We start from the raw sequence: 117,972 nt of genomic DNA, 5'->3' as shown, positions 1-117,972 counted from the left end.
CCCTTGAGATCAGTGAGCTTGGCCCCCCCTCAAATGTTCATGTTGCCTCCCTAATTGTCCCTTATCTTTTCAGGATCCCTGCGCCCCTGCTGTTGCTGCTTGCTGCCATGGCCTGAAGCCATGGCTTGTGCCTCCCATCCTGCAGTCTTCGGTTTTCCTATACAGCTTTTTACTAACGCATGGTACTTTTGTTTGTTTTTCCCAAGGCTCCAACACCCCCCGACTTGTCTGTAACCTTTTCCAAGGACTCGGGCACATCAGTTGTGTTTCATCTGGAGACCCCACAGAGCCTGGTGCCCCCTTGTTCGGACCTAGGCCGTCTGCTCTCCAGCCTGCTACAAGACTGTGGGCAGGAGCTTTTCTCTCTCCTGTTCCTGTACCCTGTAGCGTTTTCTGGCCTCCTTTACTCTTATCTTGCTGAAGTGGGTCCTCTGGTAACAGCTGCAGAGAACATGCATTCCGTTGTCACTACAAGGCAGAAAAACTGAGAAGGGGGTGGGTAGCTTCAGTTCAGCCGGGCAACAGCAAGCAGCCACCACAGTGTGAACAGGGAAGACTCCTATGTGGGGAAGCACAGTGGTACCATGACCTCTCATCTAGGATGGGCCAGTCTTTTTTTTTTTTTTTTTTTTAGTTCTCGGTGGACACAACATCTTTGTTTGTATGTGGTGCTGAGGATCGAACCCGGGCCGCACGCATACCAGGCGAGTGCTCTACCGCTTGAGCCACATCCCCAGCCCGGATGGGCCAGTCTTGACAGGATTACCAAAGTTCCTCCCATGTAGAACACTCCCAGGATGTTTCAGCTTTGAGTTGGTGTGACCAAAGTACCCAACAAAACAACCTAAATGACAAAGTTTATTGGGGGCTCTGGTTTCAGAGGTGCCAGTCTAGATACCACCCACTCCGCTGCTCTGGACCCAAGGTGGGGCAGCATATCATGGGGAAGGGCCACTGGAGGAAAGCTGCTCTGCTCTTGGATCAGGAAGTGGATGAGGGAGCAGAGAAGGGGCTGCGAGAAGACCACCCTTCCAGGGCACACCCCACCTGCCTGCAGTTAAGACCCAGTCAAACTAGGATGTACTGATGAGATTACAGCTCTTAAAATCACTTTACCTCCGAATATTCCTGCATTAGGAGCTTTAGGGAGATGCCTCATACCCAAACCCTAACATTCCACCCAGCCCTCAAGAGCTCACATCCATCTCACCATGTAAACTGCCTGAAGTCCATCTCCAAGAGTCCTATAGTCCTGACAGTTCCAGCATTGCCCGGAAGTCCAAGGCTGGGCCTGGGGCTGGGCTCAGTGGCACAGTGCTTGCCATGTACATGTGAGGCATTGGGTTCGATCCTCGGCACCACATAAAAATAAAGAGATTGTGGGGCTGGGGTTGTAGCTCAGCGGTGGAGCACTCAGCTAGCACACGTGAAGCCCGGGCTCAATCCTCAGCACCACATAGAAATAAATAAAGAAAATAAAAGTATTGTGTACAACTAAAAAACAAATATTAAGGGGCTGGGGATGTGGCTCAAGCAGTATCGTGCTCGCCTGGCATGTGTGCGGCCCAGGTTCAATCCTCAGCACCACATACAAACAAAGATGTTGTGTCCGACGAAAACTAAAAAAATAAATATTAAAATTCTCATATTCTCTCTCTCTAAAAAAAAAATCTCTTTAAAAAATAATAATAAATATTTTAAAAATTCGGGGCTGAGGTTGTGGCTCAGTGGTAGAGTGCTCGTCTAGCATGTTCGGGACCCTGGGTTCAATCCTCAGCACCACATAAAAAATAAATAAAGGTATTGTGTCCCCCTACAACTGAAAAATATTTTTTAAATAAATAAAGATATTGTGTCCATCTAACTAAAAAAAAGTTCAAGTGTAAAGTCTCTGAAACAAGGCAAACTCTTGCCTGTGAGCCCCTGTAAAAATCAAAAGCAAGTCACAGTATCAACACACAGTGGCACAGAGTGAACATTCCAGTTCCAAAAGAAAAGAATAGGGGCTAAGAAAGAAGGGGGGCAAAGCAAGTCCCAAACACAGCCAGGCAAACAGGTCCCAGTGGAGCATCTGGGACGCATGGCAGCGCCGTGGGCTCCCCCAGGGCTCGGCAGCCCCACTCCTTGGCCTTGCCTGGTGCAGTGCACCTGGGCTCTCTCTGAGCATGGCTCTCTGCATCCAGCAGACAGTCCACGTTATTGCATCTTTCAGTTCCTGGGGTCTCCCTCCCGGCTTTGGCTTCCCCTTTACAGCTTCATGTGTTCCCCCAAGTGGGAACTTAGGGACAGCTCTTAGGTATTCAGACCCAGCTACACTTTGCCGGTCCTGCAGGACTTCCTTTGAAATTCGGTGGAAGCCTCCATGATCCCCTAACTCTGGCATCCTAACGCAGTCCTACAGAACCAGCACCAACGGAGATGCCAAGGCCTGCTACCAGCTCATGCAAGACAAGACCTGGCCCCTGGAATCACGGCTGCCTCTGAATACCTGAGCAGCTCAGCATGGTAAAAAGTTCCTAGGCTCCCCTGTGTGAGCAGGGTGCCCACATGATCTCAAAAGGATTTTCCCTTCGCTGCCTTGAGCCTGGAGTTGTGTGGTCTTGGAAATTCCCAAGGTGCCAGCAGGCATCTTTCTGTGTCTTTGTGCAATGTACTTAACGTCACTTTAGGAGCTGTGATCTCTTCAACAAGAACACCTTCCTAGACCCTAGCTGTACATGCACTTTACTTATCAAACTGCAAGTTTTAAACTCCTTTAGCGCTATCTTCTCCCAATTCTCACAGTTCTGGCTAAAAACCACCAGCAATATCTATGCCACTGAACAAATGCTTTGCTGTCTTGAAATTTCCTCTGCAAGATTAATTAGTCTATCACTGCTAAATACAGCCTCACACAAAGTCTCAGAACATGGGCAAGACATAGACAGGTCTTTGCCACATGAGTGTCCTCTAGTCCAGTTCCCAAAAGAGTCCTCATTTCCTCTACAACCTAGTGAACGTGGTCTGTATTCCTATCAGTATTCTGTCCTCCACCTCCCACCACAGGTTCCCGGTGAGCTCTGCTTCCAGCACTCCATGGCTTTTCCAGCCTGCATCTCTAAACTCTTCACAATTCCTCCCGCAAACCAGTTCCAAGGGCTTCTGAATCGCACCATCAGTTGAGTCAGAAGAACAGGTCCACTCCTGGTGCCATTTCTGCTCTAGTCCACCTTGTGTAGCCATGACCAGGATACCTCACAACTTAGAGGAGCCAAAGTTTCTTGGGGCTCATGGTTTCAGAGGTGTCAGTCCACAGACAAGTGAGTCCACTGCTAAAAGTCCTGGAAATTCTAGCCGTGATTTTATGTACAAAACCCCCTAGCCAACCCCCCCCAAAAAAAATCCACAAGCCAGGCTAGTGACACATGCCTGTGATCCCACCTACTCAGGAGGCTGGAACAGGAGGGTCACACAGTCCAGCCACCCTGGGCAGCTCAACAAGACCCTGTCTCCAGATAAACCTAAAAAGACCTGGAGATGGAGCTCAGTGGTAGAGGGCCTAAAGTGAGGCAGCAGGTCAGGCAGGAAGGGCCCTGGAGGAAAGGCGCTCGGCTCACGGTGGGGTCCGGAAGCAGGCACAGAGTGGAAGGGTCTACGCGAAGATGTACCACTCCAGGGCAGCCCCCAGTGACCGCCTCCTCCAGCCACACCCCACTGGCCTACAATTACCACCCTGTCCGTCCATTCAAACTGGGATGGACTGATTAGGTCATAGCTCACACCATCTACTCACGTCACCTGTGAATGTTCCTGCATTAATAGCAGTTTGGGGACACCCCATATCCAAACCATGTCAGGGAGCCCTGGGAAGACTGTGACTCCCTGTGGCCCTCAGAACCACCATGGGGGAGTCCCCCTGGGTGAGGCGCTAGGAGCTGGCAGTGGTGCCTGCCCAGAGCTGGAGGTGCTGTGGCTGGTGTCTTCCAGGAGGACACAGAGGAAGCACACCACCGTGGAGAACCCAGGCCTGGAACTGTGCCCGGCTGCCTGGGCATCAGAGGTGAAGGGCTCCTGCTTTGCCCCCTTCTTTCTTAGCCCCTATTCTTTCCTTCTGGAACTGGAATGCTCACTCTGTGCCACTGTGTGCTGACACTGTGACTTGCTTTTGGTTTTTACAGGGGCTCACAGGCAAGAGTCTGCCTTGTTTCAGAGACTTTACACTTGAACTTGGAACAGGAGGGTCACACAGTCCAGCCACCCTGGGCAGCTCAACAAGACCCTGTCTCCAGATAAACCTAAAAGACCTGGAGATGGAGCTCGGTGGCAGAGGGCTGGTTTAGCATGCAGGTGGCCCTGGGTTCACTCCTCCGTACCTCAGGGGAAAAAATAACAAAAAGATCCACGTCAGAGCGGAACTGATTTCTCCCGTGGCCTCCGCGTCTATTTTGAGTCTGAGTTGGACTTTCTCATGCTAAACAGGGCTGTCATTCTCCATCCTCCTTCTAGCTCCTCATGTGGTCAGGCCTCCTCCCTGTGGGACTGACCCAGTGGCCCTGCTGACCCCTCAGCCCTCGCAGACTGGGCAGTGCTCACAGGCTGCCCCCTGGGAACCTGCCGGTTAAAACCCAAAACCCGTGAGAGGGGCTGTGGCCGGGGCTCAGAGGTGGAGCGCTCGCCTCGCCTCGCCCGTGTGAGGCACTGGGTTCAACCCTCAGCACCACAAGAAAATAGAACAAAGATATGGTGTCTGTGTATAACTAAAAAGTAAACATTAAAAAAAAACGTGAGAAGGCTGTTTGGATAGCCCCTAGACCTAATCAGGTGCCGGCCCTTGGGTGTCTCTCTCCCATCTGTCCCCAGCCCCTTGAATTTTCTGACCTCAGGGTGTGGCCTCCAGGCATGCTGTGCAGCCCAGGGCCTGTAAGTAAGGTCTTTATTTTTACCTTGTGACTCTCCTAATCATAGAAAGATTCTCCCCATCTTAAAATCCTAAATTACAGCAGTTAACAAAATCAGCAAAATCACAGGATTCAAAAACACACAAACGTCAGTTGTAAACACAAGAAAGAAATAATCTAAAAGAGAAGTGAAGAAAACTATTCCATTATACTGGCATCCAAAAGAATAAAACACCAAAGTGGCCAAAGACCTTGACTGAAAGAGATTAAAGAAACAGACACCTGGGGCTGGGGCTGGGCCCAGGAGCTCTTGCCTAGCACGTGCGAGGCCCTGGGATCCATCCTCAGTGCCACATAAAAATAAATAAATAAAGATATTGTGTCCACCTACAAATAAAAAAATCTAAAAAAAAAAGAAAAGAAAAGAAACACCTGAAGAACATTCACTGTGTTGATGCACGGAAGCCGTCCTCATGTTCAGATCCCCCGGCAGCAGGAAAACCCCCGCAGGCCCACTGGGATGCCAGAGAAGACCCCAGGGTCAGGGTTGGAGGTCGGTCCAGAACAGGGGGCTCCTGACAAAGCTGCCACGGTCCCCCAGGGGACAGTGAGAAGGGAGGCTCTGCTCATGTCCAAGAGGCCCAGGTTGTGAGATCCCTCCGGGATGAAGGGGTTTGGCCAGGCCAGTGGCTAGGGCTCTAGAGAGTCGGTTTCTCCTTGTTTCTGTGTTGTTTGGGGATTTGGGGCACCTCTGACACCTCACTTAACCACGGAGCCACATCCCCAGCCAGTCTATTTTTTATTCTGAGACAGGGCCTCACTAAGTTGCTGAAGCTGGCCTTGAACTTTCCGTCCTCCTGCCTCAGATCCGGAGTTGCTGGGACTGAGGTGAGGCCACTGGGCCTGGCTCCCCCGGTGATTTTTTTTTTTAAATATATTTATTTTTTTAGCTTTCAGTGGGCACAACATATTCTATGAGGGGAGCCACTCTGAATGACCCTCACCTTCCAGTCCTGAAGCAAGAGGCGCTGGCCAAGCACTCCATGTTGTGGGGACTCTTGAAGCCAGATTTGCAGATAGGTAGCTAGTGTGGTCAGGTAAGTCCGGTCTAATAGCGATGGAGTAAGATAAAGACAACGGAGGCCATCATAGAGGACGGAGCCGGGGAAGCAGAGCAGCACTGGGGAAACTGAAGTGTTAGTGTCCCCAAGGCCGGGAACCCACCCCAAGGAACTGTGGAAGCTGCTCCCAGCAAGCAGGGAGGTGCTGGTCCAGAGGCCGCCCCAGGCCCTTCCTGCCCAGATGACTCCTCCAGCCCACCTGTCCCCCACCTTTGGACAGGACAGAGGGCCACAAGGGACAGGAGTGTGGGAAAGCTGAAAGAAGACCTTAGCTATAAAAAAGGGGAGACCCCCCTCCCCCGGATTCCGCCTTTCGGCTCCTTGTTCCTCCGGGAGAAGTCCTCTCTGCTGTCCTTTAATAAAACCTTGCACTGTCCACTCTCCCCTGGCCTGGGCCTGCTTCTCTGGGGTTATACTTCAGCATTCGGGGAAGCAGCGGTGACACTGGGACGCTGACCCAGCCCGCGAAGCCGAAGGTGTGTCTTCAGGTGTCGACAAGTCACCCGTGGGGTTGAGCTACATGCTGCTGACCCTGTGCCCTGTCTGGGACAGAATGTTCCATGGAATCGCCCTTGGTGTGTCCCCTGGTCTCGCTCTGCCTTTGGGTGTGGCCTTCCTAGCTGTCAGTCAACCTGACGTCACAAGGGTGCCCTCAGCCCCCTGAAACCTGACCCCTTGCCTCCTTTGAAGGCTTCTCCTGGGTTAAAAGGGCAGAGCGTGCTCAGGGGCTCCCTGTCACAGGTGGTCTGTCTGTCTGTCTGCAGCCCGGTTCCCCTGGAGCGACCCTGCGCGTTCAGTCCTGAGGGACGGCTGCGGTGCTGAGGGTGCCTCAAGCGTGCTGGGCAGGTAGATGCGCGTCCCACACCCGAGGCGAGGCCAGCCCTCCCCACGGAGCCGCCACCCCAGCCCCGCCCGCGGCGATTTGGAGCAGCCTTTCTCAGCACCTGGGACTGTGCAGGGTCTGAGCTTGGGCTCAGACACACCGGGAAAACACAGCTGTCCAGGCACAGAGCGGTCAGTGAAAAACCGGCCTCTACCTCCGAGCAGAGCCCGTCCAAGGAAGGGGGAGGGACCCCAGTCCTGGGAAAGACCCCGAGCACTCCGAGGCACACACCCACCTGCCAAGTGGTTTATCTGCCAATAACAGGAGAGGTCTGCTGGCCAGGTGCCCCTGACTCAGCCAGGCTAGTGAGGACCCCTAACAGCCCCCTAGCAGCCACCAATCAGCCTGAGACAGGGAAATACCTGGGGTGCCAGATGACCCCCCAGTAGTTTATGGTGGTTGATAACGTGTTGGGAGACCATGTCGTTCAGCACTACTCCCCTCGTGGCCTATACCAATCAGTTCAAATGAACCCCCTCTTGTAGTAACCAACCACCCTCCCCACCTTGTTCCCGCCAGGCACTGTGCTAATCATGTTTTAGAGTTGCTTTGTGATTTTCCCGCGGTGTGTGGTGATTTGCTAAGAGAGGCTATGATGTATGGGGGGGTCCCTGCCTTCCCCAAAGAGTGCATAAAACTGCTGCAAACCCTGGGCTCGGGGCCTCTCAGCGTCACCAGTTGCTGTGTGTGTGCGGAGGACAGAGCTAACTCCCAATAAACACCTCTTTGCTGCTTACATCGATCTTGGTCTCTGTTGGTCTTTTGGGGGTCCTGAATTCAAGCATAACACAGAGAACTCTGTGTTTCTTGGTCACACACAAAGAAAGTGGGGGGATAACAGCTACTATTCAACACAATCGACAGACTCCATGCAAGTCCCACTAAAATTCCAACATCCGTGTTTTTTTTTAAATATTTATTTTTCAGTTTTTTAGGTGGACGCAAAATCTTTATTTCATTTTTATGTGGTGCTGAGAATCGAACCCAGCGCCTCACGCATGGAAGGCGAGTGCGCTACCACTTGAGCCACATCCCCAGCCCAACATCCGTTTTTGTTCCTTTTATTTTTCACCAGTGGAAGAGCTGCTCCTAAAATTCCTGTGCAGTTGCAGAGGTCTCTGAACAGTCAAGACTCACTTTTTTTTTCTTTTCTTTCTTTTTTTTTTTTTGGTACCAGGGGTTGAATTCAGGAGCACTTAACCACGGAGCCACATCCTCAGTCCTTGTATTTTATTTAGAGACAGGGTCTTGCCAAGTTGCTTACCGCCTTGCTAAAGTGCTGAGGCTGGCTTTGAACTCTTGATCCTCCTGCCTCAGCCTCCGTCGCCACTGTGATTACTGGCGTGCGTCATCGCACCGGGCTACAGTTTTTTGATCTCCTGGTGTTTTAGGCAGTCTTTGCTGCCATGACCAAACTCTGACAAGAACAGTTTTAAGGAGGAAAAGCTTATTTGGGGGCTCATGGTTTCAGAGGTGTCAGTCCGTGGAAGGTTGGCTCCACTTCTCAGGGCCGAGGTGAGGCCAAACCTCTTGGAAGAAGAGCATGGGGGAGGCAAGCAGCTCAGGACCTGGTAATCAGGAAGCAGAGACCAGGGTCAAAATATAAACCCCAAAGGCACGTCCCAGTGACCGCCTCCTCTGGTCACACCGTGTCTGCCTGCAGTCTCCACCAGGCAATCTCCACGGGGCATGACTGCTCTGATTAGGTTAAGGTTCTCATAGCCTCATCATGTCACCTGTAACCCTTCTCACATCGTCTCACAGATGAGCTTTGGGGGACACCCACGTCTAAGCCATAACACAAGGTCACAGCCACACTGTCCTGCAGGACCCAGACCCAGGGCCCGCAGAGCCAGCACGTCCGCGCCTTCACTCTGAGAGCCACGGTCACTCCATGGGCGGAGATCTGGTCAACAAACAGTGCTGGGGCCAACCACAGGTCCACGTGGGAGGAACAGGGTGCACCCCACCTCACCCCCGTGCAAAATTCTACCCCACAGGGATCAAACACCTGAACTTGAGAGCTAACACAATGACCTCTTAATGGAAAATACAGGTGCAAACCTTCATGACCTCAAATTAGGCAATGGATCTTCCAAAAGAATGAGAGGTCAAAGAAAAGAAAAAACAAAAACAAAACAAAAAAAAAATCAGCTCAATTGACCTGCATCAGCATAAAAACTTTGATGAACCGGGGATGTAGCTCAGTGGTAGAGTGCTTGCCTCGCACGCGGGAGGCACTGGGTTCAATCCTCGTAAAAATAAAATAAAGGTACTGGGTCCATCTACAACTAAAAAAATATTAAAAACAACAACAACACCAACACTTTGATGCATTAGCCAGGTGCAGTGGTGCACGCCCATAATCCCAGTAGCCTGGGAGGATGAGGCAGGAGGATGCCGAGTTTGAAGCCAGCCTCAGCAACGTGGTGAGGCCCTGAGTCACTGAGTGAAACCCTATCTCAAAATAAGAAATAAAGGGCTGGGGATGTGGCTCGAGCGGTAGCGCGCTCACCTGGCATGCGTGTGGCCCGGGCTCGATCCCATCCTCAGTACCACACACAGACAAAGAAGTTGTGTCTGACTCTCAGCAAAAAAAAGAGCAACACCCCCAGGGCAGAGCAGCTCTGGGGTTCAGAATGCTTCTTCCTGGCTAAGCAGCCCAGCCATAACTCAGTGTGGACACACTGTCCAGGGCTGTGAACCTGGTGATGCTGAAGTCCATGATGCTTTTGTTCTAGGTGATCTGGTACGCGGAGGAGATGACGGTGGCTGGTCTTGTTCACAGACCCCACGCTCCACCTAGAAAGGGTCTCTTCTGCTCTGCCTCAGGGCCTACCCTGGGCAGAACTATCGCTGCTGGGAAAGGGGGTGTGATAACAAGCAGCGTGGGCCCAGCACATTTCCACTGTGGAAAGGAAGCCGGAGCCCTGCCTGCCTGACAAAGGAACCCACCAGCATGGAGATTTGGGGTGTGTCCAGCAGGTGGCGACGTGGTCAGAAAGATGTAGCAACACCCCAAAGACCACCTCCCTTGCCCCCAATACCCGAGCAGAGGCATATGATCCAAGGTAATTTCCTTTCCTTTTCTTTTTCTTTTCTTTTTTTTGTAGTACTGGAATTGTACTCCGCGGTGCTCAACACCTGGGTTACATCTCCAGCCCTTTTTATTTTTTGATCTTGTTAAGTTGATCAGGCTGGACTTGAACTCGCTGTCCTCCTGCTTTGGCCTCCCGAGTTGCTGGGGTGATAGGTGTGGCCACTGCACCCAGCTTCAAGACAATTTTTGCAGCAAAAATGAAAACAAACCTCATCAATCAATAGAAAACTGCCCCGAAAAACAGCAGGTACCCAGTCCCCTCCACAGGCCTCCAGGGCACATGAGGGACCGGCCTGGGTAATGGACGGGCTGTCCTGGGCTCCCAGGGGAGCAGCGTTCGACCGGCAGCAGTCACATGCAAGTCCTGCTCAGTGACGAGGAGAGCCTGAGAGGAGCTGAGAAGCCAGACACCTTGGAGGGGTCCAGTCAGGTTCCTCCTGAGCTGGCAGGAGCCCAGGGAGCAAGCCCAGACTGCAGAGAGGGCACCCAGACTCCAGAGGCGGGAGGCCGGAGGACGGGGTGAGGCATGGGGGGACCAGGCAGGGAGGAGGGAGGCAGAGGCCTGGTCTCTGGGCTCATCCCCAGGAGGAATTCCTGTCCTCTCCTCTGTCTTCCTGTCAAGCCCCGACCGTGAGGCATGCCCGACTGTGCCGCATGCCCGACTGTGTCGACGTGCCCGACTGTGTCGACGTGCCCGACTGTGCCGCATCGCATGCCTGACTGTGTCGACGTGCCCGACTGTGTCAGCAAGCCCGACTGTGTCAGCATGCCCGACTGTGTCAGCATGCCCGACTGTGTCAGCATGCCCGACTGTGTCAGCAAGCCCGACTGTGCGGCGTGCCGGACTGTGTCAGCAAGCCCGACTGTGCCGCATCGCATGCCTGACTGTGTCGACATGCCTGACTGTGTCGACGTGCCCGTCTGTGTCAGCAAGGCCGACTGTGTCAGCATGCCCGACTGTGTCAGCATGCCCGACTGTGTCGACGTGCCCGACTGTGTCAGCATGCCCGACTGTGTCGACAAGCCCGACTGTGCGACGTGCCCGACTGTGTCAGCATGCCCGACTGTGTCAGCATGCCCGACTGTGTCAGCATGCCCGACTGTGCCGCATGCCCGACTGTGTCAGCAAGCCCGACTGTGTCAGCATGCCCGACTGTGCCGCATGCCCGACTGTGTCAGCAAGCCCGACTGTGTCAGCAAGCCCAACCGTGTCGACGTGCCCGACTGTGCAGCGTGCCCGACTGTGCGGCATGCCCGACTGTGCCGCATGCCCGTCTGTGTCAGCAAGCCCAACCGTGTCGACATGCCCGACTGTGCAGCGTGCCCAACTGTGCAGCGTGCCCGACTGTGCAGCGTGCCCAACTGTGCGGCATGCCCGACTGTGCTGCATGCCCGACTGTGTCAGCATGCCAGGCAGCTGATCTGCACCTTCATCCACTGGACAGGAGACCTAGGGTCGGGCTGCAGCTGTCGGGCTGCCCAACAGAGGAGCCAGAGACCCAGGGACAGACAGAAGCTGGGGACAGGAGGGACAGAACAGCAGTCCAGGACTGAGGTGGACAGAGCTTCCTGTCACCAGGAGCAGCCGCCCTGAAGTACCCCCAGGGAGTGATGCCCACAGACAGCCCCCGATAGGGATGGTGTGAACAGAGACAGACCCAGCTCCATTTAGACAGGGCCATCGGCAGAACTCTCTGCCCAGCACTCCTCACAGAGGCCGGCAGAAGAGCGTGAGCACAGGACAGCACTACGGGGTGGGTTTGGGGTGATGGCTCCCACCCTTGGAAGTCCTCCTGCCCCCCACCCTTAGCGCCAGAAGAGACCCACGACACACGGCTGGAGAAGAGGGACCCCATGTCTGCCTCAGTCCTGGCTCCTGAGGGCTCACACTGTTCTCCTGCAGTGGTCACCAGGGGCTGGAGGCTAGCCCTTCCTGGTTGACCTGACACGGGAAGAGCTGCTCAAGACTCAGGAGAGCTGGGGCACAGGTCAGTGTTGCCACGGAGTCCTTCCCCCAGGGCCTGAAGAGCAGATGTGACTACATGCGCTGCAGGAGCCAGAACAAGTCTGAGTAGACGGGAGTCCTTCAGGGACCTGGAGCAGGTGGACAACGGCCAGCCAGCTGCACCCTGTCCTGCCTTCCTGCTGGGCCTTGGCTGCCACAGGCTCCACTGATCCCCGGGCCGAGGGCCTGGCCGGGGAGCACACATGGGGTCCCCTTGGCTGGACACTCCGCTCAGTTAAGTGGAGGGTGGGCAAAAGCCGACTCCTTGTCTCGTCCACGTGGGGAGAGGCCCCGGGAAGGAGCAGCCCTGCAGACCCGCCCAGCCAGCCCCGCAGGGCAGAGGCACTGCTGTCCGGACTCAGCCTGGTGGGCTTGTGAGGACCTCTCCCTGTAAAACACCAGGTGCACAGGCAGGCGAGGAGGCCCTGGCCAGGAGTCTCCAAGGACGACACAAGGTCAAGCTGTGGGTCACTGGAACGGCAAGTTCTCAGCCCCCTAACTTGGTCCTCCCACCTCCCACCCCTGGGGCTCTCCACAGCCACAGCGACTCCGCACAGGACATGGCCTCTCAGATGGCCAGCTGACCGCCCTGCTCAGAACCGCCAACTTTGGGAAAGCACTGGAGGCCAACTCACACCCTGAGCTCCAGCCTAGCTGCCCCTGGCCACCCACCAGGAACAAGACCAGCTTTGTCCTGAGCGCGGCTCTGCGCTGGCCCTGCGGCCTCCCTCTGTCCAGCAGGGGGTCCCAGCAGGGAGTCCTGCTCCTGGCACAGGGTGCCCCCACCCTGACCCTCGCCCTGTGTCTCATCCTTCTGATGGACAGGACAGCGTGAGAACTGCAGAGCACTCCCTCCACAGGGAGTGACGCCCTGGGTGGGACCTGGCTCTACTGCCTGAGGACCCTCTGAGCATGTCTCCCTCTCCACACCAGGGGACACCAGGGGGCTGGTTCAGCCGTGGTCAGGTGGTCCTGTGGGCCCAGCTGCTACCCCTCATACTGCCACCCCCCCTTGTCTGAACTAGGGAGTCAAAGGAGTGGGGTTCCTGTGTCCCAGGAGCCCTCAGGCACAGGCTTCTCCCCTAGATGAGAAGTGTCCATGCACCCAAAGCCCACAAAGCACGGTACTCCCACCCACCTGGATTGGATGGGGCCCTTGGAGATCTACAGTCCTTGGAGCTGGGCAGGCTGGGCTTCCTCCAGGGGACTGAGGTAGTCAACTATCCATCACTATAACAAGATACTGAGACAATCAAGTTATAAAGAGAAAAGGGTTGTGCTGGTTCAGTTTTAGAGGTGGCCCCATGGCTTGGGGCCTCTGGTGAGGCAGCACATCACGCAGGGTAGCGTGAAGCTGCTAACCTCGAGGCCAAGACATAAAACAGAGAACAGGGCTCCAGGGCCCCAACATGCCTTCAAGGGCACACCTCCCCCTAAGACTCCCAGGTGCTGGGCTGTGGCTCAGTGGTAAAGTGCCCCTGGGTTCAATCTTTGGTGCAAAAAAGCCTCCCACTAGCCCCACCTCTTAAAGCCCTACCCTGGGGACCATGCCTTTGGGGGACTTCCACACCCACATGGCAGCAGGCCGGGGAGTCAAAGGTCTCCATCCCTCACTGGAGAGCCGGTGAGAAGGGCACCTCCGCCCGCCATGCCCTGGGGCAGGTCCGCGGGCTGCACTCTCAGCTGCATCACACTGTGCATGTGTCACCTGCTTTGGCCTGGCAGGCAGGGCAGGGGGACCCTGGAGGAGCCACAAGGGTGCGTGGGCCACAGCACCTCTGGTTCAGGGTGGGGGGTGAGGAGCCTGCAGGTGCTGGCCCAGGCCCTGAAGGAGCCCTGGAGGGACACCATCCACAGGAAGCCCAGGCTTTGTCTGCACCTCAGGTCAACGCTGCCCAGTGCCCAGAGCCCAAGGGCTAGTGAGAAGGGAGCAGCCTCTCCACAGGCCACTGTCCTTCTGGTGCGGCACCCAGGCAGAACAGCTTTCCTTCCCCAGGGGCTCTGGCCCTCTGGGATCTTGGTCAGAGACCAGTGGGGGCTTGAGAGGACCACACATCCTGGGAAGGGCAAGAGAGTGTCTCCCGGAGGCACAGGACAGGTTCGGGGACTGGAGCAGGGTGGCTGCTGTGAGCCTGTCCGCCAGGACATTGCTGCCTCCCGCCTGGCCTGGGCCATGGGGCACAGGGAGTGGGCAGCTGCAGCCCTGTAGCACTGAGGTTCTTTTCAGACAATCCAGGCACCGAGGCCCCTCCCCTGGCCCCTGTGGCTTGACATGCACCATGTCCCTCCAGATCTACGCCAACTGCAAGGCTTTCTTGAAGTCCTGGCTGGAAGGGCCACCTGGTCGGGTAGCCCCTAGTCTCCACTGTCCCTGCACACAGGTGCACCTTCCCGGGAGCTGGGCAGGGGACAAGGAGGGTCCCTAGAGAGCACCTGCCTAGAGGCCAGGCAGCTTCCTGGCCAAAGGGAGGTTGAGCCCTGCTCCGGGGTCTCTGGCAGCCCTGACCGAGGTTTTCCGTGAGCCCCGGTGGCCCAGAGCTGTCCCTGAAGTAGCTGGTGTACCCTGGTCAGAGTCACTGATGGATGTCCCCTCCCAGGACAAGGGTGGGGACTGTGGGTACTCACACGCTGTGGCAGAGGGACAAAGACTGCAGAGGCTTCCAGGGACACCCTGTCCAGAGTCTGTTGGAAGCCCCCAAGAGGCAGAGCACCTGACTGACGCTCATGTTTCCCATGCCTTCTGTTGACAGTGACTGATTCTGTTCATGGTCACAAAAAAACTCCCCATTGGAAAAATATTTTTAAACATTTTTAAAAATATATTTTTATTTAGTTGTAGATGGACACAGTGGCTTTATTTTATGCATTTATTTTTATGGGGTGCTGAGGATTGAACCCAGTGCCTCGCACATTCTGAGCTAAGTGTGTGTCCACAGCCTGTAGCTGGAGGCCTAGGCCAGAAACTGTAGGGCCTGTACTCAAGGGCACCGTGGGAGCCAGCATTCACAGTGGCCAGAAGGCCAGAGCTTCAGCGTTAGCACAGCAGGGGCTCACTGGATCCCATGGGTTAAAGTCCAGGACGTGGCTTGCTTCAGTGAGGTGGATCCAGGGCCCGAAGCAAGTAGGCAGACTAGGTTCCTTACCTGCCCGAGAGTTGGCTTCCTTCTGAGACAGGCTGATTTTCCCGAGAGGTCTTTGGGGCCACGACGCTAGCAGTGGGGCAATCCAACCCTGGCAGGGCAACCACCTCCTTCCCATGAGCTTCAGCAAAGAGGTTGACGTTAAGGTGCTGGGTCACCTCCCAACTCCTGGGCAGGAAAGGATCGCTCCACCCAAGCCCCCATGACGGACCAAGAACGGAGAAAGGGGCCTCACAGGAAGTGGAGGCAGCGCTACCACAGGTGGGACTGATCTCAGGGGTGAAGTTCTGGGAGACTCTGCTTCAGCTTGGCTGGTCTCTGCTCCTCCACTGCCGCGCCCGGGCTCAGCAGGTTAACAGCCTGGGCTCCATGGTCACCTCCCCAATCTCCTTCCTTCTGGCTTTCAATGGGACTGCCCAGGAAGCTGGCTCCAGCCAGTAGGGCCACCTGTTCCACCCACCCTTGGGGCTGTGCTCTCTGCCCATAGGGGAGGGCTCTGTGATGACTGGTGGGCAGTGCCTTAAAGGTGACCGCCTGGGCAGGACACCTTGAACAGAGGCACTGACAGAGCTCCTGAAAATGGCCAGAGCACCAGCTGACCCTGCAGGCTATGCCTGGGTGAGAGACCCTCCAGACCCTTGCAGAGTAAAGGCTGGGATAGCCTCCGCAGGACTTAAGAGGGTCCCCAGCCCCCAAAACCACCCTGGGGCCTTGCTGGCCACTGGAAAGGGCAGCTGCAGAGGTGGACAGAGGCAGAAGTGGTGTCGGCTGTGCAGTGCAGTCTGGGGAGGCTTCTCAGGGTCTCTGGAGACAGCACTGCTCCACCAGATTTGCAAAGGATTTGCTTCACTGTCCCAGAAACGTTGGTGGGAGGCAGGACTCACTGCACCTGCTGGATTCTACTGCAACCTAAAGATCTTCCCATGGGCTGCATGGCACAGCCTTCCCCCACCTGGTCCTCTCTTTGACCCAAAATGACAAGATGCCATGGACAGAGCATGTGTCCAGACAGGGAGAGAGTAGAGCCTGCAACCCAGTGAGGAGAGGGCAGCCTTCCCTCCACTGGGGGCAGCTGGCAAGGAGCTGCCCTGGCCAGAAGCTCTGCACTGCAGCGCCCAGCCCCAGCACAGGTTAAGCATGGTCAAGACAGACACCCACAGGCCTCCAACTGGCCTTGGTGGGTATCCACTCAGCTGGCCCTGCAGCATGGCCAAGAGCTTGATCTGAGTGTACCATGCCTCTGCTTCCTGGAGTGGGCTGGAGGTTGGCCACCCAGGTATCTTAGGGCCAGAGATGGCACCACACCATGTCACCTATGCCTGAGCCTGTGGTGCCTCAGGCTTCTACCTGTGAGCAGGCTAGCCAGAGCCCTGGGGGTCTGGAAGCAAGGACTCAGGGAGTTTCCGAGGTCACCCTCACTTTCTGCTTCCCTGTGAAGCTGGTATCTCCCCGAAAAGCTGAGGGCCAGCCAGAGCCACGGCTTGGCCTTCTGAGGGATAGGCAGAAGCAAGGAGTGCCTCTCCCAATGCTTCTGCCCCCCAAGCTCCCTCACCAGGTACAAAGGCCTCACCAGCTGCCTGGTGTTGGGTGGGGGTACCCCAGACTAGGGGAGGAGGTGCACTGACTGGGCAAGGGACTCCTGGCCCTTCACCTCAGGCTGTAGCAGAACCTCTTAATTCTGGTGCTGACCTGGGTTTTCAAGGTGACCAGGAGTGGCGCCAAGGAGAGGGCTCTATGGGTGTGTGGGGGAACATGGCTATCCAGAGATCTATAGTGCAGGGTCCTCAGGAAGGGACCCTAAGGGTGCTGAGGTTAGTCCCCCTCCCCTCCCCCTGAGATGCCTACCAGGCGGCGCACTGGATGGGCTTGTGTGCCTTGTTCCCTTTGTACAGCCCTGGATCTTCATGAGCCACCAGCAGGGCTCTCCCAAGGGGTTAGCTACAGAGGGTCCCTTCTGTAGCTGCACTTTTAAGGTGTGCGGAATTAATGAAGTTTGCACTAACGAAGCCTCACCTCAGGCTTTCCTGTAGTGTGGAGCTCTATTCCAAAGTTGCCGGAGCCCTGGGCGAAGGAACGTTGGGTCCTCACCCACGCGACCTAGGAGGCGGGACCCTCATTTTGCCGGTCCCCACCATGAGTTCAGGACCTGGGGTCCAGCCACTACGTATCCCCTCCGAAATGCACAGAGTCCCTGACGGCCTGTCAAGGGAAGCTGCAGAGATGCACGCCTCTGGACCACAGCCAGCGGAAAGGGGGGTCCAGCCCGCAGTCCAGACCCGGCCCGCCGCGCCCCGCAACCCGCCGCGCCCCCTGCAGCGGCAGACCCGCCCTCCCGCGCCCGCGGGCCGCGGCCCGGCGAGGGTTAAGGGGGGCGTGGCGTGGGGCGCCCCGCCTCCGCCGCCGGGTCCGAGCGCGCACAGGGCGCGGGGGCGGGTCGGAGCGGGCGGCAGCGGAGGGCGCGGCGCCGGGCGAGTGCGGGCAGCGGCGGCAGCAGCAGCAGCAGCGGCGGTGGCGGCGCGGCCCGCGTGACCCACCGCCGCGCCCCGTGCGCCCGCGAGCCCGCGCTCCGCCGCGCCGGCCCAGCCGCAGGATGCGCGCCCCGCCGCTGCTGCTGCTGCTGGCCGCCTGCGCGCCGCCGCCCGGCGCCGCGGCCGCCCCGACCCCGCCAGGCTGGGAACCGGCCCCCGATGCGCCCTGGTGCCCCTACAAGGTGCTGCCCGAGGGCCCCGAGGCGGGCGGCGGGCGCCTGTGCTTCCGCAGCCCCGCACGCGGCTTCCGCTGCCAGGCGCCCAGCTGTGTGGCGCTCTCCTCGGCCGGCCGCTCGCTGCGCGCGAACGTCCTGCGCAACCGCAGCGTGCTGCTGCAGTGGCGCCTGGCGCCGGCCGAGGCGCGCCGCGTGCGCGCTTTCGCGCTCAACTGCTCGTGGCGCGGCACCTACATGCGCTTCCCCTGCGATCGCGTGCTGCTCGGCGCCTCCTGCCGCGACTACCTGCTGCCGGACGTGCACGACAGCGTGCACTACCGCCTGTGCCTGCAGCCGCTGCCGCTGCGCGCCGAACCCGCCTCCGCCGCCGCACCGGAGCCCGCCGAGTGCGTGGAGTTCACTGCCGAGCCGGCCGCCATGCAGGAGATCGTGGTGGCCATGACGGCGGTGGGCGGCTCCATCTGCGTCATGCTTGTGGTCATCTGCCTGCTGGTGGCCTACATCACCGAGAACCTCATGCACCCGCCTGTCAGGCGCCCCGGCCTGCGCAGGCAGGCCTGAAGCGCAAGGCGGTCTGCCCATCTGGGCACAGCCTGCCCAAGTACGCCTGAGACCCCAGGCCCTACGTCTGCTCCCGTCCCTCCTCCTCATTCCCGCTCCCTCTTTAAGATCCCCACGGAGGGCCTGATGGAGACGAATAGGGAACCAGCCGGTCCACACAGGTATCTTTGCATCGTCACAAGACCTTCTCAGTCGGGCGTCTGCTTTCCAGACTCTGACTCCGAACTGGCCCTTGGGCCTGGGATGGGGTGCCAGCTGCATCCAGGTCTCTAGGCTTTCCAGAGGCCTTTACCAGGGGGCCCAGGACATATAGCCCCTTCCAGCAAGAGCCAGTGGCACCTGGGATCATCACCCTGAACCTCCATCCTCTGCCAAGTCGTCGAAGACAGGCCATGGTCATTGCTTGGTCGCTTTGTGCTTTACAGGTTGGGGGAGTGGCCCCTTGGAGCCCGTGTTCCCCCCTGCCCTACCCCAATGGGCTTAGGTTAGCTTTGTGCCTTAGTTCCTCAGGCCCACCGCAGGAGCCAGCCATCACCCCACTGCTGTCCAGGGGGTCTGTGGCTCTGAGACTGGCTGGCTTTGCATGCTTCTGGCCAGAGTCCCCCTGGGAACACCCCCTTCAAGCTTTGCGGAAGGCCTGGGGCAAGGGTAATCAGGCCTCTTAGTGTCTTCTGTGGGTCTGACCAGCCAAGAGCCACGATGTAGCCCAGCAGGCCAGGCCCAGCATCGGGTTGCTGCGTCCAGGGGTGAGTGTCCTCTAGGTGCGGGAGGCTGGTGATTCCCCAGGGCCAGGCCCCCTTTCCTTCTATGTGTACTGCCTCTGGTTAGGACTTTCTGTGCGGAGTGAGGGCAGGTGGTTGGAAGGATGGCATTGGACCCCAAGGGCAGAAGGAGAGCTGCCAGCCTAGCCCAGCCGGATCTGCCACAGTGGTCTGGATCCTAAGCCTCAGTCAATCCAGGAGACCTCAGTGGCCACAGTGTGACCAGCTGCAGTGTACTCCCAACTCTTTTCATGATTGGGGGTTGAGAGTCCAGGATCTGACCCCCCCAGTAATGCTGCCCATCCACCCACCATGGACAGAGGCTGGGCTTACCCACCTCCTGGCAGATCTGAGCTCCTGGCTGAGGTCACTCAGCCACCTGGTGATGTTGGCACCCATGGGAGGGTGGCACTGCCTGGCTCTCCATGAGCCCCTGGCTCTTATCACCTGGACTTGACCCTTGCACCTCCTGGCCACTATGGCTAATTATCTTCCTACCCCAGGGACCACCAGCAACCATGGGCCCTGGCTGGTGCCCCTGCAGCACCCCACACCCTACCTCTGTCTACGCTCTGCCCACACCCCGCATGGCGCTGGTCAGGTTCCAACCTGGCGCCAATGTCTAAATGTCCATCATTCTCAGACCAAAAATACTGTCTTGTGTGTTTATTTGAGATGGGGAGGGAAGTGGGGGTGGGAAGGCTGAGACCTCTCCAAGGTCTTTTAGCATCAGTCTGGTGGCAGCTTCAAACCCTTTTCCTGCCTGAGGCTGGGCCCCAGGCAGGGTGCACAAGCATGCTGAGGGCTGTCACAGCAGGAGGACAGGCATCCCACAGCCTGTCCTCCCCTGCTCCCCAGACCTTGGGAAAACAGGCTGGCCAGCTGTGTTGAGCGGGGGAGGGGAGGTAGCACCAGCTGTAGTTAGAAATAGCAGGTCTCACGGGTGACCCACTTGAGCTGTGCCAAGCAGCAATTAGGTGCTCTCCTCAGCGGGGCCTCCCTGTTCTGTGCTGGAGCTGGGGTGGGGCAGTGTGAAGGCAGAGGAGGGGCCTGCACAGCCCTTCCCGGTCTGGACTGTCCTTGAGCCACATTGCTGCTGGAGGAGAGGCTGAGCTCTGCAGAGTGACTCATCCCCAGGGGCCGATGCAGCAAAGTGTCTAGACAGCCTAGCAGAAGTGGGAGGGGGTTCTGGAGAGCTGCCTGCTATCTTGGCTCCCTGGGGCCCAAGCCACCTTCAGCCACAGATGTTAGGAGGGGGAGCCCTTGGCAGCACCCTGTCTGAGGCACCCCAGTGTCCCACCCGCAGCTCACAGGTACAATCAGGGTCCCAAGCTTTGGGAGTTGAAGTTGTACGAAGCCTCCTCAGGCCCTTGACCTGGCTTAATCTCCTGCCAGCTAAGTCCACAGGCTGCCAGTAATACTTGCAGTGCCCAGAGGCCACCTTGGGTTTGCAGAGATGGGCTTGAGCAGACCTGCCACTGCAGGAAACAGTGAGCAGGGTTCAGCCTGAAGTGGGTGTCCCAGCCAGCAGCACCTGCTGCTGAGCTCACAGGCATTCCCATAGGCCCCTCCTTGCCCAGGGGTCACTTCTTGGGCAGGTCCCACCATCCTCCCAAGAACACCCTGGTTCTTCCTGCACCCGTTCCACCTGAGAGGCTAGAGGTTCACCTCTGAGTCTACTGGAAAGTCCTCCAGCCCCATCCCCTTCTCTAGTGCCCTCTTTTCCTCTCCCTGCCTCTTCATTTCTGACAGGACTGGGGTTCAGCTCAGGGTTAGAGCACTTGCCTGGACTGGATCCCAGCATCACAAACACAAAAAACAAGTCTCTCTCCTTTTGTTTTGTCCCTCTCTCTGTCCTGTGTCTCCTGCCTCCGTGGTGGTGGCCATCATGTCACTCTCCTTGTCACACCTCCATGGCTTCCCTGTCCTAGAGGTGACCCCAGAAGGTTCTGGCATCACCTCACCTGTGCCCAAGCTTCGTAACCTTGCACTTTCCCCCAAGGACTAGAGTCCTGTGGGCTGCCAGGGATTTCAACCTGGCTTTGCCTTCTGGGAGCCCTGCAGCTGGGCTGCACGTGGAGTGGAGTGACAGAGTGCTCACCGCACATGCAGTTAGAAATAGCCGGTCCTGGGCTGGATCCCCAGAGCCACACAAAGCCACGCAACCTTTCAGTGCCTGTTTCCTCGTGTGTGAAATGGACACAGTAATCGAATTCAACTTACCAGCAGGTGGAGAAGAATTAATTGCAGCCATTGTTCATGCCAGACAAAGACCCCTGAGGTGCATCTTTGTCTGGCTCCTAGCTAGATGTGTGGCCCTTCTTGAAATTCTAGTACAATGTCTCCAGTGTTTTAATCCTTCTATGTCCAAAATAAAACCCTGCCCATCTCCTGAACCTGGTCACAGTGTGTGTCCCTATCTAAGCCAACTGGAACCACCCACAGTCATGCTATGCACATGTGCTGGTGCCAGATGACAGCAGTGACACCAGGATTCTGTGATGCAGGATTCCCTCCAGAAGTGCCACGTGTTCAACAGTCCAGCAGCCCCCAGTTACCAGGGACACAAACATCACCACATCCTTTCAGAGACCACAGTTCTACCCACAACAAACCCAGCTACTAGTCCTTGTAGATACTGAACATGAGAAATGTGGCAGTGCAGCTGAGAAGCCACGTTTTAAATAAACTTAAGTTTAAATAAGCATATGTGTTGATTGGGTGCTGGGTCGAATAGCACGTTTTAGATGATTGTCTTTATTGTTTCTCTGTGAGTGTGTTGCCTGGATTTAACTCAGGGACTCACACATACTACCACCGAGTTATATCCCCAGTCCTTACATTTTAGATAGGGTCTCACTAAATTTCCTAGGCTAGCCAGGAACTTGTGATCCTCCTACATCAGCCTCCCAGGTCACTGGGACTATAGGTGTGAACCACCTGTAACAGGTTTATAATTTTTCTTATATATTTCTTATATTAAGAAATCTTGGCATAGCCAAAGAGCACAAAAACGTTTCCTTACACTCTGTTTCTGGTGGCCACCCTCATACGTGCTGCGAAGTGGGGAGTCCACTGTTGCAATATGAGATGGAATCAGGCTCATTCTGGGTGGATAGGGCTGGCAGGGGAAAAAAACACACAGAAAATACCTTTCTCAGGGTCCAGGACAGCTTTGCAGCTTGAATCAAGCTCCCATCCTGGAGGGCATGGAGAGCAAGGGAGGCAAGAGGCAGCCAAGAGAGCCAGCACACCTGAAACCCCCCTATTCATTGGGGGAGAAGCCATTCATAGAATATTCCACCCAAATAAGGCAGGGGATTAGATTTCAGAGGGTAACCTTGCTATGGTCAGCAGTTTGACATCTTGAAAAGCCATGCCCACCTCAGGTGATGTGTGGGATCATAGGCAGAGCCAGAGAAAAGGCACACGGATGTCGTACAGCCCAATCAGGCAGCAACGTAAGCCCGGTTCCCTCACATGCTCAAATGCACATAGCTCACACCCACAGCCCACGGATGACTTGCACCAGTCGACACGTCACCAGCCCCATCTCCACCAAGCGGCCTGCGCAATGGTTTCATTAATGAGGTTCTAGGCATAAAGTTAGCTAGATGAGATCGAAATAAAACACACAGACTCAGTTACCTTATTTCTATTGCCAGGTCCGAGCGGGCTCCCCTCTCTGGTTCACTCCTCTAACCGCCCAGCAGGGCAGCAGGGATTACTCAGGGCTAGCAGGAGAGAGAGAGTTTGAACACGCCTGGGAGTAGCCTTTTATTGGGGAACAAGAGATTCAGGAGAGAATTCCATCCAATGAAGGTTGAGGGGGTGCTGAGGGCCATTGTCAAGTAGGAATGACGCATCGAAATTTCCTTGCCAAGCGTACCCCATGCTGCTTAGAGGACATTCGATGGGACATTGCATGCATGCTTTAATAAGGTGACCTTGCTCAAGGACCAAGGCGGATCCGGGTTTAGAGCTGATCAGGTTTGAGGAAGTAACCGGCTCCTTGAGTTTAAGGCGTTGCCAGTTTAAGACAATGGGTTTTAGGGAAGTTGGGGGTTGAAGATTATTGCTGGGATTAGGGAGTTCCTGCTGCTTGTTCCCGTTGAGTTCTCCTGAGATTAAAATGGGATTTGGAGATAGCCTCATGGAGTAGGTGAATTGTGCGGGCAGAATGAGATTTCCCCTGAGCGTGTGTGGAGGCTGGTGTGAGATCGGGAATAAAGAATTGCTGCTTGAACCTACAAAGCTGTGTGGTGCCTCCTGAATCTTGTGCCAAGCCCAGACATTGCCAAGGGGGGAACGCACTCCAAGGTCAGGGTCAGTGATTGATTGGGCCCCCAGGGTCAGTGGTCAGGCACACCCCCACCTGATGAGCTCTCTCATCAGGAAAGGGCCAGGAAAGCTCCGACACAGCCAGAGCGCCTCAGGCCCTTAACGGGAGCCACCCAATCACGTGTCAGAAATGGCTTCCCACACCCATCCACAACACCACCCCTCGACTCTGGTGCTGGGGTACTCCCTATCATGCAGCACACGCCCACCAGCACGCTCTGTTCCATAGCTGTTACACATGGCAGGTCTGTCATCCCTCACTGCCACTACGTTTCCCACATTTGCTCTTTCAGAACTTGAGAGTTCTGCTTCCAGCCAAGATGAAGTAACGGATCAAAATTACTCTACCACAGGAAACAACAAAAACCTCAAAAACCTCACAGTTCCCAGTGCACAGGACTAAGGGGATGGAGGGGTAGCCCTAAAGGACAGGCATGAGCTGAGTGCTGTGGCCCTGACTTACTGACCACAGGAGGTTTTCTGGAGGTGTGCTGGGGAGAAGAACTCAGGCAAAGAGGACGGCACCGGGCTCCAGCAAGCAGGGACAGCTAGTGCAGAAGCCAGCTGGAGGGAAGGAGCCCTGGGAGTGCCTCTGAGTGCCTGCGGGTGGGCACCTGTGTGTCTGAACGTCCTCAAAGTCCATGAAAGCCAACCCCAAGAGCTGGAGCAGGAGGAAGAGTGCCTACCAACAGCTGGAAGGTGAAGGCTCTCTGGGAACTCGGCTCTCACACACAGGGCTGCCTGAGGCTCGGGGACACCCGTGTCCCATGGTTTCTGTCCTTTTCGCTGTCCCATCTTGGTTTCTATTTGTGTCTGCAGTGTTGCAACTGTCTCTTCACTGTACAGAAGCCTTAACCCCATCCAGAGCTTTCTCTCAGACACTGCAGCATGACCCATACAAAACAAGTCAATAAACTGTGCTTCTTGACCCATTTAAAAATTTCTATTTTTGATAAGTATTGATGAGAATAAAAGTCACAGGGAGAAATTATTTACAAACCATGATCTCTGATCTACATATACGAGAAATGTGTATAATCTTATATTTTTTTTTAGAGAGAGAATTTTAATATTTATTTTTTAGTTTTCTTTTTTTTTTTTTTATTATGTGACTTCTTTTTAGAGAGAGGGGTTTTGTGGCTGGGGATGTGGCTCAAGTGGTAGCACGCTCGCCTGACATGCATGCGGCCCGGGTTCGATCCTCAGCATACCAACAAAGATGTTGTGTCCGCCGAGAACTAAAAAATAAATATTAGAAATTCTCTCTCTCTCCTCTCTCTTTAAAAAAAAATAGAGAGAGGGATTTTTTAATATTTATTTTTTAGTTTTTGGTGGACACAACATCTTTGTTTGTATGTGGTGCTGAGGATCCAACCCAGGCCGCACGCATGCCAGGCAAGCGCGCTACCGCTTGAGCCACATCCCCAGCCCATATAATCGTATATATTTTAAAAAATAATACAATGATAAATGCACAAAAGAAGACATAGAAATAGTGAATAAGTACATGAAAATATGCTCAATTTCATAGTCAATGGTACAGAAAAATTAAAAGCACACTATTGAGGTACCATGACATATTATTCAAATATCTAAAATAGAAAAGACAAGCCATGCTTGGGCACTGCTGGTGGAGTACAAAATGCTATGTCTAGCTTGGAAAACACCTTGACAGTTTCTCTTTTTTTTTTAAATTTTTTTTATTGGTTGTTCACAACATTACAAAGCTCTTGACATATCATATTTCATACATTAGGACAGTTTCTCTTTGTTCTTTTTCTGCAGTACCAGGGATTGAACCAGGGGCACACACATACTAGGTAAGTGCTCTATTACCAACTCACACCCCTCATTTTTTAGAAAATACTTTTTAGGGGCTGGGGTTGTGGCTCAGTGGTAGAGTGCTCGCCTAGCATGCACAAGGCACTGGTTTGATCCTCAGCACCACATAAATGTAAAATAGATATCTGTGTCCACCTAAAACTTAAAAAATAAACATTTAAAAATACTTTTTAGTTGTCAATGGATCTTTTATTTTATTTATTTATATGTGGTGCTGAGGAAAGGACCCAGGGTCTCACACATGCCAGGGAAGCCCTCTACCATTGAGCCACAACTCCAGCCTCCATCCCTTCATTTATTTATTTAGGTAAAGGGATTGAACTCAGGGGCACTCAAACACTGAGCCACATCCCCAGCCCTATTTTGTATTTGTATTTAGAGACAGGGTCTCACTGAGTTGCTGAGTGCCTTGCCACTGCTGAGGTTTGGCTTTGAACTCACAATCCTTCTGTCTCAGTCTCCCAAGGTGCTGGGATTGCAGGCATGAGTCTCCACACCCAGCTTTCTCATTTTTGAGACAGGTTCTCAATGTTTTGAAGGTGGCCTCAAACTTGTAATCCTTTGTCCCATGCAAAATCCCGCTCGGCTGGGATTAAAGGTGTGTGCTATTGTACCCGGCTGATAATTACTTTTTCTTTTTGACAGTACTGGGTATTTAATCCAGGGACTTCAACAGGCGAGCTGCATCTCTAGCCCCTTAGCAGTTTTTTTTTTAATTTTTATTTTTTAGTTGTAGTTGGACACAATCTTTATTTTTTTATGTGGTGCTGAGGATCAAACCCAGGGCCTTGCATATGCTAGGTGAGCACTGTACCATTGAGCCACAATCCCAGCCCCAGAGTTTCTTTTTTAAAAATGTCTTTATGGCTGGGGATGTGGCTCAAATGGTAGTGCGCTTGCCTAGCATGCGTGAGGCACTGGGTTTGATTCTCAGCACCATGTAAAAATAAAAAAAAAATAAAGATGTTGTGTCCACATAAAATTAAAAAAATATTAAAAAATGCTTTTAGTTGTAGATTGACACAACACCTTTTATTTATTTGTATGTGGTGCTGAGGACTGGACCCATTGCCTCACATGTGATAGGCGAGTGCTCCACCCCTGAGCTGCATTCCCAGCCTCTTAACAGTTTCTTAAAGTATCAAATGTGCACTAACCACCATGCTTCAATATTCCACTTCTAGGTATTAATGCAGGGAAATGAAGCATGTGTTTACACACATATGTGTTCACTGCAGTCATAAAATATCTATCTGTGGTAGCCAAATACTAGACAAAGTGCAAATGCCCACCAACAGGAGAGTGGGTATGTCCACACCACACGGTGCAAACGGCTCAGCAATGACAATGAACCAACTATTGATAACGGATGATCTGGGTACTACTGCTGAGGGTCAGAAACCAGAGAAAAGAACACACTTTTTTTTTTTGGTGGTATTGGGATCAAACCCAGAGCCTCATGCATGCTAGGCAAGCCCTCTAACACTGAGCTATAACCCTACTCTAAAAGAATACATAGTATGTTATAATAATTCTATAAAAACGAGAATAATGAAATTATGGCATTTGCCAGTAAAAGGATGGAACTGGAGACTGTTATGCTAAGTGAAATAAACCAATCCCCAAAAACCAAAGGCCGAATGTTCTCTCTTATAAGGAAGGGGAAGCTAACACACAATGGGGGGGGGGGCAGAGGGAAAAACAGAAGTTCACTGGATTAGAAAAAGGGGACTGAAGGGAAGGGAGGAGGATGGGAATAGGAAAGAGAGTAGAAAGAATTGGATATTACTACCTTATGTTCACATATGGTTACATGACCAGTGGAACTCCACATCATGTATAACCACAAGAATGGAAGGTTATATTCCATGTATGCAAAATATGGCAAAATACATGCTACAGTCATGATAACTGAAAATAATAAAAAAATTAAAAACATATTTCTAGAAAATGCAACCTACAGCAACAGGAAGATCAGTGGTTGCCTGGGAGACATGCGGGTTGGATGAAAGGGAACACAAGAATTACAAGGAAGGATGAGATTTTCCCAGAATAATAGATGCATTCTTAAACTGTTTCACAGACGTACACATATTTTCAGAAACTTGTCAAGGATTGACATGCTTATTTCAGCCTTTTCCCTGATGGTTTTTATGGGGGGTGGGCTACTAGGGAAAGAACCCAGGGAGCTAGGTTTACCACAGAGCTACTTCTCCAGTCCTTTTTTTTTCAGGAGACAGGGTCTAAGTTGTCCAAGTCAGCTTGGAACTTGTGATCTTCATGCTTTAGCCTCCTGAGTCTCTGGGATTATAGATATGTGCCACCATGGCCAGCTCTAGATCATCTCTTATCACCCACCAAACAATCCTTCGATTTATCAAGTATACCAAAGGATCTTCACTGGCAGCCCTGTCTGTGTTGTTTTGCAGTACTGGGATTGATCCCAAGGGTGTTCTACCAGAGCTACACCCTTAGCCCTTTTTCTGTCTTGAGAGGGTCTCACTAAATTACCCAGGTTGGCTTTGAACTTGCAATCCTCCTGCCTCAGCCTCCTGAGTTACTGGGGATAACAGGTATGTGGCACCTAGCCCAGTAGCCCCTCCTGTATCTTTGTTCTTTTATTGGTACTTCATGGTCACAAGGGAAGGCCATATGCTGTGGGTTGTGGAAGGATCCTAAAGAGAAGACTGGGGCTTGTCTATGCTGGGGCCCTAGGATTCCAATGGTCTTCAGTTCAGCCAGGATTCGGCTGCCTGCCTGCTTAATTAAGAACTAAGTGATTATTATTTTTTTTTTAAAAATCATTTGCTTATTTCCTATGAAGATGAGCAGCAGAATCTGTCCAGCTGAGATCCAGGCGGGCGCCCTGGTTGGTCTGCAGGTAACACTCCCACCCATAAATGACTGATATGCTTTAGACTTTGTGATCTGCATTCAAAATATTCAAATAAAATGGCAAGGTGGGGAAGATGCCCTAATTCATCATTCAACCTGCCAAATCCTACAAAGCACATGCTTCCTTATATCATTTCCCTAACTGTACCCTGGAGGTCCTTAAAGATTTTTAATACCGGGCTGGGGATGTGGTTCAAGCAGTAGTGCTCTAGGCTGGCATTCGAAGGGTGATGGGTTCGATCCTCAGCATCACATAAAAATAAAGATGTTGTGTCCACCGAAAACCAAAAAATAAAAACATTAAAAATAAAAAAGATTTTTAATACCTGGGGCTGCAATTAGTTCAGTGGTAGAGCTGTTGTATAGCATGTGTGAAGTACTGTGTTTGATTCTCAGCACCATATAAAAATAAATAAAATAATGTGTTCATCTACAACTAAAAAATTACAAAACATTTTTGACACCCGACTTATTATAATGAGGGCACATGCTTGTGATTCCAGTGATTGGGAAGGGTGGGGCAGGCAAATGGCAAAAAATATTGAGGCCAGTCTCAGAGACATAGTGAGACCCTCTATCAAAATAAAATATGAGGGTTGGGCAAATACCCCTGGGTTTATCCCCAGGAAAAAAAAAAAAAAAAAAAAAGAATTTGAACACCTGGTTCTCAAACACTTTCTTCCCCAAAACACCAAGAGCAATTATGGGAAACTTCTTTATCAAGGCTAGTTCCCCAGCACGTGGGGTTGAGTTCCTTGGCCTCCTCTCCAGAGAGCCTGTTTGCCACCGGTGTGTGCCTTCGAATCCACCTTCCTTGGATATGAAGAAACTGGCCACCTCCTCCACATCCTTGTTTCAAGCATGTGTTTTGCCCCAGGAGTTCCGGCATTCCACTGGGGTCCATGATTCAGTGCCATGGTGTCTCTTCGCGGCAGTCGCTTTTAGCTGTCACAGACGGTCTGACCCAGGTCTGTGCTACAGCAGATCACCACCAATCCTCGGCCCTCTTCGTTCTGTTGCACTTCCACAGCAAAACACCAACTCACTGCGCACTTCCAGCTGAATGCTGGCAGCAGGTGAACTCTGACCTGTTTTTTTGGGGGGTGGTGGTGGTGGAGGTACTGGGGATTGAACTCAGGGGCACTCGACCCCTGAGCCACATCCCCAGACCTTTTTTATTTTTTGTTTAGAGACGGAGTCTCACTGAGTTGCTTAGCGCCTCGCCGTTGCTGAGGCTGGTTTTGAACTCGCCATCCTCCTGCTTCAGCCTCCCAAGCCGGTGGTCTCACAGGCGTGAGCCACCGCACCTGGCGACGGGTCTGGTTTTACCCAAACAAAAGGTCCCCAAATCTCCAGCAAGCTCACAGCGTCTGCAACAGACCCAACACGAGGACCCTGGCGGTCTGTCCTCCCAGCAGGACCTTTCAGGGGTCACCTCCAGTTAGTTGTATCAGCTGGTCTTTTCCTTCCTTCCTTCCCAGCACAGGGGTCTCGCTCTGTTGCTCGGGTGCCAAAGTCCTGTCCTCAAGCGACCCTCCAGCCTCTGCCGGGACGACAAGCCAGCCTTCCGAACGGGACGGGTTCTCGGAGCGGAGCGACGGGCGACTGCGGGGCAGCCTGGGGCCTGGAGGACGAGGAAGTTATCCTAGGGCGGAGGAGGCGCCTCTGGGGCGACGTGAGGACGCTCGAGCTCCGGGGCCTAGGACTGGCGGCTGCAGGGAGACAGGAGTGAGAAGCAGGGCCCGATGGGGACCAGGGGAACGCGCGGAGCCCTCCCAGAACCGCTAACCCCCGACGTGTCGCTAGGCGCGGTGCCTACTCTTCACGCCCGACGACTGCCGCGAGAGCCGCTGACGTCTCGGGAGCGGGTGGCGCCTCGCGCGTCACTCTTGGCGCCGTCGCGGGAGTGTGACGTCACAGGCCGACCCGCCGGCCGGCCCTGGGTGTCGGGAGCGCCGGCCTTAGTGGCGCATGTCCGGAACGCGCTCGGGGTGAGACCCGCTGCCCGACGCCGTAGGCTGCTCACGCCAGTGCTCCCTCGGAGAAACAGGCGCCCGAGGGGCGGGGCCGAGGGGAGGTGTCCGCATGCGCGACGTCGGCATCGCGGACTTCCGGTCGCCGCCATCTTCCTCGCGCGGAAGCCCGCGGCTGGGTGGGAGCCCGGGAGCGGGTTCGGCAGACGGTGCGGCCTTCGCCATGCCGTCGTCGCCGCTGCGGGTGGCGGTGGTGTGCTCGAGTAACCAGAATCGGAGCATGGAGGCGCACAACATCCTCAGGTAGTGGGTGCTCCGCCCTGGCCAGCGCACTCCCTTCCCGACCCCCGTCCCCACCAGGGCTGGCGGCGCGCGGCTCCGAGGCCCGCGGACGGCGTCGGAGCGCGTGGCTCCCGCTCGGGCGGTCGGCGCGGGGACGTCCGTTGCGGAGCCGGAACGCTCGCGGCCGTCGGCCCGCCCTGGCGAGCCCGGAGGTCGGGTGCCGCCCGCCTGAGCTCGCCTCGGGCCCGAGGGCGGCGGCCGGCGTCGGGGGTCCGGAGCGAGGCCGGGTCTGGTGACGCACCGCGTCAAGTCGCGGCGGGACGAGTCTGGAAGCAGTGGTGGCCCGACGCCGCGTCTCGAGCGCGTGGGCGCTGCCGTCCACGTCTGCGGGTCTGCCCGGCCTCCCTCCCCGCCTGCCTCTGGGCAGTGCGGGGACGCGGCGTGAGTTGGGGTCGGTGGTCCTGGCCTACGTCTCGTCACCGGCGCACCTTTCCTGGCCCTTGTGTATGTTCGTAAAAGCTTATTCCTCCCTGACACAGGTTTTTTCGTTCAGCCACGGAGAAGATGAAACATTGACCTCTTGTTTTACAGTTAAACTTCGGTGTAAATGTCAACTGGAATAGTAGAGCGCAGTCGAAATGCTTTTTTTCCCGAAGTTACTACATGCAAACTTTTATAAATATGTCTTTTAGTTAGACACAATATTTTAAGATTTTAAGGAAAAAAAGCCGCCGTCCTGCAGCCTGTACTCTCCTGTGTGCCCTCTAAAAATTGGAAGGCCCCTTACATCTTTTAGGGAGGCTGAAGGTAACAGGTGTAATCTGCTAATCTTGAGTTTAATTCTCCTACAGTTTACCACGTAGTCCACAATGCTCACTTAGTGTCTTTTTCTCTCTTTTATTTTTTTTGTAGATGGTGGTATGCTTTGAACCTAACAAATCCATGTGAAGATTGTTTTTAAGCCAGAAATGTGATAGAATTACATTGAGTTGTGTCTTCATGTATTTATATATATGTTGCAGTTCTGGGTGATCAAACCTAGGGCCTCACATGCCAGGCAAGCATTCTACCAGTGAATTATGTCCCACCTTTTTGTAAATTAGGTTTTGGGATAGGTTCTTCTGAAATTGATTAGATTGTCCTGGAACTTGGGATGATCCTGCCTCAACCCACATATTTGGGATTATAGGCATGTGCACCATGCCCATCTGGATGTGCATTTATGTCTGCAGTTTTCTGTTGAACATGGCATTAGACATCTCATTTAAGTAAAAGAGTGCAAAGTCCACACCCCTGGAAAACTATTCAAGGTTGATTGGGAGACCTCCTTCACTGATGATTCATTAACAATTTTGTTAATGAATTGAGACTTTACAGCTGTGTTAAAGCCTACAGCCTCTCCAGAGGCAGTCAGTGAAGATTTAAGTCTGGAATGGCACCAGGTGCAGAAGAGCCCCTCCAAATAATCACCAGGTGGAAGTAAATTTTTATGTTGCTTTTACCTGCTTCGACATCCTTCATATTTCCTTGTGAGTAGATACACAATGGAGTGAAAGATGAAGAGAATGAAGATTACTTGTACCACTTTGGGGGTACTTCATCCTGGGTATCTTTTTTATATGTGTGCACACATTTAGGGAGATGAAATAACTTGAGTAATCTGCTTTCCACTGATACAGCAAACATCACTGGCTTTCAGTATTCATACTGAATAACTGGGGTGGTTATGAAACTTATAGGGGCCCCTGTCCAGCCGTTAATTTAGTTACAAATCTCTCAACACTACATTTGGGCAATTCTTTCTTATTTATTTATTGGTACTGTGGATTGAACTCAGGGGTACTAAACTACTGAGCCACATCCACAGCCCTTTTTTGGAAATTTTTTTTTTTTTTTTTTTTAAACACTTTTTTTTTTTTTTTTTTTTTTTTTAAGAGAGAGTGAGAGAGAGGGGGGCACAGAGAGAGAGAGAATTTTAACATTTATTTATTTTTTCTTAGTTCTCGGCGGACACAACATCATTGTTGGTATGTGGTGCTGCTGGGGATTGAACCCGGGCCGCACGCATGCTAGGCGAGCGCGCTACCGCTTGAGCCACATCCCCAGCCCTCTTTTTTGGAAATTTAGAGAGAGAATCTCACTGAGTTGCTTAGGACCTCACTAAGTTGCTGAGGCTGGTTTTGAACTTTTGATCCTCTTGCTTCAGCCTCCCAAGCTGCTGGGATTACAGGACAGTGCCACCACGGCTTTTTTTTTTTTTTCCCCTTCCTTAACTGCATTGAATTCGGGGTGTTCTAGCACTGACACAGGGTCTCATTAAGTTGCTAAAGTTCATTTCAAACTTGTGGTCCACGTGCCTCAGCCTCCTATACTGAATCACTGGGATCAGAGGCATATGCCACCATACCTGGCTTTTTGTTAGAAGCTAGAAGAGCTTATGAAAAGTTGTCTGTTTAAAGCACTGGTGATTGAATCCAAGGGTGCTTTACCACTGAATATCCCCCTGCCTGCCACCCCCCCCCTTTTTTTTTTTTTAACATTTGAGGCAGGGTCCTACTATCTTGCGAGGCTAGCCTAGAATTTTCAGTCCCTTGTTTTAGTCTCAAGAGATTGTTTTGAGGTGAGATTTTGCTGCATTGCCCAGGCTAGTCTCAAACTCCTGGGTTTAAGCCATTCTATCACTTAAGCTTCCTGAGTTCTGGCAGTACAGGTGTGTGCTAACATCATTAGTAGGAAGTCCCATTTCAGAAAGATTGTAAATAAAAATAAATCTTCAACTTTGAGTGGGCTGGGGATGTGGCTCAGTGGTAGAGTACTTGTCTAGCAAGCATGAGGTCCTGGGTTCAGTTGTCAGTATTGAAAAAAAAAAAACTGGGGATGTGGCTTAGTGTCTCTGGGTTCAATCCCCAATACTAAGAGAAAAATTCAATTAGTGCAGAATATTAGAAAAATACTGCAGGCCAAGTTTGTTAATTTGAGTATTTCCTTAGGATTCTGTACTGAAAGAAAATTTGGGTGCCAATTGCCGGGTTTCTGTTCTCGCGACTAAAAGGCTCAGGGGTCACTCTAGTTAAACTGGGCTAACTGGGCTGCATGAAATAACCACACAAGCGACACAAATACCTTTTTCTTTGGGGTTGCTGTGATGGCTCCTCTGACCTTAAGGGTCCGCAAGAAGAAAGAGCAAGAGCACCCACTGACCCCTTTTATTGAGGAGAAGCTATTCAAATGAGGCAGGGGATCAGGTTTCAGGGGGCTGAGTCTATCTTCATGATGTCCACTGTCAGCAGTTGGCTGACACCTGGGTAGGCCACACCCAAGGGCACAGTAAGAGGAGGGGACACACACAAGGCACTTCCATGGAAGATTCTATCCTAAACGGTGCAAGGGGTTATATTACAAAGGAACAGGTGAGCCTAGCTTCACCCATGGGGCTGTAGCAAGACACACACATTTTTGTGACTGAGCGCCTCAGCACCCAGCTGGGGAGTGTAACTCAGTCACCCATAAGGTTGGCCTCCCACACTGTACAATGTTCATTTTAGCTTTGTGATAATGATAAAAGTTTTCCTTAATTGAACATTTTTTTTCACAATAGCTTCTCTTGGGTGTATACTGGGATCAAACCTAGGGTCTCATGTATGCTAGGCAAGCAGTCTACCACTGGGTTATATCCCCAGCCTTACAGTGACTTTTTTTCTTTGCACTGGGAATAGAACTCAGCCTCCTCACACTTGATAGGCAAGTACTCTATCCCTGAGCTACATCCCCCACTCCTTTATGATATTTTTTTTTTCTTTTTTTGCAGTACTAAAGAGTAAACTAGCCGGGCCCTGTGGTGCATACCTATAATCCCATTGGCTTTGGAGGCTGAGGCATGAGGATCGGGAGTTCAAAGCCAGCTTCAGCAACAGCAAGGCGCTAAGCAACTCCGACCCTGTGTCTAAATAAAATACAAGATAGGGTTGGGGATGTGGCTCAGTGGTTGAGTGCCCCTGAGTTCAATCCCCAGTAACCCTCCTAACTCCCCCCCCCCCAAAAAAAAAGTGCTACCCTTTGAGGCATAGCCACAGGAGTTGCTCCAGACCCATATACAGAGTCCCCTTGTATGCAGCTTGTGGTCAGAAGTTCTATCCTAGGTAACTTAGGCTCTGGGTTCAGTGCAGCCTCTGTGTTCTAGGCTACACAGTGTGTCCTGCTCCCTGTGTTTCCTAAGGCAGGACCTTGAGCTCAAGTCCTGGCTCTGCCAGGCCTTGGTTCCAGTCATTTTAGGGTAATCTTGTTTTTATGGGTTCATGTGTTCATAGTAAACATGCTTATTTTACAATTTCAATCCTTTCCCCATTGACTTGGAGACAGGTGCCTGCCTCCTAAAGCCCTATCCCAGCACAAAGCCCGTCTTAGGCAATAACCTGGTCCTGTTGGTTTAGATGAGCGAATGGTCCCAGACAAAGGGCTGAAGCAGGGAGGAAAGTGTTGCTCTAGGCCCCAGCACCCTCAATGTTGAACTGCCTCAGCAGAGGCAAAGGTGGGGTCTGGTTACCATTGTCCAAAGGGGTGCTCCTGGATGCCTGTGTCCATGAATCACAGCCCTGTCCAAGTTCTTAATACATGCTCAGCTCAGGAGATCCAGAGGGTGACAGGCTTTAACCCCAGGAGGCATGTACCTATAGACCCCGGGTTGGTTTTAGTAATAGTCACCTCATGTCCTCAATTCACATTTTTCACATTTTGTCAGCCCTGAAGTTGGGATGGAGCTCTCATTTAAAAAGAATGAGCAGTATGTATATCAGAATTGATGAGCCAGAGTCCCAGAGGGCTCTGCCTACCATCCCCTAGTGCCAAGCAGGTGGCTGGTGCCATGAGGACTAGGTGAGGGTGTAAGGGTCCGGCAGAGCGTCGGAGGGAGAGACCACACAAGAGATCAACTTCATGCAATTGGCAAAAGGGGATTTATTGAACCAGCATGCTGGGGCTCAAGGCTCACTCAGGAAGGGAGAGCAGCCCAGAGCCCAGAGCAGAGGTCAAGCAGAGCTTAAAAGTACACTTTTGGGGGAGGGCGGGGTGTTTTGCATACATCGGAACAAATCATCATGAGGCGTGGGAAAATTGAACAACTCCTCTGAGACAGGATTAGTACATTCATTGGCGGGAACAATCTGGGCAGGGGTGATTGGTCACTCCTAAGCGGGGTACATATTTAAACTGATTGGTTTTGTGGCCTGGATGCTTACGTGCCAAGCTACTTGGAGCCCTTAGCTAATAAACAACCAGGGAATCAATGGAAATATTTACTGGGCAGTTCAGGTATTGTTCTAACAACTACAGAGATTACAGGTTCCGGGGGTAGCAGAGGAATTTTAACAATACCTGGCCTATTATTATTATTTTTAGCCCAAGCCTTTCAATTTAGAAACTTTACAATGCCCAGTCTTTTACACTTTAATTCAGACACTTGCAGCTTAGAATCAGTTTAGAAATTTTACCTTTACAAGGGGTCCTATCTTTGGCTGGTCAGGATGGCCTGGGCAATGTGCTTGTTCTTTGATGGGAAATACTTTTTGGAACTTGGAGTTTGTGAGGAAATACTTTCAAACTTCGGGAGAAAGGTATTTGCTTGCCCCATCAGGAATGTGTGTGTTCAGGTGTGCTATTGTCATAGGCCTGTTGGGCCAGGTCACACTCCCAGCCACAGCAACAGTTGACCTTGCTGCTTTCTATCTTTTATTTTTTGGTACTGGGTATTGAACTCGGGGACACTCAACAACTGAGCCACACCCCCAGCCCTATAATGTGTTTTATTTAGAGACAGGGTCTCACTGAGTTGCTTAGTGCCTTGCTGTTGCTGATGAAGGCTTACTTTTGACTGGGGGACTGAACTTTGGAAGATTTGCTTTAGTGTTGTTTGTTTTCTCCCCCCAGTAGTGAGGATTGAAACCAGGGCTGCTCTACCATTGAGCTACCACATTCCCAGCCCTTTCTGTGGTTTTTTTTTTTTTTTTTTTTTTAGTAGTTTTTAGTTGTTGGACACATACCTTCATTTTATTTATTCTATGTGGAGCTCAGGATCAAATTCAGGGCCTCACACATGATAGGTGAATACTCTACCTCTGAGCCCCCAACCCAGCCCCTGTGTTTTACGTTTAATTTTATTTTTTGAGTACTAGGGATTGAACTTTGGCACTCAGTCACTTGAGCAATTCCCAGCCCTATTTTGTATTGTATTTAGTGACAGGATCTCACTGAGTTGCTTAATACCTCGCTTTTGCTGAGGCTGGCTTTGAATTCTAGATTCCCTGCCTCAGCCTTCCAAGCTTACAGACTTGCGTCACCACACCCAGCATAACCTCCTGGGTAGCTAGTGTTAAGGTGTGTACCTCCATACCTATGATTGCTAGGTTATTTGAGACTTTCTTTGTTGCAGAGGACTCTCATGGTTGTTTAGGTCTGGTGGATCAGCCAGCATCAAGGGCACTGGGACTTTGCAGGGACAGTCTCCTAGGAGCAGATCAGTTTGGGAAGGGGTGCTCACAGCAAGCAGTCAAGTCTGTCCAGGTGTCTTACAGATTCTGAGAAGTGAATCCTGCAAGAGGTCATGGCATTGGGCAGATGGCTCAAGGGTTCCAATGCACAATTAGTCTTTTGAGTTTAGAGTAACAGCTTTCAAAGCTATAGTGATTGCTTGTAGCCCTGTAATGGCAGATTCTGTTCTGTAGCAATGAACTATATTCCCCGTTCTTTTTTATTTTGTGACCAGGTCTTGCTAAATTGCAGAGGCTTGCCTCCAACTTGAGTTCCTCCTGCCTCAGCCTCCTGAATTGCTAGAATTATAGGTGTGTGTTTCCACATACCTGAATCAATTTTAAATAACGTTAATATTTTAGAAACTTAATTCTCTAATGTCCACAAATGAAGCTGCTTAGTCTGTTCATTTCCATTTGATACCTACTCAGTTTTAGAATGTTGTGTCTGAATCCAACTGATTCCCTTTCTGCTTTGTGTCTTCCAGCAAGCGGGGATTCAGCGTCCGGTCCTTCGGAACAGGAACTCACGTGAAGCTCCCAGGACCAGCACCTGACAAGCCCAATGTCTATGATTTCAAAACTACATATGACCAGATGTACAATGATCTTCTAAGGAAAGACAAAGAACTGTATCCCTCGGGTTGCCCTTAGAGAACCCAGGGGGCAGCTGCAGGCAGGTGTGATTGGTGACAGGCATGTTGCTTTAACCCCCTCTCGCAGGGACATGTTTGGGTGAAGTGGGCCCCTTTCTCTCTTTGCTGCCCACTGGCAGCTCCCAGTGCTAGGTCCGTTTGAGGCAGTGGCCATGGAAAGCAGACATGCAGACAGATGTGAAACCCACATGGACATGGTGAGGCAGAGGCCCTGGCATAATGTGAACAAAGGCACCTAGGTAGGGAGATAGCACCAGAGTGCCTTGCACTCCCACTGCAGGGCTCTAACTGCCTCCCTTTCAGGTGGGTACATGCATGGGCACTGACGAGTAATCTGGCTGCTTTTAACGTCTCTCTGGTTCTTGGAGGACCAGATGAAGAAGGCCAAGTTTTCTACCAAATAAAGTATGTTAGGAGCAGATAATCTCAGGGCACTTCATTTCAGGGAGACAAAAGAGGCTGGATCTGCTACTTAAGACTCGTGAAAAGAATGGTAATTAAAATAGGTTTTTATAAGTGACACCATAGCTATATAATGTTAAGTTGGTCCATATACTCCTTCTTTTGTTGTTTTGAATTACTGGGGTGAACTCAGGGTGCTCTACCAATGAACTACATCCCCAATCCTTTTTTTAGTTTTTATTTTGAGACAGGGTCTGCTAAGTAGGCCAGGCTGACCTCAAACGTGCCATCCTCTGCTTCAGCCTCCTGAGATTACTGCTGAGATCACATACATGGCCATTATGCCTGGCAGTGCCCTGGGTTTTTTGTTTTAGTACCAGGGATTGAACCCAGTGGTGCTTAATCAATAAGCCACATTCCCCCCCGCCTTTTTTTTTTTTTAAATTGTAATATTTATTTATTTTTTTATTTTATCGGTGGACACAACATCTTTGTATGTGGTGCTGAGGATCAAACCCGGGCCGCACGCATGCCAGGCAAGCGCGCTACCGCTTGAGCCACATCCCCAGCCCCCCCCCCTTTTTTTTTTAACTTTTTTTTTTTTTTAGTTGTAGGTAGTCACAATCCCTTTATTTTGTTTATTTTGATGTGATGCTGAGGATCAAATCCAGTACCTCACAAGTGCGAGGCAAGTGCTCTTCCACTGAGCCACGACCCCAGCCCTCCCAGTCCTTTTTTTATATTGATTTAGAGAGGGTCTTGCTGAGTTGCTTTAGGACTTTACTGAATTGCTGAGCCTGGCTTTGAACTCACGATCCTCCTGCCTTAGTCTCCTGAGTCACTTGGATCATAGGCGACTGCCATTGCGCCTAGCCTGGCCTGGTTTTTGACCAGAGCATCTTGTGAACCTCCAGGCTGATTCAAAATTTCCCGGAACTGTGGATGTAGCTTAGTGGATGAGTGCCTACTGGGCATGTGTGCTGGGTTTGATCCTCAGTGCTTTAAATATCTGGACCTTCTTTTGTTATGCTTTTTAATTCTCAGAATGGAGCACAAACATATTCTAAGGAAATGAATATAAGTATCAAACAGAAAACTTCTTATCTTTATATTGGTATTAGAGTATTTAATAAACTGAAAAGTGAAACTGGGTGTGCTGGCATATACCTGTGTTCCCAGCTACTCGGGAGGCAGGGGTAGGAGGAGTGCTTAAATGCAGGAGTTTGGGGCCAGCATTGGCAACATAGCCAGTTCCTATGTCAAAAACAGCAACAAAAAATAGTATTTAATAAACTGAAAATGTTTTTTGTAGCTGGGAGGGTCCTGGAAGTTCTACAGAATGTAAATCTTGGTAATCACTGTATCTTCTGCCCTCCCTGCTCTCTTCTCTTCCAGCTAGTTGAAAGGCTGTTGGTGGCAATACTGGGTGAAATATGGGTATTTGCTGCTGGTACCACTGCCTGGCCTGTGGAGCATTTGGGCATATGGAGTGTATGGTCCTGGGAGCCTCCAGGCAGAAGACCCACCAAGGGTCTCAGAGCACATCTGGTGCTTCTCCTTGCTCAGAAGCAAGGAATCTGCATTAGGAGAACTGTCGATAGGGGTTTTCAATGTTTTCTCTCTCTCCTCTACCCACATACTTGGATGAGGAGGTGGCCAGGCTGTCTTGGACGAGCACCACCCTGAAGAAGTCATTTGGTGAGAGCGCTGTCCCTTTTTTTTTTTTCTCTCTCAGCCTCACTAAGAAGCATAAGCCCCTTTCTGAGAATCTCCTTTTAGTTCTGGGTGTTTCCCTCAACTCTGGGAAAAGCTCAAGGTTTTTATTACTTAAACACAAGTGTGCCATTAATCTTTTCCTGAGATCCTCTGCTTTTGAAAATTGTCTTCAACTGGCAGCATTCATTTTTGAAACTCCTGTGTTCAATGAGAGAAATAAAAACAGGTAATGCACATGTTCACACTAACTTGATTGTTACGAATTCAGCTCTTTCATGTAGGAACCAACTGGCCTGGGCTCCTAGGTGGAATATCACTTAGCACACTTTACAAGGACCAAGGCTAGCTTCAGCAGCAGGTTCACTGGGGACCTGGTGAGGGAGAGATGCATGTGCCTAGTGGTTCAAAGGGAGCTGCAGCACCACCAGGATTCGGAATCTCCTCCACAGGTCAGTTAGTCCAGAAGATGCTACACATGTGCTTTCCTCCCCCTACAGGTCTAGGGATTGAGCTACTTCACAAACAGCCTATTTTATTTTGGGGCAGGGTCTTATTAAGTTGCTGCTGAGGCTGGCCTCAGATTTGCAGTCCTGCCTTAGCCTCCCAAATAACTGGGATTGTAGATACGTGCCACCATACCTGGCTATATGTGGGCTCTTCATGGATTGCGGGGTGGTAGAGCTGGGGAAGCTCGTGGACACTTTTGGAGCTTAGTGAAGTATTCACCTTGGGAACCTTTTTTTGTTTTGTTTGTTTTTGGGGAGTGGGTGGGGGTTACTAGGGATTGTTGAAGTAGGGCGCTTATCCACTTTTAGCCACTTACAGTCCCAGCTGCTTTTTTTTCCTTTGTACTTGTAGATGGACAGGTACCTTCATTTAGTTATACTTGGTGCTAAGGATTGAGCCCAGGGCCTCTCACGCCAGGCAAGCACTCTGCCACATGCCAGTAAGCCACACCCCAGCTCAAGGAGACAGGATCTTGCTAACTTGCTCACTTAGTTGTTGAGACTGACCTATAGCTTTTGATCCTACCCCTGCCTCCCAAGTCACTGAGATTACAGATGTGCACCACTGTGCCTTGCTTCTGGGACTTTGTGTAGGAGACTCGCCTCCTGTGGTCACCCCTTGGGATGAGGCCACCTTTGTGGGCTTCTAAGTTCCTCCCAACTCTTGTGGTCAGGAGAGGAAGGACATCTCCATGAAGTTCACTGTGGAGGTTGGTGTGAAGCTGGGGTCTGCAGTGGCATCCTTTCTGATACAGGAATGCACAGCTCTGGTAGGGCTCCTTTTCCACAGTGGGAATGGCTCAAGTGCAGGACAGCCTCTGTGTGGGTGGTATGTCTGCTTGAGGGGCACTCTGGTAGCATTACTTGATTAGTAATGGGGATGGACCAATGTGATACATGCAAATAAAAGCTAAACACACATCTGGCAGAATAACTTGTCAGTTTGCAGAAGTGATGCTGGTTGTCTCCAGTGCAAAGCTAGAAGGGTATTTCAAGATATGACCCAAAGATAAAACATGGCATTTTGCCTCCACTGCTTCAGTTGGTGCCCCAGGCTTAAGTGCACTGGTGTCAGTAGGACACCAGTTTCCAGACCCTCTGTACTTAAAAGGACTCCAAGGTAGCTGGGCATAGTGGCCATATCTGTGATCCCAGCAACTTAGAAGACAAGCAGGGAAATGGAAAAGGTCTGTGAAGTGTGTTTAAACTTTCAAGGGAGAGGAGGATGTGACTTGCAACAAAGCTGGGACTGGGTTAGAATCCAGGGGTGCACCAAGGGGCTGATGACTGCTGTGGCCAGGACCTCACATTCCTTGTGTGTTCTCACTTCACAGAGTTCTTGATAATAGAGTAAATGAGAGCACACGGTGGTTGTTTTTGCAGCACTGGTGAGCGAGCACAGGGCCTCACATGCTAGCAAGTGCTCTACCCCTGAGCTCCATCCCCAGGCCATGGAGGGGCTGTGTTTTATCCTTCAGTAGATCTTGGCCAGTAGTTCTGCTGGTGTTGAAGCCCAGGTGCCCCTGGACTTGGGGTGTGGATAGACCCACCAAGTGTAGGTAGTTGGGCCTGGCAGGTCCTCGGTCAGCAGCAGTGCCCTGCAGTGTCTCGTCCTCTCCTGACCACAGGGCTGGCTGGAATCTGAGGCTGCCCCTGCCTAGGATATTGAGACTGTTTGACCAGGCTGAGGACAGACCCGAGTCAAAGTAGTTTCTGGAAATTACATCACTTTTGCACCATTGAAAGCTAATCCATCAAATCAGCGGCTGTGAGGACGTAGTAGGGATCCTAGTAATTGGGGCAGGAGGATTGTGAGTTCAAAGCCAGCCTCAGTCACTTTGTGAGGCCTTAAGCAACTTAGAACCTATCTAAAAAAGGGTTGGGGATGTGGCTCAGTGTTTAAGCACCCAGGTTCAATCTTTGGTATTAAAAAACAGCCCATCTTCACAAATTGTTAAGTACTTGAGCATAAAACAGTGGTTTTGATTTTTTTTTTTTTAAGAGAGAGGGAGAGAAAGAGAATTTTTCTTTTAAGGAGAATTTTTTTAATATTTATTTTTTAGTTATTGGCGGACATAACATCTTTGTATGTGGTGCTGAGGATCGAACCCAGGCCACACGCATGCCAGGCGAGTGCGCTACCGCTTGAGCCACATCCCCAGCCCATTGATTTTGGTTTCCACATGTAGAACTGCTCCTGAAGGATTGAGACTCGATGCCTACCTGTAGTTCTTGTAAACCTACTGGTGGGAATTAGGGTAGTAGGGCTGTATTTGCAGCACCAAATGGAAACCTTATTGAATCAAAAGTTGTGGTTTTGCTCACTTCTTCCCGATGAACCCAGACTTGGTTAATAGTTTCACCATTTTTCCTTTGGGAATTGCCCGCTCCTGGTATGGGTACATGAATCAGAGATAGAAAAATCTAAGTCCTCTGACCTCCAAAGACAGACAACGAAGAGTTCTAAGCAAGGCTCAGGTAGTCCCAGCTGCTCTGGAGGGTAAGGGGGGAGAAATATTTGCAGCAGCATGGGTGGCACAGCAAGTCCCTATCTCAAGGGGGAAGAAAAGGTTCAGTGTTTTATATTCTGATTGTCATTTTAATGAGGGCAACAGTGTATATTCTTTCTTTGGTACTAGGGATAGTACCAAAGAGCTATATTCCCATTCACTATTTTTTTATTTTGAGACAGGGTCTCCCTAAGTTGCTGAGGCTGACATTGAACTTGCAGTCCTCCTGTCTCAGCCTCCTGAGTAAATGGGATCACAGATATATACCACTGTGTCCAGCAGTTTTTTTTCCCCTTGTAGCTGAGAATGGAACCCAGAGCTTTGTATATCAAGGCAAGCCCTTTAGCACTGAGCTATGGCCCAGCCCGGCAGTTCATTTTTGTAAAGAGTCACATTCAAAGTGTGTCATTCCACAGTTTTATTATTCTTGATGGTGAAATAATCACTGCAGTTGACCCCCGCTTTCCCCAGTGCTGGGGATCAAACGGGGACCTTGCACATACTGAACATGTGTGTTGTACTGTTTAGCCATATCTTAAATTAATCTTAGAACATTTTAACCACCCCCCATCCCCTGATAACTGCTGATGTGCCTACTGTGGACATTTGGCATGAAGGCAAGCATATAACACATGGCCTCTTCAAGTGGCCGCCTATTACTGCTTTTGATGTTCCCAATGCTCACCCGTGCTATTTGGCATGTACTGAAACTTTTTTTTTTTTTTTTTTGGTACTGTGGATTGAACCCAGGGCACTTCACCAATGCACTACATCCCAAACCTTTCCGTTTTTTTATTTTGATACAGTGTCTTGCCGAGTTGCCCAATCTGGCCTGGAACTTAAAATCCTTCTGCTTTAGCCACCTCATTTGCTGAGATCACAGGTGTGGCCAATGTGCCCAGCTAGAATCATGTTGAGTACCAAGCGTCAGGGAGCTTGGTTTCCCACTGAGTCCCCTCAGTGCTGTTCTCAGCCCCTTCAGGGTCAGGTTTCAAAATTAAGTTGGCTCCAGGGCCTTTTAATCTCTGGCTCAGTGAAAACTGGTTTATCAGACTTAATTGCAGCATGTCTGGTAAAGACATGAGTTGTTTCTGCTTGTAAAAGTGCGGAGTGGCCAATCAAGCCAAATGAAGTGCCACTGGACCCAGGAATGGAGTCGGCAAGGGGACAAGAAGCTGGAAGAGGAGCTACAGGGCCTTTCTGGAGCATGGTGGTTGCAGGGAAGCTACCTGGGTAGCCCCACTCCTACTGTGGCAGTCCTGTTGGCCATTCCAGAGGCTGTGTGGTACGTTCTTAAGATGGAAGAAAAGGATCTTCTGTACACTTGTTTTTTTGTGTGTGTGTGTGTGTGCGCATGTGGGGTGCTGAGGATTGAACCCAGGTGTGCTCTACCACTGAGCTACCTCCCCAGCCCTTTTTAGTATTTTTTGAAACAGTCCTTGAATTTTGTGATCCGCTTTCCATGTAGCTGGGATTACAGGTATGCCTTGGGGGTTGCTTTCGTAAGTTGGTTATTTTATTAAAGCCTTTAGTAGATACTTGCTTTATGATTTACAAAGCCACTTTCCTTAAAAAGCAAGTAAAAATGTGGCTCTGAATGTTAAAATGTGATTTTAATTCCAAGCCTCAGTTGTTCCCTAAACATTGAAGTGCAGGAACAACTAGCACTTTTTCTTGGGTCAGGGCTGTGTGCTTGAAGTGGAGGCTGAGCACATGAGCTGGCATTCTGACATACCTTTTTGTTTAATCCTGTGGGTCTCTTGTAATTCACCTTTGGAATTTATATTGGTTTTTAGCTATTCATGTATCTTTCCTCACATCCTTTCAGTTCATCCTTTTAGGGCCTGGGTTAATTTAGGTGTATGCCCACTTTCTTTCTGTGTATATCTTCATATCTTTAGGTAAAAGTTTTTTTTGTTGTTTGTTTGTTTGTGGTGCTGGGGATTGAACCGCGGCCTTGTGCATGCGAAGCAAGCACTCTACCAACTGAGCTATAGCCCCAGCTCTTAGATAAAATGTTTAAAAAAAATGCCAGGATCCTAAGTTTCCACTGCTTTGGTCTCATCCTGGGTACCCTTGTTGGGCACAGCATTTGGGGGGGAGTGTCCCTCTCTCTCACCTTCTACACCATCTCTCATTTTGTAAACTAGGACCAAGGATCTGTTCTAAAACTTGCTCTTCAGAGGTCTCACCAAACTCCTCTTTGAAACTGTTCAGGGCGGTAATGGCTGGCAGTCTCCAGATTCCTGCTCTCTGGGTGTTCTCCCTGAAGAACCCCCCTCCACCCACACAGTTGGTACCGAGCTACTCTGATTTCCCCTTTGACTTAAGTCCTGGGTATGTCCCCCTTGCTGAATTGCTGATCTGGTGGCCAGCCTAGCACACTGACCTGTGGTCCTCAGGCCACTCATTTCTCATCTTGTTTTTGCTCTGGTTGGTAGCTGTGTTTTTGGAAACCAGGCATAGTGGTACACACATAGAATCCCAGCTTCCATCCCTGGGCTAAAACCTCCTGTATCTCGGGGGTGGAAAAAAGGTTTGAAAATTACATTTGACATGACTCTTCTCTGACCCATTCCTAGAGGAATGCTCATCTAGGTTTTGCCTGCACATTTACTTCATGGTTTTGTAAAAACACTCATTCCTGAAGAAAAAACTGTGGTCTTAGGTGTTTTGGGTGAGGTCAGAGGTGGTGTTTGCCTGCTCATCTCATCTGATCAGAGGTCAGAAGTTGAACAGAGCTTATTGGCTAAGGTGGTTGCTGAGTCTGGACATGATATTGCCACACTGCCTGTCCACTAAGTATAAGGTAATGCTGACAGTTTCTCAGTTCCTGGAGACAGGAGGCACAAGGCCATTGTAGATGGGGCAGACCTCCTGGCCACAGTGTCTGAGGCACCATGTTGAACACCAGTTGCAGCTGAGTGCCTAGTGGCTCTTCAAGCTTATGCAGCCTGTCCCGCAGGAAAATACTGCTCATCAAGATGAATTTACTTCAGGTAGCCATTGTTTCCGAGCTTTTGGTATAGTAGCCCTCCCAAAGGGACAGGAGCTGATGGCTCTTTGCTTAATGATGTTGATGCCCTTGACCATCTGCATTCTCCCTCCATATGTGCCCAGCCCTCTTGTGTCCCAGGGATGGAGAGTGGGTGCTATCTCCCACCTGCATAGACATACTTGGCCTCCCTTGTCTAGGATGTCATGGCCTACTCCAGCCACCCAAACACTGGACTTTCTCTTCTTGCCTGGGTGCTGTGTTGAGCTGTAGCCCATGCAGAATGTTCCTGCAGCACTCCTGCTCAGTGGCATCATGTCTTGTGTGACTTAAGCACCCATCCTGGAAACAGGCCAGCTGAGCTCCAGCCTGGCTGTCGAGGCCTTAGCTGTTTAAAGCACTGATGTGACCCTATGTGCAGTGCTTTGGTGTCTGGTGTCTCTGTGTCTGACTGGGGAGAGGTGGGAAGCCTCCAAGAGGCTTGAGAGGGTTGACACCAGGGGAGCCAGGGAGTTGCTCCAATGTCTCAGTGACCAGAATTCTGCTTTTGGCACAGCGTTTCCACATTACACAATGGGCCAGCGCACAGTTCTTTGTGCCACCTGCATCATTTTGGCAGTGATGCGCACCTCTCTTCTGAATGACTCTGCACCCCATCTGTGGCTTGCCAAGGGTCTCAGCAGCCACGTGGCATCAAGCTCCACTGGGCTTTTTCTTGCCTGGCTGTGAGCTTGCCTTGCAAGTGCACTAGGAGCCAGATGCTCCACTTGTGAACATCAAGAGTTCCCCTGTGCGAGCTGCCTGTGAGCCCTAAGAATCTCTGGTGCAGGTGAAGGCAGCTGAGTGCCATCCCAGCCCCATTCAGCACTCCAGGTGCATCATCACCCCAAAGAGAAACATTAAAAATCTGTCAGGGAAAGCTCTTGCCCAGACATGCTTTTGGTGTTCTTGGCACTTCAGTACCGAGAGGCCCTATCTTGAGTGTGGCCAGGCCTGGAGGCCAGGCTTGGGGAAGGCCAGCATCCCTCTTTCTTGCTCTGATGCACTAAGCTCAGCTTTGTTGTCTGCTGAGGTCAATCTTTTTTCACTGTCGGCTTTCCTTTAAAGGCCCTTACTGCCTAGGTCCCCAGGAGCAGCCCGGTGGGCACTGCTGTGACCACAACTCCTGTGGACGCACTCTTCCCTTTTTCTTTAGGCAGTCCACCTTTGGGCACACAGCATTCTACAGCAGAGGGCACCTGGACTGTGCTTAACTTTTTTTTGTGTGTGTGTGTGATGCTGGGGATCAACCCAGTGCTTTATGCATGCGAGGAAAGCACTCTACCAGCTGAGCATTTTTGTCCTGTAGATGCTTTTGGCTTTTTCTCTGAAGGGTTGCCTCTGAAAATTCTTTTTTTGGGGGGGCAATAAACCCGAAATAAAAAAATAATTAGGATCTTCTGGGGGAAAAAAATTAGTGTAGTGTTTTACCTTTAACCCAGAGTGCACATGTATCTCCAGCACTAGTGGAAGTCCCAAGCCCTGCCCCAGGCCCCTGCTGACCAGCAGGATGCTACTTAGGTGATGACCCAGGCGGCATCTGCCCAGCCACACACCTCTGTGCAACGGGCATGGTGCTGTGCTGGTCATGTTGAGGCCTCCATCTGTCTACCTGCTGCAGCACAGGGTTATCTGGGTTTGAACTACTTAGGGCAATTTAAGACCTGTTCTGAAGGAAAGTTTAAAAGGTTACGTAGGTTTTACCGAAACTGACTCAATGCTGAGTTTCTTTTTCTTTGAGGCATATAATGATGCCAACCCTAAACAGATTGGAGAGAGGGCTGAGTATGTCAAACTAAAAGATAGTATTTTCCATTTTGGTACTGGGGATTGAACCCATAGGTGCTTTACCACTGAACCACATCTCTACCCCTTCTTTATATTTTCTTCAGAGACAATCTTGCTGAATTACTTAGGGCCTCACTAAATTGCTGGGGCTGGCCTTGAACTTGCAGTCCTCCTGCCTTGGCCTCCTGAGTTGTTGGGATTATTTGGTGCACCACCACGCAGAGCTATATTTTTTTTCTTTAAACTTTTTTTTTTTTTGGATGCTGGGTCTTGAACCCAGAGATACTTTACCACTGAGCAACATTTGCAGCCCTTTTATTTTTTATTTTGAGACAGGGTCTTGCTAAATTGCAAAGGGTCTTGCTGAATTGCTGAGGCTGGTCTTCAGCTTGTGATCCTCTTGCCTCAGCCTCCCTAGTTGTTGGGATTACAGGCATGAGCACCATGCCTGGCTTAATTTATTCTTTTATTTCTTAATCAGCCAATTTCTTTGTTAAAATTTTATTACTTTTTCTGTGTTTTCCTGAAAATTTTAAATAAATGTAGTGTTTTCCTTATTTGAACAAGCAGTGATCTACCATTTTTGTTGTTTAAATATCTACTGGGGGCTTGTGGTATAGCTCAGCAGTAGAATGTCTGCTTAGTATGCACATGGCCCTGGGTTTGATCCCGAGCCCCAAAAAAACAAAATCTAATTTTTTTTTTGTTTGTTTTCTTTTTGAGGTTATATCTTGCTATGTTTCCCAGACTGGCCGTGAACACTCTGGGCTACAGAGGGCTTCCTGTCTCACTCAGCCTCTTAAGAAGCTAGGGCTAAAGGGACCTGGTGGCATGCCACTTAAATCTTAACATAATTAGGTAGTGTATTGCAGCGCCCTTATATTTGTCAAAACTGTCTTGTAATCAGTCCACTTTAAGCTTCAAGCTGACTTCAGGGAAGCCCTGGTCACTTCAGGTCAGTTCGCCTTCCCTGGTGCTGCAAGATGCGGGCTGTAGACAGACATACCTGGTATTCCTGGCACAGTTCAAGTCCTAAAGTAGACACCACAGCCTTCCTCACATGGTGTGTGGGCCCCACTGGAAAAGATAGCCCAAGACTGGTTCCTACCCTTTGGCTCTGTTGCCGGTGCCTCCAGGTTCCTGAGCAGGAGGGAGCTAGTGTAGGACACTGGGACTCCTCTGCCTGTTCTTCATTCCTGATAACTCTCTGACTCCACGGGGACTCCTGACCTCTTGCACAGATCCTGGTGTGGACAAGCTTGAGATGAGCATGCTCAGAGCTGCTACTCCTGTGCCATGCCCACTTTGGCCAGGGTGAGGAGCGGCCTGTCTACCCTGAGCAGCAGAGCACTCAAGAAGCATCCCCAGGGAGCTTTTTGTTGAATGCCAGGTTGGCATCAGCCTCCCTTGTGTACGCAGAATTGAGGGAATTGAGGAAACCTCCAGTTTGGGATGGAGTCTCATCATGAATGTATAGAGTTGTGTCTGTTTTATCAGTGGAGGTTTGACTCAACCTGCTTCCACTGGCAGGTGTTTGGAGAAGGTCAGATGCCCAGGGTGGGAGCACATCTGTCAGGAGGCCACCCTTCTGAGTGCACTGGGTGGGACATGGCATCCCTTAGGGATGGGGGTCTTTGCACCACAGTTTCTTTGTTCATATAAAGTGTAAACAGGAGATGTTGGGATAGGGTCCTTGGAGCCTGTTCAGCAGGATCCTTGTTGCAAATGCTGGCTCTGGCCAGGTGGCAGAGGGAAGGAACCTGGTAGGAACAGCTGCCCTCCTCTTGGCCACCACCAGGCTTGGGAGGGCACTGCCTCAGGGTGTCGAGCTCAGGAGATGTGCTTTGGGAAATTGAGTGTGTGGGTAGCATTTGGTTGTATTAGTGTGTATAGTAAATTGTTCAAGTGGTGCTAAGGATGGAATCCAGTGCCTCACACAAGGTGAGTGCTCTACCTCTGAGCCACAACCCCAGCCCCGCTTTGCTGTTCTTGTGATTTGGGAATAGGCTGTCGTCAGCTTTTGTGATGCCTTGCCCTGTACCTTTGCTGCTTGCCTGTAGGATCCCCTCGTCTTCCCCCCGGGGCCCAGGGCAGCTGACAGAGGCTTTATAGAGCTATGGGTCATATACTTGGAATGAATGTGCTGCCTGTCATCTTCCTAACTTTTGTTTTTGTTTTTCCACCTGAATTAAACCCTTGTTCTGACAGTGATGCTGTTTGCACTTCCTGCAGCCACTGTGGCCCACAGTCTGCAGCTGTTCTGGGAAGATGGTGAGGCTACAGTGCTTTGCTTCCTGTTGCCAGCCCTGCGGGGAGCATGCATGAGCTGATGATGTGGCCATTTCACTAACATGGAGTTCCCATGCAGAATCCCCTCGAGTCCAAAGAGCCAGAGACTAGTGCTTGTGGGGGTTTTTTTTTGGTGGTGCTGGGGATTGAACCCAGTGCCTTGAGCATGCAAGGCAAGCACCCTACCAGCTGAGTGATATCCCCAGCCTGTGGGTTTATGTTTAATGAGGGCTAGTCAGGCTGATGGTGTTGACACTGAGCCCCACAAGTTTTGTTAAAACATGACTTATAGTAGTGGAGTCCTGCTTTTGAGAATTCTTTCCCCCAGGGGAGTTCCTAGTGGGCTCCCACTTAGGAATTCTACTTTGTGCCTTTTTTTTTTTTTTTTGATCTTTATTTATTTGTGGTACTGAGAATCGAACTCAGTGCTTCACACATGCTAGGCAAGTGCACTACCATTGAACCCCAGCCCCTATATCTTAATTTGATCGAAGTTGAAGTTGTGATGATAAGATTCAGAACTGCAGGTTCTTTGACTTGTCCCTGGTTGGGAAGGCACATGCACAAAGTGGGTTCCTTGTGCAAACCTGCAGACTCAGATTGGATTTGTTATTGCGCCAGAAAATAGAATCCTGGATTAAGTGTGACAGTTTGGGGAATGGTCAGCTACAAGGACGGTTGAGACGCTGCCAGAGCAATGGTTCCCTGCCTGCTTTGTTCTTGGCGCTCTCCTCTCCTTCAGCCTTCCTCTGTAGGTGATTTCTGCTCTGAGTGTGGCCATGGCAGAATGAACCTCCAAGGCGCCAGCAGGTGACTGGACCCAGCTGAGAACTTGGACTGAGTCCTGTGCTGGTGCCAACAGCAGAGTTTCAGGGCTGGTGTCTTACCTGCAGACCATGAACATCTCATCTGCTTAGACGGCGTGGGCCTGCAGGTCTGGCTGTCTCGAGCAGGTGTTCTGATAAGGTACCCCACTCAGTACAGGCTGGAAGGTCAGCCCCTTGTGGGTTCTGGGGTGGCCAGTTCTACTCCCATTCGATGGGTGCTTGCAACTGCTGAGCACAAGGAGCCCACAGTTGATGTCCAACAGGGTGACTGGAAGTCAGCTTCCCTGTGGTGAAACGCTCAAGTGTTAAGTCCTCTAGCTTCACTGGTGGTTATGGCCAAGTTTGATGTCAGCTTTAAAGTTGAATTAGAACCGAAGAGCAAATATTCAGATGGTGGGTGCTTCCCCCTGGAAGCGGGCCTGTGACGTGTCAGCCTGTCTTCTAGTTCTATGGACTTGGAGCACCCAGGGGGTGCATGGCAGTATGTTGGCAGTCCTGTGACCTGTGGGCTGAAGAAATCTCTCCTAAGGCTGCTGCTCTTCTTTTTGTTTTTTATTTTCTTTCTTTCTTTTTTTTTTGAGGAAAGCCCCTGAAGAGCTCCAGTTCTACCTTTGGTGTCCCCTGGCTCTCCTCACTGTACCATTAGTCTCTACCGAGCACAGGTGTTGAAGAGTGCATGCTCGGCATGGACTGGAAGGCTTGATTTGTTTCTCTGGTGAAGGCCTGAGAGAATTTTTAAATAATCCTGAATTTATTGTTATCAAGATAACATTTCAAGTCTTGGGCCCTTAGAGTGAACCTAGTGGGAGCCTTGCTTCCCACAACCTCCCAGGCCAGGCAGCGTCCTCTCTGAAGGCTGCCAGGGACAGTGTAAGGTGTTGTCTGTTCAGGAGAAAGCTGGATGATGGTCCCTGTTGTCTCCTCTGCAGACAGAGGAGGGCCAGAGCACACAGCTCCCAACCTTCAGAACCTCACTCCGTGATCTAGATTGAGCTACTGGGGTCAAACGCTATGGCAGACTTCCCTCAGCCTCCCTAAAGCTTCCAGGGCTTGGTCAGGAGTCTTCCCTCTCCATGTTGGGTGAGCGTCAGCCCCACACTTTCAGGGGCCGTTCCTTCCTTCCTTACTGAGGCCCAGGCGTTGGTAGGTGGCAGCTCTTTCAGTTACCAGGTCATATGCAGCACGGGCTGGAAGAGCGGGCTGCCCCACCCTGACCTCAACCTGTGTGTCTGCCCCCGGACCCATTTTTCCTGCCCAGTGGTGTGGTTTTACTCCTTAGAAGTGTGTTAGCCTGAGTTGGGGGTGCAGCTCTGGTAGTGTGGCTGCCTTGGGCTCAGATTGAGGCAGAAGAACCTAGGTATTCATTTCAAGCTCGGTGCCAACGGGCTTGATGCTTCTTACAGAATGTCCTTTCCAACCAGGGTGCTCCTGTGATTGCTGCCCTGGAGTGCTCTAGGGCCCTGGACCCAGTGGTGGGGAGTGCCATGCTAGTGACCCCTCTCCCTGGTGCCAGCTGGACTCTGCTTTTGTCTTGGTGGGGTTAGTGGCGAGTCTGCCATTACAGGTGCCTGCAATTGTCAGTGCTCACCCTCAGAGCTGTGTAGACCTTGTCTTCCCCAGATTTGTAGCTGACAGGGTGCGTTCCCTGGTGGCCCTTGGCTCATTGGGCATCTCTCCATGAAACCTTGTCAGAGCTGCCTCACTTTGGCCTTTATTCCAACAACAAACTGTCTTGGTTACACTCAGTTCTTGTACACCCTTTTGAAAAAAAAAAAAAAATTCTTTTTTTTTTTTTTTGGTACCAGGGATTGAAGCCAGAAGCTTTCAACCTCTAAGCCATATCCACAGCCTTTTTTATATTTTATTTAAAGACAGGGCCATGCTAAATTGCTGAGGCTGGCTTTTTTTTTTTATACTTATTTATGTATCTTAGTTTTTTTTTTTTTTTAAGGTGGTTACATTAGTTTGTTTTTATGTGGTGCCATGGATGGAACCCAGTGCCTCGTGCATGCTAAGCGAGCACTCTACTATTGAGCTACCACCCCAGCCCCTGAGGCTGGCTTTTAACTCATCATCCTCCTGCCTCAGCCTCCCAAGGCGCTGGGATAACAGGCTTGCACCACCGCGCCTGGCTTGTACACCCTTTTCTTCCTTACCTGCGCTTATTGTTCCTGTGGGACCTGAAGTGAGCTTAAGGTAGACTTGGGCAAATGTGCTCCTTAGGCTCCTCCCAGGCATCCTACAGGACTTGCAGAATCCGCCTCAGCTTTGCCTCTCTCCATTTGCCAGGAGCTGGCTGAATTTTCCCATCAAATAAATGCGGCCTCCACTTTGACCCCTAAACTAGACATTTTCTCCTTAACGTCATGAATCTTAATTTCATTTGTTGCCGCACAATGAAATATTGTGTAAATAGTTAGGCAATAGGTTAAGGAGGAAGGAAATTCTGTAAGGGCTCCTGGGAGACCTTGCAGACCTGGTGGAGGAACATGCTGACAGCATCACTGCCTCAGGGCAGCCCACCAGAGAGAGCCCTGCTGTCCAGGTGGCAAGACTGTAGAGGCCAGGCGCAAGAGGAGCTTGCCCTACAGCTGCCTCCACACACCTGGGCCCTGCCTGTGTCCCTCCTGTGGGCTTGTCTCCTATGCCCATGTCCTAGAAATCACACTGGGCCTTTCTCAAGCTGGTTTCCTTCCACATACCTTCAGGGGCTTGCTTCAGAGCCTTTGATGGCTTTGGTTCTGCAATAATGGGTGTAAGTATAATAGCAGAGCTACTTGGGCAGCATTGCCTATCAGAGATCTGGATCCAGGGCAACAGCCCAGTCCAGGAGCAGCTGAAGATGTCGGGAACCAGAAACACCTAGCAGGTCATGGTCAGCTGTCTTTGGAAGTTAAACTGCTTAGATTGATCACTTATACTTTTTTTTTTAGTAGCCAGTGGACCTTTATTTTATTTATTTACATGTGGTGCTGAGAATTGTGCCCGTTGCCTCAGACATGCAGGGCAGGCCCTCTACCACTGAGGTATAACCATAACCCAACCACTTACAACACTAAAAGCTATTTTTAGCTGGGTGTGGTGGTGCACATCTGTAATCCCAGTGATTCTAGACGCTGAGGCAGTAGGATCACTAGTTTGAGGGCAGCCTCTGCAATTTAACAAAACCTATCCCAAAATAAAAAATAGGGGTGTGGAGTGTAGCACAGTGGTAGAGCACCCATGGGCTCAATCTCCAGTACTACTACTACTAATAGTAGTAATAATAATAAATAAAAACTGTTTTTATTCTCCAGAGATAAGAATTACGTTTTAAGCTATGGGCTTGTGTAAATAAGTTGATAACTAAATGTATCACTCAGAATTCCTAAACTTTGGGCCTAGGTGTAGCTCAGTGGAAGAACACATACCTAGTCCTGGGTTTCACTACCAGCAGCAGAACCCCTAGAATTTCTGAATAGTCAATTTGCTAAAATAATTAACAAGGTGCTTGCCCTCAATGCAGTGGTGCAGATGAGCCCTTAGAACAAGGGCTCCATAGGGTAGGTAAGTTCTTGCCCTGCAGACCCCTGAAATCAGGCACCATTGGGGGGTTGGAACCGCCCTACCTCGAGCATGGTGGACCTGGGAGGGCTATGGGTCCAACTCCTTTACCGTCCCCTTGGGCTTAACTGGGCGCTGCATACTTCCTGGGCCTTGTTAGGCCTTTGCTGTCTCTGTCTCCATTTGGATTGTAGCTGCTTTCTCCTGGACATCTCACCTGTTGATTCTGTCAAGGGTTTTCCAGGCCTTCCTGCTACTGAAACTTCCTTTTGGAAACCAGGGGTTTCCAGATGTTTTTCCTGACATGACTGAGCTGCACCTGGGACTGGTTGGGCTGCCTCTGCTGAGGCTCCAGTTTCAGAGGGAACAAGCATTGCACTCTAGGATGGGGGTTAGAGCAGGAGGAGAAAGTCACCAAAACACTTCAGCTAATGCTGAAGGACAGCTCAAAAGGGGGTTCCATGTGACAGTGAGGAATGCCTCCCGGGAAGGGGTAGGCATAGGCCTCTGCTTCTGCCCAAGGGTTGGGTCAGAATGATGGGGCTGGCTGGTGCAGGGCTGCAGAGCTTGGGGCTTCCAAGAGTGACCCTCTCTCAGGGGTGACCCTGCCTCTTCTAGGACTAATGGCTTTGGTATAGCCCATTCTAGTACCCTGCTGACCCTAGGGGCCACAACAGGAAGGGCTGTAACCCCGGCACATTTAGGTTGAGCAGGCTTTATCTAGAGCTCCTTAACTCAAGCATCTAGCTATACACAGAATGGCATTTTACACATGTTGGACAGAAATAAGAGAATCAAGCCTCGTCCAGAAAGGTTCCAGAACTGCAAGGACCTGTTTGACCTGATCCTCACCTGTGAAGAGCGGGTCTACGACCAGGTGGTGGAAGGTGAGAGCAAGGCCTGTGGCCACGGGCAGAGCCAGAAGCAGGGCTGTGTGCCACCTGCCAGCCAGGTTGGCACTGCATGCATGGGAGCTGTGCCCTGGGCACAGGGTTGCTGACTGTTGGCTCCTCCTGCAGAGGCAGGCCAGGCTATGGGCTCTGAGGTAATAGCAGGGGACAGTGGGTGCTTCCCCACTGACCTGCACAGCCCTGTGGTGATGGGCAGGGTGACCAAGGAAAGGAACAGGAAAGTGGGTAAGGGCAGGTGTGTGTGGCCCTTATGGTACAGTTCACCAGAGCAAAACCACCCACATGGCTGCTGACCTAAGCAAAAGATGCCTGGCTCGGAAATGTAAGGACAGGCTGGGGAGGAGGAGGCCTTGGATTGCATTTTGTTTGAATCATGGCCTTCCTCAGGTAAAGTCCCCGGGCCTGCCTGGCTGCTGTATCCTCAGTTGTACAAACCCTCAAGTTCAGGAGACCGACCAATGCAGGGCCCAGTACTCCAGCACATCTGCCACCTGCTTCCTGTTGAGAACCTCTGACATCTGTGTCACTCTGTCCCAACCAGATCTGAACTCCAGAGAGCAGGAGACCTGCCAGCCAGTGCACGTGGTCAATGTGGACATCCAAGACAACCATGAGGAGGCCACCCTGGGAGCCTTCCTCATCTGTGAGCTCTGCCAGTGTGTAAGTACCAGTTTCTGTCTGAGCTGTCCCTGCCAAGAAGAGGCAAGGCCCTCTCCTCCTGCCCACGACAGGGCAGGGGCTTCCCGTGGCTCGCCATGGCTGTGTGGCTCAGTTCCAGGTCCAGTTACAGCCAGTGCTGAAATGTCAGCAAAAACAGGCATGCAGAACTGAGATCTAACCACGCTGCTTTGGCTGAAGCACCCACCCTGGTGTTCTGGTTCATCTGACAGAAGCATGTGAAGACAGCTGTGTCCAGCAAGAGCCCCCAGCACGCAGGCCCTTCTGAAGATGGGGTGCCTCACCTCTCCCCTGTGCTGGATCTTAGTTCCTAAGTGCCCAGCAGAACCCATGGCACTCCAGGTTCGGGTGGGGTCAGAAGTGCACCCCCAAGGTACTTCTGCAGCAGATGGGCAGGAACCTGTGTCCTCTACCCTTTGGACTTGTCAGGCAGGCCAGACATCTGTCCTTTCCTGTGACCCCTGGGTATTCTCCTAGCACTCAATGGCTTGTGCAGCCTCTATGATGGGACCTTCCCAGAGGGAGAGCCGTGTGCCTGGTCTTATCTTGTGCCCTTTGGAGCTGTGTGTGTAGGAAATGATGGCTTAGCTAAGAGAGGTCAGTAGATACTGGGCTGGGAGTCCATTTGCTGTGTGGGACCCAGGTTCCTGCCCTCTGGATGCTCAGCTTGGCACAGCCTCCATTCCCAGCCTGCCCTATGATCCACTGTGGTTGCTGGAGCTCCAGTAGTTATGCTTATGACCTGGTCAGTATGCAAGAGCAAGCTGAAGAGCAAGACATGTCCCAGAAGTTGTGCATGCAACTTCTCCTTGGGCCACATTGTCAGCCGAGTCATGGGGGCTAGCTAGGGGACTAGGGAGACCAGCCATCATGCCAGGCCAGCTGTGCTCCGGTGCCAGCCTGCCTCACTTTAGGGAAGGGGTTCTTCATTAGGGTGCCTTTGGCAGTCCATGCCTGCATTTGTGATTCTCACAGCCAGGAGCAAGGCTCTTGGTGTCTCAGGTGTGCCCCAACTGGGAACACGACCAGCTTCCCTGCTCAGTGACTTTGGGGAGGTACCTTCCTTGCCCTCTTGTCTTGCAAGTTGAGGACTCACTGGCCAAAGAGTGTGCTGAAGCACCAGGCTGGGTCCCCAAACCTGCCCCACTTCTGAACCTGCTCTATGCTCCTCCCAGCCTAGGGTTCTGATGTGATCAGTGCAGAGGCCCCTCCACAACAAGGCGCCACTAGGTAGAGTTAGGGTCAGGATGCTCTGTCCTGGAGGCCTGGTGCTGGGGAACCTGCCAGTGTCTGGCTCTGGGCATGGGCAGGGGAGGTGCCCCTTGCTCAAGGCTATGCTCTTTGCAGATCCAGCACACTGAAGACATGGAGAATGAGATTGACGAGCTGCTGCAGGAGTTTGAGGAGAAGAGTGGCAGGGCCTTCCTGCACACAGTCTGCTTCTACTGAGCTCCACCTCCTTCAGGCTCCTCCTCCCAAGTGTCTTTACCCGGAGGCATTCTTGGTGGATGGTGTATGGACTGTACATATAGGATGAAAAGGTACACAGAACCGCCAGATTAAAGACCATTCTCAACCCCACTTCTCTTTACCAAAAGTTACCGCCCACTGCCCTAGGGTGTGCCTGTTGCTCTGCCTTGCTGTCTTCTCCCCCAATTGCTGGATTGTACAAATACCTGAATAAAGCAACGAGCTGTATCTTAAAAGAACCTGGAATTACCCAATAAATAGAGGCTGCTAGTTGTCAATGCTTTGTCCTGATTTCTTGGCCAGACCTTCCTCTTGCAGAGGTACAGGCCCCTGAGGACCACCTGAGGGAGAGGGGCTGGGGAGGGGCTGCTGAAGGCAGGACACACCAGCAAGATGGTGTTCTCCCAATGGCTCCCACCCCGAAAGCTGCGATCAATTGTCCTGGGTGTCAAGACTGTCCACCAATTAGGTTTACTTCCAGATGACCCTCCTCCTGCTCTGGGTCCTGGAACCAAAGGTAAAGGCCGTCTACTGTCATGCTGGGCCGGGCAAGCAGTTCCTGAGCCCTTGGGTCAGCCTTGTGTTGGGCGGTGGGTAAGGGTTTGGGGACCCTGAGCCTGGTTCCCCAGGGTCGGGGGCAGCCAGAGCAGAGCTGTGGACACAGGGCCTCCAGACTTGACACCAAGACCATGCCAGAACCCATACCCCCACAATTCGTGAGCCTGGGGTCAGCCTTTCCTGCCCCCGCTCTCTGGCCCTACCTGCTACCTTGTGGCCTTGGCTTTGAGTGACCTCCGGGCTCCTTGGTGACCTTGCCCCCCCAACTCCTGCCAGCATGCCAGCATCACCTCCCTCCCCGCTAGTGGCGCTATCCTGTCCGACGCAGCAGAAGCCAACCAGCCTGCCCTGCGGCTCTCACCTGGGAACCAAGGACGAGGCATTCGCGGCGGGGTCGGGCAGGGTCCCACCGCGTCACGCGCCCGGCGCCCGCGTCCCTTCCGAGCGGCGGGGGCGGGGGGGGGGCGGAGACAGCGCGCGGGGCGGAGGCAGCTCTCGCCAGGCGCAGGAGGCGGGGGCCGCGCCGACCGCGGAGCGCGTAGCCGAGGGCGGAGCGCAGCGCGCCGCTGCCGCGACCCCAGCGGCCCGTCCTGCCGTGCGCCGCGCCTGCTCCCGGGCCGCGGGCTGCGGCGGCGCGCGGGCGGCGCTGACCTCTGCGGAGGCGGCAGGGGCTCAGCATCGGGCCGGGGCCGGGGGGGCGCCGGGGCCGGGGGGCGGCGCTCCGGCCCGGCCCGGCCCCGTCCGATGTCCATGAGTGCGAACACCATGATCTTCATGATTCTGGGGGCGTCGATCGTGATGGTGAGCGGAGGGGCTTCCCGCGCGCGCCCCCTGCGCCCCGCCCGCGCGCGCGCCTCCCCCGCCTCGCCGCCTTGTTTACCGGCCCGCGCGGCCCGCGCTGCCCTCCGCCGCCCCGCGCGCCCTCCCCGGCGGCGCTGCCCCCTCCCCGGCCCTCCGGCCCGGCCCACTCCTCGCCCTGACCGGTCATGGGTTCTTCCAGGCCATCGCGTGCTTGATGGACATGAACGCGCTGCTGGACCGATTCCACAACTACATCCTCCCGCACCTGCGGGGCGAGGACCGCGTCTGCCACTGCAACTGTGGCCGGTGAGTGCGCCCCGGCGCGGGGCACGACACGCGTGATCACACATGTGCGCGGGGGCCGGGGAGCCGGCGCGGGCCGCAGAGCAGCGCCAGGCCGCGGGCCCGCCTGGGCCTACCAGCTGCTGGGGGAGGGGCTGCCTGCCGGGAACCGGGACCGAGGACCCCCCACCAGCCGTTCCCTGCCCTAGAGAGCCTGTAGAGAAAGGGCCGCCAGGGGGTGGCGGAATGGGCCGCCGGCCTCCTGGTCCAGGGCCTGGAGGCTGGAGAACAACAGCTCAGTGTCCAGTGTGGTGGCCACCGTGGAGGCCCGGCCCAGCCCGGCCCAGCCCAGCCGGTCCTCCTCACCGCCGCTGTGTGTTCGCGGACCTTCCTGTGAGCCAGGGCAGGCAGGTGGAGGAGGTCAAGGTGGGGAGGGCCAACACTGAGGAGCTCCTGGCACAGCCCCTCCGAGTGGAGAGGGGGAACTGAGGCAGGGGTGGGGCTGAGGCTTGCTCAAGGTCACAGTGAGCCCCTGCCACATGCCCCGGAGTGGCCTCTGCTCCCGTGCACGTGTAGTGATGGAGTCTTCCTGCCCATGCATGTCTGTACGTCCATGTACGAAATAAACATCTTCTCATGAGCCGCGCATGTGTGTACCGTCTGTGCATATACATGTGCGTACACACAGTGCACACACCGCATGCACTCATCCCAGAGAGGCCCTCCCGCGGTGACTGTTGTCCCTGCTGGACAGACGAGGAAGCGGACAGAGGTTTTAGAGGATGGACTCACCCAAGGTCATGCAGCCAGGAGGGGATGGGACTCCGACCACAGAACCTGCCCTCACCCTGCCTTGCAGGGCCCTTCCTAGGCTCTGTGGACATGTGAGGGTGGCAGGGGGGGAGGGTGGGAGGGTTGGGGTGCCAGGGCAGTTGCATGTCTCCCCCAGTGTGTCACATGCCTCCGGGTGCAGACAGGCATGTTGCAGGACAGCGAGTGTGCCCTCGCATGTGCTGGACATAGTGGGAGAGGTTGCTGGTGGGCACATGCTCCCTCAGAAATCTGGGTGCCACCTGGTGTGCCTAGTCTGCCCAGCATGGCCCACAGCGCAAGAGAGGCACGAGGGCACACCCCCTGCTTGTGGGCAGTGCCCATGGTGGAGCTGAAACCCTCTCAGGTGGACAGTGTGCATGCCCTGGCCCAGACACTCAGCTCTGGGAACACACACTTAACACGTATGGGTCATCAGAAGTGCCCAGCGTGGCTCTGCCTGGGGCCGCACACGGAAGGGCTGCCTGGGCAGACAGAGGGCGTTGTTCAGAGTGTGTTTGCCCAAGGCGTGTGTATGCCTCTCAGGTAGCCTCTAGGACACATGTGGACTCATGTGGAAGAGGCGCCTGCAGAGTGGAGGCTGACTCGAGGCCTGTATTGCAGACCCCCGCCCCACTATGCACACGGAGCGTCTCTACGTGTGTCTACATGTATGTGCTTTGTACACATTTCTACATACAGGATATGTAAATTCATACAAAGTACTCTTGTATATTGATAGCATATATATGTGTATGGAAAGTACATGTATATAGAACAATATACAGTGCCGTGTGCTCAGAGGACTGCCAGATCGTCTCTGTGTGGGTGCAGCGACTATGTGCAGATTACAGGTTTGCATGTGGGGTATCCATGTATACACCATGTACACGTGCTGCCACAACAGATTCTACCTGTGTACACACCGTGCAGAAAACTTATACACGTTTGTGTCTCGTACATGCCTCTACATGGAATTTCATACAGAGGACATGTATGTGAATTCTGTGCAGCATGCACATTAGCAGGCAGCGTCAGTGCCTGTGCACATGGATCTGTGCACAGGACAGCACCCCACAGAGAGGCCGGCTCTGTGTACGTGGAGTGATGTGCATCCATGTGTGACATGCCACGCTCATGCCGGCGTGTGCTCAGTGCATGGATGTAGGGCTTGTGGGATTGTGGGACGCTGGTCCACAGTATACACACTGTGCTCTGTGCATGTGGCCAGTGTGTATACACGACATGCGTTGGGCCCTGGGTGGACACATGCAGCATGTGTGGCGCAGGCGGGTCATATGTCTGTACCTATCACAGACACATGTGCACACAGCATATCCCTCTGCCTTCATCTGGGAGACCTGAGCGCCCACCTCCATGGCTGGACCTGGAGTTAGGAGGAGGCCCAGGGTCGTGGAGGGGGAGATGCAGGTGCCCAGGCCAGCAGCAGTCCCAAGCCCAGTTGCTGGCACCCTGCCTGGCCCTGCTTTCAGGGTTCCTGGGGGTTTCCTGCCCAGCCACCTGTGCTGGGGGGAGTCAGAGTCCATTCAGTGCCCCGGGGAACCCTAATGGGTCAGGAAGCACTTCCTCCCAGGGACTGGCCCAACCCCGTGGTCTCTGTTACCATCAGTGATTTTCCATCATGATGACAGATAATGTCTATTAAGCTTGTAATCAGATGAGTGACGGCTGCCAGGTGTCAGTCCTGGTCACTCCTCACAAGTGGAGCATGGTCCAGCAGCCCCAGCCCTGCCTACTGGGACTGGCCAGTGTGGATGAAGCGGCTGAGCCCCAGGAAGAGCAGGAGAGGTTCTGAGCGGCCTGGCTGGGGGCTGCCCCTGCCCTGCCTCTGGGTGGGCCCCTCATGGGCCCTGCTCAAGGAGGATGAGTCAGTTTTCTTTTGGGGGGAAGGTCCCTCTGGGTGGGGGAAGGAGGGAAGACCAGGCCTGGGCAGGAAGACTGCAAGGCTGATGGGCAGAGCCACAGGGTCTGCTGCAGCTGTTGAGGGGAGGAGGGGAGCAGGTTTGGGGAGCCGGGAGCTATTTTCAGCCCGCCTCTGAGGTGTCTGTAGATCCCACGTGGAGACGCACAGGCAGCTGAGCGCCCAGCAGGCATGGAGGTAGCAGGGAGGAGAGTGGCCATGAGGTTGGTTTGGCCTGCAGGAGCAAAGGACAGGGCCACAGACAGGACGGCTGGGAAGAGGAGGGTGCCACCAGAGCATGTTGTCCTGGCACTCTGGGCCCCAGGGCCACCAACCCCCTCTTCCCAGCTAGGATGTTCAAATCTGCTGTCATGGGGACCAGTTCCCCCTGCAGGGCCACCACTGGGAGTCCTGGGGCTGGAGGGCTCCCTGGAAGTGGGGCAAGCCACCAGAGGAAGAGAGGAAGCTGCGGTAGTGCCACCTACAGGCTTTGGAGAGCAGAGCCCAGTGCCTCCTGGGGGCATGGTGTGGCTGGTTCAAGGGGAGGGACTCTGGCGTCCATCCCACCGGCAGTGAGTGGGCAGTGATGGACGTGGGTGAGGATGTAAGAATGGGTTGTGGGGCAGAGTCCTCAAGACCTCCAGCCTGGAGTGAGGCAGGGAGGCACAAGTTAGGGACCAGAAGCCAGGGTGGGCCGGGAGTACCCTGAGGGCATGGAGTGTAGCCTGCTCTTAGGCCTGTGTATACAGGCCAGGGACCAGGTCTGGTGGGCACTGGCCCTCGGGCTCTGCCAGGCCTCGACAGTCCCCACAGTCAGCAGGTGGACCAGGGCTCATGCCTGGGGCCCTCAGGAAAGAGGGAGGTGCTGGGTGAGGGTACATCCCCTAGCCAGACCCTCCCTAGACGTCATTGCTGGCAGCAGGATCTTGGCCTCCACCTGCCCTTACAGTTCTGCCTGGCAGCCTGGGGCTGGGGGGCGGGTCTGACGACTCTTCCCAACCAGCGCACGGGGATTGCTTCAAAGAACTCCCTGAGGTGCCCCGTGGGAGTCACACCACCTGCCTCGGGGACCCCCAGCCTGCCCAGCGTGGACCCGGGGAAGCCAGGCCAGGGTTGGCGGGAGAGGTGCCAGCCCGCCCTGCCGCCCGCAGGCACCACATCCACTACGTGATCCCATACGACGGGGACCAGTCGGTGGTGGACGCCTCAGAGAACTACTTTGTGACGGACAATGTGACCAAGCAGGAGATCGACCTCATGCTGGGGCTGCTGCTGGGCTTCTGCATCAGCTGGTTCCTGGTGTGGATGGACGGCGTGCTGCACTGTGCCGTGCGTGCCTGGAGGGCCGGCCGGCGCTACGGTGAGTGCCTCCCACCCGCCGCTGGGAAGCCCCGGGCCAGCCCGGCCGCCTGACCGCCCTGTCCCCTGCAGATGGCTCGTGGGCCTGGCTGCCCAAGCTGTGCAGCCTGCGGGACCTGGGCCGGAGGCCGCACAGGCCCTTCGAGGAGCCGGCGGGGAACATGGTGCACGTGAAGCAGAAACTCTACCACAACGGGCACCCGAGCCCACGGCACCTGTGAGCCGCGCCCAGGACTCAGGGCTGCTGTGCAGACCAGACCGACCCCGCGGAGGCCCAGCTGGCCGGGCGGGACTGCGGCCTCAGGCCCAGGGTGTCTGGGCCTTTGGCTGGCCGGGTTGTGGCTGCAGGGCAGGTCCAGCGGAAGGTGCTGTCTCTTCTTTTTATAAAGGGGGTGGGGTGGGGGCTGGGGTGGGGCTGGCCACCGGGCCTCAGGGCAGGACACAAGGGCAGGCTCTGTCCTAGAGGTGCTGGGGGCCAAGGGGGGTGGGTCCTCAGTGGGGACAGGCAGGGACAGGTCTGGCCAGGGTCAGGACTGGACTCAGGCCACATCTGATTGAAAGCTGCTGTTTCCTGTGCACTGTGTTGTCTGTCCATCCGTCCTTCCGTTTGGTCTGGAGTGGGGGGAGGCGCCGGGGCTACGCCGTCAGCACACGGGAGCATGTGCATGGGGCGTGTGCGACTGAGGGTGGGAGAGGAGGGACAGGCCCTCGGCAGCTATCAATAAGGGTGGGGCCTGGGCGCCCCAGCACCTCACTGTGAAGCCCACCCTGCCTGGCCAGTAAACTCTCCAGAAAGCTCCGGCCTCTGCCTTTTCCTCACCTGAAACCCCGAGGGCTGCAGAGGGGACCCCACAGCCCGCCCCTCATATCAACCATGAGACACACAGCAAGGGTCAGTCAGTTTTATTAGATTTTGGATAGAAGGGCCCCCCACCTGCTGGAGGGGGCAGCAGTTTGGAGCACCAGACGTCATGGACCAGTGGCTATCTGGCTCTGGATCCACCCCACTAGGTCAGGGCTGGGCTAATTCTTGGCACAAACGTGTGCAGGGCACATCCAGGCCAAGGCTGAGCCAGTGACCTCACTGCCCCTCTGGTCCCCACAGGCCGCGGTCCTGCTGGCCAGGCTGTAGCCACCAGCCTTGGGTACACAGCTCGCCTTGGAGGCCCGACCCTCCCCCAGCTAGCACCCCTGGCAGAAGGGCAGACTTGGGGTCAAGGCTGAAGGGGAGCTGGTGGGAGGGCACTGCAGGCCGCGTGGCTGCACTTCCCAGAGGGTGGGCCAGGCGTTCCAGCCTAGCTGGCCTGCTGTGGACTCAGGTGTGGGGACTCGCCAGCCTGGGGCCTGGGGCCCTCCAGAGTCAGCCACTGCATCTTCTGCTGGTGCTGCTGGATGGCATCCTGGACCCGGGCGTCCATCATGGCCTCCGTGAGCACCCCATCCTCAGAGGCATACGCCATGGCCTGCAGGAAAGAGGCCAGCAGCCTGCACAGGGGCAACTCACTGTGCACAGGGCCCAGTGGCCTCCCAGGGGCCCAGTGTGGTCTGACCCACGTCTACAGGGGCTCTGCACATCCCAGCATGGCCTCTGGAGAGCCCAAGTCGAGACGCACACCCCGCTGACCCACAAGCCCCGCCCAGGCAGAACAAATGCAAGACCCGCAGGTGACTCTGGGCACACGGGGGAACCCTGAGTGGTCACCTCTGGACAGGCTGCCACTCCTGCACTCCCTATCCTAAGGACACCACGGGGGTCCAGCCAGCAGGGCTCAAGGGCGTCGCCATAGTCACTGCACTTGGGTGGCTGAGGCTGCAACTCGCCGGCAACAATAGCTCTAGAAGCACCAAAAGGGTTGGTGGGCCCCAGGGTGCGGCGGCTGGGGTGAGGGGTCCGGCCAGGGTGCAGGGACCTCACAGCACTGTCCTCAGAAGGGAAGGGGAGCTGGGGTGCCTGGAGGAAACTCAGGGCAGTCCCAAGCAGGGGATCCTGCCTCCAGGCCACCTGAGTGGGACCCTCACCACAGCCTGGGCCCTCCTCCCAGACACTGGATTCCCCCCGCCCAGGGGCAGGTGTGCAGGGCAGCAGACAACCTTGCCTGGCTGGCGCTTGTGGGGCCGTGACTACATGGTGCCACGAGGGCCAGAGTCCAGGGCCCCTGCCTCACCTCCACCTGCTGCGGGAGCAGACCCCACCTTGAAGCCAGCCCACCAATTTGGGGAGGGAGCAGAAGGTAAGGTGGAAGCTGCACATGAGACTGGCAGGTGGACAGGGCACAGCCCAGCCCTGCTCAGCGTGGAGCCTGCTGCGTGGCAGGACGCAGCGACCATGCTTCACCCAAGGCAGGGACCTGCTGCATGGTAGGACAGAGGGCAGCACCAGTCACGCTGCTGTCCTGACTTCCTTCGAGTCTATACTAGCCCAAGAGACCCGTTCACCAGGGTACAGAAGCGCATGCCTGCAGCGAGCACTCAGGAGGCCGAGTCAGGAGGACGCCTTGAGGCGAGGAGTTCAAGGCAGCCTGAACAACACAGTGAGACGTCTCAGAGACGAACAAACAAGCCAGGTGCAGTGGCCACACCTAGAATCCCAGTCACTGGGGAGGCTGAGGCAGGAGGATCACATGTCACCACACAACAGCAAGCCCCTGTCTCTAAATTACAAAGTTTTGAAAAGGGCTGGGGAAGCAGCCGGGTGGTTAAGTGCCCCGGGGTTTGATCCCTAGTAGGGAGGAGGGGAAAAGGAAGGAACAATGAAATGAAATGGAGAACTGCGGCCAGGTGGGATGCCGACAGAAGGGTCACTGCTGACTCCTTCCTCAAGACCAGTGCCACCCTGACACCGTGGCCAAAGACACCCAGGGGTGCAGCAGGCCAGCAGCAGCGGACCAGCAGGCATGGCCCCAGGGATGCAAGGGTGTTCCTGTGGGAACACTGTCACGCACACAGCAGAAGCCAACGCAGGGCCAACACGTGGCACTTGGCCAGCTCCCTCCTTGCGGTCCTGAGGTGGCCGGGATGCTCCACCACTGAGCCACATCCTAACACTTTTTAACTTGTACTTTGAAGCAGGATGCCATCAAGTGGCCTAGGCTGGCCTGGAACCTGCCATCCTCCTGCCTCAGCCTCCCTTTCCTAATAAAAACACCCCACAGAGAGGTACAGAAAGAGACTTCTCAACACAGTGGGAGCACAGGTCAGGAGCCACTGAGCCCCTCCCCAGCACAGCACTGGAGCCCTCCCTGGCAACTGGGCAAGACGAGTGGGCTGAGCCAGAAAGGAAGGAGCCAGCTGCTTCTGCTCCCAGATGCTGTGACCCTATGGGTGGCAGGGCTTGGGGGCCACTGAGACCACACAGCCCCAGCTCCTGAGAGGGCTCCCGCCCAGCACCATACTACACACATGCACTCGCCCGCAAATCTCTCCTAAAAACCAACCCATCAGAACTGATCAGGACACAAGGTCAACACACGAGTAGCTGCAGTTCTGCACCTTGACAGAAATTCCAAAAGGAAGTAATTCCATTTATACAAATATAAAAAGGAATAAAATGTTTAGGAATTAATCAAGGAGATGAAAACCTTTACGTGAAACCCGCACAATACCTCCGAATGGGACTGAAGAACACAGGAGGTGGTGCAAACAGCCTGGTGCGGAGCTCAGGCTGAGGCCAGAGGAATCGGGTTTGAGGCTAGCCTGGGCCTCTTAGCAAGACCCTGTCTCAAAATAAAAAATAAAGGGGGCTGGGTTTGTGGCTCAGCGGCAGAGTGCTCGCCTAACACGTGGGAGGCCGTGGGTCCAACCCTCAGCACACATAAAAACAAATAAATATACTGTTTCTAACTAAAAAGTAAACATTTCTAGACCTAGAGCTGCTCTATCACTGAGCTGCTCAAGTACCTTTCTTTTGAGACAGGGTCTGGCTGAGTTGCCCTGGCTGGCTTTGAACCCAAAATCCTCTTCCTGACTATGAAGACCCCTGAGAGGAAAGGGCGGTCTTCTCAGAACGGAAGCTGGAAAACGGTCTCCGCAGCCAGCGACACGAGGCTGCACCTCCGACTCACGCCCTCACAAAGCCAGAGCTGGGGTACAGCTGTGCCAGAGCGCTTGGCCAGTGTGCACAGAGCCCTGCATTCACGCCAGTTATGCACCAAAGAAAACGACCAGAACTATAAACCCCAGGGCAGGAGTGGCCACGTGGCACCAGAAGACTGCTAGCTCAAAGCCAGCCTCAGAAATACAGAGACCCTGTCTCAAAACAGAAGAGTGAGGGGCTGGGGACGCAGTTCAGTGTTAACAGCACCTCTGGTGCAGCCCCCAGGACCACCCCCTAAAAAGGAAGAACAGTGGCGGGGGAGTCCGACAGACCGGACATGGCATCCTCCTGGACGAGGTCTGCACAGCACTCACCAGAGCACGGATGAAGGTCTGCCCTGAACAGCTGGGGAGGGGCTGAGACCCAGAGTACACCCACAGCCAAGACTGAACACCGCCACCGATCTCAAGTGGGCAGGGGACCTGAAGAGACAGGTCTTCAAACAGGCACAGGTGGCGACTAAGCACCAAAAGGGATGCTGGTGACCAGGGAAGAGCAACTGAAGCAGATGTGTGCTGCTCCCTCGCCCACCCAGAGAGGAAGCCCAAGCCACAGCCATGCCTACAATCCCATCAACTGGATGGAGGTGCCAGGTTAGAGGCTACTCTGAGCAGCTTAGAGAATCCCTCAGCAAGTCGGCAAAACCACCTCAAAATAAAAAAGAGAAGGAATAGGAGTATGGCTGAGGGACAGAGCACCCTCGTCAAGCCCTGGATGAATGAACACCAGGGCCACCAGCACACGGCAGAGCTGCCCTGGCAACTGTGGGCACACAGGCCCCGAGGAGACAGGACACCAGCACTGGGAAGACCCACACGGCCCAGCACTGAGACCTGGCCCAGCCCATGGGTGCAGAGACGTGGCCATGGGAGGCCGACTGTCTGGAAACCAGCATGCTGGACTCTGAAGGGCTCCCGCGAACCCCGAGGCAACCACAGAAGTCCTGGTTGTCACAGCTCACACCCCAAGGCCCACAGGGCAACCCTGACAGGCAGTGGCCGCGCCTGGTACCCAAGTGACTTGGGAGGCAGAGGCAGAAGGACGCCAAGTTCCAGGCCAGCCTCGGTAACTTAGCAAGACCTGTCTCAAGGTACAAAGGGTCGGGGGGAGAACCCCAAATGCTGATGAGCTCGGGGAGAGACGAGGCCCCAGAGAAGGTAGTCCGTGGGCGCTGCCCATGGCCCGGCCTAGCCCAGCAGCTCCACTCTGGGGTAGAGAACGGAAAGCCGGCTCCTGAGTACCCTCCGCCAGCTGGGAGAAGATGAGGAAAAGAGAGGGGGGCGGCCTAGCAGCTGGGGATGAGGGGGAGTGAGAGGTCAGAGGGCACAGGGCTTCCATCTGGGAGGACAGGAAGTTCCAGCAATGCACAGCAGTGATGGCCCCAGCAGATGCCAGCCTGCGCCCGTCAAGATGGTGCCGGGTGGTGAACCTGAGGGTGGGTGCAGAGGCAGGACAGGACCCACTTCACACACACCAAGCTGAGCTTTGGCGCCCCAGGGCTGGGTCTGTGGACAGCCGTCCGGTGTGGTCAGCTGCTCCTGCAACCCGGGCCACAGCAGCATGCCAGGTCACCCCCTGCCAGATGACCCTCCCCAGGCCACAATGACCACGATCACACAGGCCTCGGGGCCTGCATTTGGAGCCTGGGCCTCAGAGGAGTCGTGGAAGTGAATGAGGCTGCGAGCTTGCCCCCAAGTCAGTGCCACCAGAAGACATCCCAAGAGCCGCTCACCACCGCCCCCAAGGACACACCAGGATGTGGCCCTTGCAGGCCTCAGGCGCTGCTCTGGGGGACAGACCACAGCCTCAGAACTAGGAACACAATGTGGTGCCATGGTGCCACCTGCACCCTGCCGCAGACTCTGGTCTCTGGTTTGTCGACCACAATACAGCCCACAGCACAGCCCTCAGCTGGCTAGACCCGGAGTGAGAGCAGCTGAGTGTCCTGATGGAAACAGATCTCTCTCTGGCTAACCTCCTGCACAGAGGTGACCAGGTGGGCATGGCACCCACCACCGCCTTCTCAGCGGCCACCAGAGGCTGTGGTCTCCAGGTGCTTCCAGCACTGCAGGAGCTGAGCTGGGGTTAACAGGGGACACTCTGCCCTGTGAGCCCTGAGCCACACATAGGCCAACACACCTGCCCCCACTCTGCAGCTGACATGTCCTAAAAAGCAGAACCTCAAGAGGGCTCATGCAGAGCAGGTGGCTGTGAGGTTCCACCTAAAGTAGGTGCTCAGAATCTGTCCAGCTCCCCAGCTGGCGGGCTAGGTGAGCAGCACCTCGGCCCCCACCCGCCTCAGAGCCTCCCGTACGTCTGCCCGGGCACCTGGCCTTCCCTGGGATGATGTGTTCTGTGTTCACAAGCCTTTCCCATGCAGCCCAGACAGCATGAGCCCATGGGGGAGCAGCCCCTGGTGAGGGGGAGTAGAGCAGGGGCCACACCCTCCATGGGCCTCAGAGCCCAAGAGCTCCACTCACCTGCCAGGCTACGGCCAGCTGGGCGATCTCACGGCCCGACATACCCTCCGTCAGCTGGGCGACCTCTGAGCACTTCCTGCTGTAGTCAAACTGGGCCAGTTTCAGACGCCTGTAGGAAGAGATCTCAGGTGGTGCCCAGCCAGCCAGGGCTGCACACGGCACAGAGCTGGGGAGATGGGCATCAAGGCCGCCCACCTCATACCAGAATCATGGGCTGTCCTGGGCACCCCTTGGCCGCGCCTCTGAACATAAGCCAGGATCTGCCAACACCCGGATCCTCCTGGCTAACCTGCTATGGGGCCAGGCTAGGGCGCTGTACCCCTGCACCCCCACTTTCCACCCACTCCAGGCCCAGCCCACATCTGCACACCCAACAGCCAAGCAGCAGGTGCCACTCCAAACTCTTAGCCAGTGGAGTGCAGGCAGGGTCCTGGAAGAGCAGCGAACAGCAAGGGTAGGCTGCACCTTCCATGTTTCCAGCAATGTCACCTTGGCCAAAGGTAGAGTGGCCATTGTGCAAGAGGTAGAGAAATGAGGTCGTGCTGCCTGGGCCAGGAGGAGGTGGGGCCTGGCCAGCAGCAGTCCAGAAGCCAGCCCACCAGGCAGCAGAAGGTGGGGGGGCGGGCAGGAAGGATTCAGGTCAGGACATGGAGCCAGGCGCTGCCAGCCTAGGCCCCTGGAGAGGCTGAAGGCAGAGCAGCCTCAGCTGACTGGGATCGTCCTGGATGCAACAGAAAGGGGAGCAGGGAGAGCCAGGGCCTTGCCACCAGGCAGGCTTTCCCAGTGGCTTCGCCCTGCACCCAGCACCTAACAGTCATGGGGAGCCACACCCCACCCACGAGGCTCAGGGCCCCTCTGAGCAGCTCTTGGGAGCAGCACGGTGTACAGGCAGCAGGCCACTTGGTCAGCCCTGGACTGCCATGACCACCCCTCTCCTCAACAGGCACAAGGGCTTTGGAGTGAGGCTCAGGGAACAGAGTTTAGCCTCACCCCAGGGCCCAACATTTTCTCTAAAGCTCCCAAGTGACCCGGGTGCTTCAAATAATGGGAAGGTAAGAACGCAAAGTGGACACTAGATACATCGGCTGCTGCCCTCAAGTAAAGAGTGGCTGGAGAAAAGGGTCAATGACCCCACAACAGAGGTGCTTACTCCAGGGCCCCGGGGAACCATCCGAGGATGCCTGGTCTGAACAGGACCCCACCAATGGCCACAAGACCCAGGGAAATGGAAATGCCACCAGGAGGTGGCACCTGCTGGACATGCCCACAGGGAGGAGGGGTGGGGTGGCTGCTGACAGCAGATGGCAAGAGGGTGGCAAGCGGGCCTGGACACTTACTGCTTTCCTTCTGTGGCTGGCTTAAGAACAAACTTGTCAAAATACATCCTCACCAGGCGCTCCCGCTCCTCGAGCCGCGGCAGGTGGAAGCAGACCATCTCATCAATGCGGTCACTGACAGCCCAGTCGAAGTCCTCAGGCTGGTTGCTGGCCAGGACCAGCATGAACCTGCAGGCAGCAGGCACCCAGGCTGAAACCGGCAGGCAGAGGGCTTCTCACTCCTCAGGGAAACCTCCAGAAGAACCACTTGGCACCCGGGGGCCGAGCCCAGGGACCCATGCGTGGGAGGCCAGGACTGCACTGCTGAGTTGCACCTACCCTGGCTAGCACTTCAGCCCAGGAAACCCTGGGAGCCCCAGCAAGGCCCCCTGCACAGTGCAGGCCCCAGCTGCCGTGTCCACGTTCCTGTTCTCGCCCCAGTGGGCTTCTCCAGTACAGATCCCAGACCAACAGGCAGCACCCGCAGGTGACACTTGCTCCCTCTTGCCGAGAAGCCTCACTGTGCTGGGCAAACAAGGCCATGGTGTCCAGCAGATGCCTGGCCAGGCTGGGGACGGGGATCTTGACTGGGCCTGGCAGGAACCCCAACTTGCCTCAGAGCATCCGGGCTCCAACAGCAGCCCCAGCTAGCAGGCGTCTGAGAATGCTTTGTGACCAGTGAGCAAGAACCAGGACGAGGGGACTTGGAAAGGAGTGTGTGGGAACACAGCACCCAGGCTGACCTACCTCTGGAACAGCCCAAGAAGCTCCTCCAAGTGAGACCTCTCTTGGAGGCCTGGAGGCTACCCTGGGACCTGAATCCCTCTGGAGGCCAAGTCCTGTGCTCCATCCAGGATACGTGGGAACTGTTCCTGCCCTCGCTCCCACCCAAAGTGCCCACCTATGCCCCTGGTGAGCCTCCTGCAATCCTGAGGGACGCCTGCCACAACGGGGGTCCCAGCTTTGCCTCCCTCAGAGTCAAGTGGAAGATTGGAAGCCAAAGGGTGGGAGAGGTCATGTGAGTTAGTGGCCTTGCCTGACAGAACCTGGCATGGTTTCTCAGTGACACTCGCTGCCCTTCCCAGACAAGGGTGTCAAGAACAGCCCTGACAGCTGCCTGTCCACCAAGTGCTGGACTCCGGACCCTAGCCATTAGCAGTGGGCATGCCTGGGCAGTGCCCCCACTTCCCTTGTGAGGCCAAGGGTGACAATGCTGCAGGTACTCTGCCCAGGGCAAGGGGAGGTCAGGGGCTCACTTGCTGCTATGCTGGCCAGTCCTGTGCAAGAAGGCGTTGAGGGCAGCCCTGAGGTCTTCACTGATCTTCTCCTGCAGAGGGAAGGCTTTGGCGTTGGTCATAAGCCTCAGAAGTGGGGAGGGTTCTGCAGGCCACTCCCAAAGGGCAAGTCTGAGCTTCAACCCCATCTGAAAGCTGAAACTGCACTTTAAGCCCTCAAAAATGTTAAGACGGCTGGGCACTCAGTGGTGGCACATGTGCTTGGCACAGCCAGGGTCCTGATTGACCACATCACCACAAAATTGCTCTTGGCTCCAGCTGCAAATGCCCAGAGTGCCCAGCATCCTCACATGGCCAGGGACGCACCCAGGGGACTCACTGTGGCTCTCTTCCTAAGAAAGGCGTCTGCTTCATCCACAAAGAGCAGGAGGCTGTGAACAAGAGCGTGGCACACGAGTGGATGCTTGAACCCACAGACAGCCCCAGGGCCACAGGCTCTACCCGCCAGGACCTCTAACACGCATCCAGTAGAGCCATGCAGCAAGGCCAGGGGATACCTGTGCAGGCTGCCTGCAGCTTCCAGAGGAGCGGGTGCAGGGCCTGGTGCAGGGCCTGGTGCAGGGCCGGCCCGAGCAGCCAGGGAAGGTGCAAGCCCAGGGGACAGGAGAGGGGGCACGCCTGGGGCGACTAGTAGGGCTGACCACGCCACTGCCAGACTATCCTGCTGAGGGGTCATGAGGGCCTCAGATGGCTTTCAGGAGGTTCACGTAGGAACATCCACCTGCACGCATGCACACCACCTGTGCACACACTCAATGGAGCACCTGTGTGGGGCAGACCCTCCCCACCTGAGCTCACCCCTCACTTCTCTAGTCTCTAATCTCTAACCAGTAGCCCCTTCGAACTGGAGGGGAAAGACCAACAGCCCATCCTCAGCATGCTGACGGACCCTCCGCTCTAGACAAGACCCTCTGGCAAGCCCCCTCTGCTCTCAAAATTCTTTCAGCAAGGCCCCTCTGCTCTCAAAAACCTTCTGGCAAGCCCTCTCTGCTCCAAGAGGGACCCTCTGACAAGTCCCCACTGCTCAAAGGCTAGAGGCTGCTTGTGGCCTGCACAGCATGGAGGACTGAACACAAGGAGACAGTGGGTACCAGCAACCAGAAAGAGTTGCTTCCCAGCTGTGGAGGTGGAGTGAACACGGCCGCTTTACGGAACAGCATCCCTGGGGTGGCCAATGGCCTGGGGACCAGGGACCTGCGCAAGGGGTACACTCTCACCCTCGCCGGCTGGTGTTGGCCCAGTCGAAGACCTTGTGCATGGCGGTGACACCCTCCCGCCCCATGGGGGCCACGTCCCCGCCTGTCATGATGGCGTAGTCCATGCCTGAGTGCAGCGCGAGTTTCTGGGCAGAAGGGGTGCAGGAAGGAGAGAGAGCAGATGTTCTACACCCTCTGCAAAGCCCACAGCCCACCAGCCACTCTAGCCCCCACAAGAAGCACTGGTGCTGAGCATCACAGTGGTGCCGAGAGGTGGGGGTCACCGATGGGCACCTAGCCGCAGCAAGAACGGGCCTCCTCACATTGACGGTGCCCCTGCAGTGGGTGCTCTTACCTTGGCAAACAGTGTCTTGCCAGTGCCTGGCGGCCCGTACATCAGGATGTTCCTGTACAGGCTTTTGTTCCTCTTGGTGTTCCTTGTTGCTATGGCAATGTCCCGCACCCGTGCCTCCAGGCTGGGCTGTCAGGGGAAGTGTGTTTGGAGACATCCTTGGGGGCGGGCATGTGGACACTCTGCTGCAGTCTACTCCCGGGGGCTAGTTTGGACTAGCTGAATACAGGCTGGCTCTAGCTAACAAAGTGAATTTCAGAAGCCAAAGGCCATCAACAGGAGACCCATGGGCCCAGCTCTACTGACTTCCACAGGACCTCATAGCCCACCCAGACCCACCCCACCCATGGTGACTGACTTACACTGAGAATGACACCCTCCAGTGCATCCTGGGGCTTGCTGAGGAGCCGCCTGCTAACCTGGGGGAGCAGAGATGCAGACATGCAAGGACCTCATTCTCGGAGCTGGGAAGCCAGACCCTGGGACACATGGTATCTGCTGGGGGGCTTGGGGTGATCTGTGGATCCTTCACTGAAACTTATTTTCTTACCCACCAGCCCAGAATGAATGGAGGAGATCTGGGCGCAACCCATTTGGACTACGGGCCCAGGGTTCGTACAGAGCCAGCGGTGCCCTAGGGTGCTGGTCACCCAGCCTACAGCACCACACTGACACAAGAGGGCCTGAAGGCGAGTTCAGACTGGAGAACCCTCCGCAGGAGGAAGCAGATGCTGCTGGGGCACAAGGGAGGGAAAGATGATGGTGTGTGATGTAGGCAGCACTTGCCAGTCATGGGAAGGGGCCTGGCAAGGACAGAGAGCTCTAGGGGGCAGGTGCCCACTGCAGCCATACCTGCACAGGGTGCCTCAGAGCATCCAGCACCGATATGCGGGAGGTTTCCCTCACCAGGGACGGCTTCCCCAGCCGCGCCTCCACATAGCGGCCAGCAACGGCAGTTGCATTCTTCGCTGAATAGACCCCGACAGCCAGCAGTGTCAGCCCAGCCACCTGGAACAGAGAAGCAGGCAGCAGGCCCGTCAGCAGCCTCACCTCCTGGGAGTCCCTAACAGGCCTGGCCCAGTCAGATCAGACGCTCTCCACCCCAACCTTTCTCAGAGCTGTGTTCTCTGTGACCTGCACTGCAACTCCTCTGACCCTGAGGCTGCAGGCTGAGGACAGCCTTTTAGCGCCAGGTGGCTATCACGGCCACAGCCTCCACTGCTTTTCTGCCCAATGAAAATGTTAAAAGTTCACTCCTAGAAAACAAGACTAACCCCAAATGACTAACCCGTTCAAAAACTAATCCATATCATGCACACGCACACATACACACACCAGTCAACAACCAGCTTACTGGGAGCTCCCTTACTTCACAACATGGTAAGAAGGTACCTCCTAACCGGGGCTCAGGCAGAGCTGGCCCAGCAGACAAGAGGCCCTGGGTTCACCCCAACGCTGCAAATGCCAAAACACAAGTCACAGAAGAAAAGAAGGGCTTCTTTCCTCAACAGACACACTGCACCTGTGGAGTCCCAGCTGAGTGGGCAAGGCTGGCCTCAGCCAGGCCCTATGGCTGTGGTCCCACAGCCATGCCAGCCAGACCGCACCCCGAGTGCTTCCCTGGGTGATCAACCCCTGCTACACTGAAAAGCCCTCAGAGACGGTGTGAGGAAGCAGCAGACGTCCACCGCTCAGCACCAGAGTCCCTGCCCAGTGGAAGTAGGTAGGCCCATTCTACAAAAGCTGCCAGGAAGAGCCAGGTATGGTGGAACCTATCAGCAACTCAGGAGGCTAAGACAGGAGGCTCACACGACCAAGGCCAGCCTGGGCAACTTGGCAAAGGTCCTCTCAAAACAAAATATAAAAACACGCTAGGGATGTGACTTAGTAGTAAAGTGCCTGGGGTTCAATCCCAGTATTAAAAAAAAAAAAAAAAAAAGTGGTGGCAGAAAGAAAGTTCTAGTCACATCCTTTCAGGATGCTGCAAAGCAAGCAAGCCAGCTCCAGTCCTCCAGTCTTCCAAAGCCTCAAACAAGGCACTGCCATGGCTGGATGCTTGTGCCCAGGAGCACATGCTGGGGGCCTGGTCCTGTCCATGGAGGGGAAGGGGCAGAACCTTTAAGAGGTGAGAGCTAACCTAGCAGTGGTGGCCACACTTACAATCCCAGTGACTGGAGAGGCTGAGCCAAGAGGATCGTAAGTTCAAGGCCAGCCTCAGCAACATAGCAAGGCCCTAAGCAACCTAACAAGACTGTCTCAAAATTTAAAAAGGGATTGAGAAGGGGCCAGGGTTGTGGCTCAGTGGCAGAGCACTTGCCTAGCATGAGTGATGCATTGGGTTCAATCCTTAGCACCACATAAAAATAACAACAAGGGCTGGGGATGTGGCTCAAGTGGTAGCACGCTTGTCTGGCATGCGTGCGGCCCGGGTTCGATCCTCAGCACCACATACAAACAAAGATGTTGTTTCCGCCAATAACTAAAAAAAATAAATATTAAAAAATTCTCTCTCTCTCTCACACTCTCTCTTTCAAAAAAAATTTTAAAAAATAACGTTAAAAAAAAAAAAGGATTGAGGATACAGCTCAGTGGTCTAAAATACTCCTGGGTTCAATCCCCAGAACCAAAAAAAGAGGCAGGGCCTAGGAGAGAGTCATGAGGTCGGAGGCTCAGCATCAGGAATGGATCAGTGTCTCTTGGACAGACTATCAGTTCTCTCCAGAGCAGGAGATCATAAAGCAAGGTCACCCCCTATGCCCAACCCTTCTGCGTGTGACTGGTTGGTTCCCTTTCCACTTCTCTGCTACACTGTGTCCCAGCCAGTAGGCCCTGGCCAGGAGGCTAGTAGTATGTCATTTGGACCCTCCAGCACCAGAATCTAAAGCCAATAAACCTCTTTATAAGTTACACAGCTTTGGGTATTTTGCTAGAGGGGGGAAAGAAAAGAAGACCAAATCGCTTAAAATCGATCCAAAAAGGCTCCCTCTCATCTAGCTGCACCTCCTCTCCCTGGCTGAGGAGGAACAGGAGCAGCGGCAGCAGCCAGCAGTGCAAGCAGAGGCAGCCCCGGCCTTGCTCCAGCTCCATCTCACCCCCAAGCACCAGCTGCTCCACCCTGTCAGCAGGAACAGAGGTGCAGCACACCAGAGGGCCCCCAGAACACCCAGAGCTGCCTGCCAGGCACACCTCTGAGAATGCATGATGCATACCGTGGCTGTCACTTTGTCCCAGTCTGTCACAAAGGCACGGAATCCTTCACCAAACAAGGTGCCAGCCGTCCTGTTGGGGGAGAACAGCCACATGATAGGAAGGGATGTGGGACCTGGACACAGGGCTGGAGGAGGTCAAGGGCGACACCCCCCTGCAGCTTCCTATACTCTCAGAGGCAAGCCCTGAAACACAGAGGCAGAGAAGCCCCACCAACATGATGACCCCAGCCAGTGACCTCAGAGGGGCATCCCACGGCCAGCACCACACAGCCAGGGCTCCTGCTGAATGCTCACCTGATGGACTCCAGAATGGTCTGGCGGTGCTCAGCGGCCTTCAAACGGATCTGCTCCCGGGTGATGTCCGCATTCTCCCGCTCGGCCCTGGCCCGCGCTCGGGCCTCGGCCTCCACGCGCAGCATCTCATTTTTGTGCCGCAGCTCCATCTCCCGCTCCACGGTGGCTGCCCCAGAAAAGGCAGGACAGCAGGGTTCAGCCTGGCAGAGCCAGCCTCTGCCCACAAGGCCAACACATAGACCTCAGCAAAAGTGGTCCAGGAACAGTATAAAGTTCAGAGAAAAGACCCGCCTGGGGTCCAGCCCCAGCGAGCAAGGGAACCCCGTGACCAGGCCACCCTTCTAAGGGCCGTGCATACTTCAGGAAACAAGATGAAGCACACAGGATCACTGGGCAAGCCAAATGACGCTGAGACCAGCTGTCGTATGGCCAGACCCATGGGACACAGCCAAGTGCCCTTCTGTGCAGCGTCTGGGGGAAATGCCCATAGCCACGACAAAGCGAAAGCCACATGGTGGCTTCAGGTCCCCCTGGCCCAGAGAGACAGGAAATAGTGGTCCTTTCTTCTGGACACACGTTCGTGCAACGCTGACACCATGGCCCACTCATAAATGCAGCTTCCACAGGGTGGTAAACACGGATTCCCACCCAGGCACAGTGTCGGCACCCTTTGGAGAGGCACACGGCCAGGCTGCAGAGGGGCCTCTACTGAGAGCAGCCCCACCACGAGAACAAGAATCTGGACTGCCTGATGCACTGCAGAGCCCAGGCTTGGGATGCTGGCCTAAACTGGGACTCTTGGCTCGCTGTTGAGATGCTTCTGAGGGACTGAGGGACCCAGAGAGCCACACCCCTCAGTGAACCCCTGCTTCCTGGAGCCTCTTCCATCCCAGCGTGACCCTTACCTCGCCGCATGGCTTCCTGCTTCTGCACAGATTCCTCTTGCTTCCGTAAGTTCTCCTCATTGAGAAGTTGCTGAGAAGAAGCCACAGAGAAGGGAGAAGCTTTCAAAACCAGAAAGCAGTAACACCAAACCTACAGGCTACAGCTGCTCCGAGCCAGAGAAACTGGGTGTTCACCAGAAGGGCTCACAGCCTGACACAGGCCTCCTGGGGCAGCAACGGCTGCCAGGACTCAGAAACTGACCACCAATAACAGGGTGCCAGTACCCACAGAGGGAGAGTGGCACCCAGGTTTTGGTCTGCCCGACTCTGCTCAGTCCCTTACTGTCCTCCTAGTTAGCCAGAGCCCCTGGGTTAGGCCTCCTGGGCAAGAGCCTCAAAGCCCCTGGAAAGCCCACCTCTGTACCCACACCTGTGCCTGTGTGCATCTGAACAAAGGTCCCCAGGACTAACCATGTGCTCTCCCATCCATGGACTAGCCTGCCTAGCAGCCCATGAAGCTGCTGACTGCCAGGACGGCAGGCCCCTCAGGGAGATGTGCCCTGCTCACCTGCTGCTTCAGCTGGTCCTCGTAGCGCTGCCGGGCCAGCTTATCCTGGTACTGGGCCCTCTAGAGAGGAAGGGAACGGTGAGGACACACCTTAGCTGGATAAACCATGTCGACAGCCTCACCAGGGGTGGGGCTTCAGGTAAGCTGCCCACCTCCCACAGACAATCAGATGTGCTGGGGGTGGGGAGCTCAGTGTGGAGGGATCTACAGGCTTTGGGTGTTTGCACAAGGGTATTCCAAGGTGTTACAAGGGTAACAGCTGACACCCAGTAAATCCTTGGTTGGCTAGTGAAAGAGAGCTCCAAAGCTGCACCCTACTCCCCCTCCTGGTCACCCCAGGCCTCCTGGTATGAATGACTGCTTGTGCCCTTACGGCCTGGTGCTGCCGGGTCTCTTCACTCAGGGTCTTCCTCCTTTCCTCAGCCTGCACACGGATCTGCTCACTCTTCAGCTGCTCCACAGCAGCCTCATACTCCTGTAGAACAGGGCCACTCAGGATACCTGGCCAGAGGCTGAAGGCTCCCTGCAACCCTCTTCCTCAAGCTGCAGGGCTCTGGGGCAGTGGCTTCAGTGGCACACCCAGCTGGAGTGTGCACTTCTGGAAAATGCAGCCTGGACCAATACCCCCACCTGAGCTCAGGCCTGGAAGGAACCCAGACCCAGCAGAGAAGCACCAGAAAACATCTGGAAAGGCCTCCAGGGAGCAAGATCAAACCAGACACAAATGATCGGTCCCACAGGGACACATCACCCTCCCCCAGGCTTATACCATGACTACTCCAAGAAAGCCAGGGGCTGAAAGCAGAGCCTTCTCCAGCTTACATGCATGAAAGGACGTTGAGTCCCACCAAGTGCACAGAATGAAGCTAAGAATTCCAAGAAAGACCCCCTGCCCTCAGGTAGACCAGTCGACCAGATGCCCCTCGCCTTATACGCTCTTTCAGGGGACTCTGCTGTGGGGATTCAGCCACACCGGAGCCCCATCTTGGCCTCCCCTGCTTCCTTCCTGAAGGAGCGCCCAAGCTGGCATCTGCTCCTGGCATCTGCGCCTGCCGTCCAGGTGTGTCCTCTAGGCCCTCTCACCTTGAGCTTAGACTGTTGCTCCAACTGTAGCGTCTGCTCCTGCATCTGTGCGAGACTCAGTGCCTCCTTGGCGTGGCCTGTGGGGTGTCAGACAGAGGAAATCAAGACACAATGTGGCTGTGGCCAGTGGGCAAGCACCCACTAATGTCAAGGGGCTTTCTGAGAAGCCACCGCATGCCTCAGCCTGAAGTGCTCCTGTCTACTTCCCAGTCCTGCCTTACCTGCCTGCCCTCAATCCTGGCCAGACCTTGCACACCCCTGCTTTCAAGGCTGCTTCCCTATCCCCAAGAAAGCCTGGCACAGGCCCTGGTCTCATCCCCAAGGATCTATCACCTTTGTAGAGTTACCTCAGAAAGGCCACCCCACACCCATTCAGAACAGGCCAAAACAGCAGGCATTTCCCAACTGGGCAGAATGCGGGCTTTGGCTAGAGTGGCCTTTAATTGTTCATATTACACGTTTTTCTTAAGCTTCCCCTATCTATGACCATGAATCTGCTACCAAACACACACAGGCAAGAAAAGGGACAAATGAAACCCCTGATGCCACAGTGACCTTGGCTTGCTCTTTGGCCCATCGAATTCCTTCTATCCCCACATCCTGCCTACTTTTCTTGTTTTGGTGCTGGGGACTAAACCCAGGGCGCTCTTCAACCAAGCCACATCCTCAGCCCTTTTTATTTTTTGAGACAAAGTCTTGCTCAGTTGCCAGGACTGGCCTTGAAATTGCCATCCTCCTGCCTCAGCCTCTGAGTTGCTCTGAAGTCTTCAGGGTAAGCTGCAACTAGTACATGTTATGCTGTGATTACGGGAATATAGGCATGCACCCACCCTCTCTGTTAACTTCATTGAGGCTATTTCCTCTCCTGACAGTGAAGCAATTATAGTTCTCCTTGGAGAATAAAAGGAAAACTTCAGCACAGCACTGGTATCCATGTAAACTCCCGAGTCACAAGCTAGGCCTGACAGTAGCTCACCACCTAAGACCGCTCTGTACCAGCAGCTTTGTCTCCCACAACACTCAAGCACCCACCCTGGTGGGATGTCTGAGACATGGTCTGGGGCATATAAAAGACTTTAGGCCCATAAACTAAGCTGGCATCTAAGAAAGAACCCAGAAGATCTGGGCAGACACTGGAAACAAGGTATCACTAGGTTGGGCTTTGAGGAACAAAGAAGGTAGTCAGACTGTGCAGAGGACCATTGAGGACAGTTCCTGTTGGCTTGGGAGAAGGCAGTGGGGTCAGTACAGAGGCTCAGGCCAAAACATAGTAGACCCTGTGGCAAAGCCCAGGGGGCTAATGAGCCGGGAGCCTTCAAAGAGGGTGCCTGGCAAAGGGGCTGACAAGCAGACAGGCATGAGGCACCCTGGGAAGAAGGGCTGGGGAGAAACATAGCCATCATGGGGCCAGGAAGGATGGTGAGAATACAAATGGAGAGTACAAGATGCTTGCAGAGGCTGAGGCAGAGCATCCCAAATTCAAGGTAAACCTGAGCAGCCTCTCAAGACCCTGCCTCAGAATGAAATAAAAGCTCTGGGGATGCAGCTCAGTGGTAGAGCACTTGTCTAAAGGGTACAAGGCCCTGAGTTCAATCAACAGTACTGCCAAAAAAAAAAAAAAAGAAAGGAAGAGGGAGAACAAAAAAAGTGGAGAATGCAAACAGATACTGAGGGAGCAGCAGCAGCCACAGCCAGAGTTGCATCTGTTGGGCCAGAACCAAGGGCCTGGACAAGTACTCTCTAGGCAATGGATCCAGGCAGGTCGGATGGTGTAGAGGGCAAGGAAGCACAGACAGCAAGAGACTTGCTCAGACATACCCACAGCTGTGTCCCACAGGCCTGGGTAACTGCCTGTCGTAGGGACAACTAAGATTCAACTTGGAAATTCTGGGTATGGTAAGTGGGCAAAAACCCCCAGGAGTTGGGGCAGAAAGGTGCCCCCAGCTGAGTTTGGTTAGGGATTAAGTCTGCTATGGTATGAGATGCCCTGAAGCTTGTTCCTCACTCCAGCCAGCTAATAAACTAACAGATAAACTAAAAGATCACCTGTGAAATCGTCCACCCAGCCAGGCCTTAAGTGACACACATTGTGAATCGAGTCTGAATGCTCTGAGCATTCCTCTGGGAATATAAGAGCCAGACAGACAGACCCAGAGACCAGTGCCCAAGGCATTCTTGTAGCCTCCTGGGAAAGGGCAGAGGATTGAGACACCAAGTGCCAAGCCCTCTCCCTTCTTATCAAGGTGGCTCTGCCTACACCTACTTCACACCAAGGCTTCCCTACAGGATCTTCCAGTGATAAAAGGACACCCTCTTAAACAAGTTTGAGACTACTGTATTCCTTTAGTCAGTATTTATTTGGCACTTTGGCGCACATGAAATTGCGCCATTTTGGTGTAAATCATCAAAACCACAGGAGAAAAGAAGGTGGTGGGAAAAGACCTGGGTTTCAGTCACAGCTCACAACTGGCTCAAGGAGGTCACCAGCTGGGCCAACACCCTCTGGCCCGTGGCTTTACAAACGCTCCCGCACCCACCAAAACGCCAACGTTTGCCAATAATAAATGCAAAATCTGTTACATTCTCGTTAAAACGCAATCACTAAAATATGCTTTCCTTGTTACGTGCAAAACTGCCACCAACCCCGCGCACAAGCATCTCCGGATCTGGCCACGCCCTGGCCTGCCCCACGTGGAGGCTGCAAGTTCGAAGGATCCCACGCGCCGGGCAGTGCCCAAAGCCCAGGGCCCAGGTGGGCACCCAGCACTTGCACGCTGAAGCCCCTGCTCCGGCCTGCTGGCGACAGCTGAAGGTGCAAAGAGGAACAGGGCCTGGACCCCGGCACGCAGGACGGCTCGGGGCCGCCGACAGCACCCAGTCTCGCCCGGTGAGGCGCTTACAGGGCCCGGCGGCCCGCGCCCGCGAGACCTCCCGCGTCCCGGCGCCCTCGGCACTCACGCGAGTGCTCCAGCTCGCGCGCCGCCTTGGCCGCGCGCTCCAGCCCTGTCGGGTCGAAGTTGCTCCATTTGTCCTTGGGCGCCTGCCGGTCTCCCGCACCGCGTTCGCCGCCGCCCTCGGCCCCGGGCGGCACGGGCGGCAAGGACAGCGGTGGTCCCGCGCCTTCGCCCTTGGGGCCCTTGTTGATGCCGAAGAGCCAGGACATGACCCGAGAGCGCTGCACGATACCAGGACCCCGGTCGACTGTGACTTCCACAACTCAGAGCAGCCGCCACGCGCCGCGGGCCGGCGGCAGGGCCAGTGCGCAAGCGCGACACACACCCCTTCCTCCCAACAGCGGAAGTGCGCGAGGCCCCGCGGCACACAGCCCTCGGCCTGGGAGGAAAGGCCGTGACGCCACCGGGAGGGCGTGGCCCAGGATAAGGATACCAAGCTTGGACAAACTTGTCGGAACTGGTGGGCGCGCACCGTAGCACTGTCAGTTCGCCGCAGCCGCGGAGTTTCGGCCGTTGTGGGCGCTGGAGAAGCCGCAGCCTGGGAGAGACCCCCCCTGGACGGATATGGACTCCGGGAACTTTGGGGACGCGGCTACCAGGTCAGGGGAGCGTGCGCCTGGCCGCGACCTCAGGGGACGAGGGAAGGGACCCGTGCTGCGAACCCTCCGCTCGCCCCCTCGGTGACCTGCAGCCTTCTGGCCCGGAGCGGCCCTAGAGTCTGGGCCCCACCGGGGCGAGCGGGAGCCCTGCAGGCATGAGGCTGCGCTGAAGATCTCCACACGCGGCGCACGCAGGAAGCCCTTAATAAGTTGACACTAGTGGACCCCAGGAAAGGCTTCGTCTTTCAGATGAAGGGCAGGCCTGGAGAGCAGTCCTCCGCCGGCCCCCTGGATGTTTCCGAAACCGCAGTGGTCTCTGGTTGTATGACTATTAGAATATCCCATCCACATGTTTGATACTTAAAATCTTATACCATTTAGGAGGACAGACATACCCTTCCTAAAGACTCTAAACAGAATCGTCAGTGTGCTTTCTACCTGAAGCATTTCCATTTAACTGACAAATGTGAGGTGCTGCTTATGCTCTGCTGTTTTGTTTGTGGGATCCCTTCTGACCTCCCCAACAGCTTCTCTAACAGGAGTCCTCCAGCATTAACGACCTAGAGAGACCGCAGAGGTTCAAGATGCAGGTTGACAGGCTGGAGGCTAGGAGAGGAGAGCCTGTGTGACACAGAACTCAAGAACCTTATTGAGCATTTGATCCCAACAGAGGGTGTGCAGCCCTCCCCGGGAGCACAGGCTAGCAGGAGTTGGGGCAGGATTCTCAAAGTGAATCCCACCTAATCAGTGGGGAAGAGGTCTGCTCCAAGAATGTGTGCAGCTAAAGTGGTTTCTGAGTCCCCTACCCCTGGCCAGATCTCAGAGTTGCACTGCAACCTGTTGCCCCCAGCAACCCAGCCCTGGGGCTCCCAGCACCAAGGCTGCAGCTGCCAGCTGCCTGTTGACTTCCAAGGATAGTGCCAGTGCAAAGCCTCTCCCCTTAAACCTAAAGCCACTTTTGTGACCAGCACAGGTTTGCTGCTGACCATCAGTATCATTCTGCAGTTTTGTCTTGTTGGGCGGTGGTCTAGTTTCCAGAAGAGAGGAGCCAATCTCTCTCCTCAGCCAGCTGGTCCCTTCCTACTCCTCTTCTTCTTCCATTTCCAAAAGTACTCACTGGTTCCAGACTTGCTCATGGCACCACAGTCCACCTGCAGGCTTGCCTCCACCACTGCTGGCATGTGCACTCCCCTCCTGTTCCTAACCCCCCACACACAGGCCCAAGCTCAGCCAAAAGAAAAGCTGCCCATGGGACTGGGGATACAGCTCAGTTGGTAGAGTGCTTGCCTTGCATGCACAAGGCCCCAAGTCCGATCCCCAGCACCAAAAAACAAACAAACAAACAAGAAAAGCTGCCTAGCCTGGCCAAGGTTCTAGGGTGGGGCCTTGAACTACTGGTTCCCACCCTAATCCACCATAGTAGGGTTCCTGTGACCTGCCAGCCCCTGGTGGCTTCTCCCCAGGTATGGTGGTTCATGAGAGAAAATAAGAGTAGTGGTAGCAGGCCCAGGACTATGGTGATTTAGGGCTGAGCCAAAACCTCACAGGCCCCTCTGGGCTTCCCCACAGTTGTATAGCTCATCTTCCTGCTCAGGGTTTATGTGTAGGTTAGCCATTGCCTGCTTATGGTGACCCCATACACTGTCCTCTGCCCCAAAGCAGCCCCTGCCCCCAGCTGGAAACTCAAGAGTCTCCAGCACTGTCCCTATAGGGCCCTGAAGTGAAACCCATTAACTGGTGTACACACTTCCTGGCCATATGTATCATGGGTGGCCTTAGTGCTGGCCTTCAGCTGCCCTGCCCTGCCCAAACCTATGGCCTCCAAGGTGCCTTTGTGTCCCTGGACACTCTAGAAGGGGCAGTAAGGGGACTCTCTCAAGAGTTGCCTGTGAGGGGCCACCTGCCATGCCCACGACCTGTGGATCATGAGAGGCACCAGTTCAGGCCCACAGATGCTCAATAAGGTTCTTGGGTTCTGTGTCACATAGGCTCTCAGAAAACACACACACACACACACACACACACACACACACGTAGGGTCCAGAAACCACTGGCTCAACCCTGGCTGCCTGGGATTCACTAAGGTAGACAAAAGTGGGTACAGTGGAGGCATGGCTTTGCCAGCAGTGGGTGCCCACAGTTGGGGGACTGGGCAGTAGGCAATGGGCCTGCAGAACTACTGGGCCCTCTGTCCTCTTGAGTTCCAGCAGTCTGCCCCTATCCAAACTGGATCCTGGGCCACAAAAGCAAGTGCCAGAGTGCTGTAGAAGTCCAGGTGATCTGTATCCAAGCACTGGAGTCTGGCCCCAGCTCCTCTCAGATGCACCATGATCCTGCACACTGGAGCGCTCACACTGCCCTGACCCGGGCTGGAGTGTTGTGGCAGGAGCAAAGCATTCTATGGAGACAGCAGGCTCAGCATACAAATGGTTTACTGTATTTGGAATCTGGGTCATTAGTGGGGAAGAGAAGCAAGGTGAGCCTGGGCAGGTGATTCTGAGAAGAGGCCCTGACCAGTGGGGGCTACAGAAGCAGCCAGGTCCTCCCTATCCTTGGTGAATTCTCCAGAGCTCCAGGATAGCAGAAGGTGACAGGAGGTAGCCCATGACCCTCTGGGGTCAGACAGTGTTGCAAAGTATCTGAGGTGAACTCACCCAGAGCAACACTGTTCCTCCTCAAGGAGCTCCAGGGCCCCATACAGGCGAGGCCCCCTGTGAGTGCTGGCCTTGGAGCCTGGCCAAGGCCAGAGTGGATAGCCCTTGTCCCCACCGTCCTGAGCACCAGGTTCTGGGTCTATGCCTCCAGAAAAGTGCTTTCTTCATCCCAGGGGCTGCTGGCTGGGCCCACCTGGGGTCCTGGGCAGGGAGACAGAGTCAGTGTGCCCAGTAGGCACTGCCTTCCAAGCTCAAGGGTCTTGGCAAAGACCATTGGGCCACACCATCAGCCTCCCAGTGCCCTCCAGTCCTTTCCTTCAAGAGGCCTTTGGAGACAGGCCTATGCCAGCTGCTCCTCCCCTTGCCCCACCTATTTTCTATCCATAGGCAAGACCTCAGTGGCCTCCGGCACTTCCTCCAACTGTGCAAGCTTGGCCTTTCACACCAGCTGGAGCCCAGGCCCCTGCCTCCCCTGGGTCTGATGTTCTCAACTCGCCCTCAGACGCCCTCCCCACCTCTTTACCAAATGTTGGCAAAGGACCACACAAAGGGGGTTCTGGCCGAGAGTCAGAGGAGGCTGCGGAGAGAACTAGGGGGTAAAAGGCAAGGCTGGACACTTCCTCCCACCGGCTCCGGCTTGGCTCCGTACGAGGGGCTATCGGTCGACTTCTCGGAACCCCTCCGGGCCGGCGGCTCACCCGCCACGGCCCACTGAGACCCGGGGTGCTGGGCGCGGGGCTCGGCTGCGCTCACCCACCGGCGTGCAGGCCTTTGCGGACAGCGCCCTCTCGTGGCCCGAGCGAAAGGCAGCTGTCACCGTCACCAGGTAGGCGGTGCCGGGCGCCAGGCCCTGCAGCGTGGTGCTGTTTCGGCCAGCGGGCACGTCCACGCGTTGCACAGCGCCGCCACTCAGTGGCCCAAGCTGCACCTGGTAGCTGAGCGCGGCAACTGGGCCCAGTGCTGGGGCCCAGCTCACGCGGAGGCTGTGCGGCCTGGCATGCGAGATGACGATGCGCTCTGGACCGGCCTCGTCTGCGGGGGGGGGGGGGGGGGGGGGTGGTGAGGGGTGGGGGTCAAGCGGAGGGGCGTTCCAATACCCCACGAACCCCTCCCCCCGGCGTATTCCCACCCGCGCCTCACCTGGCAGCGTGCGCACTCGCAAGTGCTGAGGCTTCAGGAGGTGCACGTTGGACTCGGGCAGCAACACCACATCATATTCTGAGTCAGGGTCGAGGCCGGCCCAGGTCCAGTCGGTGGCGTTCCCAGGCAGCTGCTGGCGTCTTGTGGCCCCCGGGCCGGCACTGGGCACCAGTTCCAGCACGTAGTAGCCGGAGTCGGAGGTCAGTAGGGGCGGCCAGGCCAGGCGGAAGCTGTTGGACGTCACCTCGGAGGCGTAGAGCTGCTGTGGCTGCATTGCATCTGTGGAAGGTATGAGAGGTCAGGGGAGAAGACACCTCGAAGGCGCCAGCTGGTGGAGCTCTGAAGGATCCAGAGAATAACCTGTAGGTCCCTGGAGTGGTGTGCAGGTGAATGAGGCTGGGGAGCACATTCAGATTCTGACCTTCCTCTCCTGATGCCTGGGTGTGGGGTCTGCCAATCTTCCCGCTCAGACTCTGCCCCCAGCCCCAGGAGCCACCACCCCACTCCCTGATTCTGAAGGCAGCCTTTTCTCCTTTCCTCTCCAGGCTCAGCTGCCAAGGGCCACTAGGGGTCAGATGTCCCTGGGGAAGACTTTGGGGGAGGACCCTCTACCCCTTCCGGGTCCACAGACCCACACCTTCCTGCTCAGGGTAGGTGAGTAACCCAAAGGCAGAGATTTGGTAAAAATCCTGGGGTGGTGGCACTTTTCTGTGGCTACAGCAAGCCTAACCAGCCATCAGGCTTCTCATCTCCAGCCCTTCCCCCTTTGAGGCTGGGCTGAGGGGGTGATCCAGAAAAAGGGCCCTGGATGCTGCCCCGCCCTGCGGCAGACTTCCTGGTCTGGCTTCATCCCCAGCTGTTCCCACCACACACTTGCTGTACAAACCAACACAGATCCTTCCGTGGCTGTCCTCACCTAGAACAGGTAGGGCTTGAGCTCTGGGAGGCAGACCCGGCCTTCCAGGTTCCTCCCTCTTGGATGGGGTAGGCCTGGACATGCACCATGCACATGCTGCCACTGGCTTCCTCAGCCCAAGGACCTCCTTCCCGATTCTTTCCACTTATCCCCCACATCCTACAGAGGTGACCACTAAGATTTGCTCCCGTCTCTCCACAGCCCAGGGGTCTGAGCATATGAGGGCACCGAGTTGGTTTGTGTTCCTGAAGGTGCATGGAGAAACTCAGAGTTATCTGCCCACCTGGGGGCATCAAGCACTTGAGTTCAGAAGGTTCTTCTCCCACCTACCAAGAATGGAGCCCCGCAGCTCTCGGGCAATGATGTGTAGATCATCCACATCAACGAAGTGCAGATGCTTCTGAGCAGGGGCTGAGGCAGCTGCAGACAGCTCTAGCAGGTTGCCACGGCCCGTGCTGACAATGAAGACTGTGACGCCCTGGTCCTTGAGCTCCTGCATTGGGGGGCCCACAGGGTCGCTGGAGGCACCATCTGTCACCCACACCAGTACCTTGGGCACCCCTGGCCGGGCACCCATTGCCTCAGCAAACAGTTGCTCCCGGGCATAGGCCAGTGCCAGGCCAGTGTTGGTGTCACCCATTCGCTGGGCTGCAGCACGGATGGCGTCCTGGACAGCCTGGCTTGAGTTGTGTTGGTTGAAGGGGAACTCGGTGTGTGGCCTGCTACCCACATGCACCAGGCTGGCACGCAGGGCCCCAGGGCCCAGGGGCAGCAGTGCCACCAGCTGCCCCACAAACTCCCGAACCCGGGAGAACTCGTAGTGTGATACGCTGGCGGAGCTGTCCAACAGGAGCAACAGGTCCCCCTGGGGGGCCGATGCCAAGGGACCTGGGGAAAGACAAGGGTCAACCCCAAATGGTGGCCCCAGGTCATCCTACACCCAGAGCAGAGACCCCTGAGGCCCGGGTTTTCCTTGAGCCTGTGCTCACCCTTGCCCTGAGGTCCAAAGGGTAGTACCTCAGGGGAGAGGGTCTCTGGACCAAGCAGGAGGCTCACACTCTCAGTGCATTCCAGCTCTCTACACAGGCCATGTGACCTAGTGCACCCTGGGCTGGCGCAGGTCCCCTGTGCAGAGGAGTGCTAACCCTCCAAGACCCTACATTCCCTTCTCAGCAGACATCCAATGTAGGTGGAGCCAAAAGCCGGGGCGTAGGCCTCCCTGAAGGTCTGAGTCTGGGGTCCACTCCCTCAGGCTTGGTTTTCAGAGAGGCCACATGGAGGCTGGAATTCAGCCACACAGCTCAAGCTCCAGGTAAGGCATTCTTCGGGCATGCACAAGGCAGCAGGGGAGGGTTGGGAGCACAGCAGGGATGGGGAAGCAGAGCTCTGAACACAGCCCCCCCCAGCCCAGATGGCCAGGCTGGAATCGTGACCCCACTTACAGATGACATCACCCCTATCCTGGCCCCCATCCTTAGCTCCATCTGGACCCAGAAAACAGGATACACCCCCCAGCAGCCTGAGGGCCCGCCCAGCTCCTGGCGGGCCTCCCCTTCCTCCCGGCACCCTGCGGGGTGGGTGTGCACGTGGGCCCCTCCACCACTAAGCCACGGGTGGGGGCAGTGGGGCGGGAGGGGGGAGGAGAGTTCAAGGAGTCCTAGGCCTGGGGTTTCCCCAATGCGGTAGGGCGATTCCAACCTCCCACCACCTCTACCGAGGGCCCTTCGGAAGGTAGGGAAACTGAGGCGGGACGGCCTCTCCCACAGACTTCTCCCCTCCAGGTCCAGCCCGTGGACCTGCCGGCGGGGCATGGCAGACGCCGGCCTCGCCGCTCAGTCGTGCCGCCTGGAGCACCTGGGCGCGCCCCCCACAGGTGGCTGGGGTGCTGGGCTGGCTCCCAGCTCAGCTCCCGAAACCGCCAGCCCACCCGCCTCGCAGCCAAGCGTGGGCAGCGGGAACGAGGGGCCGTCAGGAGTCAGAGCCCTGGCCCCGCCGCACTCACCGCGCTCCGCGCCGCTCCGCGCCAGCGCCAGCCGCAGGCTCAGGGCCAGGCTGAGCGCCGTCCAGGGGAGCATCGCGCGCGGTGGGATGGGGCGCTCGGCCGCAGCTTGTTGCTGGCTTGCTCCGGGACAGCCGGGCGCGGGCCTGAGAGGGCCCGCCCCCGGGAGGCCACACCCACGGCCACGCCCACGCCGCGGGCGCACGCACTCACCCAGGCGCGCACCCCAGAAACGACCTGCGCGGACTTGGCAGTGGAGCCCTCACGAGCCACCTGGACAAGAGGCGACACGCAGCACTAACCCAGGCACCACCGAGGCACGCACTTGTGGGCATGCACACACAGGCTCTCCCCTCTCCCGGCTGTGAGGCTGTGGGGTCGCCCGCACTCCAAACCCTTTGCCTGTGATTCCCAAGTGTTAGGGGCCCCTGAAGCCAAACCCCAGGTCCTGGCTGCACCTTGGCTACAAGGCTGAGGGATAGGTGTCCCTAAGGACTAGTCAACAGGAACTGGAAGGGCCTTAGAGTGGGGACAGGAGCCTGAAGACAAGACACAGGAACAGGAGACAGTTGGTTCAGGCCTTGTCCTGCGCCATGCCCATAATGGCCCTACTGCTGGCCTCCTACACTCTACCCAAGGAAGGGCCCGAAGCCACAGATATAAGACCCTAGCAGGACTCGAGGGGCCCACTAGACAGAGCTGAGCCCTGTAATTTTTTTTTAATATTTTGTAGATAAAATGCCTTCATTTTATTTATCTATTTGTTTGTTTGTTTATTTATTTATATGTGGTACTGAGGATTGAACCCAGTGCCTCACACATGCTAGGCAAGCGCACTACCACTGAGCCCCAGCCCCAGCCCCTGGGTTCTGTAATCTTGACTAGGCCCAGAAAGGGGATGCAGTGTTCCCTGGGAAGACTGGGCCTCCTCCCCTGTGCAGGAGCCCCGCTGCAGCCCTCCTGAGATCCCTTCCTGTGGGGTAACCATGGAGTTGAGTTTGGGGACACACATGTGGCAGGGGTATGTCTGCCAGGATGTCCCTCCCTTCTCACCCTCTGCAGGAGGATGCTGGTGGGGAAGACGGATGGGACTTAAAATGGTTTTCCTTCCTCCCTTTCTGGCAGGTGAGACTCAGCGGCGGCGGGACTGGGAGGATGGCCTGAGCTGGGCTTTGCCTAAAAAAGGAAGCGCACAGCTGAGCCCCAGGAGCTGGCGGCAGGAACAAGTGAGAACTGTGTCCCTGCCGCCATCCCCCACCCCCTTGCCGGGAATCTTGGCAGTGGGTGTTGGCTCTGCTCCACAGACCTCAGGCCTCAGCACGGACCAGAAGCTGCTTGGTGCTTCCGCCTGGGCCCCGTGGGGGGAGCAGTGGATTTGGGCTCACCCAGTCGAGTAAGCCGCCCAGGGGGTCTCACATGGCCCCCAGCCCCTAGCACACAGGGCTGCCCTGGAGATGGGCACTGAGCAGAGACCAAACAAGGTGGCAGCACCGCCGACTGCTGTGAGGCACGCCCAGGTAGACAGTTCATCCTCAAGCTTGCCTGCCAGGGAGCTGGGCCACAGTGGATCCGCCCTGTGGGGAGGCAGCTGCTAACAGCAGCCCAGGCCCACAGTCACACCTCAGCCTGCCTGGCTGAGCTGACGGGAAGTTTCCGTCCCTTCTGGAAAATTGAGCGGGTCTTCTTGCTGTGACTCAGGCCTCAAGGAAGCAGCGCTCTCCTCCAGCCTGACATCAGAAGGAGAGGGACACTGGAGGCCCAGCCTCCACTGAGTCCTGTCTGCCCAGCCTCTACCCAGTCACTGCTGCTGCCCCACCCCCTGGGGACCCTCCCCATCAGCCCTACTCCCCTACTCAATCCAAGCACAAGCCTTATTCCTGTGCCCTGCCCTGCCCCCCAGTGCGCTCCCTACCTCCAGAGGAAAGCTGTGGACAGATGGGATCCCAGAGGGTGAGGGAGTTAGCCTGAGTTGTGGTGGTCAGAGCCAGGCCTGGGCTTTAGGCCGACACCAGAGGAAGCACAAATAGAATGATCCAGAAGCCTCTTCTCTGAAGGGAGCAGGGCCCAGTTGGTAAAGAGGGCAGAGACATAGACAAAGGCAAGGACTGGCCAGGCCAAACAGCAGGGCCCATCCTCCAGCCCTCCGCCTGAGCAGGTGCAGTCTCTGCCTGGGCCTGGCATCCCGGGGACCCAGAGGAGGATGCAGCAGGTGAGGCTGAGAGCACCTTGCCCCACAACTTGGCCCAGGCACAGGGAGTTGCTGTGTCTCACTTCCCAGAGCTGGCCCAGCTGCTTATCTGCACGCAGATGGGGGGTTTCCCTGAACTGAGGGATACTGCTCCCAGTAGGGCATTGCCCCTGCCCCCACTGAGGTCCCGGAGAAAGCTCCCTCCTCCACACAATCCAGGCTTCTGCAGAGAAGAAGGGCCTTTTGTCCCCAGCTCACTGTAGTCATGTTCAACCCCAGAGAAAAGGGCATCTCCTGGGGCCTCTGACCCCACCCCTGACCCCAGCTGAGGGCAGAGTGGCCTGGGCCCCCACCCCATTGCTGAGCTGCTGTTTGTCAGTTGTTTGTATCTACATGCAAACCCACCACGCTCACATCCACGGAGGGGGGGGACACAAAAACAGGAAGTGGCAGGAGCAGCTGCATGGGCCCTGGCCAGGGGAGTGGGGTGAGGCTGGGTCCGGTGACCCTGCCTCATCCAGGCAAGCAGCGGGGTAGGGGAAGGGGCAGCCAAGAGCAGCAGGGCCCTACAGCTCCTTCCCACTGCCCCCCCTTCCTCTAGACTTGATGTGTCCTCCTAGGGTTAGGATCATGCCAGGCAGGGCCCAAGACCAGTCCTGGGAGCTGGAGGTGCCTGTCTCACCCCCAGAGCCCCGAGCTGACACCTCTCCCAGTCCCTGCCGTGAAGGTAGCAGGGAAGAGGCATGGGAGGGTGAGTGCCAGGCAGTGTCCATCAAACCAGCTTCTGCCCGGGGACCCCAGCTACCAGGCAGAGCCCTCCTCCCAGTACCACCAGACTCGGTGTGAACAGGCGATGCTGGGCCAGCAGGGACAGGACAGCTTGTTTTCCCTGTAGAGGATGGGGCCCTGTGGCAGCAGAGGGTCAGCAGGGACCTGAGGCAGAGCTGCACAAAGGTCTTCCTTCAAGGCAGAGGGGGACAGTTAGTGCCAGGGCCTGGGTGGGGGTGGGCATGCCTGCCAGTCCGGGGACCTGGGCTGGCGGACAGCAAGGGCAGGGCCAGTGTAGGGCCTTCAGGCAGCAGGGAGGTGATGGGACTCCAAGTGCGTGGAGAAGACAGTGCCAAGGAAGGGCAGAGGGCTGATCCCAGGCCCCGAGGGAGATACTGGGTAAGCCGCCATCAGAAGTCGGGCAGGGACTCGGTGAGAGTCTGGATTCGGGTGTCCAGAATGTGCCACCAAACAATAACGTGCCTTTCTGAGGTGGGCCACCCCAGCTTTGGTCCTCTTGGCTGGCCTGCTCTTCTGTAGGTGATTGCCAGGTCCTGCTCCATCCTCAGGTAGGGCCCAGGCAGGTTCACGGAGCACCCAGGGGCTCAGATGGAGGAGGACGCAGGAAGGGGCAGGCCTGGATCAACACCTTGAGGGCAGCCTCCCTAGTGTCAGGGCCCAGGAGCAGGGGCCTCACTCTGCCTCCTCCTTCCTAGCCCACCCTCTCCGGCTCAGGCACTGCCAGCATGGTGCCCAGCCCACGTGCCTCGGTGGGGCATGCCTCTCAGGAGCTCAGGGGCTGGAGGAACAGTTGGCTAAGCATGGGCCCTCCTTGCCCCTGAAGCAGGGTGTGCCTGCAAATATTTTGTGAATAAAATAAACAAACTTATGGGGTTGGGGTTGTCGCTCCGTGGTAGAGCGCTTGCCTAGCATGTGTGAGGCTCTAGGTTCGATTCTCAGCACCACTTATAAATAAGGGTCCATCAATAATGGAAGAAAAAAAATACAAGCTTAGGCAAGGTGGGGACCTTGCAGAGCCCTCCTCTTACCTGGGAGGTGGGGACAACATCCCTCATCCAAGAAGAAAGAGGACAGTAGGTAGGACAGGACACACCCACACATGCACACTCCAGCTTTCTCTCAGGAAGCAGGGCCTTTAGCCATAGGGGAAAGAGTTGTGTCCCCACAAACGTAGGTCTCCTCTGGCCCACCCACTGGAGCTAGTGAAGGGGTGAAGCTCGGACCTGGGAAAAGTGAGGCTGCTCCAGACCTCCAGGTAGGGGAAAGGACTCCAGAGCAGCCAGCAGAGGAGATGGAGGCAGGGCCAGGGCCGGGGACTAGGACCCCGAAGGAGGAGGTTTCTGTCACAAGCTCATGCTGGGAAGAAGTTGGGGGACAAAATCTGTGGGACTCAGGGAAGAGCTAGGAAGAGGCCAGTGGATACCTCAGGCCTGAGAGGGGAGTCTGTGGCTAGAGAGCCAGGTCCCTGCCCCTCAGGAGAATGACAAGGAAGACTCCTAGGGCCCTGCAGAGGGCCCGAGAGGGCAGAGCTGCCTTGAGCTCCAGGCAGGCAGCTGTAGCCCCTCAGGCTCTGCTGGCCTGGCAGCTGGCTCAGCTTTGCTCTCCAGGGCTAAGGCCTGGGTGGAATCCTGGGCCTGCCTCCTGCATGCCCGGCAAGCATCCTACCACTGAGCTACATCCCAGGACCAGCTGGAGGCTGTCAGGGGTTTCAGAGGGAGCCTGGGAAGCTGGGAAACACCTTCTGGAGAACTCCCTGCCCGGGTCAATGGTCAGTGACTAGCTACCAGCTTAGCAGGAGGGGGCCGCTGAACTAGCCACTTACCTCCCCGCCCCCACCAGGCCCAGCTGTTGTTTTGATAATGTCCGGCCAGGCGGATCCTTAGCCCAGGGTATCCCAAGAGACTCCTTATTGTCAGCCCCTGGTGGCAGCAGCCAGAGCCTGCCCAGCCTGGGCAGGAGGGGAAGGAAGGCGCCCTGAGCCTCAGGAAAGCTCTTGTACGCAGGCTGGCAACTGGCCAGCTCTGTCTGCTCAGGAAAGACATCAAAGCCAGACACAGATGAAGGTTGGAAAACCCCAAGACACCCACTGGACCCAGCCCAGCCGTACACTGGTCTCTGCTCAAGGCCACTGTGGATCCAACACTGGTCACAGGCTGAGCCCTGCTGGCAGTATGGCGTGCTGGATCCTTTAAAAGGATTTTCAGCTACCATAAGACTCTGTTAAATCACAGTGAGCAGTCATTTTTAATACACTGTTGGACTTACAAGGAAAGAAATATCTCAAATACCCCCCCCCACAATTAGACATTATAAATCAGCAGACAGGTGCAGTGGCACACACTTGTTTCCCAGCCATTTGGGAGGCCCAGTTGGGAGGACCACAAGTTCAAGTCAGTCTGGGCAACTAGCAAGACTCTTGGAGAGAGAGAGAGAGAGAGGGGGGGGGGGGGGAGAAAGAGGAAGGGAGGGAGGGAGGAGAAAAAAGCTGGAGGGGCTGGGGTTGTGGGTCAGTGGAAGAGCATTTGCCTAGCACGTGTAAGGCACTGGGTTCAATTCTCAGCACCACATAAATAAATGAAAAGCCCATCAACAACTAATAAAAATATTTTTTTTTAAAAAAGGGCTGGAGATACAGCTTAGTGGTAGAGCGCCCCTGGATTCAATCTCCAGTACCACAAAAACACTAAATAAACCAACAAACAACTAGAATAATGAAAAGAAGCCCATGATGCAGGGAAACTGATGGGAAAGCAGACAATTCCCTGGATACAGGGATAGAGAGTCAGGCACTCTCAGGGGAAAAAAAACCGTGGGTACTGTGCATGGGAGATCACTAAGCCAGGACCCTCAGCAGAGCCTAGGATGGTCATTTCCCATCTCTGAAGGAAACTGTCCCTAAGTTAGGACTTCAGGTCGTTACAGATATGGGCTGACATCATAAATTACCAGGGGCTGGGAGTATATATAGCTCAGGGGTAGAGCATGTGCCTACCATGTACAGGACCTGCACCCCTCCAAAAAAAAAAAAAAATCCACCAAACTTTCAAAAAAAAAAATACTAGGCTATTATTGAGCTCAGCAGAAACAATAAATAATAGATTTGGACACTCTTCCCCCCAAACACTAGCACTAGGAAATTGGCATTACTAAGTATAGTATATATGTATGAATGTTTAAGGAATCTAAGCTGGAATCCAGAATCCACAAACAAAGAAACCATCAAAATTATTTAGGCTGGGGTTATTGCTCAGTGATAGAGTGCTTGCCTAGCAGGCAAAACTCCCTGAGTTCAATCCCCAGCACCACCAAAAACAAAATAAAAACTGATTTTTAACTGAGGTGGTGGTGCATGGCTGTAATCCCAGCAAGTCAGGAAGCTGAGACAGGAGGATCTCAAGTTCAAAGGCAGCCTCAGCAATTAGGAAGAACTTAAGCAACTCAGTGAGACCCTGTCTCAGAATAAAAAAAATTTAAAAAGTTCTGGGGATGTAGCTCAGTGGTGAAGCATCCTTGAGTTCAATCCCCAGTAACAACAATAACAAACCAAAAAAGATAAAATTGAAAAAGGACAAAATATAACTTTAAATCTGATAATAACCTAAAAGTAAATAGGTTAGGGGCTGGGGATGTGGCTCTAGTGCTAATGCGCTCTCCTGGCATGCGTGTGGCGCTGGGTTCCAAGCTCAGCACCTCTCTCTCTCTCTCTCTCTCTCTCTCTCTTCTCTTCTTCTTCTTTTTTTTTTTTTTTTGAAGTAAATAGGTGAGTTGATCAGCTGATTAGAAAGGATGAATTTCAACGAACTAGAAGAAGGAGATGAAGAAATTGTTCAGACTGCAGACCAGGCACATGCAGATGGAAACATGCTGGTGAAGCCGCAGAGCGCCCAAGACGTCCGAATTATCCTCAAGAACGCACTTCTTTCTCTCTTTCTCTCTTTCTCTGCGGCCTGTTTCAACGAGAACTTCCGAACACAGACTGAGCCTGCTGGCCGCCCACTGAGGTTCGGCGGGAGTGGGTGTCTCCAGGCCGGCCTCACCCGCTCAGGCACAGGTGGGCGCCAGGGCCGGGCCTCCGGAGGCAGCAGCGCTCGGAGGCTGCCTCCGGGGGTCTCCTTCTGCGTGCTTCCCAGCCTCTCGGCAGCGGGGGTCGGGGTTCCGGAGGGTGGGGAAGGGGCCGCCAGGGTCTGGCGGAGTCCGGTGTCATCCCCGCGCCCCGCCCCGCCCCGCCCCGCCCCACCCGGAGCTTTAGGGGGCCTCCCGGGAGTCCGGGAACCGGCGTCACGCCCCGGCACAGAACTGCTCCTCGTGGGACCCCGGGTTCCCCTCTGGGGACGGCAGCAGCAGGCGGAGATGTCGGATCAGGCGGGCGCGGGCGGCCGAGGCCAGCACGAGCAGCGGCGGCAGCGAGAGGAAGCCCAACACGATGAGCGCAGCGGCGCCGCGATCCGAGAGCAGCGCGCGGCACCTGGGGCCGGGCGCCGGGTGGACCTGCGGACCACCCCGCGGAGGGTCAGGAGGGGCGGGGCCGGGCGGCGGGGCGGGGCCGGCGGGAGCGGGGCGGGGACTGGGCGGGGCCAGGCGAAGGGTGTGGCCTGGGGCGGGGCCCGGGCGGGGCCAGGTGAGAGTTGGGGTGGACCGAGCTGCTGTGGGCCAGGTGGTGCTGAGGACCGAAAGGGAAATTCGAGACCTAGGTGGAACCTTGATACACTCAAAGAATCGCCCCCACTTTCGTTTTCCTGTCCCCATCTGCCCCCTCCCCCCATGGCCCTTCCCTGTGTTGGCAGCAGACCTTGAACCCCTGCCCGGTTGTCACCAGCCAGCACCACTTCTCCCTCCCCCATCATAGGCTACAGAAAGGGACAACAGGGTCCATCTCTGTTCACCCTCCATTCCCAGACCACGTCATAGCCCACTGCACAGGTGGAGAAGCCCAGCCCAGGCCAGGAGGGGTCTGGGAAGGACGGGGGGGGGGGGCCAAGGGTGAGACGGGGCTGAGGACTAGTGAAATTGGACAATGATTCCATCTTCTCTTCCTGGAACCCGCCTCCCCTCCCCACCTCTACCCGGCTATTCAGGCTCTGATATCCCTGGGACAAGCTGGGAGGCCTCAGGTGGGGAGAGAACTGTCCCCTGGGAACAAATAGAAGCCTTCTCTGACTGCGGCCAGTGAGGGACTTGGCAAAAAAGGGGCTCTCAGGGAGGAGCCAAGAGTTCCAGGTCCTTGAGCCTCTGCAGGACCCCCACTTCCCAGGGACCCCTCCCACAGAGGGCCCAGGCTCACCCTGGAGTGGCACAGGAATCCCAGGTAGACAGTGCCAGCTGCGGGCAGCAGTAACAGCAGAAAAACGGTTCCAGGCAGCAGCAGGTGGAGCAGGAGCACGGCCAGGGCCCTCCCAGGCAGCAGCAGGGTCTTGAGACCTCGGATGGCCAGACCAGACCACCCTGGGCTTCTCAGGGCTGAGGTGTGACGGTCAGGAGGCCTTTGAGGCAGCATGGGTGCTGTGTCCAAGGTACCCCCTCCCTCATCCTCTTCTGTCTCCCTCTCCTCATCACTCATGCTCCCCTGGCAGCAAACCTGGGGGGCTCACAGTTGTGGTAAGGTAGCAAGACCAAGCTCCCCAGGATCAGACTAGAGACCCTTTAACCCTCCCCAGGTTCCACCCCCAACCAGAGTTCACCCACCAGATGGTGGACACTGGCCCAGGTAGGTCCAGCCCTGATGACCAGTCTCCGGGGCCACACCCCTGTCTGTTTCACCTACTGCCAGGCTAAACCACTCTCTGCCAGGTGCCTGCAGCCAGCTCCTGTGTGCTTTGGTCAGGCCTTGCCCAGCTGTCCCTGCAGCTCAGCCTGGCAATGGGGCCCTCCTCCCTCCTGTCCGCCCCTCCCACCCCCACTTCCAGCTCCCCTGCACAATGACTTCATTTCATAGATCCTGTCACAGCTGCCACCTAGAGGCCAGACACCCACCCCACTTTCCTGCCCTAGCTCTGCTGGTCCCTCATCTCAAAACCCAGACCCTAAGCTTTAGTGATGTGGAAAATCACAGTGCCTACTTTGTAGGGCAGGTCATGAGGGGTGCCTGGAAAGTGCTCAATGTGAGACCTGGCACACAGTAGGTGCTCAGTAAATACCAGCTAAGATATCGAGCATCCTATATGTGTGAGTCCAATCCATCCTGAAAGTGGGTCTAACACAGATTTTCAGATGATGGGAATACATGTTCTCTTATTGCAAGGGGGAAGAAGAGTGTCTCTAGTCCCGCTGAAAGCCTTACTGGATTGCCCCTGATATTAGTAAAGTACCTTAACACTCACCAGTCTTACACAATGTGCAGCTCTAGCACACACTGACCTGACACCTTTTCCCATGGGGGGCTTTTCATTCCTAAGTTTCCTTCTAACACTTTTCAGCCCTCTCCAGCTAGCCAGCTTCCTTCAACTCAAAGGGGTAGGGGTATGACATCAACAACAGAGAGCATGTGACATGCTCCCATTAGGACAGCTGAGCCTCCCCTGCCCCAACACACAAGGAACTCAATTGTTCCGTAGGCACACCACACGCACCACGATGTGATAGTGGCTGTTTGTATATTCCAGTAGTGACTTTGGGGTAAAAATGTTGCAAAACAACTCTTGCTGGGCAAACCCTCTGCCAGTGAGCTACATCCCCAGCTGGCAGAGCATCTCTCTAATAAGTTCTTCTTCCTTCAACCAACACTGAATTGCTGCTGTGTGATGAAGGCCATTTTTCTGTTGCTATAACAAAATACCACAGACTGGTAATTTGTAAAGAAAAGGTATTTATTTGGCTCATAGATCTAGAGGCTGGGAAGTTCAGGAGCATGGTGCTGGCATCTGGCCAGGGCCTTATGTTACTTCATTCATGGCAATGACAGAGCAAGCCTGATAGGTCAGGTCGGTCTCTCTCTCTCTCTCTCTCTCTCTCTCCCCCTCCTCCTCTTCTTCTTCTTCTTCCTTTCTTCTTCCTCCTCCTCCTCCCCCTCCCCTCCTCCTCCTCCTCTCCTCCTCCTCCCCTCCTCCTCCCCCCTCCTCCTCCCCCACTCCTCCTCTTTTTCCTCTTCTTCCTCCTCTTTCCCTTCTTTCCCTTCTTCCCCTTCTTCCTCCTCCCCCCCTCCTCCTCCTCCCCTCCTCCTCCCCCCTCCTCCTCCCCTCCTCCCCTCCTCCTCCTCCCCTCCTCCCCTCCTCCTCCTCCCCTCCTCCCCTCCTCCTCTCCTCCTCCCCCCCCTCCCCTCCTCCTCCTCCCTCCTCCCTCCTCCCCTCCTCCTCCTCCCCTCCTCCTCCTCCTCCCCTCCTCCTCCCCTCCTCCTCCCCTCCTCCTCCCCTCCTCCTCCTCCTCCTCCCCTCCTCCTCCTCCCCTCCTCCCCTCCTCCTCCTCTCCTCCTCCTCCCCTCCTCCTCCTCCTCTCCTCCTCCTCCTCCTCTTTTACCTCTTCTTCCTCTTCTTTCCCATCTTCCCCTTCTTCCTCCTCTCCTCCTCCTCCTCCTCCTCCTCCTTCTCCAGTGCTGGGAATACAAATCCAGGGCCTCACACATGCCAGGAAAATGCTTTACCACTGATCCACTTCCCCAGCCCACTCTCTCACAAAGCCATTAATTCGATCATGGAGGCCCTTCCCTCATGACCTCAACTGATCCTAATTAGCTCCCAAAGGCCCCACCTGCAAATGCCACAACATATAATTGGGAATTAAGTGTCCAACACATGCACTTTTTTTAAAAAAATTTTAATATTTATTTTTTAGTTCTCAGAGGACACAACATCTTTGTTGGTATGTGGTGCTCAGGATCGAACCCGGGCCGCACGCATGCTAGGCGAGCGCGCTACCACTTGAGCCACATCCCCAGCCCCAACACATGCACTTTTGAAGGACACATTCAAACCACAGTTTGGTGCCAAGAACCGCTCTTGGCTCTGGGCTTCAAAGCCTGCCTCCCAGAGGTGAGCCTGAGCTGGCATCCTGGCAGCCTTGCCTGGACCCAGAGGCAAGGCAAACCCAATCCACCTAGGCCTGGGCAGAGCTGGGGAAGGCAGGCTGTCGAGAGAGCCACATGAGGCCCACTGTCTCACCTGCCTCCTTCCAGGAGGCTGGCACAGGCAGTTCTACATCCTCCCTTACTATGATGAGGTGTGGGTCTTTCCACGGATCCCCAGGGACAACTGCACCATGCAGGTGACTCCTTAGCACAAGTGCCCTTATCCCTCTCAATTTTGGGTCCTCCTGTGGGATGAAGGCCATGGGGCGGATGCTGAGACCAAAGCTCCTCTTGCTTTGGGTGTTCACGTCAGTCCAGAGCTCACTGCTTCTTTGCTGGCCAGCCTGCTGGGGTATGCCCTCATGGATTGCCCATCCTAAAGAGGAAGGCAAGTCATTAAATGAAATTAATATCCAGGCATGGTGGCACACACCTGTAATCCCCACTGCTTGGGAGGGTGAGGCAGGAGGATCACAAGTTCAAAGCTGGCCTCAGCAATTTTGCAAGGCCCTGAGCAACTTAGTGAGATCCTGTCTCAAAGTAAAATAGAATAAGGGCTGTGGATGAGGCTCAGTGGTTAAGTGCCCCTGGATTCAATCCCCTGGTACCATAGAATAAAATGAAATAAATAGACCTTAGACCTTTGTGTTGTGATAAGTGCCAAAAAGAGAATAGGACAGGGTTGAAGACAGAGACTGCTTCAGCTCCATGGTCAGGCTCCAGGTGTTATGGGGGTGGAGGGGACAGCTGAGTGGACTGATGAGGTCCCCAGGGGAGGATCCAGGTAGGTTAGGGGTAGGAAGGGGCCCCTTAGTTTTTGCCTTGGGGCACCTGGAAGGGCTGCCCGCTAGGGAGGGGCCAGGGTACAACCCTCCAAACACCTCATCCTTTGCAGCCTGGGGGTAATGGGGGTGGGTGTAATGGGCAGCTCCAGAGTTGGGCTGTCTCCTGTTGGCCAGCACAAGTCTCTGTGGGGGAGAAATGCAGAAGCTGCCACTAGAGTTAGTCTTCCTGGACACAGGTCCAGCTTCCCCTGCCTAGCTCTGGGCAAGTGACCTGCCTAACCCCCCCCCCCAGCACCCAGAGTCAAGATACCCACCTGAAGACTGTGCTCTGGCAGGATCACTTTCCACCCAAGACAAGGTGTTTAGCAGCTCCTGTGCCAGAAATACTCCCCACCCACTTCCATCCTCTCTTGTCCAGGTGTCTGCCTTCCATGACTTTCATTGACCCCACTCAACCTGCTCTCCAGGGGTTTGCCTCCCTATCACCCCAGGCCACTCTCTGTCCAGGTGTCAGTGGTGAACAAGAACCGCACCTTGAACTCTTCCCCAGCTCTGACCCAACTCAGGAGAGGTGGCACCATCCTCAGGTCCTTTTAGCCAGTAGGAACAGGAGCAGGGGTAGGGTCAGAGCAGAGGTGACTGGGGGCAAGTCCAGGCACATCAGAGGCCATGCTCCTTGTGCAGGTGGTGGGGGGAGGAACGTCACCCAGGAGCATGTTCCTGTTTGCGCTTCCCAGACTGCCCTGGTCTTGGTTCCTGGCAGGCAGTCTGCAGGGGGTAAGGGTGCTGGGCAGGGGCTGCAGCCAGGCAGGCAGGTTTCTCCTTAGATTACTGGGTAAACGTGCCAGTGGCTCCAGCCTGGCCCAGGAAGAAGTAGGAGCTTCCTCTTCTCCCCTGGCCTCTCAGGTGAAACTCCCACAACAGCCTGCAGAAGGAGTCTTGTGAGGATAGTCACTAGGCTGATACTGGGCTAGGAGCAGCATGGAGGTGACCCCCCAGGCAGAGGACAGAGCCCCTGGGGAAATTCTCCTGGGGGGTAACTCAAAGTCAGAAGGCTGGCTTTCCATGGCGAAGGTGTGTGCCTGCGTGCCTCCACCTTGGCATGGGACACCTGGGCCCACAAGGCAGAGCCTCCAAGGTGAATACTCTCCCCAGGTGGATTCCAGCAGGCCTGAGCCTATGGAGCAGGACAGGGCGGAGGCTGCAGAGCAGGAATTGCGGTGGATAGAACTAAGCTCGGAGGCCCGAGAAGCCAGGACAAAGGGGCCCAGTGCCCCCCAGAGCCAGGGGAACCTGCTCCAGGCTGTGTGGCATGGTCCTGCCGCCTTGGTGATGAAGCTCCTGAGGCAAGGGGCCAGCGTGGAAGAGAAGTAAGCTCTGGGACTGACGGGGATTCCTTCTTGGGGAGGGGCAGGATAGGGTCTGGTCAGCAGACTGCCGGCGTGCTGGACACCTTTACTTCATTGCAGGGACCGCTTTGGAAGGACCCCTCTCCACCTGGCTGTGCTGCGTGGCCACGCGCCCCTGGTGCGCCTCTTGCTGCAGCGCGGGGCCCCAGTGGACGCAGCGGACTGCGCGGGGCACACGCCGCTGCATGATGCCGCCTGGCAAGGGCACTCGCGGGTGGCCGAGCTGCTGCTGCGGCGAGGGGCCCCGGTGGCTGCACGCTCCGGGGAAGGCCTCACGCCGCTGCACTGGGCCGCAGCACTGGGCCACACGTTGCTGACAGCGCGCCTACTGGCCGCTCCGGGTTTGGGCCCCGAGGCAACTGACGCTTTCGGCTGGACCGCAGTGCACTGGGCGGCCGCCGGCGGGAGGCTGCCGGTACTCGAGCTGCTGGCGGCAGGCGGGGGCGCCGACCTGGATGGTGCCCTGTTGGTGGCGGCTGTGGCCGGGCGCCAAGCGGCGCTGCGCCTCCTCATGGCATGCGGGGCGCAGGTGGACGCCCCTGACGGCTCCTCCGGGGTCACCGCGCTCGGCTTGGCGGCCGGCCTGGGCCGCCAACAGGTGAGTCCTGCTTTCCCAGGCAATAGCAGGGGGGGGGGCTGCGAGGCAGGAAGCTCTCCCCTCACCGCGGGGTGGGGCCAGGCGGACACGGAGGCTGGGCAGGTGGAGGAGGCGCGAGAGCGCAGGAGAGAGGCACCAGGGTGGAATCACTGAGAGCCGTCCTGGCTGTGCCTCTCCTCCTATAATCTTGCCATCTCGTGGAGGCCCTGGAGACTCTGGCTTGCATTGCTACTTCGTTCTGGTGGCCGACAGCAACAAACATTTATCTAGTACCTGGTCTGCAGTTGAGACCAGCTAGCTCCTAGGCACCAGAGGAGGACAGGAGGCACTGCAGAGTCTGGATATGATCTCAGCCATTTGGGGAAAGTGGAAGTCTCCAAGCAGAAGGGCTGCAGGCTGCCTTAGGTTCTGGCTTACTGACCAAACAGAAGGTCAGAACAGGTTAGGGCCAGGCAAATGTCTCCAGGTCCCAGCCTCTCACCCACTTGTGTCAAGGCCTACTCATGCCTTCCCCTCTCCTCCTTTCTAGGACATTGAGCTGCTACTGGGCCATGGGGCAGACCCAAGCATCAGGGACAGGCATGGCCGCATTGCACTTCACAGGGCTGCTGCTGGTGGGCATCTGTCTGCTGTCCAGCTGTTGGTGGCCTGGGGAACTGAGGTAGATGCTCAGGACTCACTGGGCCTCACACCCCTGCACTATGCAGCTCTGGGAGGCCACATGGAGGTTGCCAGTCATCTCCTGGACAGGGGTGCACAGGTCAATGCTGCTGGCTGGCTCCACAAGACCCCCCTGCACCTTGCTGCAGAATATGGCCACAGTCCTACTATGGAACTCTTGCTGAGCCGAGGGGCTAGTCCCATTCTGAGGACACAGTGGGGTGAAGTGGCCCAGATGTCTAATGGGGGGCTTCCCCAGGTGCTGCCTGCCTTTCAAGGGGAGCAGCAGATGCATTCAGGGCATACAGCCCTGCAGGTCCCAAGCCACTCTCTGTGAGACTGAGCTTCCACACACAGCGGCACAGCAAGTTCCTCAGCCCAGAGGTGCCCAGCTGCTCTCTTCTGGACTGAGATCACCCGCCTAGGTGGAGAGAGGGATCAGATGAGAGGTTCTTGGGGGTGGGGGGAGAGAGCCACGTAAGACTTGGTCACTGGCCTGTGGCCAGACCTCAAGGTTCCCATCTCTCAGTTTCAGCTTTCTCCCCACTCTTGGGTGAAGACTGAGTCACAGCAACAGGTCTGACCAAACCTGATGGTCTCCCCTTGTCTGTCCACCATGGAGGCATCCCCTCACCTGTTCCCGTGCATGGGGGTATTCCATTTTCTTAGATTTTATATTTTCCTGATTGACCAAACTCATGGCAGAATTGTTCTCATCACCCCTTTCACACCTGCCCTGTACCACCTCCTCAGGAATTCCCACAGGCCAGGCCAGTTTTCCTGCTCACTGCCCAGGGCCAGGTACAGGCAAGCAGGGTCAGCCCATCTGTGCCAGGGCCCACTGGAGTTATCCAGACTAGCCAGTTCTAAGCTGTGTGCCAGGCTCTGCCCCTCCAGGGGGCACTCAGCGAGGGCCTGTCCTTCCTTCACTGGCCCTGGCTCTTGAGCAGAGCCTGGTGCTCCCCGTGTGCCTTGCTTGCCCCCAGGGCATGGTGCACTTCCACCTCTGGAAAATCTAATACAACAAAGTCTTCTTTCAACATCATTTGCTTCTCCATGTCTTAATTCTGTCATTTCTGTGAATTTGAACTCCCATGGGTATAGCACAGATGGGGACAGTTGTAAGTACAGCTGGACATGGTATAACATCCCGTAGTGCCAGCACTTGGGAGGCTGAGGCAGGAGGACTGCTTGAGTTTGGGTGTTTCAGGTCAGCCTGGGAAAGAGAGTGAGCCCCTCTCTCAAAATAACAAAAAGTAGTTTTTATTTATTTATTTAGGTACTAGGGATTGAACCCAGGGGCACTCAACCAGTGAACCACATCCCCAGGCCTATTTTGTAGTTTATTTTATTTTTTTCCAAGCCAAACTGTATCCAGCTTTATTAAAGATACATTTCATAAACAATCATGGTGTTTCAGGCAGGTCATAGGCAGACAGACTACCAAAATCAGAAAGCCACTATAAAACCCAATGAAGTCTTCATCTGATGCTCTGAATAGGAGAAGTTTAGAGTGAGGGTTGACCTTTCACATTTAGCATGTTTAACAACTTTTCACAAGTCGGCCCTGACTTTCAGGAAATGAAAGGAGAATGGCCAAAATTATTAATCTGAAGATCCACCATCTAGAAAAGGAACTGCTGCTCTTCTGAGGGACACTGTTCTCAACGACGTCACTGGAAAGTCCAGATTGCCCCCCACACTGGTGAAACCCATTGCTGGGAATCAGGTCCCAACAGGTCTGAGTTCAGGGGAGTTAAGTCCATGCTGATGCCAGAGAGCGGGAGGAGGACATAGAGATGAGTTTGAGTTTTTCCATAGCACAAGGCATTTGTGCCCAGGTGGCTGTGTGTGCCAACATCAGGGAATCCCTTCCTCTTGGGAACCAAGAGGAAGTCTCTCAAAACTAGAAGGGAAAGGTGTGTTTCCCCACAGCAATCCAGCTTTGGAGACATTCTACTAGTGACGTATGCTCCTTCCCCCAAAAAACAGCAATGAAGTGTTCTGTGTGCTAACAACATGGCTTAAAAAAAAAGTAAAACAAAATTCTGCATCTTTATAAAACTTGATAAAAAATAGTATTTCAAACCGTGCAGCCACCAGAAGTCCCAGTTATCAGAAAGGCACACACTGCCCTGCGTCTCCAGCCCCTCAGCTGTCTGTGCCCGGCCTCTTTGGGCATCTCCATCTTCTGCAGGGTATCCCCAGCCTCGCCAGGGTCAGCTGTTCCCTTTTTCCCTGTGGGGGCTTCTCTCCCTTCTTTGCAGGGGCCTTTTTAGGCTTGGGCTCTGGCTTTGGAGGAGCAGGTCAGCGGACAGCCTTGCGGATCTTCTCTGTGGTTGTCCTTCACCTGGGTTTTGTCTCCTTCACATCCCCTTCAGCCTTTCTCTTGGGCATGGTGGCGACGGCGGCGGGATGCAGGCGCTGGACCGGGGCACGCAGCGGCTGGCTTTGGTCAGTCCGGGGTCGTTCTCGCCTCTTCTTCTTCACACTGCTCTTATGTTTATTTTAGAGACAGGTTCTCACTGAGTTGCTTAGTGCATTGCTTTTGCTGAGGCTGGCTTTGAACTTGTGATCCTCCTGCCTCAGCCTCCTGAGCTGCTGGGATTACAGGAGTGTACCACCATGCCTGGCCAGCCCTTCCTTTTTATTTTGAGACAGGGTCTTGTCAAATTGTCCAAGTTGGGGCTGTGTTTGTGGCTTAGAGGTAGAGCGCTTGCCTAGCATGTATGAGGCACTGGGTTCAATTCTCAGCACTCATATAAATATATAAAACAAAGGTCCACCTATAACTAAAAAAATATTTTTAAAAAGTTGTCCAGGCTGGGCTGAGGTTGTGGCTCAGTGGTAGAGTTCTTGCCTAACACGCATGAGGCACTGGGTTCAATCCTCAGCATCACGTTTAAAAAATAAATAAATAAAATAAAGGTATTGCGTCTATCTGCAACTAAACCTTTTTTTTTTTTTTTTTAATGGTCAAGGCATGGGCTGGGGATGTGGCTCAAGCGGTAGCGCGCTCGCCTGGCATGCATGTAGCCCGGGTTCGATCCTCAGCACCACATACAAAGATGTTGTGTTCCACTGATAACTAAAAAATAAATATTAAAAAATTCTTTCTGTCTCTCTCTCTATCTCTCTGTCTCTCTCTTTAAAAAAATAATTTTAAATTGTCAAGGCAGGGGACTGAGATTATAGCTCAGCGGTAGAGTGCTTGCCTAGCACGTGCAGAGTCCTTGGTTTGATCCTCAGCACTACATAAAAATAAATAAACAAAATAGTTTTATTTTGTTTATTTATTTTTAAATATATAAATAAACAAGTTTGTTCATCTACAACTAAAAGATATATATAAATTGTCCAGGCTGGCCTTAAAGTTGCAATCTTCCTACCTCAGCTTCCTGAGTGGCTGGGATTACAGACATGTATAATCCACACTTAGTTTTGTTTTGTTTTTTAATAACAGCTTTGTAGAACAGACTTCATTTTCCAAAAGCAAGGATTGTTGTGCCAAATTAGCAACTCTGTGTGCTAGGGGCCATGAAAGTTGTTGGTTTTTACTCCCAGGGTGATGGAAAGCCTTTAGGGAGATAAGTAGGAGTGTGTGCCCCATGCAAAATGACCCTACCAGGGGTAGGGAGAGGAAGACAGCAAGAGGTGACAGGGGCCAACAACTGGGCACAGTGGCGCAGAACTGTAATCCTAGTGACAAGTTTGAGGCCAACATGGACAACTTAGACCTGTTTTGAAAAATAAAAAGGGCTGGGGATGTGGCTCAGTGGTAGAGAATCCCAGTACCACACACACACACAAAGAAAGAAAGAAAGGAAGAAAGGAAGAAAGGAAGAAAGAAAGAAAAAAAGAAAGAAAGAAAGAAAGAAAGAAAGAAAGAAAGAAAGAAAAGATTCTGTGCACTGGACTCACCAACAACTTGGATATCAGGTGAGTGGGAAAGAGAAATAGCAGTGACTGCAGGTTAGGCTCAGGCAGAGGCAGTGTGAGGAATGAGAGGACTTTTCATCTCCAAGAAGACAGAGTAGTGGAAAGGGGTAAATGGCACCTCTGGAGCCCTTGGAGCAGGATGGCTTTAAGGCCACAGCATGAACCTGCATGCAGGGCTCTGTCTCAGGAACACAGTCAGGGCCCGGAGGCTTTCCACCTCCTCCCTGTCTCTGGCCCAAGCCATCATCACCCTTGCTGGAATGTGGCCATGGCCAGTCCCTGTCCAACTAGTCTCCCTGCTTCAGCCCTGCCTCCAAGCAATCCATTCTCAAAACAACACCCTTTCTTAACAAATTGGACAACAGTATTCCCCTGCTCAAGAGTCCTCCAATGACTTCCTTTTATCCAGAGTAATCCAAATGTGGCCCATCATATGCTTTACAGGTGGCCCCAAGAACTTCCCCCATCTCACATGCCCTTTTTGCAATGCAATCTTTTTTTTCTTTTTTGTACTGGAGATGGAACCCAAGGCCCTCAGCTCCCCGCTCTTAAAAATATTTTATTTAGAGACAGGTTCTTGCTGAGTTGCTTAGAGCCTCAGTAAATTGCTGAGGCTGGCTTTGAAAATGTGATCCTCCTGCCTCAACCTCCCCAGCCACTGGGATTACATGCATGTGCTGCCATGCCTGGCTGCTAGGCACTCTTGAGTGACTCCCATCTGGGGTAATGTCTGTAACACCGGCTGGATGTTTGCAGCCATTTGGACCACTAAGTTTCAAGGTAACTTTCTATTAGTGCAGAATGGGGAATGTGAAAGCCGTTAGGAAGCTTTCCAGGCCCTACCCAATCATTGCCTGGCCTCCAGCCTACTGCTGGACCATTCAATAAGGCTGACCTGGGGACACGCACCTGCACTGCTCCAGCCACACTGGCACTCTGGCTTCTCCTCTCCTGACTCTGGTCCTTTGTGCTCATTGGGGCTTTCTGCTCTCAGAGGCTTGCTGGGTGTCATCAGTTTCTTCCTTCTTCACTCAAACACACCTCCTTGGGGTAGATTCCTTTAAACAATTCCTCCTCCTCCTCCTCCTCCTCTTCTTCTTCTTCATTTTTTTTTAAAGAGAGAGTGAGAGAGGAGAGAGGAGGGAGAGAGAGAGAGAGAGAGAGAGAGAGAGAGAGAGAGAGAGAGAGAGAGAGAGAATTTTTAATATTTATTTTTCAGTTCTCGGCGGACACAACATCTTTGTTGGTATGTGGTGCTCAGGATCGAACCCGGGCCGCACGCATGCCAGGCGAGCGCACTACCGCTTGAGCCACATCCCCAGCCCTCTTCTTCATTTTTTAAAACATTTTTTTTAGTTGTAGACAGACACAATACTTTTATTTTATTTATGTATTTTTATGTGGTGCTGAGGATGGAACCCAGGGCCTCACGCGTGCTAGGTGATTGCTCTACCACTGAGCCACAACCATGGCCCTCTTTAATTTTTTTTTTTTTTTTTTTTGGTGCTGGGGATTGAACCCAGGGTCTTGTACATGCAAGGCAAGCACTCTACCAACTGAGCTCTATCCCAGTCCTGCTTTAACTCTTCTTAAAACTATATCCCCAAAGGATTTAGAAGGCCAAGTTAATATGGTACAGGTGATAGATTAGAAAATCACCAATGGATACTTAGATCAGTGAGTGCGAGATCAACGAGGGATGGGAAATCTGCCTTATCTCAAAGGTCACAGCCGCAGAGGGCGCTGCTCAGATTTCCACCAAGTCTGCCGCTGTGCTGCAAGCCCACAGTTGCATTTCAGCTAGGGGCACAATTTTCTCAGCTGGGATGCTGAGCACAGATGGGCACCAGGGACTGGCCATCTTCACCAGATACAGGGCTTCTCTATCTGGCTGTCTCTGCTTCAGCACCACTGGGTTAGCAATATGCTTCAACAGAGGCGCCCAGTCATGAGTCCTTCTGCAGGCATCAGGTGCACACCTCAAATGCTCACTTAACTCCACATCTGCTTACCAGAAGGCCTGGAACACACAAAGTATTTCTTCCCAAGTCACCTGCCAGTTACAAATGTGGACACAGTGGAGAAGCCTCCCAAACATGAGCTAAAAAGCAGGTATCACTAAGTGTGACAGAGAGGGTCTCAGTCTCCCAACATCAGGGAGTGATCAGGATGCAACAGGACTTCATGGCGTTCTGCCAAAAAAGTACAGACTGATTTGGATCACCAGGAAAAGACTCAGGTCAAGGGAGATGCTGCAGAACAGTCTGTTCTCTTCAGGAATCCCAGGGTCAGGAAAGACAAGACAGGCTGAAGAGATATTCCACATCCATACTAAAACAGACATGACAGGGCTAGGCTGGGGCACAGTGGCAGAGTGCTTGCCTCACACGTGTGAGGCACTGGGTTCAAGCCTCAGCACCACATAAAAATAAACAAATAAAATAAAAGTCATGCTCTCCATCTACAACTACAAGAGCGGTTTGTAAGCAGGATCAAACCTTGGGTTCGATCCTCAGCACCACATACAAAAAGTAAGCAAATAAATAAAGGCATGTTGTCCATCTACAACTACAAACAAAACAAACAATAAAAAAAAAAGAAACTAGTGGGGGCTGGGGATGTGGCTCAAGTGGTTGCACGCTCGCCTGGCATGCGTGTGGCCCTGGTTCCATCCTCAGCACCACATACAAAGATGTTGTGTCCACTAAAAAAATATATTAAAAAATTCTCTCTCTCTCTCTCTCACACTCTTTCTTAAAAAAGAAAGAAAGAAAGAAACTATATCCATGTAAAAAAATAACAAAATGGGCTGGTGATGTAGCTCAGTTGGTAGACTGCTTGCCTTGCATGCGCAAGGCCCTGGGTTCAATTCCCAGCAGCACCAAAAAAAAAAAAAAAAAAAAGCAACAAAGAAATCATACACTCCCAGCTCAGTATTTTGTTTTTGTTTTTGACTGGCGACTGGGCCAGGGGCACTTGTCCACTGATCTGCATCCCCAGCCCTTCTTATTTTATATTTCGAGACAGCAGCTTGCCAAGTTGCCCAGGATGGCCGGGGGCTTGCGATCCTCCCGCCTTGGCCTACGGAGTCGCCGGGATCACGGTGGCTTGTGTCTGTCGGGACTGTCGCGACCCTCGCGGACTGCGCCCGGCTTATGCAGCCTGTATTCCGTCACCATAAAAAATGAAGTGGTTTGCAGGAAAGCGAACAGAACTTGAGGCCATCAGGCTAAGCGAAATAAGCCAAACCCAGAAGGTCAAGGGTGGCAAGTCGAAGCGGGCTACCCCTTCAGCGCGCACCGTCCGCATCGCTGGCCGCGGCAGGCGTCGCCACGACAAGAGGTGGGCGGCTCCCGGGGCTGGGGGGATGGCCGCGCACCGCGGAACCGAGAAAGCGAGCGCGGGGGCGCCCCGGAAGGCTCGAGGCGCACCGGAAGTCCTCGGCGCCGCGGACCCGGAAGCGCCTGAGGGTGCAGTCCTGCGCCGGCTGCCCGCCATGGTTTTCCTCACGACGCGGCTCTGGCTGCGGAACCGCGTCACCGACCGCTACTTTCGCGTCCAGGAGGTGCTGAAGCACGCGCGGGTAAGCACGCCCGCCTGGGCGGCGGGGCCGCGGGGCCGGGCGCCCACCGCCGCCGCCTCACCCCCGTTTCCCGTCCGCCCTAGCACTTTCGTGGGAGGAAGAACCGCTGCTACCGGCTGGCCGTCAGGGCGGTGACCAGAGCCTTCGTGAAGTGCACGCGAGCCCGCAGGCTGAAGAAGCGGATCCTGCGGACCGTAAGCGCGCCGCCCATCCCCTCCTCCGGGGCGTCAGTGTCCTCCCCGGTGTCGTCCTCCTGCGCCGCTGCCCTGCGGTCCTCCTGGTGGCCCTCCTCCGCCGCCGCTGCCCTGCGGTCCTCCTGGTGGCCCTCCTCCGCCGCCGCTGCCCTGCGGTCCTCCTGGTGGCCCTCCTCCGCCGCCGCTGCCCTGCGGTCCTCCTGGTGGCCCTCCTCCGCCGCCGCTGCCCTGCGGTCCTCCTGGTGGCCCTCCTGCGCCGCCGCTGCCCTGCGGTCCTCCTGGTGGCCCTCCTCCGCCGCCCGGCCGCGCCTCTCTCCCACCCCCATCCTCCCACCTGCACCCCACCTGCTGGTGTTGCGCCCCGCTGTTCATTGCGGGGGCAGCACGTATCCCAGGAAGCTTTGCAGAGGGTCCTTCTGTTATGTCCAACTGTAACCCCCCTAGGTTAGTGTCCCTCTAAAAGCAAGCCTGAGAGAGACCTCACTGGCCATAGACTGTGGTCCCAGCACGTAACTCCCTGCCCCCATTCAGGATTTTTCCTTTGTGGGGAGGTGGGTCTGTGCCTCAGGCTCCTAGGTGAGGTGCTTTGAGTACTTGAGCAGTGTGGTGCACAGGAAGGGCTGGGACACTGGCTGCCCCAGAGGAGGACAGAGGTGCTCACAGCCGGGAGGGAGGGTCCTGAAGAGGAGGCCCTGGATAGCCACTGTGTCACCTGGGGACTTGTTAGAAGTTCACATTCTTGGGCCAGGGATGTGGCTCAGTGGTAGAGCGCTTGCCCAGCATGCGTGAGGCCCTGGGTTCAATCCCTGGCACCACATAAAAAAAAAAATAAATAAAATAAAGATAAAATCAAATAAAATAAAGGTATAATGTCCATCTACAACTAAAAAATATATATATGCAAAAAAAAAAAAAAAAAAGTTCACATCCTCAATCCTGCCCCAGACCTGCTGAATCGGAGGCTCTGGAAGGTGGGCCTAGCATTCTGGTATTTTCATTTTGTTATTGTTACTGAACCCAGAGATATTGAACTACAGCTCCAGTCTTTTTCTTCTGAGATGGGGTCATTTTAGCTGGGAGGGTGGGGGGTGGGGGGTATGTGCCAGGGACTGACCTCAGGGGCACTCAACCACTGAACACATTTCCAGCACTTTTTTGTATTTTATTTAGAAACAGGGTTTCACCGAGTTGCTTAGTGCCTTGCTTTTGCTGAGGCTGGCTTTCAACTTTCAATCCTCCTGCCTCAACATCCTGAGCCGCTGGGATTACAGGCATGCACCACATTACAGGGTTCTTGCTGAGTTGCTGAGGCTAACCTTGAACTTGTGAATCCTCTTGCTTCATCCTCCTAAATCATTGGGATTTCAGGTGTGAGCCACCATACCCACTTCCAGTGTGTGGTCTGTTTTAAATCTCTAGGGAGCCTTATGTAGGTCTAAACTTGAGAACCACCGATCTAGAAGAGCAAAAATGGGCTTGAAGACTGCTTTAAGACATCTAAGAACGCCTTTAAGAAGAGACATCCCTCATACACCCCTCTTGTTTAATGGATCAGAACAGAGGCACACACCATTCACCAGAAACTGCCCATTGCACTAGGTCCTGCCCAGTGGTCAGTGTGGCTCATCTTTAAGGTTTTTTCCCTGCTCACTTCTTAGTCTGATACAGACCCCACTACTCCTTGCCATCCAGGTTCTCTGAAGACCTTCAGACTGTTTGCCTCCCTGGAGCTTCTTGAGTTTCACAACTGCCTTTGTGGGCACTCACTCACTGGCTGTAGGAATTTAGCCACACTGCTGCAGAATTGTTTATCTTTGTATTCGTGGTGCATGTATTACAGTTTTTTTATTTAGAATTGAACTTGTTTGGATGAAGCAAATCAGTCTTTGCTGTTATTTGTGCTGCAAGTCTGTTTGCTGGAGGAAAAAAAACAAACACTATTCTCCTGACTTTTACAAGTACTTTTTAGTGCAGTAGAGCCTTTGTTAGAAGAATGGACAAAACATTCAACAGTTGATGTTAAGCATCTCTATGTTTTCTTATTCCAGCTCTGGATTAATCGAATTACAGCTGCCTCCCAGGAACACGGTCTGAAGTACCCGGCATTCATTGTCAACTTAATTAAGGTACAGTTTAGAGGGTCCTGCTGAGGTGCTGAGCATCTGTAGGAACCACCCCTCAGGCTTGAGCTCCCCTGGTTGTCTTCCCAGCATAGCCCTGTACCTTCTATTCTGCTTTCTGTTCCTGAGGTGGAACTCTGGCAAGGGCTTATCACAGTTGCTTCTCCCTCACCCTGCTGGTAGCAGACCATGTTGGAAACAGGACATGGTACTGAAATGTGAGCCCTAGTGTTTCCTCATTATGAAAAAGTATAAGACTCATCCTTTTATTTTTTTCATTTAATTTTTTTTGGTACTCGGAATTGAATCCAGGGCATTTTACCACTGAGCTACATTTCCAAGTGGTTTTTTTTTTTTTTTTTTCCTGGGGAGCATAGGGTCTCTCACTAAGTTGCTGAGGCTGGCCTAGAATTTGCCATCCTACTGTCTTAAGCCTCTAGAGTAGCTAAGATTACAGGAATGGCCACTGTACCTGATGGCTGTTCCTTTTTCTTCTGCTTCTTGGACTCACTGGTGGTTTCTGAGATCACCTCCAGTTCTTTTTCTTCTTCTTTTTGGGGTGCTGAGAATCAAGCCTAGGAACTTAAACTTTGGTGCTCTGTCACAAGCTGTACCTTGGCTAGGTTGACTTCATGGGCTGATTTACGGGTTGGCCTTGACCAGGAGACCTAGTTGTTCAAGTGATGACTACTGAATCTAAACATGGTCCTTGGTTCCCTGGGCTGGCACTGGAGCCCTCCCTGTCCTTGATCATATTTATCCCATAGCACCTTTCTGTGCTGTGCAGATAGACCTTTTGCCAGGCAGACTGTGCCCTGGGCCAGGAAAGGAGAAAAATCTGGTGTGCTGACAGGAGGAGGGCGGCTCAGACCTTAGGCCTCTGAGCCGTGTCTTTCCAGCCTGACTGAAGTGGGGTGTTCCTGCAGGCCACTGGGGTAGCGATGCTGACTGCAGGCTTCTGCTCTCTCTCTTCCCAGTGCCAGGTGGAGCTCAACAGGAAGGTACTTGCAGACCTGGCCATCTATGAACCGAAGACTTTCAAATCTTTGGCTGCTTTGGCCCAAAGGAGGCGACAGGAAGGGTTTGCTGCTGCCTTGGGGGATGGAAAGGAGCCTGAGGGCATATTTTCCAGAGTGGTGCACTACCACTGAGGGCAGCAGCACAGTGGATCTGGACAAGGCTTTTTCCTTGGAGGATCGTAGCTAAGATAGGAGCTCCAGGAGTTATGTGATAACTGAGTGAAGTCTGAGTTTGATTTGTCTTTGTGTTCATTGCCATTTCAATAATAGGTCTTGCCTTCTCTGGGTGGGACAGTCACAGAATGTCTTATGTCTTATGCAGATCATGTGCATAAAGCTTTTGTAGTCTTTGATTTTTGTTATATTTTGTTACCCAGCAAACCCTTTGATGTGTGCTCTGAGGTGCCTGTGTACATGTCATCAGTGACCACATGGGCAGTGGGAAAGACTGCTGAGCAGGAGTCCCGAGTGGTAGGATGCCACTGACCATGCTGCTTCCTTCTGCAAATTAGGGATCTGCACCAGGCCTCTGAACTTTGACCCCACAGTTACCTGATCTACACAAGTTTCCCCAGTCTCTACTCATCCTGGCCAGGTTTCACCTCAGTCTCCATCCTCCACTGGTCTCTTCCTTATGTATAGCAGGAATCCTGTGGCTCATTTCTTCAGACACTCCAAACACCAACCTTTTCCCCTCCCATCTCCTTCCATGCTCCCCCAAACCAGTAGAGATGGGAGGGACATCCACATAGCAAGCAGGTAGCACTCCTGGCTCAAAGGGGAACTTCTGAACTCTTATGGCTTTGGAGGGCTTTTAACAACACACACACTGCTCCCATAAGTTCAGGTATTATGTTCCTGACACTCATTAGTAGGAGCCACTTCACAGCAGCTCCATACCTTAGACCTGTCCACTCCTTCTAGTAGTGAAAGATGTGTATTTAAGCTGCCCAGGACCAGCCCAACCCTTTGTCCTCAGTGACCCAAAGCCTTTGTCATGTGGGTTTTGAGCAACTCATCTGCACACCCCCTCTCTAGCTCTAGTCTGCTGTCTCCACTCTGGTCTCTAACTGCTTCCTTCCCATTATAACTCAAGAGCTCTCAGCAAAGCTGTTTTCTAGAACCAAAATTCCAATAGGTACCATGACCCCCAAGAATTTCACCTCATCTCACTTCCCTTTCCTTCTGCACCAGGAAAACCCTTGAAGCTCTTTACCAATTACTGCCTTCTTGCTGGGGACTCCCACATTTATACAGGCAATATGTATACCTGTGGCCCAGGCCTGCTTGTACTGCTGACCTTGGAGGGCTATCCCTGCTCCCAAAGCACACCTTTCTTCCCTTCCAATTGCAGCCACACTGCCCTTTGGTGACACCATCCTTCATCTCATGTCACCATTGCCTGGGAGTCATTCCATATTCTTCCTTGTACACAGTACCTACTCCGGCCCCACATGGAGCCAGTCAAGCCCTGGCCATTTACCTCCTAGATATCTTTGTCCATTCTCGTCCACTTTCACTGTAAGCCAAAATCATTTATGGCCCACATTACAGCTTGAACCCCCCTATGAGGCCCTTCTTCCTGGACTTTGTCTCCAGCTTAAGGGTGGAGACTACCATAGGTATTTGGAGGACAAGGGCCAACTTCCATCTTTCCCAAGATCTGGTCATGTGCACAAGTGTTGAATTCATTTCACTTGTCAGTATGGTACTGTGGTTGAGCTGCTTTTATGCACTTCACACTAATAAAGGAAGATGGGAATGTGGCAGACCACTGTGGCCCTGCTCCAGTTTCCTTTCATTCTGGTGCAAGTTTGGGTGCCAGGGCCTGATCTGAGTGGCTGGATTCATGGTTCAGAGAATAGGCAAGCAGCCCAAGTAGGACCAAAGAAAATCAAGGTCTGCTCTTTTCCTGGGGCTGGGTGCAACTGCAGACAACAGGGGAGACACCCTGGCGCTGCCAACCTTGGGAGTAGAGGGGGTGGGTGGAATGCAACCGTGTTGCCCAAAGCAGTCCGAGTGCAGAGGAGAAATTGGGTCTCAGTTGCCACTGCTTGAACTGAGATAAGAAGTCCGCCCACGTTTGGATTTGGGCGGGAGCCATTGGGAGCCTCGGTTTCAGTTAGGCAGTCACAGGCAGCTCAAGAGTCTAAATTGACCCCATCCAGGAACATTCTACCCTCTGATCTACCCCCAACGTCTAAGCATCTCTGGGCTTCCCCACCGGTCTCCTAACCCTAAACCTGGTGAAAAACTCGGGGTAACAACAGGAATTAACACACATGATGCTGCTCCACAGCGGCGCTGAGCAGACCCACGAAGGCCTGGGGAGTCAAGAGACAAGACAAATGCTTCATGAATTCTGTAGGGTCAAATAAGCAAGTCCCTTCCCACCCAGCGCTGGAACCTGGCGCCTCGCTTCCCCGCTACCCTGTGCTTGCACCTGCCGCCAAGCGCTCTGTAGGGTCATCAAATCCGACAAGTTCGGTTCCCTGTTACCCGTCCACCTCCTCGTGGGCTGAGGTTTGAAACAGGAACCCGTGAGGTCCAGGACCCACAGGTGCATCCCCAACTCGAAGCCAGCAGGGTGGAG

The 117,972-nt window shown here is 54.4% G+C and overlaps 7 protein-coding genes and 1 long non-coding RNA gene across 21 annotated transcripts; 5 read left to right on the top strand and 3 right to left on the bottom strand.

Moving 5' to 3' along the window:
- The first annotated feature begins 17,701 nt into the window (after window positions 1-17,701).
- Fndc10 (fibronectin type III domain containing 10) lies at window positions 17,702-19,803 on the top strand. The gene has a single exon (XM_005339290.5). The coding sequence runs from the start codon at window positions 17,717-17,719 to the stop codon at window positions 18,389-18,391; it is 675 nt and encodes a 224-aa protein (XP_005339347.2). The 5' UTR covers window positions 17,702-17,716; the 3' UTR covers window positions 18,392-19,803.
- A 10,470-nt stretch (window positions 19,804-30,273) lies between these two features.
- On the top strand, window positions 30,274-57,614 carry Ssu72 (SSU72 homolog, RNA polymerase II CTD phosphatase). The gene is made up of 5 exons (XM_005339250.4): window positions 30,274-30,506; window positions 37,495-37,638; window positions 55,025-55,164; window positions 55,730-55,848; window positions 57,214-57,614. The coding sequence occupies exons 1-5, from the start codon at window positions 30,316-30,318 to the stop codon at window positions 57,313-57,315; spliced, it is 696 nt and encodes a 231-aa protein (XP_005339307.3). The 5' UTR covers window positions 30,274-30,315; the 3' UTR covers window positions 57,316-57,614.
- An 878-nt stretch (window positions 57,615-58,492) lies between these two features.
- Tmem240 (transmembrane protein 240) lies at window positions 58,493-63,645 on the top strand. Its single transcript, XM_078025005.1, has 4 exons — window positions 58,493-58,695; window positions 58,895-59,001; window positions 62,860-63,068; window positions 63,140-63,645. The coding sequence occupies exons 1-4, from the start codon at window positions 58,639-58,641 to the stop codon at window positions 63,286-63,288; spliced, it is 522 nt and encodes a 173-aa protein (XP_077881131.1). The 5' UTR covers window positions 58,493-58,638; the 3' UTR covers window positions 63,289-63,645.
- Window positions 63,646-63,955: 310 nt separating this feature from the next.
- Window positions 63,956-83,117, bottom strand: LOC101976400 (ATPase family AAA domain-containing protein 3A). 4 transcript variants are annotated; one of them, XM_005339251.4, is made up of 16 exons: window positions 82,796-83,116; window positions 79,838-79,914; window positions 79,128-79,229; window positions 78,755-78,814; window positions 78,208-78,277; window positions 77,303-77,468; window positions 77,009-77,078; window positions 74,652-74,807; window positions 74,162-74,218; window positions 73,803-73,928; window positions 73,469-73,593; window positions 72,571-72,622; window positions 72,213-72,283; window positions 70,978-71,145; window positions 69,641-69,749; window positions 63,956-64,530 (listed from the first exon to the last, which is right to left on the bottom strand). In XM_005339251.4, the coding sequence occupies exons 1-16, from the start codon at window positions 82,998-83,000 to the stop codon at window positions 64,363-64,365; spliced, it is 1,782 nt and encodes a 593-aa protein (XP_005339308.1). In that variant the 5' UTR covers window positions 83,001-83,116; the 3' UTR covers window positions 63,956-64,362. The 4 variants fall into 4 exon arrangements, 2 of the variants coding, with proteins under 2 accessions (XP_005339308.1, XP_077881114.1); XM_078024988.1 differs by having other exon boundaries at window positions 64,378-64,552; window positions 82,796-83,117; XR_001230173.4 differs by having other exon boundaries at window positions 64,392-64,530; window positions 71,031-71,145; window positions 82,796-83,117.
- A 2,688-nt stretch (window positions 83,118-85,805) lies between these two features.
- On the bottom strand, window positions 85,806-90,234 carry Vwa1 (von Willebrand factor A domain containing 1). Of its 2 annotated transcripts, XM_005339253.5 has the most exons (4): window positions 90,103-90,234; window positions 88,431-88,988; window positions 87,185-87,463; window positions 85,806-87,076 (listed from the first exon to the last, which is right to left on the bottom strand). In XM_005339253.5, the coding sequence occupies exons 1-4, from the start codon at window positions 90,173-90,175 to the stop codon at window positions 86,739-86,741; spliced, it is 1,248 nt and encodes a 415-aa protein (XP_005339310.1). In that variant the 5' UTR covers window positions 90,176-90,234; the 3' UTR covers window positions 85,806-86,738. The 2 variants fall into 2 exon arrangements, with proteins under 2 accessions (XP_005339310.1, XP_077881118.1); XM_078024992.1 differs by having other exon boundaries at window positions 85,806-87,463.
- Window positions 87,432-105,569, top strand: Ankrd65 (ankyrin repeat domain 65). 7 transcript variants are annotated; one of them, XR_013427304.1, is made up of 6 exons: window positions 87,432-87,570; window positions 87,730-89,412; window positions 89,882-90,416; window positions 91,225-91,325; window positions 91,527-91,616; window positions 91,798-93,944. XR_013427304.1 is itself a non-coding variant. In XM_078024987.1 (6 exons), exons 3-6 carry the CDS (start codon window positions 96,863-96,865, stop codon window positions 104,859-104,861), a joined length of 1,944 nt encoding a protein of 647 aa, XP_077881113.1. In that variant the 5' UTR covers window positions 90,280-90,416; window positions 91,225-91,325; window positions 96,837-96,862; the 3' UTR covers window positions 104,862-105,569. The 7 variants fall into 7 exon arrangements, 2 of the variants coding, with proteins under 2 accessions (XP_077881113.1, XP_077881112.1); XM_078024987.1 differs by lacking the exons at window positions 87,432-87,570; window positions 87,730-89,412; window positions 91,527-91,616; window positions 91,798-93,944 and adding exons at window positions 96,837-97,585; window positions 103,013-103,227; window positions 103,327-103,864; window positions 104,394-105,569 and having other exon boundaries at window positions 90,280-90,416; XM_078024986.1 differs by lacking the exons at window positions 87,432-87,570; window positions 87,730-89,412; window positions 91,527-91,616; window positions 91,798-93,944 and adding exons at window positions 96,830-97,585; window positions 103,013-103,227; window positions 103,327-103,864; window positions 104,394-105,569 and having other exon boundaries at window positions 90,280-90,416.
- Window positions 100,807-111,851, bottom strand: LOC120890585 (uncharacterized). 4 transcript variants are annotated; one of them, XR_013427309.1, is made up of 4 exons: window positions 110,476-111,851; window positions 109,373-109,563; window positions 102,172-107,775; window positions 100,807-101,448 (listed from the first exon to the last, which is right to left on the bottom strand). It is a non-coding gene; the product is annotated as an uncharacterized LOC120890585 (long non-coding RNA). The 4 variants fall into 4 exon arrangements; XR_013427311.1 differs by having other exon boundaries at window positions 102,172-107,612; XR_013427310.1 differs by having other exon boundaries at window positions 109,373-109,557.
- Window positions 111,852-111,910: 59 nt separating this feature from the next.
- On the top strand, window positions 111,911-115,732 carry Mrpl20 (mitochondrial ribosomal protein L20). The gene is made up of 4 exons (XM_078025004.1): window positions 111,911-112,046; window positions 112,130-112,240; window positions 114,289-114,366; window positions 115,338-115,732. Exons 1-4 carry the CDS (start codon window positions 111,960-111,962, stop codon window positions 115,509-115,511), a joined length of 450 nt encoding a protein of 149 aa, XP_077881130.1. The 5' UTR covers window positions 111,911-111,959; the 3' UTR covers window positions 115,512-115,732.
- The last annotated feature ends 2,240 nt before the right edge of the window (window positions 115,733-117,972 follow it).

Source organism: Ictidomys tridecemlineatus, chromosome 11, assembly GCF_052094955.1.
Source record: "Ictidomys tridecemlineatus isolate mIctTri1 chromosome 11, mIctTri1.hap1, whole genome shotgun sequence".
NCBI classification, from domain to species: domain Eukaryota; kingdom Metazoa; phylum Chordata; class Mammalia; order Rodentia; family Sciuridae; genus Ictidomys; species Ictidomys tridecemlineatus.
Note: the sequence above shows the minus strand (reverse complement) of the source record. Positions and strands in the feature narration are given on the sequence as shown.

Excerpts from the sequence above, each read along its gene's own strand:
- Ssu72 (XM_005339250.4), top strand. The coding sequence starts at position 30,316 with ATGCGCGACGTCGGCATCGCGGACTTCCGGTCGCCGCCATCTTCCTCG. Across the intron at positions 37,639-55,024 it reads CTAAGGAAAGACAAAGAACT|CTATACACAGAATGGCATTT; the intron begins GTATCCCTCGGG and ends TCAAGCATCTAG. Across the intron at positions 55,165-55,729 it reads CTACGACCAGGTGGTGGAAG|ATCTGAACTCCAGAGAGCAG; the intron begins GTGAGAGCAAGG and ends TGTCCCAACCAG.
- Ankrd65 (XM_078024987.1), top strand. The coding sequence starts at position 96,863 with ATGAATTTCAACGAACTAGAAGAAGGAGATGAAGAAATTGTTCAGACT. Across the intron at positions 97,586-103,012 it reads TGCGGACCACCCCGCGGAGG|GTGGATTCCAGCAGGCCTGA; the intron begins GTCAGGAGGGGC and ends TACTCTCCCCAG. Across the intron at positions 103,865-104,393 it reads CCGGCCTGGGCCGCCAACAG|GACATTGAGCTGCTACTGGG; the intron begins GTGAGTCCTGCT and ends CCTCCTTTCTAG.
- Mrpl20 (XM_078025004.1), top strand. The coding sequence starts at position 111,960 with ATGGTTTTCCTCACGACGCGGCTCTGGCTGCGGAACCGCGTCACCGAC. Across the intron at positions 112,047-112,129 it reads AGGTGCTGAAGCACGCGCGG|CACTTTCGTGGGAGGAAGAA; the intron begins GTAAGCACGCCC and ends CGTCCGCCCTAG. Across the intron at positions 114,367-115,337 it reads TCATTGTCAACTTAATTAAG|TGCCAGGTGGAGCTCAACAG; the intron begins GTACAGTTTAGA and ends CTCTCTTCCCAG.
- Fndc10 (XM_005339290.5), top strand. The coding sequence starts at position 17,717 with ATGCGCGCCCCGCCGCTGCTGCTGCTGCTGGCCGCCTGCGCGCCGCCG.
- LOC101976400 (XM_005339251.4), bottom strand. The coding sequence starts at position 83,000 with ATGTCCTGGCTCTTCGGCATCAACAAGGGCCCCAAGGGCGAAGGCGCG. Across the intron at positions 73,594-73,802 it reads GCAAGACACTGTTTGCCAAG|AAACTCGCGCTGCACTCAGG; the intron begins GTAAGAGCACCC and ends CCTTCTGCCCAG. Across the intron at positions 64,531-69,640 it reads AGCTGGCCGTAGCCTGGCAG|GCCATGGCGTATGCCTCTGA; the intron begins GTGAGTGGAGCT and ends TCTTTCCTGCAG.
- Tmem240 (XM_078025005.1), top strand. The coding sequence starts at position 58,639 with ATGTCCATGAGTGCGAACACCATGATCTTCATGATTCTGGGGGCGTCG. Across the intron at positions 58,696-58,894 it reads TGGGGGCGTCGATCGTGATG|GCCATCGCGTGCTTGATGGA; the intron begins GTGAGCGGAGGG and ends GGGTTCTTCCAG. Across the intron at positions 63,069-63,139 it reads GAGGGCCGGCCGGCGCTACG|ATGGCTCGTGGGCCTGGCTG; the intron begins GTGAGTGCCTCC and ends TGTCCCCTGCAG.
- Vwa1 (XM_078024992.1), bottom strand. The coding sequence starts at position 90,175 with ATGCTCCCCTGGACGGCGCTCAGCCTGGCCCTGAGCCTGCGGCTGGCG. Across the intron at positions 88,989-90,102 it reads GCGGAGCGGCGCGGAGCGCG|GTCCCTTGGCATCGGCCCCC; the intron begins GTGAGTGCGGCG and ends GTCTTTCCCCAG. Across the intron at positions 87,464-88,430 it reads GCTGCGGGGCTCCATTCTTG|ATGCAATGCAGCCACAGCAG; the intron begins GTAGGTGGGAGA and ends TACCTTCCACAG.